The 144,179-nt window shown below is 41.8% G+C and overlaps 4 protein-coding genes across 5 annotated transcripts; 2 read left to right on the top strand and 2 right to left on the bottom strand.

Annotated features, from left to right (window-relative positions):
- Positions 1-844: 844 nt before the first annotated feature.
- On the bottom strand, positions 845-7,915 carry MDH1B (malate dehydrogenase 1B; the record flags this gene model as incomplete). The annotated part of the gene is made up of 9 exons (XM_082285242.1): positions 845-901; positions 1,593-1,732; positions 2,821-2,984; positions 3,957-4,098; positions 5,063-5,565; positions 6,225-6,367; positions 6,516-6,650; positions 7,597-7,751; positions 7,909-7,915. The coding sequence occupies 9 exons, from the start codon at positions 7,913-7,915 to the stop codon at positions 845-847; spliced, it is 1,446 nt and encodes a 481-aa protein (XP_082141368.1).
- Positions 7,916-8,319: 404 nt separating this feature from the next.
- On the top strand, positions 8,320-19,127 carry FASTKD2 (FAST kinase domains 2). Of its 2 annotated transcripts, none has more exons than XM_082285361.1 (12): positions 8,320-8,369; positions 8,996-9,763; positions 10,168-10,271; positions 11,712-11,820; positions 13,173-13,296; positions 14,432-14,571; positions 14,859-15,031; positions 15,416-15,579; positions 16,175-16,393; positions 17,300-17,384; positions 18,414-18,528; positions 18,988-19,127. In XM_082285361.1, exons 2-12 carry the CDS (start codon positions 9,104-9,106, stop codon positions 19,105-19,107), a joined length of 2,013 nt encoding a protein of 670 aa, XP_082141487.1. In that variant the 5' UTR covers positions 8,320-8,369; positions 8,996-9,103; the 3' UTR covers positions 19,108-19,127. The 2 variants fall into 2 exon arrangements, with proteins under 2 accessions (XP_082141487.1, XP_082141488.1); XM_082285362.1 differs by lacking the exon at positions 8,320-8,369 and adding an exon at positions 8,389-8,772.
- Positions 19,128-31,137: 12,010 nt separating this feature from the next.
- CPO (carboxypeptidase O) lies at positions 31,138-44,831 on the top strand (the record flags this gene model as incomplete). The annotated part of the gene is made up of 11 exons (XM_082285241.1): positions 31,138-31,217; positions 34,413-34,488; positions 34,901-35,025; positions 37,494-37,608; positions 38,660-38,761; positions 39,598-39,702; positions 40,215-40,325; positions 41,439-41,529; positions 42,110-42,312; positions 43,278-43,362; positions 44,563-44,831. 11 exons carry the CDS (start codon positions 31,138-31,140, stop codon positions 44,829-44,831), a joined length of 1,362 nt encoding a protein of 453 aa, XP_082141367.1.
- A 39,482-nt stretch (positions 44,832-84,313) lies between these two features.
- On the bottom strand, positions 84,314-142,404 carry KLF7 (KLF transcription factor 7). The gene is made up of 4 exons (XM_082284644.1): positions 142,105-142,404; positions 111,758-112,370; positions 91,164-91,287; positions 84,314-84,436 (listed from the first exon to the last, which is right to left on the bottom strand). Exons 1-4 carry the CDS (start codon positions 142,204-142,206, stop codon positions 84,385-84,387), a joined length of 891 nt encoding a protein of 296 aa, XP_082140770.1. The 5' UTR covers positions 142,207-142,404; the 3' UTR covers positions 84,314-84,384.
- Positions 142,405-144,179: the final 1,775 nt, after the last annotated feature.

Raw genomic sequence — 144,179 nt, 5'->3', positions numbered from 1 at the left:
GGAATTTCCAGCATTTTCTCCTCCAGACAACTCTAGAATGTCTCTAAAGTGACTCAGTAGGCAAGGTTTCCATTTCTGTCAAAAAAAGCAAAAACATGAGTTATTTTTGCTAGCCTCCTAGAATACTTCCACATGCAAGGAGAGAAGCAGGGCACTTTGGGAATACTTGAACACCTGATACTAATGTCACAAGAGAACGCCACAACCAAGCACAACACTGCTAGTAGTGGTAAGGCCTCTGCTTAGCATTTAACGCTGACACAAGAGGAATGGAACAGCTCTATAGAACAGCAGTGCCATACAAGTAGAGAGCAGACAGGGAAGGACACTTACCACACTTATCTAATTGGGAATCCCCCATCTGGGTTAAACAAGGTCATGATTAGCCAAATAATTAAACTTTGCATTCAGCAGGAATATCTTATTGTGTCTGTAGCCCTTTCCCAAGAAACAAGCATGGATAACCAAAAGGCTCTGTACTCAGAAGAGACTCTAGGCATCAGCTCCAAACTTTCCCCATTCTTCAGCCTGCCCTTAATGGAGAAGAACAGTTCATAGTATAGAAAGGGCTGATATAAAAGTAGTGGAAACAATCTGAAGGAAGGGGGAAAGAAAACAAACCAGGGAAAAGGTCTGTAGGAATGAAAACTAGGAAAAAATGGCTTGAACATTAGAAAAGTGCAGGAATTTCACAACTCGAAAATGGAGAAAAAGTGAAAAAACAAAACTAAAACATGCTTTAGTGTTCATCTGTTATTTTTCTGATGAAGGAGGACAGAGAACTTGAAAAGCAAATTAAATAGGAAAAGCAGCACAGAAACACTTGGGAGAAGATGTGGAGTTTTTATTCTGCTTCATATGGATGCATTTCGCTTATTTCCTTTAGTGCAACGAGCTTTTCCTAAATGGAAAAAAAAGCGCTTTTAATATCATCCATTCTTTTAATCTGCTATAATTTCTAGCACAAACTTAAAATATGTTAAAACAAAATAATTCTTATACATTACTAGTATGACTGAAGATCACAAAATCTGATTAAAGCTAGAATGTAGAGTTTGGGACCAGTCTTTTTTAATATTTCAGTAGTATAAATAGTTTCTTTTTGCCTCACTAAGTGACAAGAAGGTTATGATTAAATTAGTGCTCAATGATTTTGTATTTTCTGAAAATCCCTAATTCTAGTAAGGTCTGGCCTTCATTCATGCAGAGTCACAGCCATAAAAATGCCAAAACATACATCTTCTGGCATAGAAATACTCTGAATACCACATAAGCAAAATCAGCACAAAATGTGGAAATATTAAATTAAAGGTAATATTTCTGTTTTGCAAAAGCCTGCAGAACTTTGGAGTGCAAATTCTATACTTTTATAAGTAAACTTATTTTATCATCTCCTTTTTGGCAGAAGAAATGTCTGTTCATCTCAATACACAAATACTACCTTACACTTATAAATACCCGGTCTCTACCATGCATAAGTGCATGTGTGCAGTTTGTACATCTAACACTTAAACGTCTCAGTGTTCAAAGTTGCATCACAACATGCCCATAGGTGGCAGAATGGGCATACACGAGACTCAAGAAATCCTCACCTGAACCAGCTCGTGGGATAAGCGTCCCAGAACTTTTTGGGTCGTTTCATTAATTTCTACTTCTGTCATGACTTCCCAGTTACCATTCTGGAACCTCACTGGCATAGAGAAGACAATTCCTTCAGGAATGCAAAACTGACCTGAACAAGAGGGGGACAAAATGACAAAACATGTTATTTCTGATTACATCCTCACCAGTGTTGACATTAAGTCCTACAGACCTGCAGAAGTCTGCAACTACCAGATCTCATTATAAATGGAGACTGCCTTTTTCAATCTACAACTCAAAAATGAAAGTCCCTTTTACTGTAACTTTGTCCTTTAGTTAAATGTACATGAATCATAGCATCAGACAGGTTTGGGCTGCAAGAGACCTTTAAAGGTCTCTAGTACAACCCTCCTGCCATGGGCAGGGACATATTCAAATGTGTCTGAGACCCATCGAACTTGACCTTGAATGCTTCTAGGGTTGGGGCATCTTCCACCTTTCTGGGCAGCCTGTTCCAGTGTTTTACCATACTCATTGTAAAAATCTAATCTAATTTGACCCTCCTTCACTTTAAATCCATTACCCCTTGACCTATTGCAACAGGCCCTGCTAAAACGTTTGTCCCCATCTTTCTTATAAGAACTTTTAAGCACTGGAAGGTGCCATAAGGTCTCCCCAGAGCCTTCTCTTCTCCAGGCTGAACAACCTCAACTGTCTCGGCCTATTTTCATAAGAGAGGTGTTCATCCCCATGATGATTTTGTCTGGCCCTCCTCTGGACCATCTCCAACAGGTGTCTTTCCTGTGTAGTAACACAACTGCTGGATCAGTTGTACATCTTAAAAAAGGGGGAAAATTATTTATTTCATAAGGGTTAAATGGCTGCTGTGAAATATTCCTTTTATTGGTTCACATAACTACACAAGAAGTATAGCCTAGGCTCTAAGAGATATAAAGAGTTCTTGCACAAAACACACACATCAGAAAAGCATTTTAACTAAAAAACTAAGAGATCATCTGCAAAAAGACAATATTAACCTAAGAGATGCCTGTAAAAAGTGAGTATCATCTGTTAGATTTTGAAGCTCTTATCATGAAACAAACTCTTAGCCTCACGACTCGTTTAACAAGTTTTTATTAAATTAAAAATATTGATTAAAAAATAACATTATAGATAGGGGAAAGCTATTATATGCAGGGTAAAGCTACAAGAGAATATGTGAAGCAAAAACAGATTTACCTTCACTAAGTATTCCCACAGAAATGATCTCCTCAGAAGGAGAGCCATGGTACCAATATCGCAGTACAGTGGCTACTGCATGAGCAGGTAACATTCCTGTACAACGAGACACCCGGGAACTCAGTGTACTCTGTGCAGATAGGAATTCTGAATGGATCCATTCCCTACCAACAAAAAAATGGGAAAAAATGGATGAAAAACTAAGATGACTGCAGGAAGAGTAGTTTCCTAGGGAAAAAAAGAACTAAACATGAGGAAAGAAAATAGTCAACACTTACTCAAACTTCGCTGCTGAAGGCATGGCATTTACAGACAGAGAAAAAAAATGGTCTAACAAAAAGTAGCTTAAAAAGTAACAACAAGTACTACTTTTCTATGAAAGTTAGGTCATTTACTCAAGTAAAAACCTCAATTATCATTGTAATTTGTATTCTGTGTAACTTAGTATTTTATATGTAATTTATATATTACTGTCTTATGTAAGAACCCAGCCATGAACCATGTGAGGCTCAGTACAAGCATAGAACAAAAGAAATGTCTGCTCTCCAGTAAATGCAGTCTAGACCAGAGTGGGAGCTCCAGATAGCCAGGCCTGGGTGTATGTCACACCTGCAGCCCTCTCACTGCACCCACCCTTTCTCTGCTACTCTTCTTTACACAGGAAGCTATCTAGCTGCCAGGTATCCTTTTCACATATGTTAACAAATCATCCGTTTTGGGAAACTGACAACATTAATATGCTCAGGCCTATTCCATGTAATTCAGGTACAAGTATCTGTTTAATACTATTTCAAAGTTTCTTCATGCAAACTAGACATCTAAGTCACTACCTGGACTTTCATTACTTCTTATAAACTGCTCATGATAGAAGAGAAACCCACTTAAAATGTAGGAAAAATATAGTTATAAACAAAGTGGGGCAGGAGAGTCAGAACTATGTACAGCACTAGGAACTACTCAACTTCTTTTGCAGATGGAGTAGCTCAACTTGTGTTTTCCTTTATGTATAGTGCCAATTGGTAAAGACAAATCTTGAAAACAAAAACCTTTCTTGGTGCTTTATTACATGGTTCAGATAAACATGGATTAAAAGCAGTTATTTAATTTTACTTTAAAGAAACAAATCTGTACTGTACCTATCGTAAATCATATTCAACAAAGGACGTTGAAAATTAGCAGGGCCCCAAATAGCACTGTCATATCCATAAAGTTTTGCATGTGAAAAATCAATGTAGTTAGAGCCAGTAATATTGCCCCAAACAATCACATCTTTAACTCCTGTAACAAAGGAAAATACATAGATTAGTGAAGAGACAAATACTTTCAGAAAAATAGGCTTCTGAAATCCCTTTCAAGATGAATTACTCAAATCAGTGCCCTGCCTTGCTACCAGAAATTATTTGATCTGAAAAATGCAACCAAGTTCTCCATAACATATGAAACCTCATCACAAGCTGAAAAAGGAACTTTAATTTATATCATGTTACTGTAAATAATAGACAAAATCTAGTAAATACTCAACTCTTAAAAACAGTAACAAATCATATTGCAAACATACAGCAATGTTCCTTTTAAAATCCTGTAAAAACAAATACATAAACAATAAAAACATTCATTAAAAAAATAAAAACTACCTGCTTTGGTGCAAAAGGATTTTTTCAAATAACCTGCTGATAGGCTATTCAGCCTATTAACTTGCTTTTCTATTTTATTAGACTCCAAAATATCTAGACTTGTCATCAATGACCAGTTCTACCTATGCAACACTTACAGAATACTGATGCTGAGCAGGCTGTCAGAGCACACCTTTGCTATGCAGTGCAGAACTGTGCAAATATAACCAAGCTATAAAAATTGACCTGAGAATGAAAACTAATTAACCTCAAAAAAATACTACAACACAGTTCTACTTTACTCTCATTATCTGCACAGCATTATGTTGTCATGTTTATTCATAGCTCCAAAATAACAATGCATTACAAAGTGCAAATGCAATCTTGAAGTCCTAGCTCCCAATCTGCAACACAACTGTCCTCTTTAGCATATTTCCAGCATGAAATACACACCAGAGTGGCAGGGCTGCATCCCGGAGCAAGCAAAAGACACCCTGGCATTCTGTACAGCCATGAAATTCAGTGGGTGCACCACTGTGCATTTCTGCATGCACATCAGTTGTGTTCTGGAATGAAATAAGTACTCCCAAAGGTGCACTGAACTCCCCAAATGCCACATAAATATTCACCTGCTGTGTTCATATTCAGCTTCCTGGCCAGCATGGCTTTAGCTGCACTTTCCCAGGATGTCGCAATGGCAATGATATTTTCAGGCCTAATGGATGGGCCATACATCCTTAACATCATTGCCTTAAGGTTTGCAAAGGTTTTTCCTGATGAAATTACTTTGACCTCACTCTTGGCATTCTTCTCAATCAGGGGAGCATACACTTGGCAGATCTCACTCACTTCTCTGATGTAGTTCTCAAGGGATTGGACTTCAAGGTTCAAGAGGACATCATCAAGAACAATGATAATATCAGCATCAATAAAAGCCTGATCTATTTTTGTGTGCTCCGAAATACTGCGGAGGAGTGGGAATGCCATGTCTTCAGCTTCCATTACAATACTGTGAAGAATTTCCTTAAACTGGTCAGTGTCAAGCAAATGGATACTGATTTCTGTGGTCATCCCAAACACTTCTCCACTTGCCAACAGAGGGATCAGATGATAACAGATTGGAACTGATGCACTGATAAGAGAATATGTAGAAAAGTTACATTAACAAGGAACACTGCTGCTTTGAAAGTATTACATAAACACAAAGGTGTTTATTTTGTACTTGATTACATTTAAAGATAGCATTAGCTTGGATCCTTTACTGTTCTTTTTGTCATTTTAACAGGTTAAGAATTAAAACAGTTGGGTCCTCCTTTCATTTGAAGGCTTTTCCATCCTGTGCATTTCACTCAATGGTGTCACTTAAAAATTGATGTCTTTATAGAACCACAAATTTTTAAGGTGCTCTATTAAGATTACTAGAAATACAGGAAATTCTAAAGGTAAAGATGCAAGAGATTTTACCTACTTTAATATTTCCAATAACATTTAATGCAAGATGGTTGCACTACAAAATTTCTAGCTTATTTTGTAAATACTTGTTTTTTCCCTAAACTGATCTGAGGTCTAAATGATGCCTGTTCACACCCCTCCTTTGAACTGGTGTAAAATGTAACAAAAGCATAAATTATTTCTAATTTGCTCATAGTGAGGGATGCAGAACTCAAGTCAAATAATCAAATTACAGGGATTTGTGCTTAACTTCAGATGGTTACACCCGTCATACGTGATAGGAAAAAGTGCCTTCTTCTGAACTGAGTAAAAGTTCACAGATACTCTCTCCACTCTCACCTGGTGATCCAGATCTGCATAGGTTTGATAAGACTTTTAATCTCTTCATCCTCTTTTACAATTTCAAGATGCGCCTGCAGGTTCTCCTCAGCAATGTCTAACATTTCCTCACTCAGCATCATTGAAGTGATGCCATAATACTGCTAAGAACAAAAAGATGATCTCTAATCAAATGGCAGCCCAAACCCATCAAGGTAACATTAACAATAGCTTTATTTTACATTTGAAGGAGGGAAAAAGAACAACAATGTTGTAAAACATGGGCTTATAGTATTAAAGGCAGCTTATTACCTGAGCATATTCCAGAAAATCATTAAGTCCTCCCAGAAGCTGACCCTTCCCTCCACGGTCCAACAGTTCTCTCCAAATGATAGGAGACTGACTGTGTTCCCATCCATTTGTTTCACGAATGTCATGGAGCCACTGCTGATGTAAACATCCCCACCAGATGTTTTAATACTTCACATTTGATAACATTTAAACAGTACAGTTACAAGCATCCTTACTATTTTCTCTCAATATATGATGACAGGGTGCCTCAGAATGTATGTACCAGTGGGTAAAAAATGGGGGAATAACACAAAGCAAGGTACGGTGATACACTGGGATGGCTCACCTGAAGGTCTTGATTTCACTTAGTTGTCTTAGTGATACAGAAGACAAGCAATGTTGTGAAGCAGCAAGTAATCTGAGGATTCTTACTTAGCCACATTAGGTAAGTAACCTGAAGAGGTCAATTGCTTTTCACTTAACTGTTCCAGTTACTTGGTGGAAGTGTCAAGCAAAATATATGAGGTAATAAATATCATAGTACTGTCTATCTCATGGAATAAGACTGCAGTTTTTTCAGAGCCTTATAGGCAGCATGTCTACAGTGTAAGTACTCAGAAAGGCCCATCCACATTGTAAACAAATATGTAATATTTAACTTCATACTTCCACTGTAATTCAAAGCCCTTGAATGCGATGAAGGCTCTTGACAAGTAAGAACTCTGAAGATATATGTAATCACAGTGAGCAAAAGATTTACAGGCTGAACAGCCATTTATACTTAAAAAAAAACCCCAAAAACCAGAAAACCAACCAACCAACCAACCAAAACCACACTGAACTTTTTATTGACATAATACACGTTTAGGCTGGTCCATACTTTGTGCCCATCTTCTGTGGTAAAACTCAGAGAAGTCAGTTGCACAAAACATTGCAACCTTCCCTCTGGCTGGCTCTCACAGCCAAAGCTGCTTCTGCAGCACCTCTAGCCACATACCAAACCTCTAATAGAAGAGAAGAAGAAATATACTACGGATAAGCACATTTCTTGGTTTGTAGAGCACTGGGGCACCTACCAGCAACTTGACTTACAATCCCTTACCTCCCACTTGTCAGGGTGCTGAGTAATCTTGTGAACCGTGAAGTTGGGCAAGTTAGTCTGGAGATAGTCAGCCAGGAGTTCAGCTTTGGCATAGTAAGGGCAGTTTGCCTTACCTGTGAACATAGCAACAGCAACACAAATGGATGGTTTTGACACTCAGTGGTAAGGGCTTAAAAAACCAAACGTTGTTTAATGCGAGCCAGCTAAGGAAGGGTACTTCTGCAGGTGAAACAGGCTCTCGAGCCAGCGTCCAAGGGGCCGAGAAGGCCACCCCTGGGGGGACAGCAACAGAGAGGCTGAAGTGTCACCGACGGTTCATGGGGAGAACGCTGACGCGGGACTGGCTGAGGCCCCGCGCCGTGCGGACACGGCTCCCGGAGAGCTGCAAAGACGGGGACGGGGGGTGAGCCCGCAGAGAGGGGCGACCGCTGCAAGCACGGCGAGCCCGGGGCCCGGCACAAGCTGCCGCCGCTGCCGGGGCTCTCCTGCCCGGGTCCCAGGTCCCGGTACAAGGTGCCGCCGCCGCCGGGGCTGTCCCGCCGGGGTCCCGGCACAAGGCGCTGCCGCCGGGGCTGCCCGTCCCGGGTCCGCCCTCACCCGCCACCACGAACTTGGCCATGCGCACGCCGCCCTCGAACGGCCGCTTTGGTGTTGCTCCGCAACGCGCCGCGCGCCGAGGTAGTTTGTCCCTCGGCACGCGCCGTCCGTCTCGCGAGGCTCGCCGAGAGCTCGCGGGGCAGCGGGCGCCGCGTCCCGCCGGTGCCGCGTGCGAGGTAACAGCAGCGCCGGGAATCCCGGCCCGGCCCTTCCCCGCCCCTTCCCGCCCGGCGCTATCCCCGCCGTTCCTTCTGCGTGATCCGAGCCGCTGCGAAGCCTCCGAAAGACCTCTGTCCTTTTGTACTGTCCCGCCCTGTTGAGCAGCGCTCCCAGGGCCAGCGGGAAGTGATCCCGGAACCCAGCGGCTTCTCCCCGGCGCCGGGAGAGTGAGCGCCCGCGGGTGTACCGTGAAGGCGGCTTTCCCGTGGGATGGCAGGCGGGCTGGGACAGGCTGGCGGGCGGGATGCTGTTACCCGCTGGTGAAGGTCTGCAGGGACCCTCCAGAGCCCTGTCGGGAGACGCTTGTGCCTGGGGAAACGTCATTTAGGAAAACACTCTGCTTCCCAGCAGAGCTCTCAGGTAGAGCAGCAAAGAAGAGGCAAGAGTTGATGCCCGGGCTGTCCTTGTGCTGAGATGTTTGACTGAAATGTAGGAGACCAAATAAAAGCCTCTCTGCAAACCATTTTCCGGGGATCTTTGATCAAGTCTTCTCCCTTCCTGTAAAAGTGCATAGATTTGGCAATTGAAACTGGGGGAATTGAAAGTCTGGTAACTAATCCATAATTTTCAATTGTTTTTACAGATGAGTGATCTTGTGCAGTTTCTCCAGAACTGTTTCCACTGGTAGAATGTCACCGGATCCCTTACTTTGAGTTGGTGTTTCAAATCTGTTCATGAGGCATTAGCAGAAATGAATAATAAGATAAGTTATTTGTTAAATACTGTTAGATGCGTGCATAGGTACAGTTCTGTGCTCACTCCCAAATCTTCATCCGCAACAAGAAAACACATTTTATGGATTGGCAGATACAGGGATCCCTTGGGAAATGTGAACTTCAGGAAATTACTGTTAAATATTTTGCCTTCTCTGCATGGATCATCTCTTCGATTTCTATCTCAAAAGACAGATGTTTTTAGCACAGGTGCAGAGGCTTTGGTAAGTGAGAAGGCTTCCCAGAGCTCCTTGGAAGTTGAAAAGTTGGATGGTTCTGAGAGCTTCAAACCGAAGCATGTAGAGGATCACAGTGACCTGTTCTTCACCAGGCTCCGGAAGTGCACCTGTCCTTGCGATGCGCTGGACTTGGCTGCAGAGGCGGCTGTTTCCATTAAGCACTACACAAACTGTTTAACCATGGCCTGGAGGCTCTTCAAAAACCTGTCAGAAGAGCAGCAGCGCTACGAGAAGCAGCTGATCTTTGAGCACCCGGCTTTTGTGAAGCTGTGCCAGCAGCTGCTGCGCGATGCGCGCAGGATGACGCGTGGAGACCTGGTGTTCAGCTTGCACGCCGTGGTGCACCTCGGCGTGCCTCAGAACACGCTCCTGGTCCAGACTTTGGTGAGAGTGTGCCAAGTATGTATGAAAATCCTTTTCCTAAATTTGGGCTGAAACCTCATGGGTAATTCTGGGAGGCTGTGCAGCATCAGAGAGAGTTGGATTATATCCCTGGTTTAGTCTGATGTTCCATGGAAACAGTTCCCGTAGTTCATTTGTGTGGACTTCTAATTTCCTTAACTTTAGAAACCACTGCTTGATTTCGAATTTAAAAGAGAGAAGTCTCAAAAATCATTACCCTTTCAAATCAACTAAATTTGACTGATGTGAGACCCTGTGGAGTCCGTGCAGGATTAAAGCTTGTAAATTGACTTTTGAGGGGAAAAAAAAAAATGGCAGGTGCAGAGTAAGAGTGGTCAGTTTTTCTTTTCTGAAACTTTTACTGGTTTGAAGTAATCTGACATTGTCAAAACTTTTAACAGGAGAAGCTCAATCAGCTTGATAACCGATGCATCTCAGTTTTGGCAACTACTTTGGCAGGGATGGATAAAGACAAGAATGTGAGCGCTCTTCAAGCTGGATTACAGTGAGAAAAATATGTCTTTCATGTGTTCTTCGTATTTAAATGTTGTTTGAATGCATGCCTGTTAGAAATCATCAAGGGTATGTCTGCACATAAAATACATCCTGTGGTGTTAGGATTTAAATGATCACAGGAGATAAGAGCTGTGCTAGACAGTGAATTATGGCACTGTCTTTGCAGTTTCAAGGAGGAGGGCTTCCGATGGTAAAGGGTGCTAGACTGGTCCACAGGGGATTGTGTTCTGACTGCAGCTCCACTAGTGTTTTTTTGTGATGTTGATCAAGTCCTTTCACATATCTATCCCTCTTTTATCTGTATGCAGACAGGAGGTGATGAGACTATCTTACTTAGGGACCTATCTTATTTTTCATGATGAAAAACATTGTTTAACAGCCTGGGAATATTTTCTTTTAGTTTAGTAAGTAAAAATTCAGATGAAGACTAGTTGTATCCAGCAAGTGCCTCTGGGTAGTGATTTATCAGAATAACTTCTTTGGCTGTAGTGAATTTTTTCTGGGCCAGTGTGGTTTGTGTGTGTGACCAATCTGCTCACTCCCATGAGATTGCTTTTACTGAAGCAGTCACAAAACTTGCCATGGATTTAGTACTTTTGACCCTGTATCACATTCTGCTTTGAGAAAGTGGAAGTGATACCCAAAAGCCAGGTTCCCCTGGAGGCACAGGTACACAGTTCTTAAAAGCTGGTGGAAAGCAGGCATCCCATCTACAGTTCTCTGTCTTGATGTCTGGAACTCTGGCCCATTTGCAGGGATGAATTTCAGACCAGTGCACTGCCTTTGAAAGTGACACTTCATTTTTTTTGTCGGCATATTTACCTGTATAGGTATATTTAAGGGTGGTTCAGACATAACAATTACAGTACCACGCACTGAGCCAGAAAAGGAGGTGCTAAGAGTGCACTTTCATCTTGTGCATATGATCTCTGTGTTACCTCCTTCTGTTCTTGCAGCCCACAGCACTGCTTGTTTGGTTTCATTCCTAACTTGCATCTATTTGTTGTCTGTGTCCATTCTTGAGTTTCCTGTCTGTTTCAGAACTTGCCTGCCCATCAGTGATTTAAAGATAAAAACATGCAATTTTCTTTTTCTGCAGAAGGGTGATAATTCCTTGAGGCTTAACAGCACTCATATTTGCACTGTCACATGTGCAGTCTGGTCAGGTGTCCCTGCTGTAAGTGTATCAGCAGCAACATTCATCTATCAGGATTAACATTAAGAAAGCATTTATGATTATTTCCATGTGTAAAATATCTGTGCTGCAGCTACGTCACGTCGAGTTATGCCAACATTTCAAAAAAAAGGAGGTGGGAGAGGAGCAGGGGATTACAGCTTTAACTTGGGGGGTATGTCAGTGAAGAAGAATGGGGCTACTTACCTGTTTCTGCTGGAATGAGAAGAGCTCTTGTGTGTGTTTTTCCATCAGGTTACTAGTGGAGCAGCGCATTTCAAGTATCAGAGACATCTTTATTCTGCAAAACCTGATGAAATGCCTGGGAAAAGATGCTCCAGTTTTTCTGAAAAAGAAATTAGAGGTAAAGTTAGTTAGAGGCTCATTTTTACTCCCACAAAAGCCTATGCTCTTGCATCATTTATAAATTGTGTATGGTTCTTTGCAGACACTGAAAGAGAAAATGTAATAGCAAGGTAACTGTATTTGCTATATGCATCATAGTCCAGCTATATCTGTAGGAAGAACTTATACTTGGAGGCTGGTAACAGAAGGAATTGAGGCAGTAAAACAGCAGTGCCCTCACCTCTGTGCTGGCCACGTGGTGTTTCGTAGAAGAGCTGACAGGCTGTTTCCTCATTCCCTTGCCCAGCCTGTGACTGAAGAGAAGGTGACAGAAAACTGGTCTGTGATGGGGCTGTGTCCAGTAACTGTAAGGGGGCAGGAGGACTGGTGGGAGTGAGACGCCAGAACTCCCCAAGCTCATGGTCTTGTTTTTCTGTGTATGTGAAAGGTCTCCTGGGAAGTACAATGGCTGGGAGCAGGCTGCAGGTTTTATGGCAGGGTGTCCTGGGTTTGTGCCCTGATTTAAAAACTCTTTTTGAAATCTTCTTTCAAAGAGGACCTGCTAGCGTTTTCATCACATAACTAAGGGCTCTGATGTCAGAGTTTGTAATAGCATTCATGAAACATCATAAACTGAGAGGAAAGTAACATTTGCACTTGTTAACTAAAGGGAGCCCTTAATTTTCTGACCCCACAGGGTGCTATTTTTTTACAGTGTAACTTCTTATCATAGATGCATTTTGTATTTAACCTCTGATACATATACAATAAAAATACTGTATTTTAATAACCAATATACTTTATAGTTTCATTTTTAGTGTCATTTATATCAATCTAATTACTGCTTTGATAAATGAAATCTCTCGTGGCATCAGAGCTGACCTTCCCTGCCTCAGTGCACATTTGTAGCTGGGTGTTTGTATTAAATACAGGCCACTCACATACTATTGGATCACTTTGGAGGCTTAAAGCTTTCATGCACATGCAAAACCATAATTAGACTACTATGAACTTTTAAGTTAACCCTGTCTGTTTTATTTCTGCTACTTTCTTAAGAGTTGGTAGAAGATATGTATTCACAGTATTTGGAAATGACCTTTACTGAGACTTTTTTCTTTTAAAATAACCAAATGAAGGCAAATTGCTGGCAACTTGTGTATTGACATGTTTCTAGAGCATTTGACCTGCTATAATTGTGTATTAAGAAATCAAGTGTAGATATTTTATGCTTTTACTGTTTTTTGCTTCTTTTTCTTTCATATAAATCTGAACTAAGGACTTTGGGAAAGTTTTGGTGAAAATGTCTTCACCAGAAAGCAATTATAATATACCTGAAGAATGAAGGATTTAATAAACTCTGGTTCACTTTAGATGGCAGTTTTGAGAGAAATAGATGGTTTGACTTTTCCGAATGCTCTGCGTATGTTTTTGGCTCTTGCTGCAATGAATTACTGTTCCCTTCCAATCCTGAATGCCTGCAGTAAAAAGATCCAGGGTAAGAAAAAAATATGTTAATTAAATTTCCTTTCTGTATACCAAATTCCTCCTAATTATTGTCTCATCTCCCTTTTCTGATTTCCTTTAAATCTCAGGAAACATCTTTGTTTTACAGGATATTATAGTTATGTGGAGCCATTTGACAAGCAGCAGGACAGAAAATTACTGATCAATAATAAAAGCAAATAGCTCTTGTCATCTCTGCCCTTCTTAACATTTACCTGATTTGCATATTTTTCTTTACATTTTTCTGTACACAGGATTTAAGAAAAAGAACTTAATTCTAGCAAGGAGAAGAGATTTCAAATAAAATTTTATAACAAATCTGAATTGGAAATTGACAACTTACAGGATGGATTGGCGACTTGGTGTGATTAGTTGGTAAACTAAAGGGAAAATAGTGTTTCCTTGATTACTGGATTTAATTATTGAGTACTGCTTAATAATTAACCTCATGCTGTAGCCCATAAAAACATTAAATGAAAGCTAATGCTTTCACCTCTCTCCATACCTTTCCAATACGTTGCTTAATTATATGTGGTTAGTATGTGTTGATTCATGCTTAAAATATGTAAGAATTTGTGTCTCAGAAAGCATTAAGGTAGCAAAATAGCATTCTTAATAGAAATGACCCAGAAGTGTTGAGGCTGCTTGAACAGCCTTTATGTGTCCTGGTGGTTCATACATGTTAGGACACAATGTTTAATCGCACATCCTGGCTTCTCCCATGGGACTTTGACCACACTCAGCACACAGGCCAGGTGGCATACGCAGAGGGAACAGTGACTTTCTTCAGCATTTTTTTTAGTGCATGCTGAAAATCAAAAATCCTGGAACAGAAGTCATGCTGGGAATACAATCTTCTTGCTTATTTTGTTAATTTGTCCCCTTTTGCTGATTAATGTATTGTAGCTTGATTCTGGCTCAGTTTGGTTTCTTCTGTCTCTCAAGTTTCTTCATGTGTTTTAGTTCAGTTGAGCTTTGCTTAGCTAGTCTCAGTCTTCCACAGTTTCTTATCATATTTTTCCCCTCCTCCATCCCTTAACCAAACTGTTCCCCCAACATCTCAGTGTCTCCAACCTACAGCTCCCATTGCTTTTTATCATTTGTCCTTCTTTGATCTTCTGTTACAGAAAATGTCCACGATGCTCCATTTCGGCAGTTAATTCTCATTCTGGAAGCTTGTCACACTCTCCAGTACCGTAATGTAAATCTGTTTTCAGCATTAGCAGGCTATGTTAATTCTACTGCCTACCTTTGGGACAAAAGACAGGTAAATTATTTGAGACCAGATAATGTATAGTGGTACTAATAGAGTATCTGATGCTTCTGTCTTACCTTTCTTCATGTTTGTGCTTGATCTTTGGAGAACAAATTTGTATGAATACTGATCTGATGAAGTTGATAGTTACATTTTTAAAATGCTGTTCTATTTATTGATAAGTAAAGAAACAAAAGTTTGGAAAAATTTGCTTTCATTAAAAAATGTGTTCTATGAAGTCAACAGGTAGGATCAACTTCACTGGTTTTCTTGACTTATAAAGCTATATTTTCTTTTAGATTTTCCTTTTTCTCTCAGCCTGCGAGACACTTGGCTTTCAGCCTACGGAGTTGCTGGAGATTTTTACTGAGAAGGTGACAGAAGACCCTGAATTCCTTAACTTGAAAAACCTTTTGATTGTTCTTCGAGTGTATTCACGGCTCAACTATGTTCCCAGAGTCCAGAAGCATCTGTAGGTTTTCATTTAGAGTGCCTGATAAAATGTTATAGTCATTATAGAGTAATGTAGGGCAACTAGTATTTGGTTCCATTTGTGAAAGAGCTCATAATCCTGTTTAATTAATCTGTAAGGTAAATTGCTGTGTCTTTCCACATTTTTTCTGAATATGATTTTTTTTTTCTTTAACTGAAAATGAAGACCTTGGTTCTAGACTGACCAGGCTACTAAATCTGTTGATAGGTAGCTGTATCCTCAAAGTAAGAATCTAGTGTTAGATAACACAAAATACAATGATACAAGATAATAAAGATTTCCAAGTTGTATTTTTGTTTGAAATATGTATTTTATATAGCCTTATTTGTGTTTTGAGATACTTTTCTTGTGCTTTTGGAAAAGGTTTTTTGAGACTCTTCATAGCTGCTTGAATAAGTGCCTGCCTCAGATTTCCAGCACAGAACTGCTGAAGGCAGTGTATTCACTTGGCATCTTAGGATATCTTCCCCACCATGCACTTGATGTGCTGCTGCAAAAGGACAGCAAGGATGAACTTACACTGTCAGGTCAGACCTTACTTTGTCATGTTCTTGTTTTAAACAGGATGTCTGCCTGTGTATGTAATAGGTTGTAACTGTGTTAAAAGATTCAAAATTAAAGAACACAAGCATGATTAATATTAAATTTGAAATACTCAAGACAAAGTTAATGTAGTGATGGTGATCTGAGTGACCTGGGCCTGCACTAGGGAATCAGGCTTATTGTCTTGGGCTCCATGGTGGCAACAGTTTAACAGTAGGTGTGCAATTAAATGCGAGAGGTGAAGATGGGATTTGTGCAAATGGTAGAAATGTGTAAGGGACAGGAGTTCTATAGTCAATAGATGTTCAGGCATTTTTAAAAACATAGGAAGTCTTAACCTTTGCAAACTAACTTTAGTACCTGGAATCATGAGTAAAAGTGGGATTTGGAATGCTCTGAGTTATAATAAGGTCCTTGGAATGGTTTGTAGAAGAATTTGGTTTCCACGTTACAATTTTGTACAGCTAGTAGAGTAGTCAAGTCGAGTTTGCTGTACTAGAACAGACTACAAATGATAATAAAATGAAAAATTCTGTGTGATAATACATTGTATGTAATATTTTTTGTAACCTTTTTCAGATGATCTTAAAGAACAAAATGCAGTGATGCTTCGCTGTGTGAAAACATGTATGGAACTTGACAGCCCTTCTTTCACAAAGCCTGCATTTGTGCTGACTGAGAATTCATCCTCATTAGTATCTCTTAATCTCAGAAAGGCTCAGGAGGTACTGACAGAACTTCTGGGAGGCGAGAACATGTTCCGGCAAAATGTTCGGCTGCCATACAAATATCATATTGGTATGAAGCTTTGTAACTGTCATATTATTTTTAATATGGATTTATAGTCCACAAAGTAATAAGATGGTAATAAATTTGCATAGGGTGCAAGTGATTAGAAGTTTAACACTTTGAAGATAGTCTTTTAACAAATGATGTCATTGATTGGTGAATCTACTTTTTATGATGCTTCTGTTAAAGTTTTTAATTCCATTTGCTATAACTTTTACATTTTCTCTTGTTTGCAAAATGCTTTGGAGTTTTTTTTAGGCATCAGCAAGTAGATGTTAATTGTACCTAAGTCCAATGTGGCCAACTTCGAGAGAGTTGACATTTTAATACAAATCATGTTAGAAACAAAGTCAAACAGCAGCTGCCTTTTGTCCTCTTTTGTTCTCTTTTGTTCTCTTTTGTTCTCTTGTTTCTACTTTCATTTATGAAATGGGATGTGACCTTCTTTTGGTTTCTCTTATGTTTTGATAGTGCCTTTTTTTTTTTTTTTTTTTTCCAGCCACCTCACCTAGCTTAGCAGTTTTTCTGTATTAGTAATAATTTTTTTCCTAAGTATTTCTAATGAGGAATTGGATTGCAGGAAAATCTGAGTAGGTGTGACAGACTGTGATCAAGAGTCCTTTCTTTAAATGATGATTTCACTCCATAAACTTAAATCTGCAGTTTCCAGAAACAAATTTATTTCTTCTTGAGATGGGCAAGCTATAACTTTCTATTTGTTGCAGGGAGGGAAAAGCTATCAGTAATAATTCAATTATTAAGAGAACAGCAATTAGAAACAGACCAGTGGTGGTGTCTATTAACTTTTTCAAATGAGCTGTTCATTTGAAAACAATTTGAACAATTAATGGGTTCAAATGAGAACATTAATTTTAACCTCTTGCAGAGTTAAATGTTTTGTTGTTTTGTTTTCAGATTTTGAAATCAGAATGGATTCAGACAGAAAGAAAGTGCTCCCCATAGTTGCAACTGATGATCATCATGACTCACGTGTTCAGAGGTGTCTTTTTTTGACTGCATTTTTTTTCTAGCAGGCTAGTTTTCTTTGTATGTGTCCCATTCAGTTACTTCTTTGGTTCACTGATTTGCAGAAGCAAAGTAAATAACTCAGTTGTTATCTGTGCTTACTGGAATATGCAGAAGTTGCCGTGCCAGCACAGAGCAACAATCCATCCAGCTTGATACCTTCTTCCAACAGAGGCTAACACTTAACATTTCAGAGAAAGAGGCAGGAAACATCACAGTGATCTGATACTCTCTTAATGAATGCAGATAGCAATTTTTTTTAAAGTATTTGTCTAATTAGACATTCAGTTGTTCTCTCAAGTCTCAAAAATTTGCATCTCAGTGGTATGTTATGGCAGTTAATTCAGCTACTGAAATATAATTTGAATAAAAAGGATCATCATATCTACATTTTAGGTGATTAATTTAATCTTGTGTAGAAGAATGACCTCTCAGTAACTGAAGCAGGACATACATCATTTAAGTAATACTTAAGCAGAATTGGGTAACACTTAACATTTGTCTGCTGGATCACTGCACAGCAATGTATTTTGTACAGTTTGCTTTTCAATAAAAGGAGAGCTGGTGAATTGTGTAACAGAAACTCAGTGTTCCAAGGCATTCAGCTTTCCTCACCCTTCCAAGCAGGTTTTTATGGCAGGAAGTGATTCTGAATATCATTAGCAAAGGATCAAAGTAAATGCAGAATCTGTCAAATTAATGGAGAATGTTGAATGATCTATTTCCTTCTCATTGTGGGAGAAGTGGAGATTTAAGTACTTAATTCTGGTGTAGGTATTTGGGTAGATGCTGGTGCCTGTGTGAAGCTCATGGAAGAGAAGAGTCAAAATTACTTAAATCTGAAGAAGGAAGAGGATAATGACATTTGTGCAGTCCTGCTATTTGTGCCTACCAGAAAGACATGTATATTCTGCACAGTTAACAGACATAATTGAGTCATTGTGTTATAAATTATTATTCTGCATTTATACAGTGAAGTCTTCCCTACTCTTCTTGGTTGCAGGTTGGCTTTTCTGTTTGCTCCTATGTCTGCCTTCTGTCTGGGCACAACACACCCCCAGGGAAAGCTGGCAATGAAGAAGCGGCACCTAAATAAACTGGGCTATCATGTGATTCTGGTAAGAAGAGTCCTGTTACTGTCTCTGTTTTGAAACTGTTATCAGCACAGTGATGAGTATGTTTGGTAGATGAGGCCTTGTTCTACAAAGCATGAAGGTTCACCAGGAATGGTAGGCTTTCTCCAGAGTGATAATTGTGTATCATTTCTAGTTAGAGGGTAGTGGTGGCGTCATTAAGGGCGAAAGGAGAGAGGAACTCTAGAAGACAAGCTACTACTTACTATTATCAGTAAATAAATAGTTGAGGGGGAAAAAATCAAGCCATGAATTGCTTTGTATCTAAGAAACCTATGTGTCTTTGGCTTATTTCTCTGATTTTTATAGAATAAATGATTCAAGCGAACTTGTTTTCAGAATACAACAACTTCTGTGGCCTTCTCATCACTGAGCACTTGGTTTGTAGGACAGGGTAGTTTGGACAATAGAAATAATGTACTTTTTCCTTTTCCTTTCTTACAGATCCAGAGCAAGAAGTTTCAGGAAATGACAAAAGAAGATGCCGTTGAGTTTTTGAAAGGAAAAATTTATTCAGAAGATGCTGTATCTTTTCCTGAAGCAACTGTGCAGGATAATAATTAAAATAAACTAAGAGTTTTGGGTCTTCTGATTTCTCTTTTTCCTGTGTAATTACTGTAAGGATTTTAACAGAAGAGATAAATAGTTTTATTCACAACTGCCTGCTCCACCATATTACAGAGTAAGAAAAGTTAGTGAAACAAACACTGCCTGCTGATAGTGAGGGTTTTCTTTTGTGAAGTGGGAGCAGATTTTCTTTAGTGAAAGGAAATAATTAATCCAAAAAGCACCCTGACATCTATTGCTGTTACAGTGTCTTAATTTAATCTGTACTTTGCTTCTCCTCCCGCATACCCCTCATCAGATTTCTCTCTTCTCTTGAGCTGGGCCAGGGAAAAGATGTAACTATGTCAAGTGCTATTGGAACCTGGCCTATAAGTAGGCACTAGAAGGATTCTCTCTCAATATCCTGTGTAGTTCCTTATGCAGAACTATATATGGTAAATCAGTAAATAACTAAGCCTAAGTGGTATATTAAAAGATCTGGTTATGTAGAAAGTTTCTGAAAAAATCAATCTCGCTCAGTTTTCAGAAGTTTTGGCCAGTAATGGTTCTGTTTGCTGTGTGCTTTTTTTTTTAACCCTTTGCTTCACTGCTACTGTAATAGATTTTGGTACTTCTCAGTACAAGAACACAGATCTGCCATGCCTTTATAAAATGCCTCCCGTTCTCTGTTTCTGATATTAGCTCTACTGCTGTTCAAAGAGGTGTTGCAATACTCAGATTTGTTCGTTACACACTGTGATGCATCCCCACTGACCTGTTACGTAGTGGTGGAATTCATTATGTTGTCAGTTCTAGAACTGCAAAGCAGCTTTGGACCTTTGATAGAAAGGAGCAGAGTGAACTGATACATCTTTTCTGTTCTTGGTAACATGTAACTGATAAAATGCATTTTGTTCTGCTGGAGTTGCTGAAGTTTCGGACAACAGCTTGCTTGTTTCTGCGGTGTAATCAGATCTTCACTCAAAATTTTACTGTAGCACAGTCACAGGCCCATGGGCATGAAGGGAAACAGGGAAATAGCAATACTTTCTACAGTGACTATGTGCTACCTAACCGTGGTGCCCTTGCTTCACTTGCTAAGCTACAAGCACAGTGTTCTTTGTCTTTCTGAAGTAGCATGGACACATGGTTAAGGTACTACAATGATGATAAAGAAAAGGTATTACAGTAATGAGATAAGGTGGAAAGAAACAATATGCTTGGAAAAATTCACTGCCCAACTTTTTGTGGGACATGTAGATAGAATATGGTGTATATTTATAAAGGAAGCAGTGCAACCAAAGCAGCATTGTCACTCTTTCTGGCACAAAAAGCAGAGAGCTTTTCAGCATTTCAGTCTCTGAAATGCAGCACATGCAGAAAAACAGATTTGATGCAATTGTAAAACTTAACAGTCAGAGCAGACATCACCTGCTTGACTTGATGAGAAGTTTGTGCTCCATTTTTGGACCTTCTGCTTTAAGGAAGCATTGTCTGTGAAGCAGAGTAGTCAGTGCCATTCTGTTGTTCTGAGCTGGACTAGTGGTCTCAGCCTGCACTGGAGGATGTCTGAAATACTCTGTGCTGGAGGGCCAGGTAGCACACAGAGCTGTGTTTGAGAAAGCACTTGGTGCTGCTCAAGCTGCAACCCTGCAAACCAGTCCTGCAGTGTCAGCCGTGGCTCTTGCCTGGGCTGGGGAGCTGCTTCCTCCAGCTGCTCCGAGCTTTTCAGTTAGGTCCTCAGTCGTAGGTACATAACTTCAGGGGCAGAACTCAGGCAGAGGTGCCAGCAGCCTGGACAGAATGAGCCACCAGTGGGCACAAAATGACATAGCATGTTATTAAATTAGCTGATCACTATATATTCTTTCTTGTAAGTAGGTAGAAATTTAAACAAGCAATGTGGTAGTGTAGTAGTCTGCCATAAGGATCACCTTGCTTACTAAAATTTCTTGCTCTATGCTCTCTCGATAATTTATGTCATTCCTATGTCATCTACACTGATTCAGAGTTCCAAGCAGTATGTAGGTGCTGCCAGAGATTCAGAGCTGTGGGTTTCTTGGATCTTTACATATGCTAAAAAGCTACTCTGCTGAAAATAAACTTAGGTTTTTCAGGTGTCCAATTCACATAGTAAGGAAGATCTAATCCCCTGTTCTGTGCATTACAATCTATATTTGGAATACCATTCTCCTCTCCTGAATCATTATTAAAATTAGTGGGAGACTCACAATGAAGATCAACAATAATTATTTTGTGTCTGTAATTATGGGGTTTGTCACTGCATGGAGTGCTTGGTGCGAAAGGTGCAAAATCCTCTTTTTTAAGCCAAACAGGTACAAAATGGATGATTTTAGCTGACCTGCCAATAAGGCTAACTGGAGGTGTAAGCTTCCTCTTTTTCTACCATTTTCACAATCTGCCTGCAGATTTGGGAACATGTATTTCTAACCTTTATTCACACTTGGAACACTTTGTCAGTGCAGTGGCTGGAAATTGTTTCTCAATGAGGAGTGAGGAACAAATAAGCTGTATATGGCTTTATTTCATACAGTCCATGGGTGTATCTTATTAATGGATGGAACCCAGACATTTGCTGTGATGTTTGACTGACTAAACGTATTTCAAGGGGGTATTGAATCTGTAGCAAGCCAAGGTTCTCAACTCCATGTGACATGAAAATAGATAATTCATTAAGTAAACTAAATTGCTGAAGCAGGGGAGGATTTTCAATGAATTGAAGGCTTGTTAAAGAAAGTATAGGGCTTAGAGTAATTATATACCAATTACTTAAAGACAGTGAACTCAGCTGCACAAAGCAACCATATATTTGATCAGACTCTCATAGGAAGACAGTTTATTTTATTCCTGGGCCACAAAGAAGTCAGAAAATTAGAAGCATACCTTTCCTTCACTCTGAGCTATGAAATACTGGACCTAAGTATTTGTCCTCATCATCTCAAAGAAACAGATACTGCCTTTTATGATTCCTGGTTTTTACATGCTGCTTGCCATTAGACATTATTTCATTCATAAATCTTGTCTTATTACAAAACAGTAGAATGCCATGATAAAGCTGGATTATGTGGTAATTTTTTCCTTGAGAATAAGGCATATACTGTTCATCCTGTGAAATCTCCACATCATCTGAAGGCTATACATACAAAAGGGTGACAAGGTTAGATCACTGTCATATATCACACAATCAAAAAGAAAACATTGAGAGAAGGATTTACAAATATAAATTATATAGCAAATTTCACAAGGATCCATGTTAAGCATTGCAGGATGTGTGAACAGATCTAAAATGAAAGCAAGAAACAGGCAGAAGATGTGGGCTGCCGGGGTCAGGAGGGTTCTTGCATGAACAGAAAATAAACTGATATCATCTGAGCAAAAATGAAACCAATTTTGTGAATTAATGCAATATGAGAACAGTGAGTATTTGGAAAAACAAAATTTCTCCATAAACAGCTGGATTTGCAGACCCTAATGATCTGCAGTTTTCTCCTGCTTGGATTTCTCATGTCTAAAACTACTTTTGAACCCTAACTCCAGCCTTCTCAGGGTATGAAATTTTCTGGCCACTCATTTCACAAGAAACATACAGGAACTCTCTTTAAAATTTCCACCTTGGTCTCAAAACGATAAAGTTATTCATAAATTAGTGGGAAAGAGGGACTAAAAGTTAATTGTAAGAGTGTGATTTTTGTTAAGAAATCAGAATCTAAATAAACTGGATATTGATTTAAAGCCTGTTTCTCAGGTAACTGTTTCTGCATGGACAAGAGGTTGAATAATGCTCTGTATGCAGAGACGTAGAGATGTGGCTCTGGTTAATTGGTAAAGTCAAGAAAATACTAGGACTTCCCTCTAATTGGCTTTTTTCCCCCTCTTTGGTCATTGCAGTAAGTATTATTGTATATTACCATGTGTTAATGTTGAGATATTCTCTTTGCACACAAATACCAATGCACCTAAGTTTGCACGAATGAGGTTCCAGTTTCAATATCTCTTTACTGACACTAGAATATCGGAATGAAAATAGAACTGCAGGTGTTTTGCAAAGATCAAAAAAGGTGGAACATTCACTCCTAGGTGGAATGTGCTGAAATCAGTTATTTCAGAACAAAACCAGAGCCATAGTTATCTGTTGGTTGTGAAGGGACTATGGTACTTAAGCATAGGTTTTACTGAACATATAAATCTTGTGGTATTGAGATTTTTTTTCTAGTAACCACAGTGGTTTTAGTAGTTCTGTACTGTTCGTCTCTTTTAACTGATGCAAGTATAATGGAATTCTGAACTGTGTTTAAAATCAGTCCTTCTAGTTGTAGCAGGTTTCTCCCATTTTTCAGTATTTCTGGGCAACAACAGTATAAATTGAAAGTATATGAATGTGGTGGCAACTGTAAATAGCCACCCAGAAACAAGAAGAAGGAGAATTTGTATTTGTCTGCAGCAAAAGTCCTTGTGCCCACAGATAACCAGTGAGCTTTTTGTTTCATCCTGTTTCCTCTCTCCAGAAATGCTCCTATGAGTACTCCAGTAACATTGTTGCCATGGCACCTATTCAAACCTAGATAAGCTCTTGCTTTATGAAACAAGATGAAATTGTTTTATAAACAGGAGAATTTATTTTCACTTTTCACTGCTACAGATAAGGGACTCTATCCATGCCTACAGACAGGGGCAATTTTAACTGAACACTCCTGATTCTTGAGTAGATGCCATAGTTTATTCTTACCGGTTCAATCCACAAGGGGCACTTCCTAAATCTTCTGTATTTCCCTGTTTGATTTTCATGGTACAGATTTTGCTGCACACGTCACCTGTGCTTGATCATGCTTTAGAAAGGTGGGGAAGTGTGTGGAGACTGTGGGGAAAGGGGGAGTGTCTCCTCAGCTGGTTTGGGTTAAAGTCAGGGCACTACAGCAGATATACACCAGCTGACGCAGTGGCTTTACAACTTCAAAGCAAAAAACTTCAAGTGTTAAACGAACAGAGTTTTCTCGTTCTGGAGGAGGGAGCAGCTGGTGAATTGGCCTCTGACTGTACTGAGGCCGGTGTAAATAGCAACAATTGTCACTGAAGTCTTGATTTGTGCTGACACAGATGAGATGTGATTCAGGAAACATAAAATGGCCTGTTGTGGAGGAGTCCACATCTGAAATGTCATTCACATAATAAAAGACTATTTAATCTTTTAAAATATATATATTGAAGAACAATAGTGGGTGGTCATTTGCCCTTTGTGATTGCTCAGCAGTTAGATATCAGCTTTATCAGAACAACAGGCAGCTCATTGGACACACAGAACTCTCCAGAAGAGACAAAAGAAACTCACATCTTTTGCACACTGCATTGGATGGGGCAAAAAGAGGGCAAAGATGATGCATTTGTATTTCTTGGTTTAGAATATGCTTCATTTTGCCAATGAATGCTTTGTCCCAGGGACATGCTATCTTCTAAATGAGTCTTCAGTCTGAGTCACTTCTGTATAAATGTAAGGAACATGATGGATGTCTGAAAAGTAAAGCAGACCAAAAAAATCCTGTGTGCATGTGTGTTTGGAGATTTGCTTCAGGTCAGTCTGTGCTCAAGGAGCAGTACAAAATGGTGAATGCCTCACTGATGCCAGCAAGAAGACTTTCTTCTAAGAAGGCAGTAATCCCCCCAAAAGGTAGTACTGAGGAGGATGAAGGTGGGTTCAATTTCTGCTGATGCAGAATAAAAAAAAGAACTTTCCAAAATTTCCGCTGTAGGTTTGACATTCATTTACTGCACCTAATAACTCAGTATTTGAAGGGGAAAAAAGAGAACAATGAAGGTATCAAAACCGCTCTCTCTGAACAGAGATAAAATGATCTGACACTAAGGTAGTAGTCAGAGACATGGGGAATCTGACTTCAGCACCCTGCTTGGCACTGCTCATCTGTCTGCTCACAGGAAAGTCACTGAGAAGGTCCTCGGGGCACACCAGATTCCTGGTTCTGCACCCATCTTGTTGGTGTATGACTCCGAGGAATGCCTTGCTTGGCAGCAGAGGCACAGTTCTGAGGCCAGGTGTCTGTGTTCCTTGTCTGTGTTATGGGGATGCCCCCAGGCTGAGTTGCTTGGATTTATAAGCTCTCCCGGGCAGAGTTGGCTGATGTTTCAGATCCGCTCCTCATACAAAGAGTAGAAACAGTTCAGACACGAGAGTGGAGAAAGTCTTGGCTGCCTTTGCTGAAGAACCCCAAAGCTCGTGACCAATGCAAGCCATGTCAATAGCCTTACTGCAAACCTACCCAGCCATGCCACACAACAAGCACTTCAAAGCTACACTACCCAGTCCCTTACTCAGATACCATTAGCAGCAATTATTTTTAACAAAATCACACACCAAAATACAAGATGCTTCTACTGCATGTCACATCCATTCATACACATCACACTTCAAACCTGGCTTACAAATTCTTTAAGGCTCATTTGCAAAAATACACTGGAAATTCTACTGACTGTAAGTTACACAGAATGGACTTGTTTGGCTCAGGCAAGACCCACTTTGAGATCTGTCAGGTACTATTGACCTCATTAATGATCTCTGAGATTCTTCAGGGACATCATAAGCATTTTTAACAGTTTCACACAGTGGTTGAAGGGTCTGGAGCATTAGTCCCCTTGCATGGCCACACATACGTAACTACATGCACACAAACAATACATTTATGCTCAGCAGTGCTGACATTGCACAGAAAGCTCAGTGTGTGTGTCATTGTTGATAGAATGAAGGACAAAGGTTAATATGAACATGTTTTATAGCTGCAAAAGCTAATTACGTAATACACAGTGTATATTGTTTGTGTTTAAGAAATCGTATGCAAGCATATTCACATCTAATCTCAAAGTATTTTAGTGTTTGTAACAGAACTCATTAAAAATAATCTTGACTATTCTAGGATACAGTGCAGTAAGCTTGTTTTTTAACCATTAAGCAATAATAGAGACTTATGTGCTGTCCTTTACAGTTCTGCTAGTAGCAATAATATAATACTAATTTATTTATATACAAAGGAAATTATTTTATTTAAAAATACAAGCCAGATTTTTAATGTTACATGACATCTTCTTTAAAAAGGCCTAATTAAAATAAAAAGTGCATTACTTTGACAGCTAAAGCTTTACAAGAAGTTTTATTTCTTCACAAAATAAAGGATTCTTGCCCACTCAGAACATCAACACAGGATCAAACACTTCTGCAAATTCTTTCCCCCTAGAGCAATACCTTTGAAATCATGAGTTCTAATCATGTCATCAGAAGGTATTCTTACAAAGGAAAGTTTTCAGGGGTGAAGAAGGTGAGTTAAAAAAACCTACGTGTTTTTTCTGACAGTGGATTCAAGCACATTAAAATCTATGGGCAAATTGAATCTTTGATCAAACTACAAGAGCAATATTCTGCAGCCAGCCTTGTATGTTTTGGGGTTCAGCAATTTACCACTGCACTTGAAAAACACTGCTAATACTTTTAAAAGTTATATTGCACAATCCTTATGCAGAATAATTTTCCATAGGAATGGTGTTTACATAAGGATTGTAGGACTTTGTGCACAACTCCTTGTAAAGATGATCATCCTTAACCCTTAGAACAGAACCAAAAGAGTTTGTTACCTTTTAGTAAAATATGGTAAATACCATCTTAAATTCAGGCTGTGTGTTAAAGCTCAAGGTCCTTAAGCAGTGATATTTTGCTGTCTAAAGGGTGAAGTAAAAATAACAGTTCAGGCCCCCTGTTATTAAGGAAAGACAATTCAGTACTAACATTTTTCTTTCCTGGTTAAAGAAAATGGTGTCTGAGGAAGCTGCTCTGCCAGGCTAATTAGACCAATACAGGTTTTGTCAGCTTGGTTCCGTCCACTTCCATAAGGAGCTGATTGCTGAATGGGTACTTGAAGCTCCTCTCTGATAAGAAAGCTGTCTAAAAGCTGCATCACAGGACTTGTGGAGAAAAGGCAGGTGTTATTTCCCACACTGACACAACACACTGTTTTTTACAGTTGTGCTCAAATATGTGAGTATGCTTGTATATAAATGCTGTAAAATCTATTGAGACATCCTTGCAAGTATCTGTAAATGTGTATTTCTTGAAATTGCTAGATCGTGTGCCAATAGTCAAATTAGTTCCACTAAGATAAAGCTTATGTACCCTGTGTCGCTTGATGATCTGCAGGACATTTAAGATTGGCTTAATGGAACTAATTTTAAGGTTTGCTAGTAATGTCATTCTAATCTAGTGTATGTCGGCTGGAATTCTTCCTGGTTTGTGATTATTTTAAAGTCCCAAATGTAAGGTTAATGGGGTGTTTTCAGTGTAATATCAGAGAAAGAGAGAGAACAAGGAAATGTCAGCAAGATAACTCTAGAACAAAATTGTTGTAACTCAGCATAGTTTCCAGTATATTCCCATTTATGCTAGGATTGTTGCTGGAACTAATGAGGTTTGAGAACACTTAGCACTGTCAAATCACAGTGGAGTCCTGAAACTTTCAGTAAAACCTTTCTATAACAGAGCTGTGGAAGCTGAGGGCTTGGAATACTGAGAGGAACAATGATTCCCTCTGCAGATCACACAACATACTGCTGAATACACAAATGCTACAGAATTATGGCTATATATATATATATAGATATATTATATAAAATTTAATCTTGAAGAATGAATTGGAGTATTTTGAACATTGCTCACAAAAACCCAGAAATTTTTGAACTCATAGAAAATGACAATACCTATAGAATATGCTATCTCCTGTGTCAAGACAATGGGAAACAGAACTGTCAATTCATTGTGTGCTTCCCCCAAGTAAAACTACAGTGATAAACAGAGGATATTTTAGTAAAATGGCCAAATTATCTACCCCCCTCTTCAGTGGAGCACAAGACTAGGATTTAAGGCATGTTAGTCTGCTACTGTTTTGACTCTACTGAATGATGATTCTGTTTTGGACGCATACGGTAAATTTTCTGCAGCAAAGAGAGAAGGGAATTTACAGAGGATGATTTTCTCTGAATCAAAATGATGATTTAAAAAAATGTTGATTGTGTTGAATTCCATCTAGTTTAGTTAGGTTTTTAGTTCAGTGTGGGATTTAGCTGTGAATTGGGAAAGCTTGACATGATGAACTGATGTTTGTGGAGACACACAGGTGTGTACATTTTGTTGTCTTTTTAACAAGCTTTGTCCTTGAAAGTAACATGCAGCTCAGTAGGGAATCTGGGTGCAGGCAGCTACCAGGATCAAACTCACTGCTATACGATAGTTATTTAAAACATGTGGTGTGCTTCTGTATGCAGTCTTTAAACAAAACAGTTCTAGCTTGTGGCTGTTGCTACACAGACTGTATGCAGATAAGTCACAAATAGCTGAGCATATGTGTGGTGCAAGGTTAAAACAATAACAAGCAGGTCGAATCATTCAAACACTGGAAATCACTTTGACTCCAGGCCAAAAGCTTAGCTGGAGATGATATCAGTATGGGATAAAAAGAGGATAAACTAACAGGCTTAGCAGCCAGCTTGTTGGAGTCAGCATATAGTATCTATACTTCCAGCAGTAAAGCAGATGGTCATATATTTAAGGAAGCACCAGACAGGGAGTCAGGAGATCTGAATTCTATTCCTGGCTCTGCAGCAGTGTTCCTATGTCACCTTGGGGAGTCACTTTTTTCCTCTTTTTTCTTAATCTTTTAAGTAGTGGAAATAATATTTGCTTGTCTAACAGGGCAGTTGAGAGGCTAAACTGATGCCGAAAAAAAATGCTCTGAAGCTCTGAGAAGAATGTATGGAAGACATGCAAAGTAAACTTGTTTGGAAGAAAGGACACCACATGGTTTCATGTGGCATGTTTGTGCCACATATTTACGACCTTTCCTCTCCCCAGAAAGTGCCATGCCTTTTTGCGCACAATTTTCAAGGAGATAATAAATGGATTAAGCTGCCTTCCACATTTGCTAGAAAGATAAACAGCTTCCAGTAAGAACCTGACCAAAGAACAGACTTTATGAGAGAGAGAGACTGAGAGAGACATTATTTATGCCCAAGAGGTCAATAGGCTTGTTGAAGTTAACTGTTCATCCCAAGATATTTTTTCGCATTGGTGGCAGAATAATGTCTCTAATGGCTTTTATTCTGAATTCAGAAGTGCTGCTTGCAAGCTGAGCATGAGTAGAAAATGAAGTATTGTCTCTTATGAGCAAATCTACTGAAATCCAAAAAAAGTCCATTTCTTAAATCAGAGAAATGTCCATGATTATTTGCACAGGACTTTCATCTAAAGCCCATTAAAATCAACTAGACTTCAAAAGAATCCAAATCAAAGACCTAGCAAGCAACTGTCATTTCTTCTGAATTCTATGCCCATTAAGCAAAATGACTCTATCTATCTATCTATCTATCTGGCTATCTTCATAACTATTTGGCATCATAGGAGCGATGTTTTCACCACAGAATAAACAGCTTCTGCTTTCAACATGAAGGTGTAAGCTTTGGGCAGGAGTTGAATTTTAGCGCTGATTGTAATTTGCTCCTTTTCACTTGATGCCTCCATTTTATTTTGTTCCTAGATTCTGAGTCCCTGCAAGGGACTGAACCCCAGTTCAAAGCCAGGACTGTTAAAAAGGCACAGACAACACTGCAGAAGTCTTTAAAACATTAGTCTGCCTCATAGCCATGTTGGAGACAAAGGAAACAAAAGCAAAGGTTATCTGAGCAGATGTCCTGAGTGTTAATATGAACTTCCAACATGAATTTGTTGTGCTGAATCCTCACAAATGAACCTGCATCTAATCCTGTAAACCTGACTTCTTTCAGCTCTTCTGAAAGTCATTGTGGGTTGGATATGTACATGGAGAGAAATACTCAGCATTTTCAGGCCCAGGCTGTTGAGAAGTTTGCAATAAAACAGAAAGGGTCTGGTGTGATTTATAAAGAAGAGCATATTCTTCTCTTCCCTGCAGCCTGGTTTTGTGAGAACACACTTTTGAGTTAAGCTGTTCCTCTTTTATACTGGGACAGTTCTGCTGCCTGTTTCCTTGATAACAGCCTTGGTAAAAATGTAAGAGGACTTCATACTTCGATGAGAAGAATCTATAAATATCTCACAATTACAATATGGTATCATGTCCCCTACGTACGTACACAAACTGACTTACTGGAGTCTCTGCACCCCATATCATGCAGTTTTCTTCATTAAATCACCACAAAATAGTTTTAATCCAAGAGAGAGAATGAGGGAAACAATTTCTTTCCGAAGAACTGTGCTATATGTCTAATTGCAGTCTACAAATGTTACCTCTTGCTATGTGAATTAACCAAGAAATTAAATATTTCACATAGTAAGCAGCCCACTTTTTTTAATATATAACAAAAACACTCTTTATGATAGTGTAGAGTTGTTAGTCTGTGGCTAGAGACTGATCTGGAGCAACTGAGAGAGGTTTAGATGGGACCCTTATGTCCCAATATTTCCCTTTTACAAGAGTGTTGGTTGTTCTTTTATGTCCTCTTCTAAGTTAGTTAAGTGGTAGAATTGCAGTTAAGAGGTCACAGAAGTGTTCCATAAAGGCTGAAACACAAAACGAAAGAGAGTAGAGATGGAGCTTCCTTTACCACTGTTTTTCTGTTCTTCCCTATCTCTATGATTTTTGTAAGCTAACCTTCACGAGTTGTTGTAGATCTTGCACGTAAGAGTTTCTCTAAATACTACCGATTTTGTCACAAAACATTTCAAAATAGAAAGGTAACACAAAGAAAAATGTTCTTAGTTCTTACAAAAAGTGTTTTAGTAAGAATGTTGCTAATTGTGTTTGTGTTTTGCAGTGTCGAAGAGACCTTTAAGAATTAAGAAAAATGAGAACTATTTACAAGCGAAGTTAATGATTCGTCAAGGGCAGGTTGCCTTCCAGGATAAGTCTAGTTATGTATTATAATTGTACAAATTACATGTTTAGTCCAGATCTATCCTCCTCCTCTTTAGTCCTGCACTGTCAGTACTGGGTTCTTTGAACAAAGATGTGGCTTTCTCTTGGGATCATCTTTTCTCTGGGGACATTAATTCCTGGAAAATTCAGCTTGAAATTGCAGTATGACAGGTGAGTGTTAACAGGGTTTCATGAAGAATTGTGCATGCAGTGAAATTCACAGAAACCCTGTAAGAATAATAACAATTATGAGCTGAAAAACTGGACACAGAGTTACTAAGCTGTAAGCTGTAAGACTGGGAAAGAAATCATAAAGATGGGAAATGAAGAATGAGTGAATCCAATCAAAGCCAACAAAGATATAGCTACAGCAGTAGGAGCCACAGAATGGCCCTCAAATGCATCTCAGGATGCTCTGTTTCCATTAGCTGAAATTCATTTGGCTTAGCCTCTTTCATAATGAACTTTGAAACCAGATGCTGCAGGAGTAAAATGCCTTTTCTGAGTATAAAGCAAGGAGTATGACTGAGCAGAATGATATCTATTAATAAAAGATTAGGTTATGTGAAAGAAATAGTGAAGTCGGGTTGGAAAACTATAACAATTACAAAAAAAAAAAAGCTAAGGGAGTTATTCCAGACAATCTTCATGCCAAGGTGTTCAGACAATGAGATTGTCACTTTTTTTAAATTACTGATTAATGTTTTGAAAAGTATGAAATCTTCAGTATTGCTTTATTTACCATTCTCAGTTCCACTTCAGAAAAAGAGTGATATAAAATTACGCTGCTTGCCGATCTAAACTATTTTTGTTTGCCTGTCTAAACTTTTTTTTTGTTTCATTCATCCTCAACTTTAAAGGAATGATATGTAACTGCCATTGTGGCAGCTGGAATTTGCAAGGTGGGCATGAGCATAATATGGAGGCCACCTATTCACATATAAGTTTATACATGGAATTTTCTAAAGTAAACAGAGAAAGTACTCCAGTGCTGAATGCCTCTGGATGAATTATATCCCTAGAATATAGTCATAAAAAGGACAGAAAACCAAGCAATACCTACAGGAAGTAAGTTCTTTCGTAGTGTAGCCATACAGCAGCTCTCCTGGAAAATCTCCTAGCAGAGCATAGAGTCACTACTTAAAATGTGTTACTTCTTTGGATAATATTTAGTCTTTAGATTTGTATCAGAGATGCAGTTAGAGCCTGATTTCAGTGAATAGAATTCAACGGATCCCTGCTAATGTATTTTTCTTTTTTGTTTCTAATTGTTGTCCAGAATTGAACCTGTTGAGTACTTGCATGGAATTTAAAAACAGGTATTGAATGGTCAGTGTGACTTTGGGTGGGCAGCACCTACACAAAGACAGAATTACTAGTAAAGCCCATTTTCATTGTCATCTGCTCTGTTTAACAATGGAAACAAATATCCCATCTATGAGCATCAAGCTTGTGCTAAGAACAGTCCTTTAATTTATTAAGAAAGCTTAACTGTAGAATTTTAAAAACTGTAGTTCTCATAGGGTCACGTGGGTTGACTTTGCACTTCTCCACTGAGAAACTTAGTCAATAATCATAAACAAATGTATGCTTTCTAATCTTAGTTTACCATTAAAAATGGTTTGTCTCCACACTGGCTATTGTGAAAGGTTTATCAGTAAATAAGAGCTGGCCATCTGGCAGCAATCTGACTGTCTGGAATTTCTCTGATTTGGTGTAATTAAGACATAATGTCAATGAGCATAGAAAGATATTACAGGATATTGTTTCCCTTCCTGATAGACAAAGAACAAAGCAAGCCTAGGCATTTAGAGAGAATAAACTCTGAACTGCAGCTGAGATGTTTATTCTGCTAGCAAAGATGTTTATCCTGCCTCTACAAGGTTTATTACAAAGATATCATGACTGTTGTACCAATCTGTACAACATGACTGTTGTACCATTGCTGTGAGCAATGCAAATGTAATCATTTTGCCCCATAGATATGGGGCTATCAGCATCTCATAAAGCAGTAGTAAACTGTCTATTTTAACTATCAAGTTTTCAATCAGCAAAGGTAATATTTTCCAGAGAGATGTAAAAAAACCACAAATCCCCCTATTTCTCTGGGGATAAAGTGAATGAATAGTGAATTCTGTTTGTATGTATATTAAGCTGATAATTGTACATTCCGGCATGGAAGCACAAAAGATGGCAGTTGCAGTTCAGAGGATGAGAGCATATTATATTGATGACTATAATGACCACAACTTGCTTTTGCAACAAGAATTTCTATTACAAAAGCTTTAAAATGTAAAATGTTCATTTTTTGTACTTGTCCTATAAAGAATCCATTGAAGTCACTAAAAGAGACTGTGAAGCCATAGTTTTTGGTTGCTAGCAAACAGGAGAGTTTCTAGGGTTCCCCATTCCATCTCATCAGTTGTGGGTAACTGGTCTCTCACCTTTGGGTAATGCAATGTAGTCATCAACACCCACACCTCACTCTGAAACCCTCTCACTAGAAACATCACACTTGCTGTCAGTCCTGGAAAGCTGATCTGAATGAACACTGAAAAAAAATACAAAAATAACTACAAGGGCTTTTTTAATAGAATATACTGATTTGCTTTTTCTGCATTTCCATCCATTTTAATTTGTTCTTTGTAAATTTAAATATTTTCATCAGATTAAGCCTGTAGTAGACAAAGGTTTCATGGGATCTCATGAAAATATATACTAAGACACTGGATTCTGTGTGTCCTTTCTAAAAATATAAAATGATAGATTCTGTACTAGAAATCTTTATTTCACATGAATTGAGTAGGACTATGCAGTTCTAGAGACAACAATACTCACTCTTTTGGAATAAATTGGCTATTCTCATGACAAGCAGTTTGTGTACATCTCAAGTTCTTAGCAATGTTCATTTATAATGACGATCAAAAGTTTCTGCATGCTGAAATAGACCAGCCAAGCACAAAGGTAATCTGGAATAATTTAATAAATCCCAAATGTGAGAAAAAAAAAAAGTGACATCAAATAAACAGTTTATCATGTATTACCAATGCCCTCAGTTTGGCCCTGGTCCTGCAAAGCAGAAACACACATCAGGGTTCATGCAAGCAGTTGGCTTCTGCAAAGCTTGTATGGTGAGTAAGGCACTGGCAAGGCTGCAGAGTGGCTAATGTGCTAGCAACAGAGAAGTCACAACACTTAGTCCTATTTGCAGCTAAAATATTCCACAAATTCATAATTCAAAGGTGTTTTTATTACATGTTCTGTCTTCCTTCATGTAGAATGAAGAACAAAGTCCTTTTGACTTATGAAATCACAGATAATTTAACAGACTTTAAAACTGATCTTGTTTCTCTACTGAATTTCCAGGGATCAGGTTTTGCATATTGTGCCAGAAACATTTCAGCAAGTCCAGCATCTTCAGCTTCTTTGCAGTACTTTAATGGTAAGTAAAAATAACCACATGTGCCCAACGAGTAGAGCAGCGTCTTGGGCTTTAAAACAGATATTCATGTAGCTTAGGACAGGAATGAAGGTTAAACTAGAAAAAGCTTCATCTAACTTTTTTTTTTTTGGCTTAGTGTAGTGTGGAATTGCCTTTCTACTACCTGAAGGAATTTATGTGAAGAAGTTAGTTTCTTTGCACGGCTCTGTGAAAATGCTGCTCCTTATCAGTGGTGCCTGAGTCAATGAAAACACTAAGCCTGTGCTATGTGCTCTATGAAGAAATGACTGGAGGGTTATGGGGACAATTTGAAGGAAAACTTCTTTCATTTGTTGACATGCAACTACTCTAATGTATTTTTGTCATTCTGAAAAGAGAGCTTCATTAGTGCATTTCTTTCTTTTCTGCACAGCTGGATTTGTGGAAGCCCCTGCTGCCTGAAGACATCAGGGCTGGAGAAGACCTGCACATTAGGGTCCCAGCCCCTCTGGTGCAGGAGGTGAAGGACAGCTTAGATCAGCATATGATCTCTTACAGGTACAATCTCTAATACCTTGATGGGGAAGGATGGCTCTAATAATCTTCCTTGCTATCAGAAAAGGACTAAGCCCTGTCTGATAAACAGTCAGCAAGTACTGGCAACAGGACCCAACCTTTGTTCCAAATGCCTCCAACTTACTTTGACCAGCAAAAGCAGACATGCTGTATAAACCTTTAAAAGCACATTCCCCCTTGTCCTATTTATTTACCTTCCACCTATCCTGGACTGTGAATTTGGGGCTGGAACATGAGACAGCCCAATCTGTCTTGTTGCCTGCTGTGGCCTTCTCAGTGGTCACTGAGAGGATGGCACTTGGATGTATGACTCAGATTTTTTAGTCTAAGTTTTTTTGGTCTCAAGAGGCCAAGCCTGGTATAATCACTACTTATAGGAGCATGATTTTCTCTTGGAGAGCATGGATATTTGAATGCAAGGTCTTCTGGAGAGCCCAAAGGTTTAATTGGCGTCACTGCAGGGAAGCAGCCTCTAGGTCTCCTTTTCCCTTCCCCGTCTCTTGTAGCTCCTCCAGTTTGGAGAACAGACCTTTCAAAGTGAGTGTTCAGCCACTTTCTTTGAAGCTTCATTTTTCTATCCCGATTCCTTTCACCAGGCTGGTGAGAATTTCTTGGCACCATCCAGCCAAACAGAGACACCCCAGCTTGGGACAAAGACCCCAGTGGCAGCTGTCCACTGTGCACACAACTGGAAGCCACAACCCGCCAATGTCCCACAATGCATTATCACACCTACCCATGTCTTTCCCAACTTACAACCAGAAGATCTAATCCAGATACAAAGAGTGTTTATAAAGGCAAGTGGGATTAAATACAGTCCTGTTCACATTTGTACTCACTTTTTCAGGTAACCAGTAGCTAATCTAATTTAACTGTATTTAATATAAACAACCCTGTAGTCATTCAGAGCTGATGACAAATGGCCTATGGACATACACTGACATTTACCAATCAAAGATGAGTTTAAGGATGATTGATGTCACTTCAAAGCTGTTTTGAGTTAAAGCTGATCTTGACATCCTGCATCTTGCCTGACAAGTTCCTTTAGTAAGTGTGATACCTTGACAACCAGAGATGAAGAGATATGAGGTTGGAGCCAGTACAAATTTTCTAGCATGAGGTTTAGATATTCAGTACTTAGACAACGTTCCAGAAGATAATTTAACCTCTTATTTATGTCAAGACTCTTCATTTTCTAATGGTTTCAACAGATTCTAGTGGAAATGTAAATACTAAGCTGAAATTAGCAGCTTAACTTTTTTTCCTTTGGCCAAAACTGTATCTACCTTACCTCGGGTTCTAAAGAAAGAGATGAGTAATTATTAGTCAAGATGAAAATTTTGGGTTTGTATTGCAAAGAGGCTGAGTACAACAATAATAGCATCAAAGCTCCTATAACAGATTCAAAGCAGGAACCACCCTTTAGAAGGCAGTTGACATGCAGGGAAGGTAACATGACAGTTAGGTATATAATGATAGAGACATAAATGACAAATTATAAGGACATCAATATTCCAACTGTGTCAGCCTCTGTGGTTTCAATTCTCCAGAGCACTGATAAGGTATTTTTTGTGTGTGGTTTCAGTTCATGGGAATTTTCACTACCTGAATTTTAGTTTGAAGTTTAGATGTGAAAAAACATCAAAGCTCAGAGTGAAAGTCAGCTGCAACTACTCTTAAAAGTTTCTTATGTGCAGTTTCCAGAAATGCCGGTCAGTGCCACTGTCAGCAGAAAAGCCTGTTAGCACTTTCAGCATCTGAGATCAACAGTGTTTGAGCTATCTTTGCAATTGTCTTATCACAAGCATTTACAATGTGCGAAGATTTGCAGCAGTTACAAGGGGCTGATTGCAGTGAGAAAGAACAGCTCCTGATCCAAAATCCACTGAAGCCAAGGAAAAGGTTTTATTGACTCCCTGGATCATGGAATCATGCCTGTGTTATACTAATTTCTGAGCTATTTTTGTAGCTAAAAAGCAAAAAAACTACTTGAAGGAAATAAGGGGTTTGCTCTGGTTTTTGCAAATTGCAATGAATATTTCTGTGAAATCTTTGCAAATTGAAAATGTCTCAATAAAAATACAATGAAACCCTAATCTTAACTTTCTCTCTTTCCCTTCCTTTTCCCAAAAGGTGGTATTTTCAGATTTTTTATCAATAATAGAAATGCTGAGGAAAAGAAAATCTTGAACTTATTTTGTTGGTACAAAATTCACAACTTAAAAATGTGATAAAAATGACTATTGTTAAAACCTTGTGAAAATCTCAGTACTTTGAACTTTGTTTTACATGAAAGTAACCATAATGCTGATGGTGATGATTTTGCCAGGCAATTCACAACAGAAGAGGTTAAATCCTTTCATTTGCTGATGTAAGCAATGTACCCACTGTAGTAGTTCTGCAGGAACTGTTCAGGATTGTTTTCTATCTTCCCTTTCTCCTTCCTTCAGAGTCCTAATACCTGATGTGCAGAAACTTGTGGATCAGAGCATGCCAAGGGAGAGGAGCAGCCACAGGGAGGTCTCAGGAGGTTATGTCTACACTGAATATCATCCAATGGAAGAGGTAAAGAAGAACCTACATCTGCTTCTGCTCTTTGTTGTTTTCTGTTCTGTAAATGCCACAGCAGGCAACTCTGTGTTTGCAGAAAGCTCAGCTGAAGTCAGAGGACCACTTTCTGGCTTTCTTCTTTGAATAATCTGTCCTTTCTCTTTGACTAGAATCTTGTCCTGGTTGAATTGAATATGGATTTGCCACAGATTTTGATTAAATCCTCAATTCTTCACTGACTAAAACCTAAATGCTTTGTGTGAAGCAGCTGCACTGTTTTGCAGATAATATTCTGTGGTTCAGTTGATTGGTTTGCTACTTTTCTACCCTGTCATTCTTTATCTCTAGTATTTATTAGTTTAAGTCCCAGTCTGTTTGGTGCTGAGCCAAATGTGAAGGGCAATGACTATTGTGGCGTCTGGAATCCCAGTGAGGAAGAAGAAGTGAACACCAGGAGATCTCTAGAAAGAAGTAATTTAAGGGCAGGTTTTTGACACTTGAGGAGAAAACAGTGTCATTGGGGTGGGCAGTGATGGCTTCTTGGTGTCATGTTTCACACACCTGTTGGCAAACCTGGACAAAAGCAGCACATGGTGGTAATTCTTTCTCCTAGCTGCATAATAAAACTGAGAGAACACAGTCAACCCTCACGTATGTTTTGTTAGAGCTACCCATTGAGGATGACTGCTACTGACTCAGACGTGGAAAATCAGTGCTGATAGGGAAGAGACTGTAATACTGCTTTGAAGATTTGATGCTGTGGCTTCATGTCTGATGAACTCAACAGGAAGATGCCCAGTAGGATGGGCACGTTGAATGAGATCCCGAATGGAGTGTCCATGTTGCACTGCAGTGATGTCCTCTTTTAACACCCAGCGAGATATGACCATGCCTTTGCACAGAGGCGTGTGAAACACCTTCCATGTCTGTGACATCACAGGCTGAAATAAACGCTGAGGAAAATATTGGTTGTCTAAACAAAAGAAAATGCTTTTATCTGGAAATGGAAGTGGGAAAGAGGAGGAAACTCCCACTTTGAACCAAGAATTCTTTGCAACTATTTCAGATTTATCAATGGATGACTCAGATCCAGAAGAACAACAGTGAGCTGGTGACTCAGCATTTCTTAGGGAAGACATTTGAGAATCGAACAATGTATTATCTACAGGTAAGGGAGGAACTTTCCCTTAATAATAAAACATATCTTAACAAAAAAGAAAAATACTCAGGAGAAGACAGGATTCAGATGTTTCCTAAGATAGCGTTCATCCCAATTCACTGGAATAACAGGAGATGGTTTTACTCCTCTACATTATAGTAAGATTTGCCAGCTTTCACATACACTATCATCATGAGCTTGCTATTGCTATTATGTAGTGAAAACAACAAATTTAACTGAAGTTTTGTTTAGAAATACAAATCAAGCTGAAACTAGCTTGGCAACAGCTGTGTGTGAGGAAAAAGACTTTTGGTTTGTTATTTTTATTACTTTTTACAGCAAATAGCCTTTCTGCTAGCAGTATTCCATGACTTTTTTTATTGGACACACTAGTGAAAAACACAGTCTTAATATTTGGGTTAGTTATTGCCTAATCTTCTGCTCCTATCACTGAGTAGTATTAGATTCCCTGCCTTTTTGTGATTCCCCTTCAAAAAAAAAAAAAAATTCTTCAACTAAGAGCAACCACTCCTGTGAATGACAAATACAAATGAAAAAGGAGAAAAAGAAAAAGAAACTGTTCTATTAACTGTTCTATTGGCGCTCCTGCTCAATAGACATTTTAAAGCTCATGCCTTGTGATACTACAGAGATGGGGTTATTAGGAAAAAGCTTGCCATAAAGATGTCTGTAATAATAATAATAATAATAATAATAATAATAATAATAATAACCTCACATGACCCAACGGCATATCAAGGCACATCCTTTACTTTCTTGTATTACATTAAGCTATTTTATTGTAATGTAACAGTTTTTAAATTACCGTTTTTATATTCTCTCAGATCAGTCAACCATCAAATAAACCCAAAAAGATAATTTGGATGGACTGTGGGATTCATGCCAGAGAATGGATCTCTCCAGCCTTCTGTCAGTGGTTTGTGAAAGAAGTGAGTTCTTACCCTTCCATTTAGATAATAAGAAAACCCTATCACTTTGGACACTTTAGTTCTCTTCTCTATTGTGGTACCAAGAATTATGCTTTTCTGTTAAAATGCGATTTGCAAAATTAGTATACAATACAGATATCTGTGGAGACCAAAGTCCAAATCACAGTCTGAGATATGGGTCAGTATTACTTAGTGCGCCAGTTCCTCCATCTGAACTGTTTCCAAAGCCTTTAAAAACTTGGTATCAACCTCTCCTTCTCCCACAGTGGCTGTTGGATCAAGCCTCTCTATTTCAAAAAGTCACGGTGCTCCTCAAATAAAGAAACCCTAAGCTATGATATAGCAATGTTCCATGTGTACAGAAAGTACCTGGCACACTTGTGATCAAGCAGATGTTGGATACCATGGTGATATCCAGGAGTGAGTGATCACCTGATGATAGTTCTAAACTTTCTCTTTGCAGTGATTACCACTAAATTCTCTGCTCAGTGCTCTGTATTTTTTCTTCTCAGATTCTTCAAAATTACAAATCTGACCCAAAGATAAGCAGATTTCTGCAGAATTTGGACCTCTATGTCTTGCCAGTCCTCAATATTGATGGCTACATCTATTCCTGGGAAGAAGTAAGTAGTGTAAATCCAGGAACTAGACTGAAAGTTAGCATGCCCAGCATGTTTTGTTACTTTTAGATAGAGTCATAGCAATTAAACAGAAAACAGTGACAATACTCACATAAATCCTCTCATGGCAGAGAGATTTTGTTTCTTCTGGAGAATCAGTGGTCATCTGAGATTGCAGAGCTAAATATTCCTAGCAAATGTCATGAGCCTTGGGAAGCAAAACCACAAGATCAATTGCTTTTGTGTTTCTGAGGATGGGCTTACTTCTTCAATAACAGCTCAAGGCTTGCTTGATGGAGTTAAGCATGTCTGGAACAGTCATTCATTCTTCACAAAAGATCTCACGTACAGATGGGTCTTAGCATCTCTGCATGAGAATTGGTCAAATATTGGACTATTTGGTTTTGAAATAGGTGTGCCCTCCCAAATAATTTTCCTTTTCTGATACGGAGGATAGTGCAAAATGTTGGTCTTGGGCCACTCTCACCATGCTTCCAGGCTCCTGTGCCCAGTTGAAGCATCTTTTAATGCAGGATGTAGGATGGCCCAAGAGGCTCAGCCTACCACCATCAGACTGTCTCCCAGCTTGCTCCCTGGCAGGTTTAAGGCATACCACACACTGCACTGGGGTGCACAGGGAATTCAGCTGGGAAGCTCACACAGGCAGGGTGGTGAGGTCTGCACAGAACCAAGTATAGTCATGAGTATAGCAGGGAACCAAGGAGCAATAGGAAGATTAGCTGACAAAAAAGAATTAATCTTCTTGAATCTGAAACATACTATCATCTCTTACCCCTCACAATGCCAAGTCTTGCTTAGGAGTGCCACACTGCACAGAAGCAGTTGAGTACTACAGAAGAAGCATACTTAAAAAAAAAAGGTCAGGAGGCTTGTTTCAGGGTGCATGCATGTTTGTGGCAGATGACAGCCTGGCAGTAGTAGATGAATTGTTCTGTCACTGAGCTTTGTGACCCATGCATGTGGAGTTGTACTCTTACAATAACAGGGTTAGTCAGAATGCAGAGGTGGAAAATAAAGGAGTATTTGCACCATATTATCACTGAGCCGTGTGGATCATTGAGTTTTTATTATGTAACAGAACTTACTTTTCTTTAGGATCGTTTGTGGAGGAAAAACCGTTTTCCATATGAGAACGGCACCTGCTATGGCACAGATCTGAACCGAAACTTCAACTCATCCTGGGGCAGTAAGTTTGAAGTATTTCAGATCATGAACACAAATGTAAAGCAAGAATAATAACTAGTTTCTGAAATAAATGTAGTCCTATAAGAAAGGAATATTCATCTTGTTGTCATCAAGGCATATGTAAAAATAAAATCCTGGTTTGTCAAAATATTAACTCATTGACTTTCAACCAGCACTTATTTTTGTGAGCAGAAAATGGCTCTTATGTAACTATACCTCTAACTCACTGCAGGACCAAGCATCAGCTCTAGGCAGGAATGCTAGGAGCTAGCCACTTAACAGCCAGTATTTACACTTGCCATGAGTTTCAAGGAGCCTCCAAAGCTTCCCTGGTGTGTGGTACACTATGGTGGTGTCAGAATGTTTTCGTTGCAGCCACCCTGTAAATGTGCAATAAATATTTCAGTCTTGTCGCAAACTTTAGTTGCTACCAACTGAGTGTAATGCTAAAGTCCCACTCAGCTGTCTAGTCCCCTGCCCACATAAACACATGCCTTAACACTACAAGGTAAATTTCCCAGTTCCCTCTGAACTGGTCTTCTATATTTCTCCTTTGATTCAGTGTTTGTATTCCACCCCAGGTGTTGGTGTATCTTTTAACTGCAGCAGTGATGTCTTCTGTGGATCTGGACCAGAATCAGAGCCTGAGACAAGAGCTGTGGCTCAGTTTATCAAAAGCAAGAAGAGTGACATTTTGTGCTATTTAACAATTCACTCCTATGGGCAGCTCATCCTCACTCCATATGGTTCCACAACTACACCTCCAAGTAACAATGAAGAACTGGTAGGGCAAAACTTTCATCTTCTACATTTGTAGAGAGCAAGTACAGGCAGTAGCCTGTGGTGCAACTTTACTTGCTCTCTTGCGTTTCCTTCAGAGGAACCGGGCTTGTTCAGGGACTTGGCTCCCAGAGTTACTGCTTCTCTATTCAGCATCAGTAAGGTTTATTTGCCTCAGAAATCCTAATTCTTCAACTTAAATCAGGAAAATTGAACTGCTACAGATAGGGTTAATGCAAAGCCAGGTGAGTGGAGAAGAGCACCAACTTCTGCTCCATACAAGAATGAATTTGCACTTTAGGATGCCAGGACATTATACACATATGGTCAACATGATTGTATCCAGAAAGGATATTACAAACATACTCTCAGAAGAATGGGAGCAAAGTAAGCACCAATTTCCTGGTTACTTCTTCCCTCAGTGTCTGAGTGTTCTGATTTAAGTTCACTAGTGTGCGTATTTATGAAGATTCCAGTAGCTGAAACACTAGTCAAGAGCATGAGGGATTTGGGTTTGGACTTCATATGAGAAGGAGAAGTCATTCAGGAGAAGTCTTCATTGGAGAAGTCATTTATTTCGTCTATGGCTCAGTTTCTAAGGATAGTGGGATACAGAGTCTATGGCAATAAAACAAGTAAGAGGTCAAACACTGCTGTAGTCAGTACCAGTGTGTTATACAGGACAGATTCTTAATTCTCAAAAATATAGGCTCTAGCTTTACAGTAAAGCAAATAGCATCTCTACCTAATAGAGTAATTTTAAAAAATTTAACATAATGTGCATTAAAAAAAATCAAGAACAATTTGTCCAAATGTTTCTAATGGGTTCCTCTAAAGACCTGAAGTAATATCAAGACTTAAAGTTGATCATATGTAAGTGTAAAGCTGAAAGAGACAAAAATTTGGGTCCACTCAATTGCCAAAGGTACTGCCACTGATGACAATGCTGTTCCTATTTTGAATCTCCAGATGCAAGTTGCAAAGGAAGCAGCTGCTGCATTGACAGGAAAGTATGGGACCAGCTACAGAGTAGGATCAACCGCTTTAATTTTATGTAAGTTTTTTTATGTTTCCCTTTGATTGCTCTGTGTTTCAAAGAATTCTTGTGTCACATGCATCAGCAAGTACTGTTTTGCTGAGTTTCTACTTTGAGTAATATTTAAAGGGCTACTTTGCTGCAACATGTAAGTAGCAGTCATTTGAATACAAGACAACTGTGTAAGTTATAAAGCTGACTGCAGGAATGATCAGAAGCTAGTTCCTGCATGGATTCCTCACAGATCCATCACAGGGGACAGAAGGAGATTGGTGATAGATCATCCTGGCCCTGCTGAAGTCAGCAGCAAAACTCCTATTTGTCTTCACTGGAATCAAGCAAAAATTAAAATCCCAATCAGGTCTACAGTTACTCCATCAGACATCACATGGCAGCTGCTTGCAATTCTGTGCGAAATATATCAGTTTCAGCCCTGTTCCTAATAGACTGGATGGCCACATCACGAACACATCAAAGCTAATATGAGGTGACAGCCTTTACAAAGAGGATTGAGGGCCCTGGAGACTGCCTAGTAAACCCAATATTTTCCCAGTAAGCAATAAGTCACGCTAGTCAGTGAGAACAGTAAGTAGTTGGCTCCAGAAGCCATGTGGTTTGCATATTCCAGTGGCTGTCTCTGCCAGTCCCTGAGTGCCAGTCTCTGAGTCACAGACTGCATGAGCAATGCAGTGTAACTGTAAGGCAACTTGCCTGTGCCTAGGACTGCATTTTTGCCAGGGTTTGTACTTACAATGAAGAGCGAAGAAAAACAATCCATGAGGAAGGTGAACAGAGATACAGGGAAAAGCCAGAATTTTTTAAGATTTGACCAAAATTATGCTAAAAAAAAAAAAAAAATCTAGTCAGTATCAAAGTAGGAAATGCAGTACAAGAACACAAGAACAGACAAATGTCCAATCCATCTTGTATCCCACACTAGTCACAGTAAAATGCTAAAGCCACAGAATCCCTGAAACTCATCTCCTGCTGCTGTACAATACCATCTTATGAAGAACTGTGTCAGTCAGGAAAGTCCCTGGAAGACTTTTAGTATAGTTAAGAATTACAGCACCTAGAAACTGTTCTCTGTGTCACAGTGATGTATGGTTACTGCTTAGTTCAGGGATTCTGGTATGAACCTGCATTAACTATAGCAAGAAGTATTTTCAAAGAACCATGCTTAATACAAATATCTCCTCTCTATTTTTAAATTCACAGACAGTAACTCAGGTTCCTCACGGGACTGGGTCCACACGATTGGCATTCCCCTCTCCTACACATTTGAGCTGCGAGACACGGGTACTCATGGATTTATTCTCCCTGCTAACCAAATCCAGCCCACATGTGAGGAGACTATGTTGGCTGTGACAACTATCATAGATTATGTTGATAAGAAGTACTTCCCAGATGGAGCTGTGGTGCTGACCTCCAGCAGCCTGGGCCTGAGCCTTTGCCTCAGTATTGTACTTACATGGACTGTTTCTTAAAAACGGCTTAGAGAACCCATCAAGAGACTCACATGAAAAATATAATGTCCCCTCAAAAATAAAAAGTTACATCAGCAAACGAACTAAATGTCAAGTATTTCAATAAAGACTCATCCCATAAAATAAAAGGACTTGTGGTTTGATAGCTATGCTTTCGGGAAGAAGGAAAAGATGAAGAGCTGTGGCAATTTCCCAAGCTTCACTTGCTGACTCTGCTTATTCCTTAAGTGACCTTAAAACATTCATTCATGGCAAGTACCCATGGGGACAGAGCACTATTACTCCCTGGTTCTCTAGAGCATGTTTTCAGGGGCTCACCTGGGCCTATGTAGCCCTTCTGTCAGCCACAGTCCTGATCTGCCACAATTTTCCTTGCTGCCTGAACCCGCTGACTTCTGTGTGTTGCTGGCCTTAGCAGGACGCCTGTGAGACTTAAAAGTCCTCAAATCCCACTACACAAAATTGGATGGGGTCCTTGACATCCACTTTCCTTCCCTAAACTTTCACATTGGGATTTGCTAGAAAATACAGGGCCTCAAAAGCTGGTGAAAGGTCATGATCAGGAAACCATCTACAGCCTGAAATAAGCTGAAAAGTTGAACTGGTGCAAACATACGGGGTCAGAGAAGAGGTGTAGCCCTGTCACCCAGATGCAGACAGATTACTGAAGATAGGATGTGCCCAAAACCTCCAAAAATTAGAAGGGGAAAGGGAAAAGAAAGATAAGGACGTGGTTCTATTCCTACAGAGCAGACCAGAGAATTATTTTTTTGCATTTTCAGCTTCTAAAACTGGTGGTGACAATTATCCTCCATAATTTAGACTCCTAAGGGATTTCATTAAAGATTGTACATAAAGAACGTCTATTTACAAAGATGTTCCTTTCTTGCCAACCACCTTAATCCTTTGGGGCTGACTCTACAGAAGGACTGGGGCCCATTTGTCTGCTCTCCATCATTTGGGAGAGCTTGCAACCTTCAGGGATCTGCCTGGGATCCTCATGCAAAGCTGGAAGCTCAGTGGAAAGGAAATGTTTCAGCCCATTGAGCAACAACTCTCCACTTGAGCCACTCAAAAGGGAATGCCAAGGTAAGAGCTTCTGTGTTATTACAGCCAACACCAGAGGGTGCAGGGCATTCACCGAAATAGGGAAGGCCTATTTTAAACTGTACTCTGCTTTTGAATCCAGAAGTCCCACATCCCAGAAATATGTCCACCAAGCTTGGCTACTACAGATAAGAGATGGGGGGGGGTTTATCCTGATAGAAAATGAAGAATCCAGGGAATAGAAAAAAAAAGTATGGAATGTCTGATTTTCTTAGCAAACATCAAGATCGTGCTTGAAAATTCAAAGTGTGCTAACCAGAGATTTTTCAACAAAGTATTTCCAGCTTTGGGGAAGAGAATGCTGTTGAATTCTCTTCCAATGTTGCCAAGAGAAGGATGTATATCACTTCCCCATGATACTGTTAAAAGAAAAGGTAAGATACAACCTTGCAGCCATTTTTCCAAAGCACATCCTATTGTTATTTTGTCTGTATTATTAGTTGACAAATCTTAGCTTCTGTGTTCATTGTCCACAGATTATTACCAATTGGTGTAACTAAATCTGCCTAACTCCTGCAGGTTCCCCAGAGCATTGTCTTTCCAGACCAACCACTCATTTACAGTAAGACCCATCTGTTGCTGGGCGCTGGAGCAGGTGTCACTAATTAGCACCTCTCCCCACAGAAGCTGCATTCCCTAAACTTCTGTTTAGTTTAGGATGTGCCTTGTAAGTCTTTATATTTGTATTTGTATATTCTGTCTTTGGAACTGTAAGAAACAAGACAAGTCCATCTGGCCCATGACTGTGAGCTATCTTTAAGCAAGCGAGGTTTGACCATAAGTGCTCTGTAGCCGTTTGCTGGCAAATTGCAGTGAAGCTCCCCGGTGCCACCAGCAGCAGATGGCAGTGTCTTCTGGGAAACGATGCCCACGCACTGACCTTGCCAAAGCCAACCCAAGCCTGGGCTGCCACAAAACGTTTTCCAAACCTAACCCATGACTACACCAGTAGCAAAATGCCACTCAGGGCTTCTTTACTGTATTCAGAAACATTGCACAGCTTCTATGCCTACAGCCAGAGAGGAAGTGAGCAGGTTTTGCTGATTGTGGGTATTTTTTGATAGAAAGGTTTATTACTACAAGATACAACCAGATGTGTCCTAAAGTTAATTAGCGGGCTTCTGTGGAATGGCTCAGTCCCTCACCAGGATTTCTTGTTGTAAGAACATCCATCAGGCATGGGAAGATACCCCTGTGCATGGCATTGAGGCAAGAGAATATGGGTGGATTTTGCCTCCAGCATTGCCAGCATTCAAGAATCATAGAAGTGGAGAGGAAGTCTTTGCCAGAGAAAAAAAAAATATATTTGGCAATAATCATTACCTAGAAGAATGTCTGCTGCTGTCAGCACACTGATTATGCCTGGGTGTACAGCTCCTTGGATCTGTTAGCAATGGCTCACCTCCCTTGCACAGGGAAACCATTAATGAACATTGTGTGGAAGCAGCATCTTGCCTCCATTGTCACTGCAGAACAGACATCCTGCAAGGAGTGCTTACAGCCCCTCTTAGGAATTATCATTGCACAAGCAAGGCACAATCGCTAAAAGACCAAAGCTGCAGCAAACTGATGTTTACAAATTTTACCTGGGCTCTATATTTCACATACCCTCCCAGTTTGCTGACTTCTCTGTGTATCTTTTGAACTTGTAAAAAAGTGACATGTATGGCTGACAAAAATCACTGCAGAGATGGTATATTCTACCAACCGTGTTTTGCAAAAGAAAATTTTAAAGAAAAATGTAGTGTGGGTGTCTCTGCTGAAACTCCCCTTACTTCACAAATCCTGGCTTTCTCTCTCCTGCATTCGTTTGTTGCTTTTTCTGGCCCTTGACAGTTTTGCTTTATGATGAAGTATGGAAAGAGCTGCATTCTGGTCTCTTGCACATTAGTGGAAGCACATCATTATCCTACTGAGACGATAGTGTGACTTTCTGTTATCTCATAAACACATGTGAAACAAAAAGTTGTCATGAAAAACTAGAAGATTCTTCTATTAATTTCTCCCCAATGGTTTTACCAAGATCCATGCTCCTTCCCTTTTTTCTCACAGTTAAACACCTGTATTGTGCTTGTTTTATTATATAATCAGTACTGTGAAGGTTTAATTACTTTTGGTCATTCAGGTTACTGAAAAAAACAAGGGCATCCCAGTTCTGAGTAATAGTGTTCTATATTATCCTTGTTAACATTTTGTCTATAGTACAAAAACGAAGATTGACAAAAAGACTATCAGTGATCTCATTCCATTTCACACATGGAGCTCCTCTCTCTGTTAATTTTTCCTACATGCTATGTTAATTTGATACAGTTCTCAGGCTCCTAACAAGTTAGCAACACTGCCCTCATTAAGGAAAGTGAACATATCACAAGGGAACTATAATATTAAATGAATGTGTGTAGCCTCATTTCTTGCAGCATCACATGATGGAAGAGCAAAAACCTACAGTTTTGAGGGGACTGTAGAAAACACCTCTGGCACATCACCTTCTGGGGAAGCATTTGCAATTCAAGTTGTAACTTCCTGATAAGCTGCTTATGCTCCAAATACCATTCTTTTGTGCAGAATCTATTTTGAGCAAAAAACTCTCAGACTTGAGTATCTTTCCCTGTGTATGAAAATTTGGAAGAGTCTTAAACCAAAAAAACCTGCTCAGAAACACAAAAGAATGTTCTCAGTGTGCTCCACACAGTTTTCCAAATGATGTCTGGGGCCCTACTTCAGACAGAAAGGTCAGGCTCTGACTGAAAATCAGAGTATCCTGACCTGGTTTGGGGCTCCCTTTAGCCAACAAGGTGTAAGTACACATGGTCCTGATAAGCTTTATCTCATTCCCCATGTGTTCTTTTGGCTTCATCTAGAGCTGGGTTTCCTTGAGTAGCTGGCATGTCCAGTTGTATCATATACTGGACATCCAGAACACAGAACACAGAATAGCAGAACCTGTTGCTTTATTGAGACAAGCTGTTCTAACAATTTCCTTCCTCCTAAATGGCTGGCCAAGGCTGCTTTGTTTTCATTACCACTAAGCTGAGAGGGGACAAATAATAAGACAAAATTACCAGGGGTTATGATTGGGCATCAGGATTAGTAAACTTGGGTACTCTTAATGAAGATCTTGCCTAGAATGCATTTTATATTTCTTGCATCTGTCTTCCAACAAATCTGTATGATGCTTGTTGGTATAAAATATAAATGAATAATTTGATAACAACCTGTCATCACTTGCTCCTGTCTGCCAAATCTCGCATGGTCTGTTTATGTGCATGGTAGGCATTCATAAAACCCGCTTCTTTTCTGCAAGCTGGCAAACAATATGAATGCACTATTCACAAGTGGCAAGCAGAAAGCGTAAATGCAATGTCATTATCACACCTTTTAATTCACCTCAAGTACTCCGACCAAAGGCACATCCCATCACAGCTGCACTCTGTTGTTGAGAATGCCTCGAAGGCAATGTAATTTAGGGACAGTTGGTTAAGATTGCATAGTATCAACTGCAATGGAAAATCCCTAGAGGAGGGATGGCATTTGCAAAAATGTTGGAGATTTATTGTGCTGACAAAGATGTAAGTACACTCACTTTAGCAGTGGGAAAGAGGAAATGGATAGGTCACAAATGGACTAATCATGCCATTTTCTTCACTTTAGCTTCTTCAGCATGAGTGTCTAGAAAAGACAGCCCTTGTTTTTAAAATGCGAACTCTTCCTGTTCTCAAACACCCATACAGCTTTACCTGGGAGAGTTCTGAGGAGGAAAAGGATTACTGATGAATGTTACTTAGCTCTGATTAGTGAGGCACAGGGCGGAAGAAGGGTAAAATTAATGAGGGAGATACTAAGCACAAGCAATAAACAGACAGCAAGGAACACACAAGTAGGCAATACACTCTGTGATAATTAGGTGTGTAAAAGTCTATTTGCTAGAGACATATAACAGAAGTTCCCATCCTGAGACTGCAGTGCAGGCCTTTATGTCATTTACTGCTTGTGCCAGGGCAGGTCATTCAATGGACTGCAGCAAGTATTCCCCATCCACTGCCATTGTTTAACACACAAAAAATGTAAGTTTGTGTTTTATGTCTGTGTTCCTATTTTCTAAACACAAAAGAGAAATGTATGAATCTATGAAAAAGGCTACTTAACTGCAAATTTTATCTTCTCACTTCAGTCAGCGTTTCTGCAAAGTCTTTAGATTTGCCTCTTGGGAATTTTTTTCCCAAACTACCCAGTTAAAAAAAATGAAAGAGAATTTTTTACATAGGTTTTGTGAGGGCTTATGCTTTAGCTTCCACTTGAAAAATGAGTCTTCATTTGGATTAACAGTGTCCCTTGTGATTGACCACTTGTGTTACCGGAATTGCTTGTGAATCCGTTGGTGTTTGCTTCACCAGTTACCTGTGACATTGGTCTGAACAAATCACAGCATGATTGGGAAAACACTTAAAGGGATCATTATCTAGATGTAGAAATGTGGAAAAGCCAGCTTGGGGTCAAACTGTTGACTAGGAAATATTATAAAAGGGTCATACACAGGGATAACAAACCATCCCACACCGGAAGAATATAATTCTATTGGGGAAATGATTGCACAAGACTGCACAAAATGCATTACTTGGCATTGTTCCCATCTCAGAGACAGGTATTAAGCTACTTGTGCATGGACAAATCTATCCTGATGTATTTCGTCTGCTATCCAGAAAATCCCATTCATTTCAGAAACTTGTTAGTGCCTTAAATTCCCAAAAGATTATCCAAGTATATTCTTAGCATCCAAACAACTGGGAATCAATACCAGTCTTGGGAAGGAGCAAGATGAAGAATAAAGTTTAATAGCAGTTATTCATGGAAAGCAATTGAAACCATTTTTTCATATAATGTGGAGTGCCAAATTTAAAGGATTCTTGAATGCTAAGGCCATCTCCATCATGATGATCCTGTGTCTTTTTAAGTAGGACTAGAGTATTACTCATTTTTTGTGACCCTGAGTTATCAAGGACAAGCTGGGCAAACAGCCAAGGTAATACAAGCTCCATAACAATAATCTATATTTAAAGTTCACATGATGGCTGCTACATGATGGGTACACCAGTTGGAGGAAGGCGAGACCTTCCAGCTCTGGTAACAGCTTGACTTAGCATTTTTTTTAGTGCATGAGAAACATTATAAAGTAAAGCATATATCTTGCAAGTGGGAGAAAAGTCATGCGATGCAATCAGCAAAGAAATGGGAAGAAGTAGCAGAATGATGAGGTGGAGAAGTAGTGAATCCAAAAGCAGTTGGACTCATTTTTTAGGAAAAAGTCAGTAAAACCCTTATGGCTTCATAGGTCTGTCATTGTGTGTGCCAGCAGAACAGATCAAGAGATTGATAGGAGTCCTGTTCTATTTAAAGGACATGGAAATGTGCGGAATCAAAGAAGTTAGAAATGGAAAATGCAAGTCTATCTATCTCCTAGGATTGCTCTCGGGGGTGCATTTCTGGGCATGGTTGTCTACTTGAGTCAATAAAGTCTCAAGCTTTCTTCTTCTGTGTTCTCCTTCAAACTGTGAAGTTGTATGTTTAACCTTGAATTTTCAACCTTTTCCAATGTGTATGACTCTGTTCAGCAGATGTATTTTTCATATATATACTTGTTTCATTCAGCAGATTTTACTTGTCTTAGTTATTTCTGTGGATCTCATGGACTTCTGAGGATCCAAGACAGCCACTGGCTTCACCTATTGATTAGCTTGTGATGCAGTGTCCCAGGGATTAAAAAAGAGTAAGTTCCAGAAACCATCACTTCCTTTAGACTGTATGGATAAGATGGGTCATGAAGGTTTTCTTCAGTAGAAATATATGGGATTTTTCCAGGCTACTAGGAATCTGATATTTATCTACTGTATGCTTTCTTTGTAATATCAGCAGAAGATTGAGTTCTTCAGCTATCTGCCAAGGAAAATCAGGAACTCCATTTGAGTTCTCTAACTAAGCTAGCTGTTGAGACAATGCTTGTTCTAACCCTACACCTACTGGTGTAGGATCACTCAAATTGGGCAGTCTGGTCAGTCCCAGTGACGTTATTCTTCAGTCCAGGTGAAGGTCTTCTTAGAGGATCTATGTTGATGCAAAAATGACCAGAAAAGAACAAATTATTTATTTTCTGAATCAGCTAACATGGCACTTTCCCATGCTGTAAACTTTCAGGGATAGACACCATTTATTTTACGTCCCTGTACATCAAATGCAACAACACCTACTGCACAACTATTTCTGGTTCTATTTGAACAGCAAATTCAATTTTTATGCAAAAAAAGTTTTGCAATTTTTATGTGACTTCAGTACCTCCAGTGAGGCCAACACAGTGAAGCCCACATGGCTACTCAAAGTCTTACTCTTAGCAGAAAATGAGACTACTCAAAAAAGCACATGTGAACTGAAGGGAAAGAGAACCCACTTACACAAGGTACCTGGCAAGATGGACCACAGAGCACAGAATGGGTCCTACTCACAGCCCTGTATTCAAACTGAGACACAGAGCTTTAAAATGAAAAAAAAGGTTTCAAAGGAAAAGAAATTGTTTCAAGCACAGGTCTACTCTGAAAATGCATAGCATCCTAGAGCTAATCAATATTTTTTGCCTATCATAGTTCTTTCACATACTATTTTTAGTAATGTAGTGCAAATTTCTCATTCTGCTTTTCTAAAGAAAAAACATGAAAAGCACTTGATAGAATGTTTAACAGGTATTCTAGTGAAACACATCCTAGTTAAACGTCACTTTTTTTTTTTTGAGACACCTTAGATTTCTATATGAAGTGCAGCAGGTTTTACTTAGAGGACTAAACCCAAATGTTGACATGGTGTCATAGTATTCTTTGAAATTACTGACGCCACCTCTGTCTCAGCTTAAAACACACAAATACTTGAGAGAAACCCACCAGGAACATTAATATGAGGCCGTTTCAGGAGTAGGCTGCAGTGAGCTGGTGAGGAGTTTTGACCTCACCGAAAGCCGGAGTGTCTCAGAGGACTCTCCGCTAAAGAACAATACCGTTTTTTAAACCATAGAGTGGAAACAGAAGCTTCTTAAGGAGAAATCATCCTCTTTGTCGAGTAGTCATTTTTTCTAGATGAAAAGGAAGCAAATTTGTAAAACCACAATATACTTCCAAGATGTAAATATTGTAAATAAGTATTGTTTAATATGTTCAAGGAGAAAAGATAGCTGACTAATTTAAAAGGCAGTGTTAAACTTGCTGTACCAACTATTCAAAATTTAAGCTTGAAATTAGTCCAGCACACCAGCAGTGTCTAAGAAATTTCTAAGGTTTCTGTCACCATGGTAGCTAAGTGGCAATGGGCTTAATCCTGCACTCATTGAGTCCATAGTCAGATTTCTCCTGGCCCTAGCAATGCTGGATCTGACCCTGTAAATCATAACATGCTTGAGTCCACAGCTTGATTTCTAAAACCTTTTTTACCCATTTTCCCACGGCAAATTGGATAGGGAATTCTGTGGAAACCATTCACTTGAAAGATGTCCAGGGGAGATTTGTTTCATTCAGCAACAAATCCCTGACTGATTAAAAGAACTATGTTGACAGCCCTACAGGAAGCCATGCCATCTACTCCTTGGGCAGCAGGCACTTTTGGCTACATGCGCCAATTTAGAAGACAGGCAACAGTAAGGGAGGGGAATCAGGAGTCAGACAAGGTCCCTGGAAACTTCCAAGCTGTTTTAAAAAGAAGGGAATTGTTGCCTTGGTTAATGCAATTCCCAGTCTCTCACAGCCAACTAGACAAATCAACCATTATACTAAAACATTTATATTGTCCTTAGTGGATGATGATAAAATGTAATGATTAGACAATATGCAGCAGTACACATAATAACTCCTCAACAAAATCACCAAGTCTATGGGATAAAGATGCCTCTAAAAGCCCAGGGCCATAGACATAAACACTTGGGCTCTAATCACCTTCTGTTTTTATCCTCTTTTCCTCAAGAAATAAGGCCTGAGAGATCATACTGTCTATATCTCAGCCTCTCCTTAATAACTTGTGAACCAGCTGGCTGCCTTCAGCCAAACTGGCAGTGTGAAAGAGGTTACAAAAGCAAGAAGTTCCTGCAAGCTCCACAAGAAAAGGTGGCTGCATGGAGTACAAACCCCATGTTTGTGCTTTTAAGAGGGAAAGGGGTGCACACTGAGGTAAGTAATTAGGACTTGTTTGAAAACAGCTGGGGGGCCTTTCCAAGGGAAGAGCAGAGGAAATTGTGGGTGCCTTTTGGCATACTTATGATGGAAATTGAGGAGAAGTGGGTTACAGACTGTGTGTGGGCGGGGACACAATTTCTGAGAAAACTAGACTTCATTAATTCTTCTGCTTGGTTGTATTATTATGTTTTCTGTAAAAATGATGAGGGTTATTAGACATAGCTGGTAATTGCATTACCAACATGAAAAAGCCTTAACAAAACCACAAGGGGATGATGAGAAAAGAAGCTCCAATACTGAGAAACCATGTAAAATGTCATACAGAAGAAGAGCCAAGATCAACACGTAACTTACACCGCAAGTTGACTAAAGTAATGCATGTGCTGAAAGCCCTCAAAAATAGGAAAGAGCCTGCAGGGCATTTAGAGTAAGGGTGGCACCTTCATAAACTGGTGTATGTTTTTGGACATACCTGAGTTCAGCCAAAGGTTGTTCTGAGAGTTCTTTAATACTTTGGGAAGTTGGACAGACTGAAAGACCTTATGCATTGCACTGTGGCTTCCTGTGGAAGCGTTAACTCAGAGCTGACCATTGCATGCTCTAGAAACACACTTTAACAAGTTTCAGTTTTGTAAGAACATGCTTAGAGCATCAGGATAAATGCTTAGAGATAAAGCAAGCATCAGCCCTAAGAAACCACATCCTTCAGACAAATCTGAGGCCTGTGAGAAATGAGGAAGCTGTAAGCTATGCACGAGCTGCCCTTATGGAAGTGACTGAAGAGACAGATTCTGCTCCCTTTTGTGGCTTGAAAAGAAAGAGCAAGCCTGTAGAAATGGTGGGCTTTTTTCCAATTGAAAAGCAATCTGGGAATAAAAGCTGGTTTCTACAAATTTAGCTCCTGCTGAAAAGACTGTCTCACTCTTCAATTGTTACACTACTGCTTTTCAAAAAGCAAACAGAATGCAAGGCAAGGAGGGAGTTTTGTTCTACATTAAGGCAGATCTGTTAAGCACATACCCCACATCTTCATCAGATGACAGGATGACAATTTGAACAAGTTTTTCTGTTGAATAAGTGTCACAAGGCTCAAGGGGACTGCTAATTCCCTTTCCTACAATGACTCAGGCAGGGATTTCCCTTAGTTTTGTTATTAGCCTGGTTGCTATTTTTCCTCCTACCCATTTTGTTGCTTAGGAGACTGCTAGTCATGAAAAAAACTCCACAAAGAAAACAAAATTTTAAAAAAACTCATCAAGGCCCAGTCCTGCCACTGCTATCCCAAGTCATAGAATGCTGAACGCTCTTGCCTCCTGGGATCTGCTCCCGCACAAGGAACATGCTTTATTAGCATAAATAGTTGCCAAGAAAGTAATTTTTCAGGCACAGACACAGTTTGCTCTCCAAAAGCCAGGTAGTATAGATTTATTTTTTGTCTCTGGAGAAGTAACAGAAGTTTCTCCAGCAGAATCATGTAACTGGGCAATGACTTCTGAGGCAGAGGGTTGGTTGTAAGACAGAGTCATAAAACAGAGCAGCAATTTCCCTGTCAATACATTAGGACTGCACAGTCCTATAATAATTATACTTACTTCCTCATGTAAATATAAGAACAAATTATCCTTTTTCCAGGGAGGTTGCTTGTACACATTCTAGTTCAGTATGATTATGGAGCCCCACAATAACTTTTCTGCCATGTTTTCATCAGGAGATCTCAACCTGCTTTCTAAGACTGGTCATCATAATTTCCTCTCTTCCCCTTACACTTTTATCCTCCCTTCCCACCTTTCATTTTATAGAAGGTGAAACTGTAGCCAAGACATCTGGTCAACAATAAGAGATGCTGAAAATTCCTGGATTCTGATCTGGTCTTCTAATGACTAGAGTGATGACTATCACTCTAAAGAGAAACCAGTGTAAAATGCTGTACAACACTTCACACATGGTAGAAAATGAATCCTGCTTTACAAGCCCTGTCTTTTGTTATTTTCTGGCTTTTCAAAAGGACCAAGTACATAATATCTTAATAATGGGTTGAAGCTCTTTAGATTTCAAATCTCTTGAAAATTCTGGTTCTTATTTTAGGATCCCAGCTACAGGTTGAAGAAATTAACATCAGGCTCCTGTTCTTGACATGCTGAAAGTGTGGGTTTCTGGCACATGCATTTAAAAAGGGATGTGTTACAAATTGGCTTCCTAGGGCCTGAGGACTTTGGAAAAAGACTTATTAAAAGTTATGCAGCATTAGGAAGCAGAACATGTTCAAAAACTTCTGCTGTACAAGATGACTCATAAGGTAATACCACCGATTTTGCTAGTAACACCAGAGGAAAATTATGTCCTAGATCAAAAACACTCAGATGTTGCAAACTTGTTCCTGGGGAAGACATGACACGTTTTACCAGGATTATTTCCTTAGTTGAATGAAGTGACTGCAAAAGCAGATAATATCAGCCTATCCAATGCAAGTGGCAGGCAATGAGGGGATAAGTTCTTATGTCTTGATCTTGCTCGTATTTGTAGATGCTGGCACATCTCCCTTGGACTTCAGGAAAGTAGGACTGACACCATTATAGCTGTTCTTAATTTCCTGCTTTCTTTTCCAATGCATTCTTCCTATCTGTAGCTCCCTGTGACCGGTCTTTTAAGATTCCCACTCCAGGAAGCTTGTTCATATCTTCCTATCTGTTTGCATAAGCCAAGTGGAGCAGAATACGTAGCTCTTCTCTTTTATATAACATTTGCTTATGATCCAGTGGTATCTTTGGAAGAGCTGGCACTTTCAATGATCTATCTGAAGCATGGACAAAATTATAAGATCATTAATGCCCTTTCAAAATTACTGTCCTCCCACTGGCAGGGGCAAGGACATAAATAGGTTGTATGTGAACCAAAATATATGGTCAAGAAAGAACAAAGAGACAAAAGCACTTTCCCAAAAGAAGAAAGCAGATGAGGTTACATTCAAAATATGTGTTCTATCATGGAGTGACAACCTATGGCTGAAGACACAGGGTCATGACCAGCCCACCCTTCCTTTATTGTTAAGTTGTGAGAATTTATGTATTAATTTCTATTTCTGTAGCTCTTAAGACCAATACCAAGAGGTCAGGGCCATGCTGTAAAAGGTATAGTGACATTTAAAACAAAGACAGTTCCTCTTCCCCACAGATAGCACACACCTTGCAACCTAGACAGTATACAGCACAAGGAGAGTGACACGTTTCAAATGGGAGACAAATGGGGGGGCAAAGCAAGAGCCAAGCCAGGGACACTAGAGCAGGCTTGTTGTTCAGTCACAGGCAGAGGCAAACATCCTGATTGATGTCTGCTGCAAGATAACTGGGTCATGCTGGCTGAGGGTGTGAAGCAGATTTCATTTTCATTGTTATCCTGCTTTGCTACAGACAGTAGGAATAGCACAATGTGAGTTCAGGAGCCCACAGATGACTGCCTGGAACCAACAGTACAATCCCCCTTACCTCCATTACAGGAAGGGCATTTTCATCAAGTATGGTAGCTTTAATTCCCCCGTCATTTTAACATAAGCAAGAACAGCTGAGTTAGATTTGAAAGTCAGGTCTTCTGGCTCCAGCTCCCAGACTTTGAGCTCTCATCTGCCTGTTACCTCCCTCAGCTGGGAACTGCTCTGCTCAGCTGGGAACACTTCACATTCATTTTCTTCACTGATTTCTTTCATAAACCTGTTGTGCCTCAGCTCTTTAGATAATAAGTTCTTTAGTATCCTCATTGTAGTCTGTTTGTACAGCACCAAGCTGCAGCAGGTCCCTTCTTGGAGCGTCCATAATTTACTAAAATCCAAACAGAGTTATAGAAAGGGCAGAGGAAAGAGCAACAACTCCAAGAGGTTATGGGGAGCATAAAAAGGAAAATATTTTTCAGTGTTCCATTACCATCTGCCATTAGGAAAGGGGCAACAGCTGTGGCAGCAGCTACTAGGAATGTCCTTAGTGAGGGTGGGGGAGATGGTAGTTGTGGTTGGTGGTAAACAAAAGTCACCCGTTTATCTCACACCACCATTCCTTTTTCAATAATTTTAGCATCTCTTTTGACAGCTTCTAGCCCTTTTTTTTAATCAAATAGAAGCAGTTGGAAGTGGAGCCACTTCTGAGCGCCCAATACTTTGTTTTGGGAAGCTAGGGAAATACAGTGTTTCTTCCATCTTGTCTGAAAGGGATAAAAAACATCTCAGACCTTACATAGGCTACTGCTTCCTTGCGGATTGTTATTGCAGGGTTAAGCCCTGTTTCAAAAATGGAGGAAAACCTGTATGAAAAGTGCCTGGGGGCTTTTGAACTGGTTTGTAAAAATTAGCCTAAAGAAAAAAAAAGAAGAGAAAAAGAAAAAAAGAAATGTGAAAAACAAACTCAATGCCAAATAGTTTCTAGAGTATCCATCTATTGCAACTAGTGTGATATTAATAGAACACACACCAGCAGGGAGTGGGAAAATAAACATATTTTCACTCATATAAAGGCACTGCCTAAATGACTCACATATGCAAAAATAAATAAATGGCTCCCCATGATAATCTGAAACTATATTTTATCCACATAAACAACTCAGCTTCTTAACTGTAACCTAACATGTTAAATTCACTCAGTTTTATTTGAGGGCATGGACACATTGAGTGATCAATCTCTATTACATTGAGCTGCTTTTTTTTTATCCCTTCCTTACAGTGCCATTTTTCTTCCCACTAGACATTTTAGTTCATTTCCCTGAGCCTTCTTCAGTTTATTAGCTGCATTTCAGACTTACAGAAAAAAAAAAGCTATCAAACTTCCAGAGGGGAATGAGTGAGTAAGTGAATGTCGTGCGTGAGAGGGGGAAATACAGCAAATAAAAACGGAGTAAAAGGGCAGTTTTTAGAATTGCACGTGCTGCTCGTAGAGGATAACAGTTACATATTCCAGTTTCATAATGGAGATGTTCGGGTCAACAAGGTGCTGGCTTCAGATGCTGTAAAATCAAGAGGCAGAGGGGTTTTTGTCTTGTAGAACTGGCAAACAGGTATTCCCCTAGAGAAACGGAAAGAGGACATAGCAATTAACTCTACCGTTCCTGCAATCGGAGTGCTAATCACATCCTTAGCACCTGCATGGTCACTATGGTACTGACAACATCTTTTGCTCAAATCCTTTCTGACTCATTCTCCTGGTAACTTTGGTGATGGTCAGAGCAGAGGTGACGTACACTTGCTGACACTGTGCTGAATGGTTCCATCAATCTCCATTCTGCAGTATTGGACGCTATTGCAAATGAGAATGAGCTCCAAGGATAGAAAGGAAGCCAGTAAGTGTCTGAAGAATCTGTGCTGCATTCTCTTCAGAAACATCGTGCAAATGACAAACACAATGCTTCACTACAGCCTCTCTGCTCTAATAGTCTTAAATGTGAGGCTAATGAACTTTAGCTTTCAACACCATTGAACCTCATTATACTGTAAATACCCTTTGTCTAACATCTTTTTGTGACTCAGATACCAAAAACAATAATGAAGCTATTAGAAAAGAAGGAAAGGAAAAGGCTACAATCTTAAAAAAAGAAAAGCCAATCAGATTCATCTTTACACAGCAAGTATTTGTCCTGTGAGAAGCAGTGAAAAATTATAAAGGTCGTAATGGAAAAATGCTGGATATCGAGACATTTATGTATGTTAACAGAATCAGAAATAGCATACAGAAAACAGACTAACAGTCTGTCCTTGATGGAGTTGCTTAGAATTATCTCCTGTAAGAGGTTTGAAATCCCCGGCACTGCAGAAACAAACAACTGGAACCAGCTTTCATTCATCGAGCATGGGGGGTTCGATGCACTAATCTGTAACTGCTTTGAGTGCTCCAGTGACACAAAAGAGCTGGAAGCCCAGCCCTCACTGTTTGAAGAGTACTGCTGACTGCCTTGCCTCCCCAACAGTATGAAGTGGTGAAGAAGAATTTACTCGAGACTCCAGCCCTTTATTTGCAAATCTCAACATTTTTGTACACAGGAAGACCAATCTTAGTATCAGTCAAGCAGAGAGAAGGAAACAAGTGTTTTCAGGGAAAAAACAGATGTAATGTAATCAAAGTATATGGAGTCTATATCAGGACACCATGCAGTTAAAAGGAATAGGAGGAAACATTCTGTGGCAGCATATTTTCAATACTTCCCCAGATGCAGGACTATGTCTTTTGATAAAGCTGGTACTGATTATTTTTGGAGGCAGAACTGGCGGATGTTTTGTGGACCTAGGGTGACAAACATCCATTTTTACATGTGGGAGATAACATTAAAATGGAAGGTATGGACACTGGGAGGTAGTCAACTGGAGTAGGAGTTTCAAGTAGTACTGACTGAGAATGAGATAAATATATAACTTAAGAAGGATTCACAGAGTGGACATCTTTGATGTCAGCATTTATTATATACTCCTAATTGGAGGACCTCAGTTCTCCATTTTCCTAATAGATACCTGCAACAAAGATGTCCTGAATGATGTATATACCACCCACTGATTGCTGGACGAACATTATTGGAGTGTAAATATTTGCTTTTTTCTAGAGCTATTGTTGTTTGAGAGGGTATAAGGCATTTTGGATAATGCTCTGCTAGAGATGTATTAACTAACTCACAGACGAAAATCACCTTGTATTCCTACTCTGTGCTATTTTCACTGCATTTTACTTGGCAGTGAAAACAACTGCTAGTCACGTGATAAATCCAGAACTTGAGCAATAATTAGCAATAGTGGAGCTGGAGATAAACCCATAATTGCAAGTTTGGTCAGCCTACCCAAAGCCTTCACCACAAACTTTATGAAAAACACTGCTCACTATTTGCATGAAGTTGCAGTACTTAGAGTATGGTAATTTGACAGGGTGACTGAGCTGTAGAGCTGTGCAGTAATACTTCAGATCATCCCATCGGTCCTTCAATATATAGGTTACTGTATTTCATATAACAGTCCCCCAAGGTAGATGGAAGTTCACTACAATTTTTGGTAATGGAATGTGTAGGGAGTCTCCTGCTACGCTTGGAAGGAAGACAGAAGAAAAGTGGATTGCAAAATCCAAATACTGTGGTCTTGGCTCCCTGACATGGGTCAAGAATATGCTGTTTGGAAGTCGAACACATATCTCAGATCTAGAAATCCACAGCACAGAACCAGAAATTTTGAAAGGACAGCTTTGTTACCCATGGTTGTTTTGCTCACTTCAATGTTTTTCCTCTGCCCTGCTCTATAATCAGGATACAGTTTGACCTTGTATATTTTAAAAAATGTGCCTTTCAGGAGGTGTTTAATTTAATGATTATTCTTATGAAAGTCAGTTGGGAAGGTGTTTAAATCCATGATACGTCTTTTTATGTGTGCAGAAATTTAGTTGCATGAACAGGAACTTCAAGCATCTGAAGTAGACAAAAATCTGTGGTAAGGATCTGACAAGAAACTTTTGTGTGTTCCATGCTAGAGCTTACACTTACATGAAACATTACCAAGATCCTGCTGAACAGGAATTTGTCTTGTCATTAAACTGTTTGGTAACTGCTGGTCAGTGTAAGTCATGTTTTTCTTTGTGTGTAGTCTGAAGAGAGCAAGAGCCTCTCACAGCTCCAGTTGCACAGGATCGTTCAAATATAAAAGCTTGTTCAACTCTCTGTACATTCTTGGGTCATTTCCCAAAGGATCAGACATTTCAATAACACCACAAAGTTCCTTGCTTCCTCTTTTTTCACTTCTGATGAAACTTCCTCTATCAAAGACCAGAGCTAATGATCCAGATTTAATCAACAGAGGTATTTACATTTTAAAATAATGAGACCCACTCAGCTAGTAACTTGTTAATTAGTTCCCAAGCATTCTCCTTTTATCCACTTGTGCTGCAGTGGTACAGCTGACAATCCTTCCAATATTAAGGGAAGTTATTTGAGAAGTGTTATCTCAGAGTCCTATCTTGCTCCAGGATCAATTTACATCAATGTGTTGATTTACAGAACTACTCCTGATTTACCCAGAGGTAAATGCCTTTATGTATCACACTGTCTCACCCTTCCTAACAAGTTTTTGCCTCGTATTTTTGGATGCTGAATGTCTGCAAGGCAATTAGGTACCCTAATTTAAGCTTCTCTGCCCTGTTATCTTTTAACAATGCTATTCTTTCACTCTGGAGCTCCTAATACTTGAGGTCAGATTCACGTTTACAGAAAAGTTATTTATACCACTTTATAATTCACTGCCATTTTTTTCCCTTAATTCTACATCAAGGCTCTTCTACCCAACTATACAAAGGTACCAGAATGTAAATAAGAATCTGTCCATAAATATTTTTTCTAGCACCCCGACATTTGCAAGTGTGGATGGATGTTAAGAATGAGGATCTGTTCCCAATTTCTGTCCCACTACTAGTATAGTCTGCTGGGTTTCACATTCTTCTCCAGCAGCTCCCTTAGCAACTGGAAAACTCTATCAATTAGTCCTCAGTGCAGGATATGCTTCATCTAACCTGCTGGTAATCAGTTGCTCCAGAGCCTAGATCGATTTTGCCCTGTGATTATCAATTCTCCCACCAGACAGAACAGACAAGATCTTAAAAACAAGAAGACATTTAAAGAAATAAGATCAGGATGTTTTACTTAGCACACAATTTCCTCCTATAACCCAACTTTGCAAGGCATGTAAGTGTGTGCTTAACTTCAAGCACAATTAATCACCTCTTTAGGAACAGGAAGTATTTCTGGAACTGGAGATTATTTCTTCTCTTCTGCAGTTCCACAGTTGGGAGGTTGTGCACCTTCTTTTCTCCTTTTTTTTTTTTTTTTTTTTTACATTTCCTTTTTTCTTTTTTCCCTATCATGTATAATGCAACTGTGCAAAGTTCTTTTCTTTCCTAAACGTGGTGGGTGGGCAAAGAGACAATTATTTAAATTATATGGTGAGGGAATAAGTTACAAAAATAGCAGCATATTCCCAACTTTTTAACAGGAATTTGTATTTCTGAACCATTTAAAATTCTCTGGAGGCCTGAGGACTACGTACACATAAGACAGAACCTGGCTTTTTAATTAATTGTTTATCTTCTACAAATTAATTACATAACTTTCAGAAAACTACAAATTACCACCAAGAAGCTGCACAAATTGCAAGTAAAACAAAAGAAAAGAAGAAACAAAACTGCCATGCAAAACTTTATCCTTCCCAAGTCTCTGGGCATCTTTTGAATACTCATCTAATTTAAAATGTTTGTGACCATGGCAAAAAATGCTCCCACATGTTGCAAACATGGAGAATATTGCCAATACTTTAAAAATATTTGAATAGAAAAGTCTCATCTTTTAATCAGACATTTAGAGCCTGCATGTGTTGCCTGTAAAGCCAATGCAATGATTCTGATTTTCACAAAAACATGATCCAGCCCTAGCATTGGCAGAAGTTGTGATTTTTAGATCTGAGTTCCAGGGAACAAAATTCTAGAAATGTAATTCATGAACTGGAGGATTCACTTTGGGTGTATTTCACTTGCAATACTTGAAAGGAATCTAGTCACTTCCTTAAAGATAATCTCATGTTTTTACAAGGATTACTCATGAAGATTCATTTTATCACAAGGTTTCCAGCTTGTTTGTCCACAGGAGGAATAAATCTTGAAGACTCAAGATTTGATAGCCAAATTTGTGACAAGCAGTGAATTAAGTACCTATATATGCAAAAAACACTCATCTGATGAAAACTCCCTGATTAAATAGATGGTTCACTACATTAAAGAGAAGAAGTAAGAATTGGGGAAGGGTGGTTAATTAATTAACTGTTTTTTCAAGCTACTACTATTCTTTTCTTCCTGATTCCTTTTCCTGTACTTTAAAAAAACTTCACCCTCCTGGAATAGTCTATCACTAGCACAAGCATTCCCAGCAGATTAGCCCAGACTGGATCCATTTGATCCAAAGTGATCCATTTTCACTGTTAAGACAAACCTTTCATTGACACCAGTGAGTTTGACCCTGAAATACACTTTTCTTGTTGATTGGTCAGAGCCCAGCTTTGCTGCCCACTTCATGTGATGCACACCGTGCACCTATTTATTTAGGATCCAGGAAGACAAGTGAGAGTTACAGAAAGTCGGTTCCGAACTACTATAGTTTAATTTGGATATTTGTGGGATTCAGTGGAGAGCCAGCAAGACTAACCTGGTTATGGAATAAGAATGTTAGCCATTGTCCATCAGGTTCTGGCCACATAAATTTTCAAATACAAATAATCTTTGTTGTGACTATGAATAAACAGGGTGGGGTTTTGGTTTGCTTTTTTTTTAACTTTTACATGACGTTTGGACATCTGTTCCTACAAAGAACTGTGTCAATATTTGGCCTTAAACTTTGTGGAATAGCTTCCTAAACCTCCCAAATTTAATTCCTTAATTTCAGCATGTGCAAGGTATAAGATTAGGCAGCTCAAGAATGCCTTGAGGCATTCTGGTCTATCATCTGCAGATTTGTATGGGAGTCTTCTGCAGATACCCACAGCAGCAAGAAAACAGCTGGATTACTGTCATAATAGTTTTGTGTGAGGAAGATATAAAGAGGAATAGCAGAAAGAAGATTATCTTAGAAAAATATTTCAGTGTAAAGTTAGGATATGCCATGGGAAGGTAGAAATGCAGTCATTAGATAACCTAGAGTTTAAAACCTACTGTATGTTATTTGTGACCACTATAAATTACTCAGAAAAAGCTTCCTCGCTCAGCCCAAGTCTCTGAATATCACAGTTCTATAACTTGTTCTCCAGCTTCTCCATTTGATTTTGTACTTTTTATTAGAAAATTCTTCCTTTATGAATTCAAATATTTGCAAGCTACTCTTTGGCATGCTGCTTACACAGAGGAGGTTACTCAGTAATGCTGTGGTCCCTTTTATTTGCTCCTAATTTCAGTTGCTTCCTGTCAGCCATTAATAGATAAATATTTTACTATCTGGTTTTCTTCATCTAATAAAATCTTATCTATATAGAAGAGTCTGGCAGCTGCAGAGTCCTCTTCCTATCCTTTACTCCATGACCTAACGTGTCCTCGCTCTAGAGATTGTAGTGTTACAATATTCTGTTGTATTTTAACAGTCCCTCACTCTTCAGGAATACCTATTATGTCAAGTTCTCCTTCCATGGTCATACACTCTGCTTTCACCTGTTATTATTTTTAAGCTTGTGGTATGCAGACATATTTTTGGCCATCAACCTATTTTTAAACAACTCCTCTGCTTAGCTCCCTACTGCACAATATACCACTGTAATTTCAGTGTAGTTGTCGTCATCCATCATCCCTGTTCCCAACTTTTAGAACTGGATACAGAGTTAAGATGCTGATGGTGGGAAAAGAAGATATGTGGAAATGAAGGCACTCTTTTACCTGAAGACATGACGACCCATGTCCTACCCAGTGCAGACAATTTGCTGCCTGATCCTGCATGGTGTGGTGAGGTCAGAGCTCTGTGGCCACAAATCCCTTCCCATAATTAGATAAGGGCTCAATTTTCCCTTGGAAATGCTCCCTCTTTATCATCAAGACATTTAAAAGCTCAAAAACTCACCTTTTTTTTTTTTTTTAAAGCAATGGGACAGCTGATTTTTCTTAGCAATTTTTTCCCTGTCAGGAAAATGATAATGAAAAACAATTTCTACTTTGAATTTTTTTCAGCTATTCCGTTACTGAAACTTCCATTGGCTCACTGGAAACTGTGAGAAAGGGTTTGATTCTTTTCTGAGGAAAGAACACGGAAAAACCTTACTAGGCTTCTTGTAGCAAAAGAACAATTTTTCTTTTATCCAGGATTTTGCTTCAATTTTATATAACATTCCTTTGAAAATACATGTCCCAGTTTCCTTTTAAACTTCTTTATTCTGTTCTGCTACTGAAAAGGCTGCAGATGGAAGGGGAGAACTAGGAACTCCCCATGTCAATCAGCTCTATTCATTCAATGGCTGCATTTATTAGCTTCATTAAAAACATATTGAGCAGCCCTGGTTCCTCAGTTCTGCACGCCTACACAACCCTGACTGCCTTGCCATCCCCCTGTCAGTAAGGGCTCTATCCTGAGGCCTCTCTCAGCTTGACATTCCACATGAAACATGAATCCAAGAGGATATCACATGCTTTTAGGTCTTGCTGGAAAGACTTCACATAACTTGATGGGTGTGGAGGGGGCTGGGGACAGTTAGATGAGGAAAAAATAAGTACTTGAGATGAACTGATAAATCATTTTTTAAAAAAGAAATGGAAAGAAAAAGCCTGTGTAAAGCTTGGAAAATGTCTCCATTGCTACTGCCATCACTGGCATGAATTTACGTGTAACATCTGACCAGCACATTGCTCATAAACCATGGTTTAGTAGGAAATAGAGCACTCTGGGCTGCCATCAGAAAAGGGAGCAGTTCTTGGAGAAGGCTGTTAATTTGCTACATTTGTAATGCTAAGGCATGGACTGGTCTCCTTCAGAAAATGTTATGTTCCCTATATACCTGCTCCTGTTATTAAAATCAGAACTATGGGAAAAGCAGAACCATGGCAGGAGCCTACTAATTATGGGGCAAAAAGAATGTGTGCCAACAGAAGTATTAAAACTATATTGTCTGTCTTTTAGCACTTTTGTTGGTGTATTATTTTGGGAAAAAAAAATTTGTTTTATTGTATGGAAAACACAAAAAGTTTTATATGAATCAAAAGATCTCCAAACTCAGGACTGAGAATTAAGGTTGTAGTTTAAGCACTACTTAAGTTGAAAACCTACCTAGTAGCTTTAGTGGTGTTTAGCTCAGACACCAGGCTAGAGATTATTTTTCATAAAAAGAAATTTCTCTCTGTATTCAGCCCTGAAGAGTGATCCATAAGGATCTATCTGCTCAGACACATTGGAACTTAACATCTTCCTCTCTTTGGAAATGATCTCTCTTTCCATAAACATCAGATTGAATAACTGCTACCTAACTACCCTAATTTCATTTTTCTTTTCTTAAATACATATGGACCACAAACTTTAACACCTGCACCCTACAATTCTTCAGCAAAGGAAGAGACTGGAATATGCACTGATGCCCTTAAGCACTCTCAAGGATATATCACATACAATCTCTTCCATACATATCCTCTTTTTTTTCTTAAGTGGGTCATAGTGTATTAGCCCACAGTGTGTTACATGACCATGGTACTTTTTTTGTCTTTCATGGCAATAGAGAGTCAAGGATACAGCAAAAAAGATCTGCTTTTTACCAAACAAAAAAATTCTTAATATTACTTGCCCTATCCTCAAAATGTTTGATCCTCACAGTCACCTTTGACAGAGAATTCTTAGCACTGCTTCCTTTCCAGATGATTGAGCAGAGGTGCACTGGCATTACAAAATACCTATCAGTATCACATCAGCATGGCCTCAGCCAGGACTGAATCTATGCACCCTGATACTTAGGTGTCTTTGTGTGACAAGAAATAAGCCCTACTGAGACAGAGAGCTCATCCAGTTCACAGGCACTTGCTTGGTCCTTTCCAGATTACACACAGCCCCTGAGTGATGCATCACACAAGTCCAATAAAGAACACAATAGAGAGGACCAGGCAGGGAGGGGGGAGAACCATGGCAAACCATGCTTTCACCTAGAGTGTTGGTAGTTCACCTACCTGGTACTGCCACTGAAGCCACTTTGACACTTTGGCAGTCAACTAAGGAGAAGCTGGTGTTTAACAGGATATAACTTGATTGAAGGCAATAAAAACCAGGAATGACATGGTGTTGTAAACAGATTAGCAGACAGGTGTGACAAAGGAAATCAATCTGTAGCCGCTGTGTCTTTGGAATCTGATAATTTCTTTAATATAGGTACCCCTGTCTGGTAGAAGAATGCTATCATCCCTGATTTAGGAGGTTATTGGGAGGCTAAAGACTCCCAATACCAATAAAGATATTTAGGTATTGAATTCTACTGTGAATTTGGACCAAAGTGACAGGTTTACAGCAGCACAGGAGCATCTGGCTTGACACACAAGGTTTCTTAAGACCACACTAGTATTACACTCAGAGGAGTGTTGCTCCTCTCCTCTCTGACATTGCCCAAGTATAGGGGTGGGGTAACAGAATTTTCTTAAGGACTGTGTTACAGTACCACCAGAAAGGTAAGGAGGGAACATGAGAACTTTCATATTCCTTAGTACCTGTGTGCATACACACATATAAATACATATGCACCTGTGTGGTTCACACAGAAAGCAGTGATGCTGATGGTGACTACCTGTTCACTCTGACAGCTGCGAGCACACCAAATACATGTCAGTCTGGTTCCTAATAAGTGTGTATCCCCTTGCACAGCTGGAGATGCTTGGCACAGCTAAGAGTGGTTAGAATCAATAAGCCTTAAATTTAAGTGGTGCAGAAACTGGTTTACTCCTCCACTTCAAATAGTTCTCCTGGGTCAGCTGCGGGGCATACGGCATGTGAAGGAAGAATCATAAACATCCTTGACCTATCAAGGGTTTTCACCAGCCATAATTTTTCACCAAACAAAGCAAAACAAAAAACTTTATAAGCATAAAGTGATTTTGACATCAGACTCTCATTGTTTTCAGTCCCATCATGCTGTAAGACAATTGGCAGCATAATCAGATGAATAAACATTATGGCACAGTTTGAGGGTCACATACTTCTACTGGAACCATAGATTTTTCTGAAACTACAATTCTTTACGAATTCTTTTTAGAAAAATCAACACAAGGAAATAATAAATTACTCTGTGCTTTACTGAAAAATTAGTTGCTGTACTTATAACAAAGGGTATTGTAACTAATGGCTAGAGTCACATGGGATTGATTTTGCTCAAGAAGAGAGGCTGTTCCCAACTTGGTGTTAAAGTCAACTCAACACCCCTGCAGACTAGGCTGTAAATTCCTAGAAACTGGATTTAGCACAGAATTCAGTAATAACAAATGATAGCTCAAACCATCCTCTTGAGCTTGGCTACTGTCAGTAGAAACCCTTTCCCCACTGCTTATTGTTAATGTTTGAACTTCTGTTAAGTGTACCATTTCTGTTCTCCCCATGGAAAGAGGAAACCAGTATTAGGCTTTCACAGCAGAATCATCAGGCAAAATGTCTACACAGATATTAACACCTTGTTGTGTGTCTGCTAGAGCCATGGAGCAACTGAATTCCATGGGCATTCTGTACTTATGCAATTTATATTTACCTAAAATGTCTTCAGGGGTGTAGGTACAATCTGGCTCTTCCACATCCTTGTACAGTTCCCAACCATACAGCTCCTCATAACATCTTGCTCTATTCAAAACCAAACTTGATTTGAGGTTTTCTTTGATTGTTTTGTCTTCATTGTCCTCTTCCTTCCTTGCTCTTCTGTAAAAAAAAAAAAAAAAAAATCAACAAGGCATTTAAATCTGAGTGTACATTTCTCCATTAAATTGACACAAACATACAAGCAATTTTCTGAGAGTTGTTGACTACTTTTCATCTGTTTAAGCAGCCTCCAAGCAAGTCCTTCCCAATGTGGAAATAGGGCACTTCTGAAAAGTGAAGGATAATTGGCCAAAAGCTTTTTGACACAGTGACTCACTGACAGTGATTTCTGATTAATTAGGGGAACATTCTCCTCTTGATCTGTAGTATAATGTAACTCCCACTAACGTCAAAGAGAAAGCTACCCTCGTTAAGTCTGTCAGGCAGCAACTACCCAGGGGCTGGTCTTTTGTTCAGGGGCTGAGCAATTCTGCTCAGCCTCTGGATGCTTTTTCACCTGCCCACCGCAGTGGGTCAGCTTCCATTTGGAGCATGTGCCTAGCTCTTGCTACCAGTTAACACCTAGTGCAGGTGGTGGAAGGGGAAGAAGGAAGCCTGCTCAGCCTGGTGGTTGTCCCGGCTGCTGTTGGCACAGCTGACATCTGGAAGCACCATGCTGGACATCTGAGGTGCCAAGCTGAAGTGGCCCAGCTGTCGGGGCTGCGTTCAGAAAGCAGGGCAGCTACTTCTCACACTGCAGACCAGATAATTTTGGTCAATATCTGGTCACAGTGACACAGTTCCTGTGATCTTGTGGCGCTCCCCTCACAGACAGCTGTGGTCAATGGGACAGCCCAAGAGCAGCTGCTGGAGGGAATGGTGCTGTGTGGCAGAGTTGGCAGCGCTCATGTGGACACGGAAACGCACCCAGAGCCTCCTAGGGTTGCCTGCTCAGCACAACTTACATCTCACACCACTGAAATCTCTTATCACTATGTCTTCCCCACACAATCTCCCAAAGAAGTGCCCATGTCTGTACCGTTGAGCACCCATTGGCCCTGGGCCCCACCCAGGCAGGGCTGTGGGGGGTGACTGGCAGGGCCGTACCAACAATTTAACAGTAGGGACAACCAGACCATGGCTCTGTGTTGAGTTTACTAATGAAAATGTGACCTGTGGATGCCTAGGTGGCTGCGTTTATTCCATACCATGGCTCAGGTGAGCAGGCACCCAGCACCAGGAATGGTGATAGTAAAGCAGACAAGGGGGTAATAGCAACGCCCACCATGAAGAACATGGAAGCATTTTACAATTCTTTGGTTACATTTTAGAATTCTTTGGTGAATATAAAACCCTTCCTGGCTCTACAGAAAGACTGGACAGCTTTGCAATGGGGCACTCCAAAACAGTGAGGTAGGGGGTGGGGAAAGAGGGGTGACAGAATCACTGTACAGGGACAGGGCATCATGGTTTCCATGTACCGGGAAAGCATCCACCAGCGGGAGGACATGTCATCCTGTGCTTCCCTTCAGCCTTAATGCTCCTGCTGCTGATGGCACCACTTCCAGTTGCTGAGGCCCTGAGCGGGGCTGGCTCCCACAGTCGATGCCAAAAGGTGCTTGACAGGACAGGCTGGCTGTGCCATGACACCTAAGGGGAGAAAGGCGCCATTCTGAGGGCCCTGGGCTCTCCTGCGCTGTGAGGCGCCCAAGGGGCCCTCCTGTGGGCCCTGCTGTGGGCCCTGCTGTGGGCTGTGCTGTGGGCTCTGCTGTGGGCCCTGCTGTGGGCCCTGCTGTGGGCCCTTCTGTGGGCTCTGCTGTGGGCCCTTCTGTGGGCTCTGCTGTGGGCCCTTCTGTGGGCTCTGCTGTGGGCCCTGCTGTGGGCTGTGCTGTGGGCTCTGCTGTGGGCCCTGCTGTGGGCCCTGCTGTGGGCCCTTCTGTGGGCCCTTCTGTGGGCTCTGCTGTGGGCCCTGCTGTGGGCTCTGCTGTGGGCCCTGCTGTGGGCCCTGCTGTGGGCCCTGCTGTGGGCCCTGCTGTGGGCCCTGCTGTGGGCTGTGCTGTGGGCCCTGCTGTGGGCCCTGCTGTGGACTCTGCTGTGGGCTCTGCTGTGGGCCCTGCTGTGGGCTCTGCTGTGGGCCCTGCTGTGGGCTCTGCTGTGGGCCCTGCTGTGGACTCTGCTGTGGGCCCTGCTGTGGGCTCTGCTGTGGGCCCTGCTGTGGACTCTGCTGTGGGCCCTGCTGTGGGCTCTGCTGTGGGCCCTGCTGTGGGCTCTGCTGTGGGCCCTGCTGTGGGCTCTGCTGTGGGCCCTGCTGTGGGCTCTGCTGTGGGCCCTGCTGTGGGCTGTGCTGTGGGCCCTGCTGTGGGCCCTGCTGTGGGCCCTGCTGTGGGCTCTGCTGTGGGCCCTGCTGTGGGCTCTGCTGTGGGCTCTGCTGTGGGCCCTGCTGTGGGCCCTGCTGTGGGCTCTGCTGTGGGCTCTGCTGTGGGCTCTGCTGTGGGCCCTGCTGTGGGCCCTGCTGTGGGTTCTGCTGTGGACTCTGCTGTGGGCTGTGCTGTGGGCTCTGCTGTGGACTCTGCTGTGGGCTGTGCTGTGGGCCCCGCTGTGGGCCCTGCTGTGGGGCCTCCTCTCCACAGGGCTAGGAAAGGAAACTGTCATCTGGCAGCATAAAACCATGGAAAAGGAGAGAAATGAGGAGCGAGCTGAGATGATTTGGGGAAACGCTTGCAAGATAAGCAAGATAGAAAATAAAAGCAGAATGGAAACAGTTAAGGTTTATTAATAACCGTTAGCTGGGATTGTAGGGTGTTTGAGGTGATGCCTTGGTGCTCCTCGTGTGACTTTACACGGAGAGAAGTATCTGTAGCTGAGTCCTTCCACTCTGTGCCACAGCTCATGAGCTGTATTTAGGTTACATGCTGGCAGCTCTCACGGTTTCCCAGAGCATCAGGTGTTGTTCTTTGATCATGAGAGCTGTGCCCTCCTTCCTGTTCCAAATTATCTTCTAACAGCTCTTTCTGCACCATAAGCCAGCCATACTATTTCAGGGTCACAGGAAAGAGGTGGAAAGAAACATCTATTTTTGGGACCAAAATATTCACCTGAGAAGGCCGAGGCTCTCATCGCTGAATTTTAGGTACTTGTATTTATTTTGCAAGGGTAAGAAGCTTTTTTTGAAGGGCAGCAAAGTTCCCGTTTCTCAAGGACCCTTCCTGAATATTCCAAAATGCTTTTAAAATGGTATCATTATTCAACTAATCTTCTCTTTACTTGTGGAATTAGTACTGGTCCTAGGTTTCATGACACCAGCTAGACTGAATCCTGAGGGGAGAAGTGCCTCCTGATTACCTCAGTAAATTAGAAATACTAGGTAAGATCTTCAAACCAGAAGGCAAACATTTGCCTGGAGTGGGACTCTGCTTTCCAGTTCCCACACTCTATGTTACTTGGGGATCTCAAATTGAATTCCTGGTCTACCTGTTTGAGATACTTTTGTTCAGTCTGTATCCCCAAAAAGCCCAGCAGAAATTCAGAGATAAAGGTAAATTTGACTGAGTTTGGAAGAGTATTCAAAGTCCTGAAGAATTTTAACCTCAAGACTTATTAGCTACATCATCTTTGTCTTGTTCAGTTTTATTGCCTTTCCATCAGTGAACATTAAACTGACAGAACAGAAGCAGACAATGAATCTGAAACCATGCACAGGGGTGCATGAGGAAGGCTCTGTGAAAACAGGATATGGCTGTTATGATTTCAGACAAGAGATTTCCAGAAAAGTGAAGTCAATGGACAAGCCATGGACACAGAAGGCTCCTGGAAGTAATTGTTCCAATAACCTTCATTAGGTCTCAGTACCACAGAGGCACTCAAGCTCTCAGTCAGCAGACATGGCTTGTGACTGGGCCTTTGGAAGGATTTCCAGCCAGGTGGTCAAAAACTGTTAATGAAATCTGTTTATTTCATATCAAAACTGACAGCTTAAAAAACCAATTAAACCCAGAAGCATTACAAATATTTGTAAAAAGCAGTAAAATAACATTATTCTGGTGGCAAACCTTTGCTTTCACTCACTTTTAATGCTGCTTTCCTCATTTACTCTCAGAAAAAGCTGAGTAAAGCCAAAAATAAAATAATAAAATAATAAAATAAAGTAAAATAAGAGGTGAGAAAAACCTGAGAGAGCTGGTGTTGTTCAGCAGGGAAAAGAGAAGGCTTTGGGGGAAACCTCACTGCAGCTTTTCAGTACTTTAGGGAGGGTCATAAAAAGCATGGTGGGACTTTTCATATGGGCAGACAGTGACAGAACAAGAGGTAATGGTTTTAAAGTAAAATTGGGCAGGCTTAGATTAGGTATTAGGAAGAAATTCTTTACTAAGAGGGTGGTGAAGCACTGGAACAGGTTGCCCAGGGACATTTGGATGCCCCATCCCTGGCAGTGTTCAAGACCAGGCTGGATGGGGCCCTGAGCATCCTGATCTAGTGGGTGACATCCCTTCCCATGGCAGGGTGATTGGAACCAAATGATCTTTAAGGTCCCTTTCAACCCAACCTGTTCTATGACTCTGTGTCTGAAAAGTCATGCAAAGTTGGCACATGATGAGTTTGCATCAGATGAGCTCAACAGAAGGCTCATATACAGTTTAACCCTAGAGTAAATGAATTTTTCTTTCCTCAGAAAACTCTGTACCCAACAGCAGGAGTTGCTCAAGGTGTGACTGTGTGCTACTGAACAATTTCAAAGAGGAGGAGTTCATTCACTTTGTGTCTTTTCCCTGGCCTCCAGCCCAGGGAAGTGTCTGACAGCTATTCCTGCAGACTAATAACCTACTTGCTTCTAGGAGGAAATCTTTGATAGCAAGGCATTGCATTTTCTGAAAGTTCCTGGAAAACAACCTGGTTATGTGCTTACCTGTAATTGATAATCATCCCTCCAGTTGGGTTTCAGGCTGTGCTGCCCTTCAAAAGGTTCTTCCAGAAGTCTTTGGAAGTCCCTCTCCCAGGTGGAGGACAAATGACTAATTTACACTAGAAGTTTCTTTGTCTAGTACAAACATATAATATACAACTGTCAGAAAGATCAAGGCAGGTGAGATGCTAAAAGCTTCCAGAGGTTTTCAAGGAAGAGAGAAACTGAAGGAACCCAGACATTTTCTTTACAAGAAAAAAAAAGCTATAATGTCAAAATTCTATTTGCAGAAATAATTCTGTCAAACATAACTCCATTCATACCTACATCATACAATTACTTCAATCCACAACAAAGAGACCATTTTTTTCAGCTATGACAAGTCACTCTCTCAGTTGCTCATACTCTGTGACCCCAGGATACCACTGTCACACTGAAGCAGACAGAGCATGGTCCAGTTTTGACCATTTCAAACACAAGCCCAAAATTTGGACCTGTGCTGAGCCGTTTTTCAGTGCTCAAGAGCTGTTTGTTAACATACACCCAAACACTACAAATTATGTCCATCATTAAGCATCTGGTACAACCTGAGCGACCAAAGCAGCCATGGGCATCAATTCGTCATTGTCTTTCAACTTGACCATATGGTTTTCCAGAAATGCTTAACAACACCCCAGTTCCTTTTGCCTTCAACTCATCCCCTGGAGTGAGTTACCTCTGGATATGTCTCTCTTCATTAGCTACAGAGGGAGTATAAATGGGCAGGCCAGAGTGATCATCTGACTTCTAAATGCACATGTCAGGAGGGGAATCCTACCCTCTGTCTGTCTGACATAAACAATCCTAGCAGATTTCCCAACAGGGCAAGTGAGACATGTTGTCCCAGAAATGAAACCCAGCCAGCTGGCATCAGAGGAGCCCTACAGAATGTCCTGCTGCAATGCCCACTGAGGTTGCTGCAGTGTGTGAGCCCAAAGCAGCAGAAACCTAAAGGGATATTGGCCTGACTTGAAAAAGTCATTTCATTTTATGTCATGACACTGCAAAGTAATTGTGCTCCAAATAACTGTTTTTAGTGCTTAAATATGTTTTTAGTACGTGAGCATCCAGGTGGATTCAATTGTGCTTGCAGTTTTGCAGACATTAACGAGGGAGACTAAATGACTGAGGCGGGGAAAGAGAACAATGCTGCAGTCCTGTGAGACAGCCTGACACACGGACTAGAGCACAGCACAAGCTCTCAGGAGCCTCAAAGTCTAGTCCTGTTTTGACCACTGACTGACAAATGTTGCAAAGCTAAGCATGGAAAATAAAACACAACTGTTCTCTGTGTCTTTTACAAAAATAATACTGGCTGAAATCTTCAACAAGTGTAAACTATCAAATAACAGAAATCACTGGCTCCAAAAGAAGCAGGATTACAAGCCAGTCAGTCAGCTTTTAAGAATAAGAACTTCCTTCTTGAGCATCTTTTCCAAAAGCAACATGTGACACAGCATGAACATAAGCAACACCTGAACTGTTATGAAATACATTAAAAATAAATTATTTAAATCCAGAAATATTATTCTACTAGGCTAAAGCACACTTAGAAGTTGTATTTTTATGTCAATAACCGTTTACAGAACCATGGCCTTAACTGATACTCCAAAAGCCATTTCACTCTTCACAGAAGTTTTCATAAAGAAATAATATACAAGGCACACTAACCACTGTCGGGCCAAACACATTCTACTGTTTATTACACATATTACATTCTTAAATAAAAATGCGTCACATAACATTTTTGCATAGATATCTTACAATATACCAATTTAAAAAAGAATTATGAAACAGACCAGTAACAAAAATAAATTTTTTCTTCATTAATAATTTTGTAACATTAACATACCACCATCATATAATACAAATAATATTTTTAAATCTTAAGACTTTTTGTACAGCAAAAAAACTGACAAAGTAATATATTTATATATATATATATATATAAAAAGCTTAAAAAAAATAAAATGTCAAAAAAAGGCAGAACTGAGGGCTACAAGATTGGGTACTTCTGTGATATATTAGAAATACCAGAGTAGGCCTGAGAGAACGTGACCGAGGGCATCTCCAAAATGCACTTGTCAGACACATCTGGTAAAAGAAAAACTATAGTGCAAAATGAAAGTCCTTCAAGCAATGTTGTTTGTTTTTCTTTTTTTTTTTCTTTTTTTTTCTTTTTTTTTTTAATAGGGATCATTCATACATTTTGTTGTTGTTGTTGTTGCTAAAGAAAAATTCCCCAAACAAAAATCTAATGTGTGGTAGAGAGCAAGAAAAGTTTCAAAGAACAAGGGGGAAAACAGGTCACTTTGGAAAGCAAAAAAAAAATCTCAGCCTGCATTATTATTTTTTTCAACTAGATGAGGAGACGTGCCAAACTAAGGCCTTGTATCTAAGAGAAAAGCTGTCATGGTTTATATGCAGTGATTTCACAACCAGGTACTTGAATTGGTGCAAGAACCTTCGTGTAGAGGTATCTTAATTAGTTGAAACGTTTCTCACACTTCAGCTTAACTGCATAGGATGCCAAAGCAAACTTGATCCAGGCAATCACATAACAGGTGCAGCTACAAAGTGATTTAACTAGACTGATTTTAACCTAGGGCAGCTTCCCTGGTAGAGACATGGCCTTGGTAACAAAGTAGTGTTTAAACCAGTGTTTTGATCTACTTCCAGAATCTGATAGGTCTGGGGATTTAAATACAGAGTAATGGGTAAAACGTATGTTGCAAAACATAAAGATCAGCCCTTCGGCCATCAGGCCTTCCAGGGACTGCATGTTAGCTTTTCATTTCTCCGAGAGCCCAACAACAGAGGCTAAAATTGCCATGTTTCTGTCCATTCTAGTTCCCTTTTAGTGTGTACATGCGAAGCCCTCATCCCCCTCCCTTCCCACCTCCCCTCCCAATCCCCAAATTTGCAGCCTACTCATTCACAGTACACAGTAACATGTATTTCCCAGCACTGTTGAAAACTTTCCTACAGAAGCTGACATGATTCCTAAAAATGCAGTGGCAACAGCAAGTGCCCTCCCTAAATGAAAGCAATAGGCACGATTGGCTACTACAAACTGTAAGTCAGTAGCTCAGTTTGCTCTTCTGTGTAGGTATATACAGTATCCTGTTGTACATCCACACCCACACAGAGACAGGGTGGAGAACCTGTTTTCTGGCAGTATATAGAAGTTAGGACCAAAGCACTTAAAAAAAAATCATCAAAGCTTTCATTTTGAAAATCGCAGAGTTCCAACTTCAATTATTACAACAAAAATGCCATCAACAAGCATTGAGGAAAACTATAAAACCCTGTTTCTAAAATGACGCCTGCATTTGAAAGTTTTCAGGTAGGGAAACTCATTCATGAGGTGATAAAGGCAGTCTACTCCCCATCTCCACATTTTTATGTATATAATTTATATATACAACTATATCATTATATATATAACTTATATAGCACAAGTATTCTCGAGACTTCTTCCTCTAAGGGAGGAGGAAATTCTCACCTTTACGACACAGATCTTAGTACCTGGTAGGCCAGATCCTACAGTCCTTACCATGCTAAATCTTGCCACTGAAGCCTGTGCAGAGCTGTGGAGGAGAAAGACTGCAGTAGTCATCCCTAAACTATTAATAAAAAGAGACACAAGTGTGACAAAAGGAAGAAGAATATCCAAGTTTGATCTGGAAAAGATCATTCATGAAGGTGTCGTTTAAATGCTAATGAAAGACAGGCAAGACTTGTCAATGAGTAGTTGTAATATCTTGGGAGAAAAATATTTCCATTTTTTCAAGACAGAGTTAAATAGTTATTGTCAAACATTGGTTTTTTTCTTGGTATGTAGATATCTTTGCAAGTGCAAGTCTATCTGAAATCAGCCAAAAGTACTTCAGGAGTTCTGGGTTAGAGCATTTCCCAGGATATGAAAGCTCAAAAACAGTCTTACTGGATGGAATGACAGAATGTGCCAAGTCCTGAATGAAATCAAGAGTAAAAGCTCTTGATCCACTGACTGCTGGCCTAGTAACATTACATTATTTACAAAATTTTCCTCTTTTTTATTTTTTTAAATTTAAAGATTTTGACATACATTAAGAGGAAGGGAAACACTTAAGGAAGTTGGATTTCATCAGCTTTGTCAAAAGTACCAATTACCACCTCTTTTGTACACAGGCAAATAAAGTGTGTTAAATAGGAGGAGCAACCTTTATATCAGATACAAACCCCAAATTGTCTAGGGTCAGATAAAAATGAGGGAGAAAGCCCGAATCTGTAGATATCAGAAAGGTCACAGCTAAGATATACTCAATCACTGCAACTATCATATTGATCAATTCCATTTTACCTATACGCCCTAGTGATTAGTTAATTTTTTATGCCTGAAGTCAAAACAATTCCAAAAGCAAGGACCTGAGGGATCCTCTTGCATTCAGGTTCTTCTTCCCTACCTGTGTTTGGTCAGTGCTTCCTGTGCATTATATGAAAATGTGCTACCCCCCAAAAAAACAGCAATTCCAAAAAGTCTGATGAAAATAGGAATGAATGAAAAAAAAGGTTCACCTTTGTAGAAATATGTTGGCTTGGATTTCAGGTCCTGGAAACCATTTCTGATACATCACATGGGTCTTCCAGGCTAGCAAACTTGTTTCTGTAATATCTGTCTGGTCCCTGCAGCTGTGACATATCTCAAGGCATGATATTGCTTCAAACTGGTTTGCTAAGGGTTTGGGTTTTTTGAAGATTTCTTCCTCTCTAGGTTCCCTCATTAAGAAACCTTATAAAGTTTAACAAGGATGAAACTGTCAGAATTTGAGAAAAAACCTACACACCTGCCCTACAGTCTGTTCCATCAGCACAAGACTATGAAGAAATAGAATCAGTACACATTTAATCAGGGAGGGCTGTGATATCAATCATAGAAACACAGAAAAATTAATATTGGAAGGTACTTCTGGAGGTCACCTAATCCAGCCTTCAACTCTTTGTTTAAAAAAAGATTAGTGAGATCAGACTGTTTAGGGCCTTGTCCAAGACATTGAAAGAATCTAGAATTTCACTTCGGTTGCCAGTTTAGCCAGGTAATGTAACTGTCTAGACTAGCTACTGAAAAAGAACAACTCAGAGATAATGAAAAATATTCTGGATTCTGCCATCCACTTTTAGACCAATCTTTATAAAATACATGTGATATTTTAGGTTGCTCTTTATCTCCTAAGGGGAAAACCAAACAGAACAAAGATGCACTGAAGTGTTGTTTTAGTGTTAGAAGTGACTAAAATAGAGCATCATGTGTCTTCATATTTGATACAGTACAAATGAAACAATAAATTTGTTAGTTCAAAGTGAACCATCAATGATCGTGTTGGGAAAAACAGAATTTTGCTTGCCAGGCCTCAAGCTGGCAGTATAGAAATATATTTCTATATGCACATTTTTATGCACAGATTCAGCAAACTCAATTAGAAAACTATTTATTCTGGTGCCTCCTAAATTATTTTTTATTAGTCAGTTTTCAAAATAGAATCTTGTCTTTGAGTATAAGTTGTGTCAATTAGATAATGGAAAAGTCACGAATAAATAAATTATATCACCACTGTAACATACAAAGCACATCTTGACCTGGAATATTCTGTCTTGGTCTCCCCATTACAAGAAAATGATTGGAGCAAGTCTAGCAGAGAGTCACCATGAAGGCTGTGGAACACACGATGGGTGAAGAGAGGCTGAAAGACATGATTCAGCCTGAGGAAGAGAAGGGTAAGTGTAGATCTTATTGCTATCTCCAAATACCTAACCAAGACTATAGAGAAGAAGCCAGACTCTTCTTGGAGGTGCACAGTGGAAGAGGCACTGAAAACAGGTCTGAACATGGAAAATTCCTACTTGACACACAGATTTTTGATTTTTTTTTTTTTACACTATAAAAGTGGTTAAATATTGGAACAGCTTGCACAGAGAGGTTGCAGAATTTCCATTCTTAAGGACATTTAAAACTCAGCTGGATATGGCCATGAGTAACCAGCTCTAGTTGGAGGTTGGCTAAGATGGTTTCTGGAGGCCCCTTTCCACATGCATGGTTCTATGATTGACTGCTTCCTCTGTGGACACTATTCTGTGAGACTTTTAGCTCAATTTGTGTTTTCATCCTATAGTTCCACAGCCTTGGAAACCACAATCTGACTTTCTTATAATGGCTTCTCTTTTGCAAATAGGCATAAATCTAGCATTGAAGGAAACAAGGTAAAACTTCTCCTTTCTACAGCTGGATTACTCAGTCCTCAACTGTCACCAAATCATCTATTTATGGGTTTGCTTTCAAGAAGCCTTACACAGAGCCTTTCCTCTCTAGTCTGATTCTACTCATAATTTACAGAGGACAACTGTACAACTTTAGCAAGGAGACACAGGCCCAAAAAGGAACTAACTATACCAGACTACACGAGTTTGAAGTGCACAGCTTAAAATATCTGCAAAGACACAAAACTTGTCATTGTACAAAAAAACCCAATCCTGGAATGTATCACTAATTATGCCTTTCCAAAATGGAGACTCCTTCTATAAAATACCAAAGTTATGGTTCAAAATTTTAGTAATGACTAAGACACTTGCATATGAGCACCCAAAAACTGAAGTCAAGAGATTGACTGAGTACACCATATATACAGCTGAAAAATATCTCCCTTTTCAAACATAAGAGGTGGTTCCAAAGCTCAAATTTTAGCTTCAGAGTTCAAGACCTGCTACAAAGCCTGAGAAATTTGAAATTTGCCTTTTACCCCCCTTTTTTCTATGTTTTTTACACTATTTGGATCCGGGATTTACATGTAGGCCTGCCTTTAGAACAAGGTAAAGAGATACTTCAGCATTTTTTTTCCCCGGGGCCCTTGTTCTGGCCATATTATATTTAAATAAGACGCCAACAAGACCATAAATGACAACGGGAGCTAGAAAACAGTCTTGCTTGACTTTTTCCAATTTAAATAGAGTCTGGTGCTTAAACTGTCACTTAATTATTAAAGTTTGTATACTACTGATAGCGTATCCAAAGGCAGGTGTGGTCAGATGACACAGGAGGATATTTATGCAGGTTCACAGCCAATGAATATCGTAGTGGAGAATTGGAGAGTGTAGATTTTAGGACACTACAGTAAGGAAATTCTAGGATTCTCTTATACTTTTTTTAGTCTAATGCACTCACTGGATGCTCTACAGTTTCACACAGCTGAGGTTTTCAGTTCCCATTAGACATCTTCCTGAGGGGCAGCACCAATCTCTGCACTCTGGTGACCAGTGACAGGATCCAAGGGAATGGGATGGAGCTGTGTCAGGGGAGGTTCAGGCTGGACATTAGGAAAAAGCTCTTCACCCAGAAGGTGGTTGGGCACTCGAAAAGGCTCCCCAGGGAAGTGGTCACAGCCCCAAGCCTGCTAGAGCTCAAGGAGCATTTGGACAATACTCTCAGGCACATGGTGGGATTCTTGGGATGTCCTGTGCAGGGCCGGAAGTTGGACTTGATGATCCTTACAACTCAGGATACTCTGTGATTCTGTGATCTGGCAGGATGCTCTATAAATTCCAACACAAATCAGATTCTAGGGCCCTCAGTCCCAGTGGAACAGCTGGGTGGAATGGCCATAAAACGTATGCAAATACAGAAGTAGAGAAATACGAGATTGTCAGCAAGCAGTGCTCTGCAATTTTTAAACGTATGCATATATATATATAAGCATATATATATACATATATAGAGTATAGTTAGTTTTAAATCTTTGGAATAAATTCAATTTTTCTTCTCTCTCTCTTTCTTTCTGACTTTCGTTCACTCTCTCTCATGCTCTTATCACGAATATTACATCATTGTCCCTAAGAGATGGTTAGATTTTGGTCCATATTTCATGCCATATGGGCCAGACATCGTATTTCCCCCCTGTCCCCAAAGTGTTCAGTTGACAGTCACAGTGTTTTGTGAAAACTGTGAGGAAAACCAGCATCTTTTGAATAAATTCAATCTCTCACTAGAACCAAAGGTTGCAAAATGCTGAGAATTCAAGTGCCAAGGATCCCAGTGACAGCTCTAAAAACATCTATGGAGTTTCTTGTTTGCTCTTTTTCCCCCTAAGAGTACAATTTTACCTCCCAAAACATAAATTAAGGGAAATATTTAACAGTCAATGAGTCAAAACAGTCGAAGAAGGGTAGTTGGTTAATACATTATAAAAGAGCAGCAACCATTTGTGGACCACGCGCTATTTTGTTTCATTTCTAGACACATCTTGTAGGGATGGTCCCAGAATATACAAAATATACAACCTAATGACCACCTGCCTGCTTGCATAGGCCATTTTTATGGTCCTAAATGCAGTCTTTGGAGTCAGGGCCAGTGCCAAATAGGTTCAAATACAAGTTATGACAATACATTTTTTAGGTTTTTTTTCCTTTTGTAATGAAGACTTTAATCCACTTTGAGCCAAAGAAATCAAATTATCAATAGGATGGAAGGGTGAGCATGAGACCTCCACTTCTCCTTGATGATTCACACTGTAGGCCAAAACGGACCTCTAGGTTAGTAACACTTTAGACCAATCATTTGGAAATGCCTCACTGCTGTATATAAAATCCCTTCCTTCACCGCTCACATGGTTACATTTTTTCATATAGGTGTGGGCCACAACATCAACTTGATGAATGGAAAAGCAGGACTTTGATAATTTCTTTAATGGGCTAATGCTGAATGAAGCCATTGTACGTGGAAGAGGTTCTTGATTTCCTACTCAGAGACTGGAGTAGGATTTTTGGCTTGGGGGTGTTTTTTGTGTGTAAGATGCTCAACAAACATGTTTAAATTAAAATGTCTGCAGGTGCTCTTTACACAAACAAAAGGCTAATGTTTTAAATTGGTTAATAGAAGAACTGCAAGAAAAAGCAACATAATTCACCACTAAGTCACCGTGGGTTGTGGCTAACATGCTCACATGATGTGGAAGGAATCCTGTAGTCATGCCTGTGTGGCCAGTCCCAGACTGATATCCAGGTGAAGACAAGGAGTTCTGAAGATCACTTGTTTGTGGAGAAAAGAGAAAAAAGGTTTAAGCTTCCAACCAAGCTTTTGAAGTTTTTTGTTCAAAAAATAAACAAGGAGTCCTAGCTATGGCAATAAGGTGAGGCTTACAGAGACATTAGGTGCTGTATCTCAGGGGTTTATCCCTTGGCTACTTAGCCATCGTGGCAGCAGCTTCCAGAGTCCCTAGTGCATATGTTGTGCAATAGCCAAAAAAAAAATTAAAATAAAAACAACCAACAAAAATATAATCCTCCGTGAAGTCTACATAAACTCAGGCCAAAAAGAGGATGTTTGTGTCACAAGTGTCACTCCACAGTCTACTGCCATTAAGGCCACTGGTATTGACTTAAAAGGATCTCAATAGCTCAGTTCTAGGAAGAAAAACCAAAACCAAGACAAGTCAAAGTGTCTGCGAGAAGTCTGATGCACTGAACATTAGGAATTCTCAGAGAAAGAACAAAAAAACCAAGAGGTTAATTTTGGCTACCAAACTGGGATTTGGTTTTCTAGGTCATTGTTTTCCCCCCATCTATTTAAAAAGAAAGTTAGTGCTACAAATATGCAACTTCAAGACAACATATTCTTCTACTGAGTTGCACTGAGAAGCAAGTTAGATAAGCCCCTCCTACTGCTGTCCACCTGCAGGGAAGCCTCCTCTGTTTTCTTTGATTTCCATTGGCAAAAACAGGAAACAAATCCGAGGGATGAAGTACTGTAAGTAATTGTTCTTTTTCACTGACTTCACCTCTATACCATTTCCTCGCCTGCATCTTCTCGCATCCAGCTGGGGCAAGGCATAAAAGAACCGATGTATTCGAGTGTAACTGGGTGCACGACAGTGTGAGCATGTGGTCCCTGTACAGAGGATTACACGGGATCAAGTTCTCTTCTCCTGTAAGGTAGCACGTTGTAACTTGAGTTCCACTTTCATCTCACAACACTTAGCCCAGATGACATCCATGCCAAGCTGACTGATATTTAGATGTGTCTCTTCATGTGGAGGGCGAGGTGATCCGACCTGGAAAAACACCTGCAACATAAAGCAAGCAGGAAGTGAAATACGTACAGGATTTTGGAAAACAGGGTTTCTGCTCCTTCCTTGTTACGTGCAGGAGAAAACATATATCCCAGTTTAGAAACATTCCTTGGGTTATCCATGGATCACCACCAAACCCTGTGTGACTGACCTCTGTGCCCACAGATAGGCAACTATCCTGGCTCTTTGTAAGCTAAAGAGACTACTTTTATCCTTTCCTTGTTCCTCTCCCTCCCGCTTATTTCACTGAGTCAGACATCAGGGAGGAGTGTTTATCTATGCACCTGTACTATAAAACCAAATATTTAGTATGTGTGTGTTTGCATTTAAAAAAATCAGTTTTATTCAAGTACTCAGCAACATAATTTTTAAAAATACCAGGTTTTTCAAGTGCCCACTATTTGCAACAAGCACTGAAGAACGATGCTAGTTTTGAAAGCTGAATTCTCATTTCTAACTCCAAACTGGAAGGAAAACTGGCTCAGAGTTTGGAGGCTGACAATCCATCAGACTTCATCTCTCCCTTCCTCTCAGCTGGGAATGTGGGTGGTAATATGTGGATTCTGATGAATATTATCTCCCTGAAGGACGCTGACAGAAGATATTATGCCTATTTTGTAAGAGTGACAATTGAGAGACAGAGAAGGCAAGGAGGCTGTAAATCACACAGGTGTGGTAAAACCAGGGGGAAAGAAAACAGCCAGGACTTGGGCTTTCAACTCCTGTTCTTTATCCACAAGGCCTTTTTTTCCAACTCATAAGAGAACATGTTTTGTCATTCTGAACATGTAGCTGGACCTGATGAGATAGAGTGGCAGCCCTAGAGAACTAGTTGAGTTTTAGGGCTGGTCTAAACATGTAGTTAATGGAGAATATGGTAGACCATGAATTCGAAATGAAGCATCTATCCTTTATTAACTCACTCACTAAAGGTTTGTGACTGCCTTCTTCAGAAATTACTTAATCCACTCAGGAAGTGGGTTAAGATACTCTGAAAAAAACACACATACTCGAGGAAAAGAGCAACCCCACAGAGAGTTAATCAGAAATTTGTTTTCCAGAAGAGCTGCCTTGTAGTAGACAAGCTGCTGGGCACTCACAGCAGCAGGAACAGTAGCCCAAATTCAGGAACTGCATAGCACCAAGATATTGTCAGAGTGATCAGGGGAATAAGTTCTCAGGAGGACAAGTGCTTTTCTTACCTGTCATTCAATATATGCTTTATTCTACCAAGAATGCCAGTAAGCAAAAATACTTTTTTGATGCCATACCCATTAGATATGGGATTGAAAGTACCAATCCAGTACACACCCACCATCACAGTGTCATTTAAGATACGCATGGCACTGGAGAACAAACCACAGGAGAAGGAGGCAGTGGTTCTGGCTGCCTACCCCACAGCCCTACAATGGAACTTGTCTGTCACAGTGGCAGGACTCAGACACACTCAGAAATTAAATTTCTACTAGCAAACCTCAGCTGAGCATTTAAAAACAGGAGGTTTTCAAGTTCCCTGCAAATTCTGGCTTGCCTTCTTTCCACCTTAAGCCACAAGACCTTGGCTTATTTATTTTAAAAACATTTACTACAAATATCACACCAACCCCCACATACCTGTGGCTTTTGAGTAAACTGGTTCTGTAGGCTCCAAGAGCACTAGGAAAAGCTACTCACAGAACTGATTGGCCTGGCATGTCTTTTCAGTGCTCCACAGAATAAGAGTATAAAACAGCCACCAATAACAATCTGAAGAATATCCAAATGGCTTATTGTGAGAATCAAGATAGCTCATATATGTGCACCGAGTTTATTTTTCAAAAAGCAGTAGTTCAGTGTTTTGTAGTTTTCAGAAAGAAGAAGCAGAAGAACAACCAACCCGCCAAAAAAGCCCATACAGACAGATAAAAAAAGAACAATCAATTTAAAGGCAAACACCCAAAGGATAAACACCCTAAGCAGTGACAGGCTGAGAAAGGGAAGAACTATAAAAATGAAGCTATTTTAAATAGCTAGGGGACCTTTTCTGTCCTGCTGAAGCATGCCACTGCACATGTAATTGATCTGCATCTACACACAGAGATGAGTGATCAAGAGGTACATTTTTAAGACAAAGAAATGTTAAAACAAAGCAACTTTCACAAGAAAAGTCATATACTCATCTTCTATGAATGAGCATATGGCTCTGCTCAAGTCAGCTCTTCTCTACTTGCAGGGCTTAGAAGGGAGGTAATACCTTCAGAATGACAAAATGAAAGACTGCAAAATAGGATGGAGGCAGCATTCCTCCAAGGTCCTACATGAGGCACAGCAAGACAGACATGAATATGACAATGGACACTGGGCTTTCAACACAGCAGGCTCTGCACAGCCAGAATTTTCTAGCCCTAGGGTGACAAAATACACCCTTGGACCAACGTCTCTCTCATCAGTCTAAACTGAGAAAGCAGCATGCTCTGGCTACAAGGGCTGCCAAAACAAAACAACAGCTTGAGTGGCTGCCAAAAAGACATGCACCAGCTGGCACTTCAGTCTAGGACTAGTCATAAGACCACCACCCAAGCACAGCTTTTCCTCTCCAATTGTCTCTTTTAGAGAGGCAACCCAGGAAAGTGTATGCTGAGTCACACCATAGTGAGATCTGTTAAAATTACAGATTCAATACATTGTTTCACATCAATAAACACCATATTAGCAGCTATAATATTTTATAGGTAATAAAATGGTGCCATATTTGCTAGTTTATAGCTAATAAAATGGTACAAGTAATGTAATTCTTCACATTCTCCTATTGACTAATTTGCTTAGTTCTATCTCTTGGTAAGGCTGGTGGATGTGGATATTTATTTTCAACAGTAAAACAGTCTGTACAAAATTTTTGCAGCTAAATCACACTGCCAAAAAACCTACTGATTACTGGACACTTTTTTTTTTTTTTTTTTTTTTTTTTGGGGGGGTGTGTGTGGGGGGGGGGGGTGTGTGTGTGTGTTTCTGGGACTAGAGGCAGCAACGGAAGAGGCTCCACAGGATAAGTTGTCAAAGGAAACTACTCTCTTAAAAAATTAAGAAACAGGAGCTTGCTGGTCTCTAGTCCTGCCCATGACATGAGACTTTGCTCTGCACCTCTGGCTCTACACCTCTTTCAGTTCCAGACCAGCTCTGCGCATCATACATGGGCCCACCATAGCCTTCTCCATCATCCCTTCCCCAGTCTAGCTCTTCCTAGAAAGAACAGTTTATGCTAGAATAAGACACTCTAATTATAAAAGTATCACACAGGGATGTGTGATACACAAATTCCCTGCTCCCAAACATGATTCCTTCCTTTCTCTTTTTGCTATATCTCCTTAGCAACACAATACTGCTTGGCACTGAAGCCTCTGAAGGAAAAAATGGGAAGGTAAGTACAACGAGAGAGAATATATTGCACAGCCATCTTTCTTACCAGCTGTGGATTTCTTACCAGCTGTGGGATATGCTCATTCCAGCTAAGTGCACTCTTAGCTTGCTATCAACAAGGAAACCATGTGCACATGTGCACACACGCAGAGAGGAATATGCACCCCAACAGTCTGGCACTAAGCTGCTGTCTCCTAAACACGTATTCACATAGAATAAGCAAGTGCCATTACCCTGTCAAACTCTTCCCCTTGAAGTGCTGAGGGCTTTCACTGTGTGAGGAACACCCCCAGCCTGTGTTTCTGAAGAGCAAAATTCCTGGGGAATGCTAACAACCAGCATAACCCTGACATCTGGAAGGCACTAAGGACTTTCCTTTAGTGCTTTCCACACCACTTTAGCTGATTCTCCTTTCTCTCCTGCTGCCACAAAGCCACACACCATTTGCAGTACACATGATGTTACTCAAACCAGTGGTAGCTTGCCAGCTATGACTAACAATGTGATCTGTGGGCTGCACGGTGTTGGGATAGGGCTGGGACAGCAGGAGAAGAGAATCTCACCTTCTTATCTCTTTTGTTATAAAATTGACTTAAACACAGAGGGCATTAATAGTCCTTTGATATTGGTCAGAAGGTGAGAGACACAAGCACATCTAAAAACAGCCTTGGAAGGGAACTGCAGCCAGACTGTGTGAACAACATCCCCTCTGCTATCTGAATCACCCATTCCAAGCTCTGTTTGCCAAGATACAGCCTTCAGCTCTGAACAACAGGCATAGGATTTGTGCTACATCAGTGTTGTTAAAACAGCTCCAATCAGCTCCTTAAAATCTAACAAGCCAGCATGTCTGAGAGAGTGGCCACAGCTCCTGTCAATAATGGTGAGTGCAATAAAGGGTAGCAGTTCAAACACAGAGAAACTGTTCTCCAGCTGGAACCCTGGCTCAGGAAGGCACATCTTTAAAAGTCTGCCTAAATAGCTAAAGGCAGTTTTAGGCTCATACTTCAGCACTTGCTTGAAGTGACCGCTGCAACAGGTGGTAGCAGAGAGGCCTGAGAGTGAGAAAAGAATGAAAAAGAGTAGTATGGCAGAGTGGGGCAGAAGAACAGGCACTGTCACTCTAAAAGCTTGCAACAATTAACTGGGGAAATAAGGACAAATCTGCCTCCCATCACCACACACAGACAGTGTGGGCATAGAGTTTAACACTGCACAATTCCCAGCACTCTGAACTTTATTAATAATGTTTTTCCTTCATCTACAGATTCAGCAGAAGAGCAGAAAATGCATTCGATGATTACAGGAATCTGTCTCTTGACTGCAATGACTGAGTTTGCTGCCAAAAAGAAAAGCTAGGTAGAAAGGGACAATATGTAGAGGGAGAATAATGAACACTTAACAAAAGGCTGAAAGAGACCGAGGAGTTGAAAATAGTGGCTGTATTTCTTTAGATCTCTGCTAATAACATTGTTTGTCCTGACACAGAAACCCTGGGGCTGTGTGTCTATGTGTGTGTGTGTTCACTTGGAGGAAAGAAAAGAGAAAGGCAATGCCTTACATTTAAAACAGAGAACATAATTGTTCTCATTCACAGAAGTGCTTAAACAAAAGCAGAACTGCAGAGGTCCCTACTTGGCTTATCCTGTCCCTCATTCTGAGCAAACAAAAGATAATCCAGGGATAAAACAAAAGATAATCCAAGAGGAAGCCCTCCATGGGGGAAGGGGAACGGGAAGAGGGGAGACAAGGGCAGAAGAGCACTTAAGGAGATGAAGCTCTTGGAAAGGCAGGATGTGAAAATGATCAAATTTCCTTCCCATAAAAGGATGGGGTCCCTTGTTTATGTTCCTCACATCCTCTCTCCACGCATATTCTCTGTTGGTCTGGTGTACCCAGAGGCTTCCTAGAGCCTTTATTGTATTACAAAACGTTTCCTTATCGCAGTTGAGAACCTTAGTGCTGCATTAAAAAGATGGGTAATTTTCTTAAGCCTCTTTTAAAAAAATATATAAATAGGATTAGCTGGATAACATGTTCAGATGCAAGCACATTATTTGATTACTCAATAGTGGATCCAGGTTTCACCCAGGGCACTGCCAATCTTCAGCGGGGGGGTGAGTGAGGGAGAAGTGCTCATTGTTCGATCCTGTCAGTGCTGTCAAGAGTCATTACAGGGGTAATTGCTTTTGCTCCACCCTGATTTCTTATCAGCGGGGATTGGGGATGTGGAGAAGGGTGTTCTTTTGGTTTTGTTTCTAAATTCAAAGAACCAGCTTTCAAAAACACTCAGCACCAAGCAAGGATGAGCAGATTTTTCAGAGCAGCTCAGTATTTACTGAAGCAGCTAAAGCAGCGAGGGCTGTAAAAACGAATCGCGGCGAGCGGCCGTAAGGGCGGCTCTCCCGGGGAGCTGCTGCGTGCTCCGCTCTCATCTCACTTCTGAGTGCCCAGAGCGCTGCTGCGTGACAGGCTCCTCGGGAACCTCGGCTCTACGCACCTGGCAGGCTTAAATCTGGGCCCTCATGGAATGAAGGTGCAGAGTATTTCCCACTTCAAACAGATGTCAAGGGTGAGATTTAAAACTGTAGGAAAAGATTCACTAATTAGCAGGAATGTGCAGAGATCACTGATCTTACACAAAACAACCCCATGAACTTGAACGGTAAGATGTGACTAAATCACTCTTGGGCCTTTGGAAATGATGCCCCTTTGTTGTCTTTTCTTTAGGAGCCCTGCACTCAGTAATAAGAGAAGACAGTGATCATACAGAAATTAAATGCTTTTTCCCTAGACGTTTCCCATAGATTTGGGCCACTTGTGGCAGAACAGCCACACACACTCCCCATCCCTCCTGCCACACACCCATGTTTTTGTGAGGCCCGCCCTGCCAGAATGCGGGTAGCCAGCAGTGGTGCTTGGGGTAGTCCTCGAAGCAGAGCAAACAGAGGGAGCTCTGCTCTGCCTCTGTGAGCACGGCAGGCTTACAAGATCAGGAGATGGAAAGCTGGGGAGATGCCTTGTGGAGAGGGCCATCATTGAAATGGTCTAAGGCCCTCTGGATGTCTTCTCTGCTTTAAGAGTATTAACAAGAGTTGCCCTGTGAACTGAATCCTGTGCCCACAACAGACACCAGCAGGGTTCAGTCAGACCTACACCTGGTCCCACATTTTTCTCTGTGCTGTAGGATGGAAACAGTTTAAACTGCTTAGGAAGTATTCCCCATCTGCCAGGAGCCAGGTCTCTTGTCTCTGGGAGCTGGCGGCTCCATGCCAGTCACAAAAGTCCACATGTTTCTTGAAGACCTTGTTAGAAGCTGCATTACCTGTCACAATGGTTGCATTTAAAGGGCTTTGCACCCGTGTGCTTTCTGTAATGCCTCGTGAGCTCGTCGCTCCGTGCAAAACGCCACTCGCACCCTTCCCACGAGCACTTGTAAGGCTTCTCACCTGCAGAGGGGAGGAGAGAACAGTCAGCGTGGCAGCAGCATTACTGAGCACTCACCTTGAAAGCCCTGTGTCCTCCCACCCTGCCTCTAACCCATTCGAGTAGGTTAGCCCATCGCACAATTCATGGTCAGTGTGGGATGGAAATAACTTAGGGCTTATGATGGATTGTACTGAGGATAGTTCCAGTCCAGATTTTACCACTGCTAAAATTCTCACACAACCTTACCTCCTGTTTCTAACAAAACCAGCTAATTGGCTTTTGAAGAAGCCCTAAGAATGTCCTCAAATGCCTAAGCAGCTGTGTGGCCGAAGCTTGATTTTCAAACAGCTTTTCAGCTCACTCTAACCTTGCCAGATGTATTACTGTGGTATCTGACTGTACTAACACCTGAACACTGTGCAGGTGTGCACCACTCCTGAGTGACTACTACTGGATCACATGCTTTACCCCAATTCTGTTTACCCTTTGTATGGCCAGACTCACATCTGTTCCCCTCAGGCATTCATGCCTGCTGCCCCCAAGGACTGCACATTTTTTACTTCCTTCTGACAACAAAATCTACTCCTAGAACCAAGAAATTATGCGTCAGGTTGTGGAGTGTGAGAGGATACATTTTTACTTCTTTGAACCAGCTGGTCCTTCAGGCTTCTTGCACTACACCTTTATCAGCTGTTACTGTGCCCCAAAATACTAACAATACCACTGAAGGCAGTGAAATGGCACAGTAGTAGGACAGGAGAGATTCTAGTCTGCTGGTAGGAGCTGGACTTAATGATCCTTGTGGGTCCCTTCCAACTCAGGATATTCTATGATTCTATGTTCAGATCTATCTTCTAATGTACATCGGTCTCTGCAGATCAAAATCTGCCATGGTGTAACATCTGTGGAGTCATTAACACCTTCTGATGAAGAATTCCAAGGTCTCATGACTCCCTTTTTCTTATTCAGTGTACATGCATTGGTGTGCATTCAAATTGATCATCTCCCCCAACAACAAATGCTCCAGTGCATCTCCTCCTATATAAAGTCCATGTCACTCTTCCCCATGCAGTCAGTTGAGATAAAATGCAAACAAGAAATCACTTTCACTACCAAGCTTCTAAGAGGATTATTACTTATTTATTTGTTCTTAAAATTGCTAAGAAGGTAATCTTAAAAAGCCCACCATGGGCCACACCAAGGTTGCAATTGGTATGACCCCTCTAGGCCAGTCACATGAAACAATCACTTGACCACAGCAGACAGTGCAGAGACACGGATTGCTATATTTAGTGTGTCTATTCAGCAAGTAGAAGAGCGAGATCTGATTATGGGAGACCTGTGTATGTCATGATAATGAACTGGAGAGGCAAAAAGAGCAAGAAAAGTAAAAAGGGAAAGAGAATTGCAGCAAAATACATGAAAAAATGCCATTCTCTGGTTTCTGGTGAGTTTCTGCAGACTTCTTGTTGCACAGGCAGCTCTGCTGCACAGTGGTCATCTGCCCCAGACAGAACAGCAGAATGGGCTGAGACCTTAAGTGCAGTTGAGCCATTTTACTGGCCTCTGAGAAGTTTCTTTGGCTCGGTAGTTCAATTAAAGGATTCACTGGGATGAAGTTGTGAAGAGGGGGCAGTAGCTGGCAAGACTACACCAAAATATCCATTTATCCCACAGTTCCCGAATGAAGAAAGGCCAGCCTGGATGTCCCTGTTGTGAGTCACAGTGCCCCATGGGAAAATGCCCAACAGGACAATGGACTGAGCCAACAATAACACTAACCCACTTAGAATGTTGCCTGCTTGGTCATCTCGGCAGACTTGCCTTGTGTTCTTTTATTCTTTGAATAGGATTTCTTCAGGAAAATAAAAAGTTAGAATCTTCTTGTTAGTGAGCAAGGTGCTGGTGTCTTGTTTCTGGGCTGGTTACTCAACTGCACCTCAAACACTGTCACCAGTGCTGGCCCCAAGCACTGGAGCTGCAGTTGCAGCAGTCTCCCCCCAAGCCCTTTGCACCCTACTTGGCAAACAGCACCTGCTCTCCTCAGAAAAGGATGTCCCAGGCCTGGTTCTGTGCCTATGAAGGCACACCAGTTTTGTCTCAACAGTTCATGCATTATTTTAAAAAGTTGTCAGTAAACAAGCCTCGATGATAATGCAGTTCCTTGGTTCTCTGACGCTCTCTAGTGCCTACCTTAGAGTGGAGACAGCAAGGCAGAGAAACTGCCTTGCAGCACATTTGCTACACACACTACAAAGCAAATGCAGAAGATGACTGCTCAGCCAAATCTGGCAGGTACAGCCAGACTGAAGGATACAGTCATCTACAGAGCAGAAGGGCGAAGGAAAAGCATCCCAGGCTTTCTGTGAAACTATATAGGCTACTACAATTGAAGTGGAGTTTGGCTTGTTAAAATTTGTCGAATTTGAAAATGTATGGTGCTATATATAGGTTACGAGAGACAGAAAAGCCAAGCACGATTACTGGTAAACCCAAGGAATGCCATGTATCTCTGTTACTTGCTGCAGGGCTCCTCTCCCAAGTGTTCCAGCTCTGGCCTTGCACAGCCCTGAGCTGAGTTTTGTTTTCAGATGCTTCTCCTTTGTAACCCAAGCCCTGTTCTGCAAAATGTCAGACAGAACCTCTGAGTGCTCCAGACTGCATGCTGGCATACTGTGCTCCCAGTGCACAAGGTAAATGCAAAGGAGCACGGTGACCTTTAAAGCCATGTCAGACAGCTCCTTGACCCAGAGACCTCAAAGAGGTTAGATTTCCTGCCCTGCTGCAGCAACTCAAAAACACAAGAGGGAAGGAGGAGAGAGATCTGCCTGTCTCTGCATGTGAAGACTAAGAACAAACTGCTCCTTTAATGGCTGCTTTCACCTTACATGAAGATGAAACAGAAGTGTATTTTGCCAAGGTGCACATATGTAGAAAGCACGGGAAGGAAGAGGGGGGAGGGTCCTCCTACCTCACTACTGGCAATAGCAGGGAGAAGAAATGGGAAGGATCCTTTCCATGTGTTAGGCTGCTCTTCTCTTGTTCAGAGGATTAGTGAGACTAAAAAGATAGATGATGAAATCTTCCTCTGCTGAAGCCAATGGCAAAACTCCTACTCACTTCTACAGGGCCAAGATCTCCCCCTTTTTAAGAAATTAATTATGAGCATCAAAATCCAATTAAAAATAGGAACATCACAGAGCTGTGCCACACTGACTTTTTCTCAAATTAAAACCCACACTTAAAACTTGTGCCTGCAAGCCCCTCCCAGGAAGGAGGCTCTACTCCTTAAGTCACCTTTATTCAACACAAGGATTTGTGCAGTCCTTAAACAAATCCATAAATCCACATTTATACAAATACACTCAAATGGAAGAGCCAGTTGTCATCCAAAAAGAAGCCAATACCTAGGAACATGTTAAATACTCAGTTCTTTCAGTTCAGAACTTACTCACACCATGGGGCTGGTTCAGATTCCACACATCTAGAAATGTACCTGGGAAGGATGGGCAGCCAGCAGTGCAGATATATTCAAGCAGTGAATTATGCAATTTTCCTAGATGAGCACTTTTGTTAAAAAAAATGTATCATTTGCTTATGGAAAATCTATACCCAACACAGAATACCGGCTTTCAGCTGTTCCTACTTTTTCCCCTGGGAGTCAGAGACACTACCTAGTGATTCCAAGCTTACTGACTTGTAGTTTCCGTGGGCAGCATGTGCATCAGAGAGCAGTGCAGCACAGTGAAGGAGAGCTGCAGTGAGACAGTGGGTGCACAGGACCCAACATCCACACTGTGTGCATTTGAAGGGTGTTATTTCTGGCTGGCCACAGCCTGGTCCTGTGGCCTGAGCTGGGCTGTAGGTGAAGCATGCCAGCTGTGCACTTGCACAGCACCTCTCCTGGGACAGGCCATCCAAAACCATGGCTGCACTCCTGCCAGGCTGAACCAAAGCACAGTGAATGTGGGCAACCAAAGCCTCACCTCAAAAGAGGTCACTTGATCACCAGGAAACACTCACATCAGACACATCCTGAGTTGCCTGGTGAGGATCCTGAAGAAGCAGCCTGTACACACCTGCTTGAGCAGAGAGCCGTGTGCTGAAATCTACTGGTCTAGAAGGGTTGTATCACCTAAACACTGCTACAGAAATGCTATTAGCCCTTCAGATACACTTTAGGGTTTCAGTCCATCGTAACTGCACACTTCTGTGAAGCTGCCTCTCTTCATTGTGGCTGTGTGCTGTGGTCCATACCTCATTTTAACCTTTTCATGTTCCTGGAGCACATTTTATACCTGAGACTGGGATGTTGGGGGAGTAGGTTCTCTGTTCCACTTCTGTTTATGGCACCTCACACAACTGAGCTCTTCTTCTAAAAGTACCCCCGAAGCACATTTCAGTACAGTCTGGCCCTCCATCCTCTATTTCATCCAGCCTGGTCCAATCTGGTAACTGGAGGACAAAGACCTTTGAAAAATTTACGTGAAACGCGCAATAGTGAAGCTAAAATGATGAGTCATAAAAAAAAATCCATCAGACTTTGGCAGCCCTGAAATCGGGTCACTATTCCTTTTGTGACTAAGATGAATGCAAGACTAAATATTAGGCATCTAGTTACAAAAAATAAACAAATGATTGGTACAGCTTTCTTTTGAAAGCCAGAAATTTATCATTTGAAAGTATGAAAAAGCCAAGCACACAATGCTATTTACATTCCTATGGCAAACACACACTAGGTTTCCAGAAAAACATGATGGATAGAGCTGGGCTGGTTCTGTAATGACCACCACACTGATCCTTGGAACTTCTCCCTCCACTTTCCAGCCTCAGGCAGTCTTTGTGAGTTTCATTCATGCAGCTTTAGACATTGAAAGAAATAACCCGACATTGCCACCTATGGTTCTTTTTCAAGTTAATGGGGAGGCAAAGGCATGGGTGGACTGTGACACATCAGATCCAGGCAGACTGGAATTGGAGGTGAATTTCTCTACTTTGATGGTGCAGGGGGCCAGGCAAGCAGCTCAGCTGCAGGCACCTGTATCTTTGCTCTCCAGCCACAAACCAGAGAGCATCAGGTTTTCTCTCCAACACATTTAAATTGTAAACCCTGTACAAACCTTCACAACAAATATTTCCTCACAAAACACAGCAATGGGGATGTTGTCTCTTCTCAAGATCCAGAGACCCTGTCCTTGCCACCTACATCCCACAGACACCCTCTAGGTCCCAGACATATTTCTCTTGTCCAAGCAGTAAGGCAGTGTTTGCTAAGACATCTCACAGAGGCTGTTTCAGCAGAGAGTGATTATTAGAAACATTAGGCTACAGGACACAGAGGTACCTAACCAAGATCAGCTGAGGACATGATCACAAAACTACATCATTGTAATATTGGGCATACTGTACTTCTTATAGCTGCATTATTTATTGCCAGTCCCAAGGGTTAAAAAGTCATGAGTCCACTCTTCCACAGAAATAATGAGATTTTAAAGAAGAAAACAATAATATTCAGACATAATTTGCCTTCTGCTTTGTAGATAACCTAGGGCCATGATTTTAAACTTCTCTTTGCAGCCCTGCAGGCTAGGAACATTTATTTTGAAAAACAGAGGAAGAAATTTGCTCTCTATTCCCTGAATTCCACTAGCAGGGACTTTAAGAAGAAAACCCTCCAGATTTTGGGATGTGCACAATATGATCACAGAATTCCAACACTACAGGGTGAAACACTGGCTTCATCCAAGTCATTGGAGAAATGTTCATTAGGCTCAAGTTTCACCCTGTATCTTTACAGAACTGAAAGCAAACCAAGATTATTATGACTATCCTTCCATATCTATTCCCTTACCCCTCCCCGGCACTCTCCTGCAGGGCACTTAGTAAAACAATCAAGTAGTTTATGCCCCCAGTCCTGGAGTGAACTTCAGAGGAGAACCACAGTCAAAATCCTTACTGATACTTCTCTGTGCTAAAACATGGGAGTGTCATGGGATTCCTTTAGTCCCTTCACACTCCTTTTTGATTTAGCCAAAAATGTTTTAAGAAACTGAGCGGAAACCACAAATTCTGCCTGTATGCATATTTTGAAGGCCATTCAAAGAAGATATTCGTTGCACTGTGTTTGAAGAGCTCCTTGATATTACATAGCTACACAAAGTTGTGTGCAAAAGTGTGTTTAAGAAAACAACAGAAAAAAATCAGCATGTGTTCTATTCCACTATGAGTTTTTTATATATAGTTTCAGAATCCAAAAAAAAGTTTCCTGAAACACAAATATTTCCTTCCTTTTTAAAATCTGTAATTTAAAAACCATTTAAAATGAAACTGGTTCTAAAAGTCTCAATGTCTAAAAATATGTATTGAAAGACAGCTTTAGCTACACTTGTTTCAAGACTGATGTTCCCAGAGAACTAGACAAAGTAAAATTACAACTGAAAAAAGGAATTAAATGCAAGATTTCTTGCTTGTATTTTTCCTATAAGAAAACTCTGGGTGTCTGAGCTTTGTGAAGAAATGTGTGAAGAATCAGGTAGTGCCACTGGCTTTTTAAGAGTGTTTTAATAACTTTTCCTGCTACCCTTCCTGAGAAATCCTTTAGGGACCTACTGTTCCCTGGGCTGGTGAGTGGGACCATGCCATTGCAGGAGCAGCAGTGTCACGACTGCAGGATGAACCCAGGCATCCTTCAGAGGCCAGTGCCCATGGGAATGCTGCTGCTGCAGACACGAGTCACTCAGAGGTACCAGCAGCTGGTGTGGTTTTGGGGGAGAAGCAACCCCCCAGAGCACCTCACAGAGAATGTCCAGGCAGGCATTCCTAGTTGCTCTGCAGTTTATGATGAAAGTCTGCCTCAGCACAATGAGGAGCCTAATGTGGAACATCACAGTACCAATATTTTATATTTATGTAGCACTCTTCATCTCCAAGGGTCCCTGAGAGCTTTACAAGCTACATACATGGCATACCAATGAAGCCAAGCCATAATTCTTTTAATTAGATGAACATCAGCACACAGCACATGGCACAACAGAAACTGTTACTGGTCACTCCTCCCTTCCTATGTAAAGGGCTACATGAGATTTAATAGAAACATGTCTCAGAAGGACATTTGGGCTTAAGGACCCCTGAAAATGAAATCTAACCAGGTAAGTCTCCTTAACATCAGTGCCTGTCCTGCCTCGTTACTTTGTCACATATGAGACACAGAAAAGGAGTTGCCCAAACCTGCTCCTTGTTAAATATCCCTACTTTCACACCAGGTTCAGCACATTACCATCACATGGCTCAGGCAGCTGCTCTGCTGGTGAGGTTACAGAAAAGCTAGTGAGCAGCTGCAGTCCAGAGCACAACAACATCACCCTCTTTTTAAGATTAATAAGTTCATTTCTTTAGCAAAAAGGAAGAGCAGGCTATTTAATACACACATCCTCTGGAGATCAATGCTAATATCTAAGCGTATGTGCGTGCGACCCATCAACCAGTAAAACTAATTACAAAAATCAATTTCAGATACTTTTCTGAGCCTTTCATTCCTCAATATACTCCTAATTGATTTTTGTTGGAGAACAGAAAGCCTAATTAATATTTTTATTATTAAAAAGGAATGCAAAGGAGGGGGCAACGGTCAGTGCTCAATTGGCCCACTGATGCTTTCTACCCAAAAAAAGAGAAAAAAAAATTAAATTGGCATTTTATTCACAGTTTTGCCACCTGCTGGAAAAATGGAAAAGCCTTTGAAAGAGTGACAAAGCACAAGAGAAAAGCTGGCAGAAGACAGTATGGGGCAGAAGAGGAATGTGACAGGATTGTGAAATACACAATGTGAGAAGGTTGTACCTATTTTTAGAAGGGCAGGGATGATCAAGTGTAAAAGCAGTACATTTCCATGAATGATGTACAGCTCCTTTCATCCAAAAAGGTCAGCAGTGCCCTTATAGAGTGGTGACTCTGATCATATCTATATTAGAGATGGGGGGAAAGAGGTTAAGAAGCAGACCCAATGTCCAATCAGTCTTTCTACAAACTTCAAAGCTCCGGATTAGTTCCTAAGAGCCTTGCCAAGGCTTGTCTACCAAGCCAGCAGCAGTCTTCAGTGTGTAGCCATTCAGGACACAAAAAGAAACCAGTTTTTGCAGCATTATGTCTTACACACATACAAGCACCTAACACACATCCACAAAGCCCACTTGCCTAGCTGAAAAGCAAAGAAAAGCAAAGCATGTAGCAACATCCAAAGAAATGGAAATGCTCCATTTTCTGCTCAAGAGGCTGCATTTAACAAGTGCACATTGCCATCCATGCTGAGCCCTGAAGGAGGGGAGGAATGCCTGGCTTTATCTCTCTGGGTCTGTGCAAGACTCCCACTGAGAGTGATAAAGCCTTTGCAATGTGCTCCCCGTTCAAACCCCTCTCCACAGGTCCTCTCTGAAGGAAGCTCCTGGATGGTGGGGAGCAGGGCTGGGGGACAGATGCTGGCGCCAGCCTGAGCACACAGCCCCAGCTTCTGCCCCATTAATTGCCGGCACATCCTCCCCCAGGCCGGGCCCTGGGGACAGCAGCAGAGTGGTAGGGACAGGCAAGCACCCGGCAGCAACACCAGTAGCAAAACTACCCAATTAAGCCTCCAGAATAAGTGAGTGTGGAGGGGGGAGGAAAATGAAAAAAAAAAAAGGAAAACAAAAGGAAAACAAAAGGAAGAGAGGAGAGGAGAGGAGAGGAGAGGAGAGGAGAGGAGAGGAGAGGAGAGGAGAGGAGAGGAGAGGAGAGGAGAGGAGAGGAGAGGAGAGGAGAGGAGAGGAGAGGAGAGGAGAGGAGAGGAGAGGAGAGGAGAGGAGAGGAGAGGAGAGGAGAGGAGAGGAGAGGAGAGGAGAGGAGAGGAGAGGAGAGGAGAGGAGAGGAGAGGAGAGGAGAGGAGAGGAGAGGAGAGGAGAGGAGAGGAGAGGAGAGGAGAGGGAAAAGAAAAAAGAGAAAAGAAAAGAAAAGAAAAGAAAAGAAAAGAAAAGAAAAGAAAAGAAAAGAAAAGAAAAGAAAAGAAAAGAAAAGAAAAGAAAAGAAAAGAAAAGAAAAGAAAAGAAAAGAAAAGAAAAGAAAAGAAAAGAAAAGAAAAGAAAAGAAAAGAAAAGAAAAGAAAAGAAAAGAAAAGAAAAGAAAAGAAAAGAAAAGAAAAAAGAAAAGAAGAAGGGATGGAGTTGCTTGGCAACGGGCGAGCAGAAGCAGCTGTGCAGCAGGTCGGGCTGGTACCCAGGCGGCGGGGCCGGCCCATTAGCACCCCGCATCTCATGCATTTCGTGCCGGGGTCTCCTAGTAACAGCCTGTGCACGCCGGGCTGTTGCGCTTCCCCTCCTCTCCTCCTGTTTCTCCCGATCACGCGAGGCATCGCTGTTTGCCCTAATTACACATTCTCTGCTGCTTCAAGCTGCCATTACTTTGGTCCCCAGAGGAGCAGCAAGAAATTTTTAAAAATGTCCTCTAATAAGGGCTTCTAGTTTCAGATTCTGTGGAGCTCTGCAAGCTCAAAGATACAAAGCAAGGTAGCAGTGGCAGAAGGAACAGATGAAAAAGGAAAAAAATTCAGCAGCTCACTGGGTCAGATTTTTCCAGCACCCTGAAACATGTTCTCATCCCTTTGTTTTTTGTAAGGTATCTTAGAGGGTGGACAATGAGACAGCCTTTAAGGGACATGGTGCATATTTACATAATCCAGAGCAGTGTATCAAAGATGTGTTCCTTGGAAACCTACATTTTAGGTCAAGAGTTTCTGAGAAATTCCAGACTATATATAAAGGCAAATAGGCCAGAAAAATACGAGACACATGTATCACAGACCATGTTCAGAAATGACAAAATTAAGAGGAACAGACTTCCCTTTTCCAGATGCTAACATTTTAAATGGTTTTGCTCCATATTTTTGCTAATGAATGTGGGGTTTGCTTATTCAAACTATTGCACTGCTGATGTTTTTCAGCATTTACCTTCTTCTCCCCTTAGCCACTAGAAAATCAGAGAAAAGATGACCAAAAAAATTATGCAGACTGGCAGAGACAGCACAGGAATAAAACACAAGGGGAAAAGAACATACATTCCTTTTGTTTCCCATTTTTGTCAACAACAAAAATGGAAAAAGATCCAGGATCTCAATCATTCAGACATTGAATTTGATTTGGGGGTAGATTCAAAAAGGAAATCATGCACTTGGGCTTAAAGAATACACTGGCTCCCAGTAAAGGCTGCCCTGGTGCCAAGACAGAGCTACCTCCATGGTGGCAGGCACATGATCCTTGAAGATCCCATCTTTCCTGGTGCTTTCTCTGTCCTTGGGCTGAGCTGGCAGGCTGCACCCAGCAGCACGCGAGCTCCTTGCTGCTCCACACTGAGCAGGGCTCAGTAAAAAGGTCTTGGCAGTGCTGCTGGGCAACCCTTGGTGAACCAAGCAGACTAATCTCAAGAGCACAAGGCAGTGAGTAAAGATAATTAATTTTACCAGCTAGGAAGTTTCCCCATCTGGATTTCAGAAAAGGCACAAATGATTACCTGTCCTTAGCTCTAAGGGGGGTACACACAACCAGTTGGAAACCACCCAGGTCATTCATGCTGCCAGGTGAGTGCATTATGACATTCCATTGCTGGGTAACACTGTGCCTTCAGGGAGAAAAATTCAAAACATAAAGAGGTTTTCTGTATGAAACATATTTACTAACACACATTCAAAGCCAAGCAAGGCCCAAGAAAAAAGTCACCTTTGGGATTCTACAGGTCTCACAAAGAATTAATGATAAAATACCACTCATATGGAAGTCAGTTTACAATGGATCATAGCTTAATCCATTCAAGTTAATTTTTACCCAGATATTCACAGATAGAAGTCTTCTATTATTTTCAACTACACAGGCCAAGTGTTTAACTAAAATTGTTACACTGTGCACAGTTCTCTTCTCCCTGCCTCTCTCCAACACATATGCTCCAATTTCTAAAATAACAAACAACAACCACACTGGAAAAAAACCCAAATGTGGAAAATTTCACTCCGAAGAAGGAAAGGCTTTGCAAACTTTACAGGTGACTAACAAGATGTACAAATGGAAGTTTATACCAACTAATCTATTAAGACCTCTCTGTGTGTGGTGAGAGTCCACATGTACAGGACGAAGGAATAAATCCCTGCTAAGCCTCTGAATGTGTGCTGCCATACAGTAGAGTACACCTTTCTTTCAGAACTCAGCTGGGCATCAGCTTTTATCTTGAAACTCATGTTTGTCATCATTAGTTTGGCTAGCATGCCTGCAAATGTTTTTTCAGCACTCAGTTTTGCAGCCACAATTTTCAGTCCTGAGTTTTGAAAGCCAGACATCTTCAGGAACAAATCCACCTAACACAACAAATGTGTGCTTATCTGCAGATGGGGACTTCTGGGATTGCACACTGGCCTGCAGTGTTTTAAAGACCTTGATTCTTATTAAGCCTTCTCATTATGTCTAAAGTTGACCAGTGGAAAGGTTTTGGTTCTGCAGTCATTGTCCTGAAACAGGTGCCTTCACCCAGTGTGCAAGAAGTTGATCCACACACACAGCTGAGGTTCTATGCAGAAAGGGGTGCTGTGTGGCAAATCCACGAAGGTGAGTGTAGATGTTACCTATTGCTTTAGTGAGAATCTCAATCACTGCATGTGTATTGAAGGGAGTAAGCCCCTTTGAAATTTTATATGGTAGACTGTATCCAATTGTCATTGTGGTGATAAAAGGTGATTAAACACATGTGAAAGGTCATGGTATGTTGAGAATGATCTGTTATTCCTCTTACAGGTCAGTTTGTCCAAGCCCTTGCTCAAGAGGAGTTAAGATTTCTTGTCAAAATGCATGAATTTTGGCTTTCTTCTTAACATGGGTTGTCACTTTGCCCTCAAGAGGACTTTGTGTGGAAACACATCATGCCTGCCCAGCTGGGGCACAGCACTGAATGCAGCTTGGATGGAGTCTGGGCACAGCTCACAGTGCAAATCCTGTGGGACACAGTGCCACTGCACTGCTGGGCTCAGTGCCTGCCAGCAGGCATAGCAGTGGGAGCAGCAGGCTTCACAATCCACCTACCCAAGTCCATCCCAGCTCCATTTTGGCTTTCCTTGCCTGCCAGCCAGGCAGAAAACACCTTGTGACTTCACAGAGCCCTGTGCAACAGCAGCCTGTGATGTTACATTGCCAGCACACGTGCAAGCACATAGAGACTGGGCAGCTACTTAGCCTGAACGCCAACCAACATGGCAGGCCGAGGCAGCTCACGTGTCAAGATGTCATCCTTGCAAAAGACCAGAATGAGGCTCATCCTGGTGGTCTTCCTGACCATGGTGCTCCACAGGCTGTCTCTGTCCTTCACTGCCGTCATGTATATGGCTGAAGAATGGACCAGCAGCCTCGACCCTTGCAATCCCAATGACTGGGTCAGGTTCAGGATGGACATCATTCCCAAGGGTCCAAACAAACCGCCTGTTGTCACCAAGAGCACAACTGCTGAAAGGACCAGCGCCACCAGCCTTTGCAATTCCCAGAACTGGGTGAGGGAGAGGATGGACATTGCTCCTGAGTGACTGAAGCAATTGCCCATTATCCCAGAGAGTGCAGCCTCTAACCTGCCCTACCCTTTGTCCCAGTTTTCGAACTAACTTGCCCCTTGACATGACCTCGTTGCTCTGTATGGCCTGGCAACCTGTGGGGCTGCTCAGCATGGCTTCTATTGCCTTCTACATATGGAGAAATGCGAAGAAACCTCAGGGACAGGGAAGGTGATGAATGTCCTCATCTTCAGTAGGGACAGACTGCTGGGAAAAGAGCCCCTTCAGGTGGTCCAAACTGTTCTGCAGGGTGGAGGCCAAAACCAGCCTGCCACGCAGGGCCATGAGGCTTTTCTACCACGTCCACATGAAAGAGCTCTTCTGAACTAAGGAACCAAAGACAATTGACAAAACAACCAAGACAATACCAGATTACAAGGAAAAACAATGCCAACTCATCAAACCAGGGAAAGGGTAATTTTGGCAGAGAAAGATCATGACATTGGCTCACAGCGCACTGATTCAAGAACTCAGAAGAAGACTGAGCAAAAGGAGTAAAAAATTTAACAAAAAGAAGATTGAACAATAATTAATGAATTTATAATATGAACTATGGCTTGTAGCCAAAGAATGCCTCCGTTTATGTCAAATGATCTGTGGGAGTGGCTAGACCAATTGGCAGTGCAGATGTAAACCCATGTGGGCTGCTGAATTGTGGCAAAACATTGCCAAAGGTAGAGAAGCTGGTTGTAAAAGTACACCATGTAGATGCCCACATATCCAAGAGTTGGGCTACTGAAGAACATTGCAACAATGAACAGGTGGACTGGGCTGCCAAGATGAAAGTGTCTCAGATGGATCTGGACTAGCAACACAAAGGTGAATTATTTTTGGCTCAGTGGGTCCATGACACCTCAAGTCATCAGGGAGGAGATGCAACATACAGATGGGCTCGTGATCAAGGGGTGCACTTAACCACAGACAGTATCTTCCAGGTCATCCATGATGTGAAACGTGCTGCAATCAAGCAGACCAAGCGTAAAGCCCTTGTGATACAGGGGACAATAGTTGAAATAAAAGTATGGGAAAGCCTGGCAGATCAATTACATCGCACTCCCACAAACCTGCCAAGCCAGGCACTACGTGCTGACAATGGTGGAGACAACCACTGGGTGACTGGAGACGTACCCCATGCCTCGTGCCACTGCCCAGAACACCATCCTGGTGACATGGAACCTGAGTCAGACAATGAGACTCATTTCAAAAACAGCCTCACAGAGACCTGGGCCAGAGAGCATGGGACTGAATGGGTGTCTCATATTCCCTATCCCTACCAGGCCGGTCTCTCTACCTACAGCTGGTTTGTGCTATAAGGCGGGCACAATCTGTGCCATGATGCCCATGGTTTTATTTGGGACACCACCACCCTTGGCAAAAGCATGGACACCTCTGCTCTGTATTTAGGTCAATTTCCATGAAGCCTTGTAGTTCATCTGCTCCTGCTTTCAAGTTGCTGCTGCTGGTATGTAGGTATGTGGGACTGTGTCCACATGGGGTGTGAAAGACAGGCTCTGGATTAGGAGAGGTTCATCCAGGCTGCTGGCTACCTGCCCACATATGACCCAGACTCAAACACCCACATTATGCTTAGGAAAAGCCTCTAACCCAGCACCTGCTTTTAAGATGAGAGGTAGCACACTTGGCTTTTCCTGCCCAGACCACTTCAGGTCTCCCAGTTATACCCACCTCAGCCTAAAACAGCATTTCTGAGCACACATCTCCAATTCACCCTGGTGTGACCTCAAATACTTTGGAAATAACAGTGCATTTGGACAAATGGACAAGAAAATCATAGCTTGTTGTTGTTAACTTGCCAATTCTATCCAGTGTGGGACAGCAGCAACACAAAGGAAATTGGCAGAAGACAAATTGGTGGGTTTTTCTTTGAGTCTGTTTCTGTGATCTCTATCATTTGCCCACTGGCTGGGTGCTTCACAGGGGTTCAGGAGTGGATGGATGGGTATAAAGAAAACACTAAATTACAAACTCAAGAAGGCTCCTCTGTGCTTTACCAAGGCAGACTGCCATAACACTTGGAGGCACCTGCACTTGCCCTCCTGCAGCTGCTGAACAGACAGCAAACATCAATTTCATGGTCTACGTTGTGCCAGAAATCTTCTTACATGGCAAACAAATAAACAAATAACACCTATTTACATTTTCAAACTCAAATAATAAGATTGTTCTGTGCTATTGATTTGGCAAATGATGGAGCAGAAACACAGGACTGAGAATTCAGGTATTGACAACTAAGTATGGATGAACACCATGGGTGTTTTAAATGGCAAGGGCTGCTTTTGGCAGGGGCCATCCTCCTGCTGCCTGGGTGGTTCTCAAAGATAATTTCCTAAGTCTAAGCTCTTGCTATAATAATGAAGTGAGGCTCAGACCCTCCACAATGAAATCACAAGACTCCCCTCCAAACTTGCCAAATGGCTAAAAGGCTTCAAGATCAGAAAGTTTTAAGGAGCTCAGGATCAAGCTGGGCTTATTTTAATCAGCTTTGATAAAGACTTGTTATGTTTTTACACAAAAAACTTTTTTGAAGTCTAACATCACAACAAAACCACATCTTTCCAAATTGGCTGAGCAACTGTACTCCCCAGAAAATCCAGCCCTGAATGAAGGTCTTTCACATACCCTTCCTCCCTCAATTCCCTGGCTCTCATTTCCAGCAGTGTATTCACCTGTTGCTTCAGCTGCTGCCATTGGAGTTTCAGGATCCTCCATGTCCCTCAATGTCCCCTTGGCAGGTTTCAGCCCTGCACATAGAGCTGCAGACTTGCCACAAAGCTGTGGGTCTCTGTACAACAAAACATCTTGGGCTTTGGCTTTCATTTCTCCTATGCCACCAATACTGTTCTCCCAAATGCTTTTCCCTAAGTCATTCAAAGTCTTGCATCCTACAGAATTGGTGCTGTGCTTGGCTACTTGCTTTTTCCTTCTCTTCATTGGCTTTCTGTTCACAGGTGCTACCACACTAACACAATACAGCAATGCAGCTTCCCATTCATGTGCTATCATTGACACAGAGTCTTTATTTTCTCTATTATTGCTTTACTTTGTATTAATCTTCTTTCTCTATCATCCAGCCTACTCTCCTCAACTTTATCCCCTCCAATAATTTCCAGATTCCCAGTATTTCCTCTTTTATCTCCAACACTTGGGGAAAGTTCTTCTCTATTGTTTTACATGCCATCTCAAAAACCTTCTGTTGGTTAATGCTCTTTCTAATCTCTCATATGCCTCATCTTTTTCTTACAAATGTAGTAATTTGTTTTCCTGCAGGGTGGATTTGTTTGTTTTAGTTACTCTCACCCAGCATTTTGGATCAAAGAACTATATAATTTAAAATAAGATGTCCTGACAATGTGAAACAAACCCCACTTGAAGAAGTGCTATCTTAAGATCACATGTAGACTGGTAACATCTATTTACATGGGTATTTTCCACTTGTTTAGCCCTTAGAAACCTAAATATAGATGTGAGGTGCCCAGCTGTTGTTTCTCAGACTTGAGCTTTGGTTGTCTCAAATCCTGGTTTTGGATGGATAAAGAAAAAAAGAAAAAAGCAAATCTTCTGATACTCATGAAATGCAAATCCTAGCAGAACCCCATAAGGGTAATTTTTTTATCACTTTCCCAATCTTAAGGATTTCCTGGTCAGTTTTTATGTGATGCATCATCCTCGGTCAGAAAGTATCCACGCCATCTTACATCTTCCCCTGCACATTACTGCAAGGAAGGCAGATAGAAATGGTTTTGTCAAGAGATAGAAATCTCCAGCAGTCTTTGATCTGGGAGCCACAGTCACATCCCATGACTAATCTTTCCATAGGTCACAGGCCAGCTCACCCTTAGACTTATTTGCATTCAGACACTCTCCAGCAATATCCTGTTTTCTAATTTAGGAAGTACTGATGATTATACATGGGGTTTGGCTCATTCGAATTCCTTCCCTCTCCACTCTCCATTTCATTGACAATTCATCTCCATGCATGTGCGAAGACAGGAAAAAAATTTTCCTTTCTCAAAAGAGAGAAAATGCCATTGTTTGCACTGATGTCTGCTCCATGAATAACTGTGAGAGAATGTGCTAGGGTTGAATTACCATGACAGTCCTGGTTGCTCCTTCTTTAGATGTTTTTACCTCATCTCACACTGGCAGTGTGGTTTTCTCCAAACCTAAAGCTCACCTTTTCCTCCTGTTTACAGGCCCAGCTGCTATTTCTTCCCTGAGGGGCTTCTTTGCTACACTCTGACTGTCAGTCCCACCACTGCTCTTAGCTCCTTTACACGCCCTTAACTTTAGATACCCCAGCTTGCTTTGAGTTTAGTCAAATATTTTCATTTCCCTTTCCATACAAACAATGTTTTTCCCTTTTCCTTCCAGATTAAATTCTCTCCCACACAGATGATTGTTTTTCCCTCTCCAAAGGTCATCCAGAAGGTGGTTTCATAACCAGTTCGACCATTGATGGGCCTTATAGTGCCGTCCTGATTCTCTTGCAGATGAGATGTGGGAGAGTAATATGGAAGATGCACCAAGTGTAATGTGGGGTCTGATGGTCTCTCGACTTCCCAGCAAAGTAAAATCCCAAGAGATGATTGTTCCCAACCCAGCAGGCTGCTATCAGCCTGCATTGCCTGCAGCCCAGCCTGGCTCATCACGCAGCAGTGAGGAACAGCAGCCAGCTCTGTCTGGTCAGCCTTACATATGAACGAAAGGAATGCAGCCTCCTTCCGCTGCCTTCCACCCCCCACCCGCTCCCCAGCCCATGGTTTCTTGTTTTCATGCACTGCAGTAAATCCCTTTGATCCAGCAAGTGGACTTTGCACGTGCAAGCTGAGTGACCAGCCCACATCTGCCTCCCTGCCTGTGAACCCCACACTGGGAGCTCTTTGTCTGTCGGGGCACTCACACCCTTTTACAGAGCCCACACTGCCAGACTGCTCTTGCATGACACACTAACAAACCACCAGCCGAAAGAAAATATCTCGCAATCATTTCAGACCCTCTGGCTCAGCCACAGACTAAGCCAAGTGGCTACTAGCCATTGGCACTGCTGGGTGCATTTGCAACCCACAGCACACTCAGTTCAGACATGAAAAAAAACAAAGCACCCATGGAGAAAAGGGCTCCTTGTCCCATGCCCTGAAGGCTGCACGGGAAAGGAGACAGCCCTGACATTTATAATTCAGTCCCAAATTTCCAAAGCTATTCCTCTCTGACCCACTCTTACCAGAGGCCAGAGCTCCCTGTGGGGAACCCCACTGAAGAGGTCAGTGTGAACACATTTAATGTCTTGATTGTACCAGCTCTCATTTAAGGCATCCAATGGTCAGTGTGTTTTAAGGGAACAGAGCACATAAGCAGTATGAAGGGGTCTGAATGACTTTGTACTCCAGACTCAAATAAGATGTTTAGATAAGCCTATCACACTCCTTCCCTCGATTTACTCAGATTGCTCCCAGGATGTAAATGTTCACAGGTATTTAGACAACCTGCTTTCCACAGACAAAAATGAGAGACAGGTTCCCTGCTCCCAGGTTCTGCATCAAAGATGTGTTTTAACAACAGGGCTGCATTTAGTCCTCATCAAGGGAAACCATGCTTTCTACAAAGCTGTGCACAGCTAGGACATGGGCAGGGGTGGGGTGGTTTTACAGCTGCTAAGACTGGCGAGATCATCATTCCAGGTTTGTATTCCCTCTTGTTTTTTGCCTTCCTGCTTTCCTAACAACCTATGCTATCTGCTCAGGACATGGTGAATGGAAACAGAAATACTCCCATAATTAGGGGCTGTTTAAACCACTGATGGTTTAACTGGCAAGATCAGAGGAGTAGCTGATCCCACCAGGTAAGGCACTGGGAATGGGAGGTCTGGGCTCTGCACGCAAGCAGCCTCATCACCTGATAAAGGTCCTCCCCATCTGCCAGCAAAGACAGACGTGCCTTTCTCACCATGTCAGACACTGCTGTGGATGGGCAGGCTCAAGCACATCATGGCACTACGTATGATCCAAGGCTATTCAACAGAAAGATCACAGCGCCAGTGAGAAACGTTTCTCATTACGGGTTAATTGTAAAACGTAAGATTTCACATGGTGATGTTAGAGGGGAAAGGTTTTGACCTCAGAAAATTCAACCAGACCTAAGGCTGGGTTCAAAAGCATGCAAACTTTTAAAAGATTTTGACACCAAAGGGTAAGGTGTTGAGAGATTAGTAGTTTTTGTGAGTGCTCCTCATGACTCCTTGTCCATATCCCCATCTGTGTGACAAAACCAGGAAAACTTCACAAGTTCACCCTTTCCAGGCTATTGTGTCATATCCCTGACTGACTTCAGGAAAAGCTGTGTAAGACCCATCACTTCCAGCTTGAGGACAAACATGAGGGTCACATCTTAACAGACAAGACCACTGGGTTAACAGCTTTCACACTCTTCATTTGTGCTTTCATGGAAGCTCCATTGCCTCCTGGAAGGCCTTGGCTGGGATGTCCCACTGGCCAGCCCCAGAAGGCACAAGCCCTCACAGCAGCATTGGTGCTACAAGGAACCAACATTCTGACCATGTCGATGCTGAGTTTAAAATGATTGTACTACTTCCGCAGGCTTTCAAATCACTGAATCACAGGTGAGGTCACTCCTGGCAAGGTGGCTATCCCCAGTAAAAGCACTAGAAAGCCCATATAAAAAGATCAATGCCTTTTATGTCTTACTTGATTTATACTTCAGACCATGTAACTTTTACAGGGCTGCCTAGTATGTGATGGATGCAGCTCTCTTAACAACCCACATATTTGTCTGATTTACTGCATCAGTCCAATGTGTTACTTTCTACCTTGCAAGAACAACCTTGCTTCTAGGAATCTGACTGCATGATAAGATCGTGAACTAAATGCGCAGTTATCATAAGAGACCACACATTTTACAGTAAAATTGAGAAAACTGATTATAGCAATCCCTCTGGAAACAAGAATAATCACATGATAAGATGGTGCTAATGGGAATTTATCATCTCTCATCACGTGTGAAGCTTAGAACAAAGCAGCAACGTGTGTGAACTGCATAGCTATTAATGCCAATGAATACCAGCTGAAAAGCTACTGGGGGCTATGAAGAAATGAGAGGAGGGAACCTGAAAAATGAAACTAAGCCAATTCAGTATGCTTCAACCAGCTTACACACACACATATATATAACATTTGTAAATGTTACCCAAAATAACAGCCTCACATCTATCCATACATCCTATTCCCTCTCCACCTACACTTCTTCATTCAAACTCCATGTCAATCTTTTATTTGTTCTCACCGTATTTTAGCACTGGAGAAGTCCAAGATCATGAGTATCTGAAGGGTACGTGCCTCTGCATGCCTACATGTCTGCATCTACACATGCTGCCTCATGCACAGATTATTCCTAAACAGCATATCTAAGATCTAAAACACATTTCTCTTTCTCCCATACAAAAGGCACCAAAAGCCTACCCACGCTATGTTCTATTTGAAGAAAATAACACTTGACTAAACTTAACATTTTTAAAGTTGTCTTGGGGAAGTGAGTGCCAAAAACTCAAAGTGACATGCACGTAGTTTTAACATGAATGATACATCTACATCCCTTAGGTATCCTAAAATTACTCTGCATCAAGCCCCGTAAGACATATGAACCCCAACAGGTTAATGGTAGGTGGTGAACTCCTCTGTTCTATTGAATAATGGGTACACTTGCTGGCCTACCATATTTTCCACTGCCCTGTTTCATAGACAGAAGCTGGGACTTTCAGAAAAGATTTTTTTCTTTTCTAAATGAGAATAAAAGGAGATGGTTACGGGTAGGTGGCAGGAGGACAAGATGAGAGAAGCATCCTACATAAGTACCTGTATGAGTCCTCTGGTGAGCCTTTAAGTGGGAGCTCTTTGTATAAACTTTCCGGCACCCATTAAATTGACAGCGATGAACCCTCTTCTTGTTTTCTGGGGATGCTTCTGTCCCTGTACCTCCTTGCTCACTGTCACTCTGCCCGCTTTTTATTGTCCCCGCAGTCGCTGTTGCTACACCCACTTTCACAGAGCTGAGTGAAGTTTTCTTGGCTACTAATTTCAACGTCACTGTGCCATCCACCGCTGAGAGAGTCTGTGGGGTTTTTACAAGGTGGCGGCTGAGCTCCGGAGAGGAAGGGGGGGTTAATGAGGTTACTGCATTGAGCTGGGCCTGGTTGACGGCTGTGTAGCCTTCTGTGGAAGAGCTGGTGGACTGCGAGCTGAGGCACGTCTCAGACAGCAGCTTGTCACGGGAGAGGATAATGTCCATGTTGGCGCTTTTGTCACATGTACTCGTCTCCACTGGTAAAAGGATGGGGTCCAGCCGTCGTATATTGTCCTCTGCATCTGGGGCTGAGGAGGCATGAAGGAAGCAGTCCAAATCCTCACCAAAGGTCTCAGAGATCTTCCGCGGTTCAGTCTGAAGGTATCGCTCCAACTCCAGGCATGTCTGCAGAAGGGAAAGGGAGAGGGGAGGGAGAAAAACGGCTGTTAGAGAGAGATTACAGCATAGCTCCCACTGAGGGCAGGAGAACATGGTCCAAAGGCATGCCAAGACAGCACTCATGAACACCAACATCTTCTCCTGAGATGGTCACACACTGGGAGACATGAAGATTTGGCACTTGTTTGAAGCTGCTCAGAGATAGTCTGGAATACCTACATATGGTAACAGGTATTATACTAGAAGTGAAGATATAACAATCAGAAAGCATCTATTACATTTTCATTAAAGTCTGTACATTGTTCCATGGGTACCAGGGCATTCCCAACTTTAAGTATAATCTGTCCTACAGCCACTTCCATATGAAACTACCCTAATAGACTCATCATCTGGCCATGTACAAACAAAAAGTCACCTCTCCAAATAACTGCTTCCTCTTCCTTCACAAACATTAACTTTCTCTCCAAATTTAACTCAGTGTAGCTGGCTGGGGCCCAATCTGTTCCTAAAAACAGCACAATTCTGAAGCATGGCATTTTAAGATAGGAGGCAGAAAAGCTTCCAGTGAGACCACAGCTTGTCTAAAAGGCCTGAGAGAAGGAAAGGTGACAGTAAAGAAGGGATCTACTGTCATTTTTAGAGGGAGTTTTGGCACATCTGGTCAAATGGAGCTTCCTGTGTACAGGACACCAGACTTGCACACAAATACACACACCCCGCTTATTAAAAAGTTGGTGAAGTTGCAGTCAAAGGGGGTACCACATAAAATTGTGCTCCTGCACCTCCACAGCAGTGATCATCAGCACAAGAATGGGATGAGCCTCCTGAATGTGCCTTATTATGAAGTGCCCTGAGCTTGCCCCAATAAAGCCTCCAGGCACCAAAGCACTTCCCAGTGTTCTCCACAGCCAACATTATAAACTTTTATTGTTTATAGAGAACCATTTGCTGTAGTTTCAGGAGCTTTTAATGGAGTTTATTAGCACTGTTTTTCATTTCTTGCAGCTTGAAAGGATAGCTGGCTTAATACCACCACTGTGATTTCACAGGACTTGGAGAAAGAGACATTCTAACTAATACATTTTAGAAACCTCTAAAAACTACTCCTCAGAGAACACTTCCAGCAATATTAAGAAAGGGGTTTTAGTCAAAAATTTTCAGTCTATGGGAGCTGGTGACCCAACTACATCTCAATCGGGAGAGTCCAGCATCTGATCAAGAAATGAAAGCTTCATATGACTAGAGGAGAGACAGAGACTTCTGCCTTCTGAGTACAAAGGTCCCATCAACAGGAATGTAAGGAGGCCCCACTCACGGCTCTCTGGGAACCACCAGGTAATTTGAGATTATTACTTTCAAAGCTCCCAGGAAGCAACACTGTTGGTTGCAGATACAATGTGGTGGGATGACTTTCCAGTTCACAACAAAATCTGCCACACAATTACCCGTTATTTCTTTTTTTTAAATAATAGCTGATTATAGATCTGAGCTGTAGAGATGGGACAAAAAGAACAGAATAGAATATAAGCAGGTGAGACATGCTGTACTTCAGCAAGTACGTTTTATCAGAGGTATGAGACCGTCTGCACACAGGCCTGGGGGTGGGACACTTATCAATTGTACTTGCCTTAAGCAACCTCTCCGATTTCTTTATAAGGTGCATTTCTGGGACTGTGAGAAACAGCTTTAACTGAGAATCTGGTCTCTCCCCAGATAAATCCTAATGGGTTTTGAGAGAAGCTTTTCAACATGCCACATAGTCTTTCAGTAATAACCCCCACCACCAGGAGAGGTAATGCTTTTGAGTTCTCCACATCATGTAATTTGGGCTTTCTGGTCCACTTAGCCTTCATCCAGTGGGGCAGAAACAGGTTTAGGGGCCCAATAAATAAAAGGCTTCCAAAGGAAAGAGCAAGCATAATCACAAATTAGGGGTGGAAAGAGGGAGGGCAGCAGCGGGGAGGAGAGACAAGGACTCAAGGCCATTAAATCTGATGACAGTGACATGAAATTTCAATTGCTGTGGGATCAGAAAGCTGCATGCCAGCTCTGGGCTGCCCGTGGAGGGGATGTGAGCAGGAGGTGCTGCTCCTTTAAGGCATCACTACCCCATGACAACAATAGTGGGCCTGACAGTTCTTCCAGCTTCACCATTAATTTTCCATAAAGAGCAGTTTCTCGATGAGCCCTTTTCAGGCAAAGCCTGATGCTTCACAAACCTGTAATTATTCCTGGCTCCCCCCCTCCCACAGCCACTGCACCTGTGCCATTTCAAGACACCAGCTGGTCATGTCTTGCCTTCTGCCTCTGAAATCCAAAACCAGTGGATCAAGCCCATCTCCCCATAGAAGGGGGGAGAAAAACAACTCAAAGAAACAATATAATGCAGTCCCTCCCTCCCACCCCCCTCAGCCTCTCCACCAAGTCAATAGCAGGGAAGAGCCTAGCAACGCTGAGCCAGAAAAGCCCTGCACCTAATCTGCATGGCAGACAAAGCCTGGCGAGGGGTTATGGCCACAGCCCTTTCCTTACCTCCTGCCAGGGCCCTACCTGCTGCTGCCTTTTTTTTTGGTGGCAGAAACAAAGCATCTTTCCCCATACGCCCTTCCCAGTTTACGCCAAGTACCTTATGCAACCTTCTCTCCTTGTGGTCCAAATCTCCTAGGGAGTGGTGAGCAAGGGTTTAGAAACCAGCCTGCTTTCTTCACTCCTTGCCCTGGCATGACAATTTTTAGGCCAACTAAGCCCACTGCCTTGTCTTGAGCTCTGACCTGGAGAAACTAGTCAGGCTGAGACCACCAAGGTCCCCACTCCAGCCTGGTGGACCACCAGGAGGGGCAGGAAAGTTCTTTGGTCTCCATTCCCACAGAGCTATTTGCCAGTGAGCACACCAAAAACTACTTTTTTTTTTAATGGGAGGAGCAGGATATTGACCACTATCCACAGAGATAAAAACCCAGACTGCTGACTTCAGATGATGATCTGAATTCAGATTCTATAGCTCTCCTACTTCCACTACCAGCCTGGTAGGAAAACAGTTCAAGAGTATCTCAGACAGGAGTGAGCTGCACTTGTCATGCTCTTACCAAAGTTCTGCTGGATGTCCAGCTTCCCCTTCACCACTCGTGCAAGAGAGGGAGCTTTGTGTAACAGATGGAGTATGTCACATGTGACATGAAGTCCAACTACGCTTTAGTTGCTACGTTGCAGGCAACATGGTGGGTATTAAACTTTCTTACCCAGTGCCTGTACGATACAGCAATAAAGACTTCAAAAATTGCAAAGGGAAGAAGATGGCTCCCTTCAGGAACAAAGAAGAAGATCCATAAGACTGCCATTGGCTGTCAAGCCAGTTTCACTGGCTAGGGATAAAAAAAGTGTAACCCACTAATTCAACCCATCTGCCCTGATTAATGAGGGTCATTCTCCTTGCACCTTGCTCCTCAATTTAACCAGTTAAAAGAAATGATGATTCATGGCTGACAAATAATAGGATGTGACTTTGCAAGACCCCACATACTTGAAGTAAGCCAGACAGAAGAAGACAGCAGTCTGGCATGTGGACAATCCTGTCAAGCCCTTGCTCTGATTTTTCAATTTTGGATACAATTGCAAAAAACTCACTTCCCCAGCAGAGGAGCATTTCCATCACCTGCAAGAAATGCTGTGTGTTCCCTCCCAGTAACTCAAAATATCTCTTTGCTTCCCATATTATACTACCATCCAAGTCCCCTGGGGCACGTGGAGTGGTAGAATACATGTAAACTGCATACCATTACACTTCCATGTGCAGTACCAGATCCTTCAGACAGTACAACACAGCTACTGTAGAGCTGTCCTATGCCTGGTAAGGACCTACTTCTTGTTAGTCGTTTCAAAGTTTGCAGTAGCACTGGTGCAGGAAAATTCAGTGTTCCATATGTTTGTCAATTGAGAAAGGTATGCGCTCTAATCTAGTTGTATTCTTACCTCTAAAGCTCATCTACTGAAAGTAAAGATTATTTACGAAACACATTGAGTATGGTCATCACTATGAAATACAACACAAGAGAAATCCAGCATGTGCCTCTGACAGTAGAGATCTGATACATGTGTACCATTTTCAGCAGAGCTTAGTACTCACCTAACTCTACAGCTGGCAGAAATCAAGATAGTTTTGCTACTAACTGCAACAACAAGACAAACCCCCGACTCTGCAATCCCTCCCAGATTTGCCAATACCTGATTTGGTTCAGAGTCTGTATTTTATGGTGTCTATCAGCTATCCAGGTTAAAGTTCAACCCAGAACATTCAAAACCCAGACATGAAGGAGCTGGAGTCACCACTCATGGTGCTGATGTTTGACTTCATCTCTCTCCCAGAGAGCAACCAGAAGGAAGGTTCCAGCTGGGACCACCACCATCATCAGTGTGCCAAGCCTCAAGGCAGTGTAGGCACCCAGTGTCTCCCCTTTAGAGAATAACGGGGGAAGACATGCCCAAAGGCCAGGAGCTTTTGCAGGGACACAAGTTAGGCATCTGGGTTCACGTCCAGACAGCTCTGGAAAACCTAATTCCATCTGATGAACCAAACTATACTCCTAGTTCTCAGGGTATAAATCTAAACTTGCTCCAATGAATTGCAAAGAACTAGTCTTGGTTGACAGCGATGTTGTGTTTTAGAATTTCACCCACACATACAGACTGACTTTTGAAACATAACAGGTCACTTGAGAAGCACCTGTGCATGCTGTGAAATCTCTAAAGCATTCAAACTTCTGGGCGTTTTGCACAGTTAAAGACAGGACAATATGGCAACAACAAAGTTCTGCCAAGGGTAAAAAAAAAGCCCAAACACTTATAATAATTTGAGGACAGAACATCAGGGAAGACACCTTATAAATATGTTCACTGAGTTCCTCTGTTTTATTGATGCTGAAGTATTTTTTAATATCTTGGTTCTGAATTTTTCTAGCAGATCATCAGAAGTTCTTATCTGGAAGTGCTAGTTGCTTCTAAGTGCCATTTTACTGCAGATATAATTGGACATCAAGCACTGAACTTGGAAGTTATCCAAAACCTAATTAGGAAGTTGGATACTTAGATCAGGCTGTGACAGAAAATGAAAATGTTGAATGTGGCTGACAAGCAGGTCTGATCTACCAGGTCTGTTTACAATACTTGAAAGGATTCTCTTTGTAATTTACACAAGCAAAGCAGAATTATACAAGCAATAGTGAAGGCCAAATTTCAACTTCCATCATGACCCCATTGCTTTCTACTGGCATGCAAAAAAGGGGCCTCATCTCCAAATAACTGTGAAAATCTCAAGACTGCATTGCAGGAGAAACTGTCTTCAACCTGAAGACAACCCAAAACATAACACTAAGGTCAGTGCCATCGCCATTCACTCACACTCAGAGCAAACAGTGGCACCAGGTGCAGTGCCCAGTATCAGTGTGTCATTGTGCAGCAAAAAGGCAAAAACTCTGGGCAACACGGACACTTGCATTGCTGATACCACAGGCAGAAATTGAACTGGATGTTGTCGGGCAGCCCTGAAGTTAAGAGGAATAAGAGATTCAAAACTTACCTGCCTTCCCTGAAATGCCATGCCGTTTTTTATCCTTAACCCTAAAACAAGATTTGAACGATGGATCTTCTTCCCACTGCCAAAAGCCTTCATTACTTCCTGAACAACAACAACAAAGCCCAATACTCTTGCCCATCTATTCCAAGATTGTCATCTGTTCCCACCCAGCTGCCAAAACCTCCAGCTTTTCCTCTTGGCAACTTTTACAGGGCAGTTGCTAGTCGTGAAAAAGCTGCAGCACATCAGAAGCTTAACATTTGGGACAGAATAAAATAAACAGAGTTTTAGTATTAAAATAAGTAGTTTTGCAAAATACACTTGGGAAAAATGGAAAACCACAGCCTGAAATAAATGTATATAAGAAAAAGTTTCAGGCGATACCAAATAATTTCTATTGCAAAGGTTTTAAGACAAAGCTAGTCATGTGCCAGCACATCTTTCCTATGTATTACAGTTCATTGAAAAAAAAGAGAGCTAAAACCACTTTTCAGGTACAACAATAAGATACTTACTGACAGCTAACCTGTGGTAAATATTTGTATGCATGATATATACGAAGGAAATCAAGTTAACTGGGTGCTCAACAAACAGGCTTTTGCCAAGTGCAAAAAGCAGCCACGGGCATAGTCAGCAAAGAAAGATCATATGATATGCAAAGACTTGTCTTCCTGTGGTAACTTCACCATATGCCTGAGGCATCAGGCCAGTCCTCCCTAACACCCTCCGAATGGGTCACACCAGCCACTGGAGCCTGAAATGGACAAGTCTATTTATTCTTGACTCCCCTACACAGGACTAAAGTCTCTGTTTGCTAATTTCTTCAATACAATAATGGCCTGTGCCCATTTTCCCTCTTGGTCTCAGCCCAAAGAATGAATTGTTAAGGAAGTGTATTTAGCCAAACCAGCCCATTCACCGTTATCCATGCACAACAGCACTCTCAATAAACTCTCCTACCATGACCCAGATGGCTTTCTCCCTGGATCTTCTCCTCTTATACTTCTCCAGAGTATAAGAAATACTGAAATCAGACGCCTCAACAGCATTCAGCAAAGATAATTTAAAGTAAAAAATGTGGATATAAAGGACAGAATCACTACCTTCACATAAACATGATTCATTTTCCTGTTGCTCTGGGGCATGATGTAACCAGGGTTATCAAAGATTTTAATCAGACTCCAAAGCTTAAAAGATCAAAATCAACTTTACCATAAATTAGCAATTTTCACCAGCAGAAATGGGCGGTAACAAATGTCTTAAATAGAAAATAAGTCTGAACCCATAACTCTAACCAAGGAGTCAAAATCAGGCTTTGTTCCCTAACTTCAAAATAATGAAATATATATTTATCTAACAAATATTCTTTCAAATGGACAAGTCAAATTTGTTCACCAAAAATCTGTGGTATTTGGGCCTTAAGCATAGAGAATTTCAGTGCACTGGTTGTGAGATACTGAACAAAGGACTGCAGCTAAGCGTGGCTGAATTTGATAGGCATCTAGATAGAAAAAAAAAAAGGATGAAAGAAATCTGCAAACACTGAACCAGGGCTTTGGAGGGCTTTTGTTTTGGTTTTTTTTGACTGTTTAGTAAAGATAGAAAAAATATCTGTGACCAGTCACAACATTAAAAAATAGCATCAATGTCAGCAAAGGATTAAGGATAGCCAAATAAGAATTCAAAAGTGCAAGCAGTCCATTGTGCTAGTATCAAAATATGATAAAAGCCATGTGTGCTTGTACACCACCACGTACCCTGCATGCTGCCATGACAGCAAGTAGCCATACAATGACCATCTGAAAAATTATATATAGAGTGTTTCAAAATGTTTCTGAAGAGAGCATTTATTTATATAACAACCTTGGATGGCTTTGAGTGAGCTGGCTAGTGGCCCTCACTGCAAACTTTTCTCCAAACTTCATCAAGCGTGTATTTAGCCTGTTGTCATCCAGTTTGGAAGCAGCTTTAGTTTAGTGTTATTATCAGCAAAAAAAGCACAATTAGCTCCTTGAATTGCCTGTCCTAGCTCCTGAAAATCTGACTGAAATCAAAGGATCAGGTTCAAAGCATGCCCCAGAGTGTGGTAAACTTCCCACAGGAAGTGAATACGCAAAAGCAAATGCTGACGACTGTGGAATGTACAAAGCAGAGCAATATTTTAGGTCTCGATCCTCAATCAAGATTCATCCTTAGAAAGTACTGCAGTGGGGTTACACAGCAGAATTGGATTCCTTGTAATTACTCTGGTTAGGTTCATGAATGAAAAAATGTACTCTTTAGAGATATTTTATTAACATCCAGAGATATCTTAACATTTCCTACTCAACAGCTGACACAAACGTATACAGCAGTTGCGTTCGTGCACTCTCAGGCAACAGCACATTCATAAGCGCAGTCTGTCACAATTAGCTTATTAAACCAAACCTGGAGAAGAGATGTGATCAATACACTCAATACACAGAATATTTTGTTGTAAGAGTCCTGGGTTGTGAGTCCTCTCGTCTGCTCTGACCTAAGAATATATTAAACAAGAGGATGCATAACACTGAATTCCTAATCCAAAAACGTGCAATTCCTCATATTGACTTTGCGTGATCAACATTTTTGTGCTGGGACTACTGTGTCTACTCTGTACATGACGCCCATTCATTATCACATCTCAGGGCTCGAAAAACCTTTTGTATGTTCCCTTTTGTATTATTTTTGGCTGTGGGGAGGAAGAGGTGGGGACCTGTCTGGGAAACAGGAAGCAGGAGGAAGAAGGGGAATGCGTTGTAGAATAAGGGCAGAACAAAAAAGAATAGAGGAGCATTTATACCATTTCTAAACGATAATAAACATATAGGACCAAAGCCTGCCTCCAGCCATGTGGGGAGCAGTGGGCTGTTTGGCTTAAGTTTAGACTTTATTGGGAGCACAGCAACTGTCCAAGCACATTTACAAAAAGCCATTTGCTGCTTTTTTCTTTGATTTCTTTTTAATCATTTGGGCAACTTGTTATCTTACAAGAGCAAGAAGATGCATGTGCTACTGTGATAAATATGCCAATCTGCGCAAGAAAAAGAGAAGACAACAGACTTGAGTTTCACTGTTGCGCCAAGGCAAAAAAACTCAGACTAGAAACAAAGCAATGGGAAGCACAACCGGATTCTCACTTGGGGTAAATCAGCACAGAGCAGCCCTGATTTCATGGTTCCTGTTTACATCAGCTGAAGACCTTGCCAACACTCAAAATCCATGAAATGCTGCTCATGATTAGCAACACTTAACTCTGTGGCGTACATTAAACAGAATTTGACATGTTTTTTGATGGCTGGAGATGGTTCTTTTCTATTACAAATCTTGTCTACTTTATTAGGGACAGTATGACCTAAATGGAAAAATAGGAAGAATGTAAAAACAACTCTCAGACATCCTGATACTTGGATTTGTTTCTTTTCTCTTTTTTTTTTTTTAATTTTGGGTCATCTATATGGGATATTCACAAACTGGTTTCTGCCACTTCTAGGCCAGAGTTATCATGATCTGTGGACAGAAACAACAGCCTTCGTGCTTGACTGTCCCACTGCAGGTAAATGTGTATCTCACTTTAAAACCAGGTGCCTTCCAAAGGATGCTATGTTACAGTCAAAGGTGTTTTTTCACTGCTTTTCATTTCTGCACTGTTCTGCCAAGGCTCTTGTTCCAAAACTCTTAGCCACCAGCGATTTTGATCAGCCTCAAAATCTCACAGGCAGTGCACTCAGGCTGCTACACACCCTGATAAAAGCAACATGGTCCTCTTTAACAGCAATTTGTGAGAGCACATTGGTAAAGAGCCTGCCAGTATTGGCCCAAACGCTCAGCAGCAACCCAGGCAGCCGCTCCAGGCATCTGAGATCTGTATCCCCAAAATGCATTACATCAAAAAAAAGAGAGGGCATCTGGCACAGCCTTTGGTGGATATCATTAGCAACTCAAGGTGCATTGTCAGAACTGGACGAGGCACTGCTCACTCCTTGTGGAAGGATCACAGATCAGCCTCACATCAGCTCCCAGAGGGCCGTACGGTACTGGCTGCACGTGGCACGGGAAGCCAGGAGATCCCGCTAAGAGCCCTGCCATTTGTTGATTTGAGAAAGCTCAGCAGGTCAGACCCCAGCTGCCCAGAGTCAGCACACCTCTGTGAGCCAACTGACACAACCACAGCTCACACACACTGGCTCACTTTCTTCAGTCTGTTGACTGTGGACACCCACCCAGTTGTTATGATTTTAATATGCTGCAATATGAAAGTGCTATTTCAGGACAAAGTTATTAATAGCAAAGCAGCCAGAAAATAGCCTAGAAAGAATGCAATGTTTTGGCATTCCTGGAAGATAGGATGACTTCCCAGCATCCAAGAAACCACCAGGATTAATTCAAGGGTTTCTGTACACAAGCCTGTCTTTTGTCACTATATGATAAGCCATCATGACATACCTTCACAGGAATGCCCTGTATGGGTACCCGCACACTGCAGCAGTCCACAGAGACTACAATGCAGAAAGGCCCAAAGGGTGGTACTTCGTTACTCTAAGTAGGCTGGTGAAAAGCAGAGGCTAGGTGCTGTGACAAAGCATCAGCAGAAACAGGTTAGGAGAAGCTCTACTCTTCCTGAAGGACAAGGATGGGACAGAACCTGTTTAACCCTTCTCAGAAACCTGACTCCAGGACCTCAGAGAGGCTCTAATTTTCAACCTCTCTTCCCGTATCAGCACTCTCTCCTTCCCTTGTTTATTCAAACTGCATTTCCTCAGCAACACTCTTTACTTGGGCAGGAGCCTCACAGTCAAGGCAAGTCATTGTTCCTTCTCAGATTTTCTTTCAAACCTTCTGTTTCTCCTAGCAAAATATCCTTGGAAATGTATTGGAGGATACTGTGGAAAACACCAGGCCCTGACTCGTTTGTGTTGGCACCTCTCCCCCTAAAATTAATTGGGAGGGTTCCCAAATTAATTCCAGGCACATCACTGAGCACAACACTCAGCACCACCGTGCAGAGGTGATACCACAGGAACCCATCTCTCCACTGGCAAGGCTCTTGGCATTCCTTCTGCCTGCACCCACACTGTTGAGAGGCTCTCCATGAGGCTTTCAGCTTTCCAGCCCCATCCTTAAGTATCCTCCTTGAGCAAACCAAATGAAACTCAACATTGCATGTTTCCCTGGGAGGAAAAGACCCAAATGATGATGCCAGGAACTGGAAGATGTCATGTTCACAGCACCACAGCATTACCCACTAAACCACCATAGAGAGCTCGAGCTCCCTACTGAAAATGCACTGCAGGGAACTGTGGTCCCTCACCATGCTCCAAAAAGGAAATAAACAAAACCCACTTACCAACAAGGAAAAGAGGAAACATACTGTAGTCATTATAAACCCAGCAGTGGACACCTTATCTGGCATATTTCCACCTCAGACATTTTAAAAATGTAGCTAGTTTACCTTAAGTGTCCTATTTTCCCCAGTTTCCCTTTTCCACTCTACTTAAGTCCATACGGCATCTCCCAAGATAAGCCTGCCTTTGTGGGTTGGCTTTATACCACTCCTTCCCTCTATTGTCTTTCTGAGATGTGATGGAAGTCTCCAACGTCACAGCTTGGAAGACTACAGCCAGGTTCTCTTGGCATGGTTTGCAGGAAGGGGATGGGAGGGAACTGAGGAAGGACGGCCTCTCCAGCTGCAGGAGGGGGGTCCTCTCATGCTACAGCCAATCCTTCCTGGCAGTCTGTTTATCATTAACACTGTTTAACTAAAGCTGGTTTTTAGTAGCCCTCAAAGGTGGAATCTGCAGCCAGCTCTTGTCATCCCAAACACTTCAGACTTCTGTCACCATGCTTTGGTACAATCCCTGCAACAGCAAACACAGACATTATGTTCCTCCAAGTACAAATTACAATTGTCAGAAACTGCAATTTTATTTTGGTTATAAACATACAAAGGTAGCCTTTATGGTGGGAGAGGAGCTGCATGTGAGACCACAGGCTGAGTCTTTGCTTCACAGGGAGCATTCCTGGGAGCACTCTTCTGCTTCACCTCCAGCCAGCTCTGCTTCCCAAGCAGTTGCACTTCCCACGCAGTTACACTTCCCAAGCAGTTGCATGATATCAGAGCTCAAGGGAAGGCCCAAATGCCTCGTGGTGGCCGGTGCTGCTGCAGGAATCTGCTTCAGATCCTGCAGCCCAGGAACTGAGACTCGGAGAGAGACAGAAACACACTCAAACTGTGTTTCTTTAGCTACAGCCAGAACTACTGGCAGCCTATGCATTCAGGATAATTTTCCAGGCATGACTTACGACTTGGTTGTCACTCTGATCCCTTCAGGATACACGGCAGCACTTCTGAACACGTGGGCTCTGCTCAGAGCACCTTGGAGGTGCTCTGACTGTCACCAGAGCAAGCTTCAAGGGATTTCCTCCATTTCAAGTGTCTCTGACCCTTCCCTGCTCTGCAGATGCCCCATCACTACCCAGCACCAGGCTCCCGACACCTGTCAAAGAAGCATGATAGCAAATTGTTCCTTCAAGCTCCTGAGTACCCCTAGGCATTTCAGTCCTCCTGTCAAGCTTCCTAATGTGTCCCTTCCCTGCCACGAGCAATGATGCATTCCTGGAAACAAAAACTGCATTAAAAGTCTTCTTTACATGTGAGCTAAGAGCTTTCTTTGCCTCATACCATTTTTACTCATAAATATAATATCAAGGTGATCGTGTTCTTCTCAGACTACTCAGAGTGCTCTGTAAGTAAAACCTGAAATTGGCAATTTATCAGATGGAAAAATAAAAGCCACATTCGGTTTCTCCCTACACTGAAAAATGACCACGTGCAGTCTCTGAAGCAGTCTAATCTTTTTAACAAGGTCATGAATATCAGCTGAAGGCACGGGAGGAGAAATAAAACCCTCCTGCACATGTTTTTCCTTCTGTGCTGCTTTCTTACTGATGTTTTGCTCACTTTCTAAGCAAAGAGGAAGCCTCTCCTGTTCCCATCATCCTGTGTTTACCCACATTCCAGCAAACAGTGCCTGCTCCTCCAGGTGCTCTCCAAGGGCAAACAACTGGATCTTGCCACAATGCAATTTTGAACTTGAGCCACATCCAGCCATGAGTGGGAGGGAGGTGAGAGCCCTGTGAGAAGCAGTGATAGAGGCAGTGGATGGTGGGACACCATGAAATCTTTTGAAAATGTTGCTCCTGCACGCTTAGACAAAAGCACAGCACACCCTTTGCCTAGTGAAAGGCCTGGAAAATGCACTTTAGGAGGCACAGCCTTAGGAGTTAGAATAAATCCTCCCAGATGTCCCTGGTGACAAAGCAGCCCAATTTGATCAATACAGCAGCATTATTAACACTGCGCTGCCTTACATGAGGATAGTCATATGTTCTTGCCTCTGCTGAGCGTGGGGGAAGGGGTGCAAACTCCTACAGCAATTCACAGGGGAAACGTCTCTCAAAATCATTAAGGCTGCACAAAGAATCTCTTTCCCATTTTCATGGAAGCTGCTTTTTTGGGAGCTGCTTTTTTTGCGTTTCTGCTTCACTAGTATTGATCAAGCTTGGGTGGAATCCTAGAAATAGTATGTGCTTTATGGTTTTCTCAAAAAGAAATTTTGTTTTTAACAACTTAGGATCTCTATCTTCAGGCTTTTGTTTCTGCAGCCATGAATACCCTTCATTGTGGGGGCTGGGTATAGACACATAAATGTAGGTGGTTAACAACAGAAAGAAGGACTTAATGCTTAGCAAATGTTTAAAAATTATTATGAGAATTAGCAATTAAGTGCATTTGGATTCAAGCAGAAATATTAGCAGTAAAAAGGCACATCTCTCTCTAAATAGATACACACATATATCTTGCTGCTGCTCCTGAGCCCCAGCCATGGCCTTTCTGAGTTTGACTCTTGACAAACACATTTGCAGACAGTCCTGGTAATTCAGGAATGGTAAGAGAATGGAACACAAAGAAAAACAGTCCTAGCTAATCACCTGCCTAACTACAGCCAACAAATCTGAGAATTTTGTAAAAACTGGGTCCTGTGTATGCCTGGTGACAGGTTTGCAGAAGCTAGAGCAGTACCACCGCTATACGCCAGGTGACTCAGACTGGGAGAAAACGTATCAGAGAAGCTAAAGGCTAAGTGGTAGTAATGGCATGGGAGGAAGAACTGACTAATAATAAACAAAAGGCTGGCACATGGCCTTTAAAACCATGAAAAAGACCTTCTTACCCACAAAGAGAGGTGTCACCCACTGCTGGAAAAAAATTACTACCACAGCAATGGTGCATCAGCACCATCCACGTTTCTCCAGCACTCATCTGGGACAACACATTGTCAAAACCAGAAAACAATGGACTCGCTTCCTCTTCACTGGGAAGAAATCCTGCTGTTCTTTCCCGCTGCCACCTCTCCACCTAAAAACACTGAGACCATCATATCCAAACCCTCAACCAAGAAGGTTAAAAATGCTGAGTTTGAGCACACCAGGCCACCTCCACACTGTGTCTGGTAAGCGTTTCTCACCAGAGAAGTGTGGTGCTGCTTCAGAGCTGCTGGCACAAAGTTCTCCCAGAAAGGGGTGCTGCAGAAGTGTCTAGACAGACTAAAATTAAAAAGAACAAATTATATGACACTGCCTACTGTCTGCACAGCAGGGCCAGATTCTCAGAGGGAGGAGTAAATAGGTGGTGCCATAATCGTAGCTAGTGGAGTCATCTTAATTTACACTGAGCAAAGATCTGGCCCAGAAAAATATTCCTGTAAACTTTGCAGCCAAAAATTCCTCTGCTAGACCGCATTCCACCAGTTAAACTGCCAGGGAAGACAATTGCAGAAATAATTTAATTAAAATGGAGATCAGGGAGCTGGTATCCTTTTCAAGCTCTGCTCTTGACTTCCTCTCTCCAACAACTGAGAGCTTGGGTGTCCCAGTTTCCCAGCCTGTAAAATCGGCATGCTACAGCTTCTCTGCTTTCTGAGGACAATGGCTGTGAAGCATCCTATCTGTTCAAAGCCCAACCCTCAAATCAGATATCTGAATGCTCGAAACCTCTGGGTCTTGGATGAAAAGGCGTGTGTTTTTCTCTGCTGAAACAGCTCTGTTGTTGCTCCTGGAAAATTTGATCTTCAAAAAGGCAACCTGCAAGTTTTGCTTCGAAGACGGTAGGTGTCAGGTTCTCCGACTTATTGGGGTACTGCTAAGGATTTTTGCTGCTACAGACTGCTCAAACTTGCCAACACAGTTCTGGTAGTGACGTAAGAGTTAGGCAGAGAGTACTGCTTTCCTACAATTTTGTCATTCATATTTTATTTCTGAACTTCAACTTTTGTTCGGATTAGCATCTAGAAGGACAGTGAATTTTCTGCATATTCAACTCTTTCAGGAAATCATTAGATGAAAAAATACACCCAGGATGTAGACCAGTGCAAACACATTATCAAGTCATAAGGATGGTGCCACGTGATGTATCATTGTAGCAGATTCTTTGTTTTCACTCCTTAATTTCTGTTGAAACACTTGGCTTTTTACATGCTGGTCTGCAGAATCATTAGCAATGGCACATGGTTTAGGACCTGTTTTTTTACAGTCCTCATATTCCACACAAAAATCCCTCACAGATACCCACAGCTTGAAAGCTTTTTGAATAAAGGGGAGGTAGATTACAGTTCCTGCAAGAAGTTTTCACAGAGGCAGAACCAAGCAAGAACCCACAGAGCCCTGCTGCCTGCAGCCAGCTGTGTGCCTCACCGCTATTTGATGAGGCCCAACTGTTTTGTTCTAACCCCAGCAGACCCTGCATGGAGCCAGCAGCTTCCCTCCGCACAGGAAGGAAAGGGAATCACCCATCTTCTGAAATGCTAGGGAGATACTTCTTTGTCATGCAAGCAGCACAAGCTGACTCAAAGGAGCAGAGATGGTTAAAAGCAGCAGAGTGGACAAACACAGCAGGAAGGCCCAGAGTCCAGGGTGTCCCGACAAGCAAATGGAGAGCACCTTGCAGCCTAGAGCAGCTAGGTTCATGTGTCCCCCTTCCATCCCTCCCCTGGCTCAGGCAGGCTCCCCTGCTTTATGTGAGGGTCATTGGCAAATCCTCCTTTAAGGTGCATGGCCAGGGTGCAGGGAGCCACAATGCTCAAGGCCACCACAGTCACTCACCACAGTGGATGGTGGCAGAGCAGGGGGACTCTCCAGAGGGACAACAGTGGGACCCCACTACTGACCACACAGCATTTTGGGCAGGCTGCTCCCTGCCCACATTGTGAAGAGAAGGGTAGAGGTGTGCTGGGTGGGCACCCAAATTCAAGGGGCCTTTACCCTTTAACTATGGTCCAGGTTAAACACCATTTCACATCCATCAACCACAAAGCCAGTGGTCTTTAACTAACTAATCAGCATACAAATACTTTTTCCATAACGAAGGTCAGCAATGCACAGCAGCCCTAACAGCTTTTCCCAATATTAATACCACCCCATGGTTATATTTGTGCTTTTAGGCTCTTTGAAATGTTGAGATCTTTCATGACTCACTGTCAAAAGCCAGCACTTAGAACCAGCTACCATCAAGTCATCAACACCAATTTGACTTCAGCCCGTTTAAAGTCTGTTTCATTAAACAAGCAAACACAAATTTGGCATCATTTTTTTTGTTTCCCTTTACTCTGATGGATCACAGCCCTTGTTATAAAAACATGCTTAATAAAAACAAATTGGAAAACTAAGGAAACTCATAAAATGTTCTGATTGTGAAGAAAAGCAGGGAAAAGGGCTTAAAGAAGAAATGCTACATTTTTCTGTGATGCCGGCAGAAAGAGGCAGTTTATAAAGAAAACCACATAGTGGCTGGAAATGAATCCTTGAGACTGAATTTGGAAAAACACAAATTAATGCATTTATGGAAGAAACAGCAACACAACATGCCCACCTAACACAAAGCAGAGATCCAGTAAGGCTGACAAGAGTCCTAGAACAGGTAAGACACAGGGAAGACCAATATAGCTTTGAGGACATATTCTAAGCATCTGATACACAGGCAAACTGGAAGGAACAGAGAGATGGAAAGTATGACAAAACTCAAAGGGACATGCACCTTTATTACTATTTATCATGTCTGTTCTGCAGTCAGAGTTGTAATCTCCCGTCAATGAGCAGGAGTTTTATTTCATATTCAGATAAAAAAAATCTTTGAAATAGTTAATACGGATGAAGACAGGGAAAGCATCACAGCTTTGTGCAGCTATAAACAGGGTGAATCCAAACAAAGCAACAGACTTGCTCACGGAGAAGAGAGAGAATATAGGAGAGGGAAGACTTGAGCAGCAAAAGAGAACAGTCTTGTTAGACATTCCTCCCCTAAATTAGGTTTTAGCACAGGCTTCCAAGGAACACAAGGCTTCACATCAGGTGGATTTCAAAGGACACTGGAAGCACCACTGAGGCACACATTAAGAAATGGCACCTGGGCAGAAGAATTTCATGATCTAACAGTGCCAATATCCAGAATTTGCTTGTTTGTTTCTGGGCCAAATCTGCTTATATGTAGTTTATTGCTGCTGAATGAAGACAAGAGACCAAAATTGCTTTTCATCATGTGCACCCTGCTCTTGAATCTCATTTGCCTTCAAAATTAACCAGTAAAACCCACCTGCTGAACACAAGGTCTTCTCTGACCCTTCTCTAACCTTGGAGGCCAAGCTGCAGCGAGAATGTGTGCCCTTCCCCCACCATGACACAACATGACACAACATGACACAGACTCGCTTTGGATTCCAGCCAGAGCAGGAGGAAGCCCCCACTTTCATGAACCTGGTCTCTCCTCTGAGACATAATTGCAACCTGACACACAGTACACATGTGATGGATTCTCAAAATGAAACGTGCCTGGTCACCTGTATGTGCACACACAGGAAGCCTTCATGATTCACGTTTACACTACAGCTTTTCAACATCATTAAAACAGAGCAAAAAGGCCTCAAAGAGGACTTGTGTACAGAAGTGGATTTTAATGTCAAAAAAGGCCATTCTGATAATTTAGTCTCACCTCTGGATGACGCAGTTCACTGAAGTGCACACAGAGCTCCCTTGAACACTCATTTATAACCACTTTCTAGCTGGTTTCCACTGTTAGATATCAAAGTCTGAGGGTTAATCAGAATGAGAACCTTCCTTCTATCCATGCATTGAGACTTTTAAGAGACCTCTCTCATCTGTCATCATTTCACAGATGGGTATGACTGTCCTGGGGGAAGCAGTGCCTACACCAGACATTATCCTACCCTGCAGTGTTGGGAAGGCCACATTTAGCTCTTAGAAACATCTTCTAGTTCCCTCCCACACCCACATTTTCTTCATTTATAAAACCAGTGAAAACAAATCATGCTTCATCCTCAGTTTTATAGAGGGCAGCTCAGGACCTCTCATTCCTTCATGGAAAGAAAATTTCTTTCTGTACAGTTTCCATTATTTATTAGCTGAAGGTCAGGGGAGAAATGGTATTTATAGGATGCCTAAGGCCATGCTCACTATAAAACAGAATAAGTCAATATAGGTAGAGCACAACTTAGTGGCCTATTGTGCAACATTTTAAAAAATGTACTCTCTCATTACAGCACTTGAGAATATCTCCTCCACACCACCAGTGAAAATAAATTTATGAGAGTTATAGAGCAGCAATATTGTTTTAATCAAATCATTAACATGGGTGTGCTGTTTTCTGCCCACATCCTGATATTTACTCCACATCCTGACAAGATCTGGGATTTGTACAGACTCTTCTCCTGAAAGGTGTCAAGTGACTTCGTGGACACTGGGCCAGTGTAAATTCACTGTAACTTTGGCAGATCTGCACTCACTGACGGATCTGGAACCCCCGGTGTGATGTGGATACTATTCTTTCCATTTACAAAGAGAAAAACCATTCAGAACTGAATGCCAAAGAACTCCTTGACCTTTGCTACTTAAAGAAATGGAAATGAGACAGAAATTCCCATCTTACACCATAATGGAACATCACCTGACCAGAGATGCAGCTAGTTCAAACAAAACACTGACTGTATGGTACATGGCATAGCTCTTGCTGCATGAAATAATTCACATGAGACAGTCCCACTGAGGAGAAGCCTTCAACGTAGAGCATCCACTCAAGTGTGCAGCTAGGGCACTGAGGACTTGGAGTCACATACACTAGAGGTATTTGGGACCAAGAAACCACCCACACTTTGCTTCCCTTGCTCTCCCTCAAATGTGTTCTTTTAAGAAATGCACTTCTCATGTCGGAAAAAGAAATCCCAGTGCAGCCTTTGTAGAGCTCTGTGCACCCACTGGCATTCTTCTGAGCATTCAGAAACAATGCTGGGAAGTCACCCAGTCAGTCACTTGTCTACCAAGTCTTTCACACCAGAAAGTAACTCTACACTGGCATTCTTCTGTTTTCCCTCAAACTACTGGGGTCTATTCATGTTTTAAACAAACCCCCAGAACTCAGAAAGCCCAAGACAACTTAGACACACCCAGTAAAGAGTATTTAAACCGGGCACCCTGAAACTTATTTGCCAGCATCCAAGACAGACAAATAAAGGAGTCACTCCCAGAAAACAGAAAACTATCTTGAGTGAACAGAAAATCAAGGCTGCCTGAAGAGGAAGCATGAGCTTTGCGGCCAACTCAAAAGTACAGTGTGGTGCCAAGGCCCCCATATTACCTTTTAAGCCCCCAAATCACCCCAAATCCTGAGGGGGTTCTATTCAAGCACACAGCTTCATCCAGGAGGCACTGGAAACAGGTATTTCAGCCTGTGTCTGGAAGGTTTCAACATGTAATCAATGTAACAAGCACCAAAGCTCCCGCTGACCTTAACTGACTCATCCCCTCTAAAAAAACCCCTCAGATTAAACCAGGTTCTTCCGTTTTCAAACATTGCCTACAAGAATCTTTCTTTGCACTTTACACTGGAGAGGTAAGAGAAGTACCAGTAAGAGAAGTCTACACAGTGTCCCTGCAGTAGAAAGTAGGAAACTACTATAGGTGACACCCACTTACCCTGAAATTCTCAACCCTGCAAGAAAATCACCTTACAAGCTCTTTCACTGGGTCAGGTCACTTAAAGCAGTCTGCCTTGTCCTCCAAGATACTGGAGACCTCCAAAACTCTAAGTGTTTTCTTCCTCTGGTCTGACCAGACAGAAACATGCCTTACTCTCCCTATTTGACTTAAACCCTCACTGCTCTTTTACAGGTTTCTTAGAACCCCAACTCTCAGAGACTTCTGCTTACATCAGAACCACCTTTCTCAGCACCAAAGCCAAGCTCCTGGTTTCCTCGATTGTGCAGGAAAGCCTACCAACATAATTTAACACTATCCTGAAAGATCAAAACCCAAAAACAAATAGAAGAAACACATACCTTGGCAAGAATCTGATGTATAGCAACCATCAGATGCTCACAACCACTCTGAGGTGCTGGCATAGCTTATGAGCAACTGCAGGACGACACCACCAGAATGAACTGGGACAGCAGCATCAGGTGGAGCCAGAAAAGAGATATTTTACCCAAACTGGATGTATTCTCAAATCAGTCCAGTATTCTTTGCTTCTCCCTTATTACCTTAAAATGCAGACAAATTTAAAAACAAAAACAAGAGGCACTGAAGTTCATCCCCATCTGATCTAGACACTAATGAGGGAAGTTTTTTCCACTGGCACCGATTTTCCATTGTGCAGTGAACGCAGCCTCTCCACTGTCCGTCCACGCGTCAGAAACAAAGCCACTTCTGGCCTGATGCTTTCCATATGAAACACTAGATCCCATCTTTCTTCTCCCCTCTGCCTTCCTCCTTTCCATACTTAATTACTCACACAGCAGCTGTAGTAGGTTGCAGATGAGCGGAATGTTTTCTTCAGAGCAGCACAAATTTTCCATGCTGACAGGGAAGGCCAAAAGAAAGAAAAGAAAAAACCCCAAACAAGAATTATCTAGTACTTTTCACCAGCTTGAAGCAGGCAGCAAGCTCTGCAGGGCTGGCACCCTTTAAACCACTGCACAGTCACAGCAAAAGAACAAAGCCCCTGAGCCACTCAGCCCACCCTGTACCCAGGGATATGGGGCACCCATATCCAGAACCCAGCAGTAAGCCAGAGGTGCCACGGCAGGGCGAGTGCACCAACTCCAAACCGGCACAGCACCTCAATGGCAGCAGCTGAGCAAAGGAGAGAGGAGAGACCAGCAGCTGCAAGGAGACAAGGAAAATGTGTGACTGCACTGCTTTTGTGCATCTTGTGTATCTACGTGCCTTGCCAGGCCCTTCCCTGAGGAAGGGAGAGCAGGCACCCAGGTGAGAGATCAGAAGTATCGAGACACTGCTCAGAGCATCACGTAGTGTTGTGGATGCAGTTCTCCAAAGATGCAACAGTCACAGGATGCACAAAGTCTGGATACCTTTGACTAACTAAATTGCTAATAGCTGGGAGAAATTAATCAACTTTTATGGGCACAATACCTGAATTGAAAAGCTAAAATTGACAACAAAGTGGAAGATGTCAGCCAAACTAAGTCTTTCATGCTGAAAAGTGCCAGGCACTCAGGAAATTCTTGGAAGTACAACTGGTTGAAAGATTTCTACCAAACGTTCTCAGAAAAAAAAAAGTACACTTTTGCCCAATCTTTTGTTGGAAACATGTTATCCACTGAAATTTCACACATCCAAGATGTAATCTGTAAGGGCAGACTTAAATCAAGCAACCCAGTAACTCAAATCTGAGTCTCACACCTAAGTGCCGTGATGTGCATTTCTGGTGTAAAAAGCAAGCAGACAGGAGCACCTCTCACCCCCCTTCTACTCTGCCACCCAGTGAACAATTTTCACCTTCGACTCTGATCACTAGAACCTTTGTTTTCCATCCAGCCCTGGTGCAAAACAAAGGCAGGCGATTAAAGGCAGTCCCGTACTTCACCCCCACCAGCACAAAGCAATTCAAAGCAATTCAGCACAATGCTGATTCCCCTCCTGGGCTGGAGCGAAGGCAAGTCAGCAGAAATTGCAAATGTTCAAAATCCAAGAACTTTCCTTACGTATGGAACTGAACTCGGGGTCAGGATTAAAACCAAATGCTTAACACCATAGTAGCCTATCAGCAGTGAAAGCATTTTTTAAATCTCACTTACTTGTCCTGACACATGCCTTTTTCCTCACCACACAATATAAACAGTTAACACTCATTTTCACTGTGATTTCCAGTCACTTCAGTCGTACAGGAAGAACACTGCAGTGACAGAGCTGCAGAGGCAGAAGGCGGGCCAGATGATCCTGACCAAAAAACACAAACCCTGTTTCCAGGGCTTTTTGAATTATCTAGATGGAGATACTTCCATTGATTGCAGTTTCTGTCAGAACACGCTGGCTTACAAAGGTCCTTTATGGTCAAACATCAACCCTATGTCAGCATCCCTTTAAAACTGACCTTCTGAGGCTCCAGGTTTAAGGGCAGGATTTGTAAATCAAGACACTAATTGGAATGTCTCAGAAGAGCCTCTCACAAGCCAGTGTCCTCCTCCTCTGCATCCTTTCCCATCAATCACACTGTCTCCCAAGCTTGCCTGTGTCACTGCCTACTACTCTATCCTTTGTAGAGTAGGAGCTGCTGACTCCATGTATGATTTAAACTCCAGCTTTGCACTCAGGTCCACAATGCTGGGAAGTAACAAGAGGATTAGGACATGTGACACATTGCTTGTAAGGATCATGTTCAAAACCAGTATGACACTTAAGTAAGTATGGTTGGTGGGCCTCCAGCAAGCATAAATGACATAAACATCTCTGCATGAAGAGTCCAACTCGGACTCTTTGATGTGTGTTGTACAGTACACTACACACCTCTTAACAGTTCTCCAAAAAGTAACACATGTAATGATACACAGCTGCACTGAGTGGAAACGCTTTGGATTGGAAAGGAACCTTCATATACAAAAATAGGGAGTGGATGGGTACCTGCTTCAAAAGGATTAACAGCATCATAGCAGCTTAATAAATCAGAGTTGATATATTAAACCTTTAAAAGAAAAAAATTAAATGCCTTCTGCCCAGCCTTCATACGCTCAACTCCAACACGTACTAAAACTTGAGAAAGGTCAAATCAGTGCCATGCACAGGCTGTCACAAAGACAACCCAGACCTCTGGGAAGGGGCATTTAAGCTTGCCTTTCAGAATCTTCTTTTGATTTTTTCATAGAGGCAACACCACACCCCACCGAGAGCTTCCCTGCACAGGAGCTGTCCTGGCGGCTGGTGTGGCAGGATATGGGCCTGCAGCTCCAGAGGGACTGGCTGCCCATGTCCCCATGGCCTCGCACAGCCCTCCCCTGCCCCAGCCACTGTGCCCGAGCACCACAAACCCGGAACAGGAATCTCCACAGCAGCAAATCAGAACACAAAAGCTGCCAACTCATCCTGTAACTGAAGAGCCGAGAAGCAAAGGTTTGGTGTCCTGATTAAATCCAAGACGTCAAACTATCTTTGAGCATAAAAGCTGAAGCAATTTCTTCTAAGGAGGGAAATGCGACATGAACACACAGGCTGCTTACTCTCACAGGCAAACTAACAGCCTGAGCAGCCAAGCAGTCTTCCTCACTAGCTGCTGCCAGAGCAGGAATGGTAAATACAGCCTGGTGACCAAAGCAATACATGAGCTTTTTCTGATGTACACACCTATAAATGCCATAGTACTTTCATTTGCTTAATGCTGGTGGAATCGAATAAGAGTTACAAATCCTGGGTTGTTTGGGGTTTTTTAATAATAAAAGACAACAAAACAAATCTCCAGTGGCTCAAATGCAAGGAAAGTATAAAGAATATCAAATTAAAAAATAAAAGGCCTGTGACTTTAAAGACAATCTCAGTGTCTTGGGAACCAGGCACGATTTTTTAACTCAACAGTGGCAGTGTTGGGAGGAGGCTCTTTTCCTGGCAGGTTTGTTTTGTTTGCTTGCTACAGAATCAGCTGAACTCTGCAGTTCAAGTGAATCCAGACTATTTTCGACCAAGGCAGAAGCACCCAGAGTACAAGAAGAACATGTGGGAAAAAGAAATTCAGTAATTCGGGTGAGTAATTCCTGCAACATCAGTTTAAAAGATACCACAAAAATGGCACTCCCAGCTTCTGAGCACTGCCAGGAGTTTGGAAGTGGTGGGGGCATTGTAGATGTAGGGAATGGATATGAGGCACTTGAGAGTCCAAGGAAGCAGAAAGAGGAACTCAGCACTACCCTTGAAAACACCTTTATTAACTCTCCAAAAATTCAGGTTTAGCATCAAAAAAGAAAACTGACACCAATTACAATACCTGCGTATAACTTTTAGTGAGGTTTTGAGCATGACGATCATAAACCCACAGTTTTTCTTCCCCTCTGCAGAATGTGACAAACTTGATAGGAGATGAGGTGTACTACTACCCCATTGCTTAATGTACTAAACACCAATATTGCTCAGTCAACGAGCAAAATCCCTTTGTTTCATAAGGACAACTCCAATCAAGGTCGTTCATATGCAGCTACAATCAAAGAGAAACAGCTTCCTTCTTGCTGCTCTATGTTTCTTAATGCAGAATGGAGAAACAACACACTGGATGTTTCTCAGTGGAGAATTATTTGACAAAACCTCAAAAAATCCCCCAACAATATCCAGAAGATACCATTTGCCTCAACTCTGGAGAGCCTAAGTATGAAACTACTATCTGGAACTGAAAACCTTCTGCCATTTCCACATGGAAGTATCACACTGCAGACTAGCTACATATCATGATTTTCATGTAGCCTATTCTAATCTATGCATTGCCTATTCAATAGGACATAGAGAAATGTACGGGCTTGGGGGAGGGTAGATTTAAGCATCCCAAACAAGAGAAAATATTTTCTAGTTGAGTACCCACATTATGATTGTGCATTGCTTAAAGGTATTTACCCCATTTCAAAATCACTTGACACAAGTCATTCACATAATCTGCTATTCTAAGACCTGTAACATGGATTGCGGGACTGTATGCTTTCAGAATACCAAGAAATAATCACTTTTAACAACAGATTCTAGAATTAAGAAATGTAACAATAGAGACAGCAGTTTCAGGTTTGTCTTTCCTCTCTTTGTCCATGTCTTTCTGTAAGGTGACAGGAGCATGCTTTCAGCACATGGAGCCAGCAGAGGGGCTGCAGGTATAAATGGAGCGGCGTTCAGAGTCTGAAATACACTGCATTACACATGTGGCTGTTCTTGGAAGTCAACCATTTCTGAAAGTTATTCTCAAGAGGCATGATATACTATAAGCACTTAAGAAATGTGTTACACTGTGACTGGAACCAAGATGAAATAGCAATATTAAAAGAGATGGTTTAGTTTATGTAGTGGCCAACTATGCCATTAAACTAGAACAATGGAGATGATGGGGAGGCAGGAATGTTCTTCAGTGTGATTTATTCCTTTCCAGTAGGAGTGGAAATTTTTCCTATAGGCCTGAAAATGACCCCGTCTGCCAAGCAAAAGTCAGCATTAAGATGTAAGAATTCTGCTAGATTAGTCACCTTGGGATACTCTCTCACACAGCACAGGGATCTCAAAGCCCTTTTCCAGAATGAGTCAAAACTCAGCCTTCCGAGCTCCACAAAAACCATTAGGCCTTAGCATTGCTGTTGTCAGTCACTTCAGAAAGAGGGAAACTGAGGCTTGAAGAATTGATTAAAAACAGGCAAAGAAGGCTATATGAAAGGGTCAGCAGCAAAACAAAGGCTTCCTCGATCCTATGCTTTACAGGAAATGTGCATCTTTCTTGAAAGGATCATTGTTTGCTGCAGCTGAGAGCAGCTGGGTCAGCCAAGGCAAAAGGAAATGTTATCAGGCAATGGTTATCAGCAAACAATATAATGCCATTTCCACTTCTGCCAGCCAATTAGACCTGTGCTGCCTGCTGACACATGTGGGAAAGGCTATCTCCTTCAGAATAAACCAGGGTTTGGCACCTAAGCCCTGCTGTTTTCATACAGCTGCATCAGCTGCACATGATGACTCTGTGCATCCACCTGCTCTTTGTGCTCCCATATTCTGACATTATGGGAACAGCCATGCTAGAGGGTGCCTTACAGCCCCCACAGAATATGACAGCAGCCCCAAAATGTCTCCTGATCAGACCCCTGTTTCACAATAGGATGGTGAGTTGAGAGTCCACCAAGGGGCCTACAGAGAAGGACAATAGGTATGTTTAAAATGTCACCCCTACAAAAAGGCGTATCTGATTACAAAAGATGCCTTCTGCACCCTTATCTTTCAGTGACCCCCTAAATGACATTGTGAAGGCCCAGCAGGCAGAACAGAGTCAAGCTCCATGTCCACCCCTTCCAAATTCTCAGCCCCACTCTCCCCCTCTTTGCAGCCTGGCACACAAAGTGGGACCATGTGCAGCTGCACAGGCTATGCTCCTCAGAGTCACCTCCCTCAAAAACAGCCTCCTACCCACTTCCTTCCTCTGCAGAGTAATGAGGCGCTCTTCAGCCTCGTGCTGTCTCTCCCAGCAGTCCGGCTCCAATCTCGGGGATGCCACATGAGACAGCCATCCCAGAGCAATGGCGTACGTGGCCAGAGGTCCTCCTGCAGCAGCGCAGCAGCCACGCAGGTGCTGAAATCTCCCCCCGCCCTGGTCCTGAACTGCAGAGTCAGCTCACAGGGACAGAGAGAACTAGGACGGTTCAATCAGAGCCAGGATGAAGCACCAGGCAGAAACACACAGATGCTGAGGTACCAGCCAGCTGACTTAGAGCAAACGACTCATTTACCAGTGCACAAAGCCCACCTTTTCCTTTAATCCCTACTCAGTGCCACAGAAGCTCAACACTGCTGGAAAAGCTAAACAAAGTTCTCTCTCCTGATGAAATTGTGCTATTGATTACTCATTAGATTCTGACGTCCCCACCCCAAGAAAAAATCCTCCTGACCTCTGAAGTGTTTTGCCTGAAGGAGTGCACCCAAAGTTCAGAGACGAGCTCAGCTTTTGTTGCCTAAAAACCAAGCTCTCCCTTCCCAACATGCGTTTTAAAAAACCATCAAAAACATGACAGGTTCATTTCCAGCTTCCACTTCAGGTATCTCCACTTCCACAATGCAAACTATGTCCAGGGTGGAACAAGGGGTTTTTTGTCTGTATTTCTGCCTTCTAAAAAAGAAACCTACACAAAAGGAGACAGTCTGTTCCTACACAAAATCTGTTTGTTTTGTACATATTGCTGGGTTGCACTCATTCAACTCCAGCACTGATTGTCAAAAGCAGAGATACTGAACTTGTTCACATTCCTCTTACAGTGGGAAGGAAAGATGGGCGATCAGCTGACTGTGTGCAAGCATTTAGCAACCTGCCTGTGCTGTCAGTGCCCTCCGTGAGTAATGGGTGTTTCACAATCCAAAATACGAGCAACTGGCCCAGCTGTATATTCCTCAGTCAGCAGCTACCAGACTGTTGTCCAGGCTCACGAGAAAAGGAAGACAGGACTCTGTCAACACTTTCACCCCAAGGCATGCTCTGATTTTCAGTGGGGCAGGTGCATCTTTCACGGTACCCCAGTAAGCATCGTTTCTCAGAGCAGGACCTGGCACTGACTAACCTCTGCACATCATGCACTAGTAGCTGCTAATCACAAAACTGGGGCTCACAACATGAAAAGGAAGCTTGCTCTTAACCCACACAACTATTTTCCCCCTCAACCCCTGCCTTTTTAAGAGACTGAAGTAATCTCCTGGGGTGCTGCTTTGCTGCTGGGAGAAGCACTGCCCTGGAGCCTCTGTGAAGCTCATGTATGGCACCACTGGACCAGAGGCAAGACTTGTTCAAGTGTTTTTGCTCAAAATTAAAGCTGCTGTTTCCCACTTATAACACATCCCACAGGGATCAGTCACTGCCCTGTCAGCTCTCTCCCCTGGTGTCTCAACTATATAGCCTTTAGTTTTAGAGGATACTTTAGAAACACACACATTCTTTGTCTCAAAGTTCCTACAGTTTGCCTCAAATAAATAAATCCCCAAGACCTGATTACACTGCAAGCGATTTAGAAGAATTAAATTGGGGTCTCTGTGTCAGTGGGTCTGCCAAGCTTGTGTAACAGCATGGTCTCTGCACAGCCAGCTTCAGCTGCTCCCACCACTGACACATCAGTTTTGCTGCCTGTTGTTTGCAAGGAGAGTCGAGGCAGCAACAGGGGAACAAACCATAAATACAGGATGCATTATGAAACATTGGGCACTGGTTGCAGGATTTGAGAGGAAATAAGGGAAAACGTAGCAAATTATTTTCAGCTTCTCTTTTTAAGCATACGTGGAGAATCAATGGGGTTAAACCAGGAGCATGACTTTAAATTCTGCAATGGTAACACTGGGATTGGGTAGGTACATGATACTGTATAAAACAGACTGCTGCTCTTCCACACATAAAAGAAGGCAGAAGGAGACAGAGCGTCACTCACAGCACTGCCTAAAGCATGCTGGCTATGTCAACACACTATGTCGCTTTGGACCGTTTGGACTGTTACTAATATGCAACCAAATATGCAACCAATCCAACAATGACGCTATGAAATATTTTTTAAATTAAATTATATTAACCTCTTCAGTTTAATTAGCATGTTAAAAATATAAAAGGAAAGCAGATGTGACCATCATGGATGTGTGCACTGAATATTAATAACAAAAAGCATCCCCTCCCCCTTGGAGGATAAAGCAAAGTTGGATCGGTCATTTTGCAAAATAAACCCTGAATGTGTTCACCCTGTAGCTGACAATAAACCTCTGGTTTGTGTGCACACACATACAAAGCTGAAGCCAAAACGATTTTACTACGGTAAACCTTTAAAGATCCAGCCCCGGTCCAGCTGGCTGACAATGCTACAGCCCGAGTACTCCCCAGAAGCTCTGCCATCTACATCTCTACCCATACACACTTCTAAGGAAAAATTAAATGAACATCCCACACTGTCACTTACTGGAGACCTAACACAGGCTACCCTCACACTAGCCAAGACTCAGGTGAAGGCTGGCAAGATGAAATCCAGGGGCTCGTTATTCTCACTCTGGTAGTGCCACGGGTCCGTGCGCTGCAATAGCACCACATGTCATCCCAGCCACACTCCACTATTTCTACCCACCAGCAGATGTTTTGGTTTTTTTTTTTCTTTTAAAGAGACACCGGTTTCCAGAATTTCGCGTGGTGTATCCCCTCTGCCAGAAAATCACATCAAGAAACAGGACTATCTCACAACGTTTGGCCGTAAATAGGAATGCTGTCTTTCCTTTTCCCTCAATATGCCAGCTGATAACTATTTATAGTTAACAACTGGATTCATAGAGTATTTTATACAGCTCTTCTCTGTAACCTACTCTTCCCCTTGGTCTTACTTGTATTCACGCTACCAGTCATCATTTTAATACATTTGTAATACTTGATTTCCATCTTTATCCTTATTCTGTCTGCATATTAACCCTATAGTGCCTCAAAACACACTGGTTACTGGAACCAGCCTAAGGCGTCATTGTTTCAAGACAGCAAGAAGTATGTGTTTCTACCCATCTTCCAAGAAAAAGGGAAAAAAAAAAAGAAAAAAAAGTCACATTCCTAGTTACTGAACTTAGCCTTAAAGCTTTTCCTACTGTTGCCACACACCTGCCCACCCTCCACCTCCGACTTAAGCTACGATTTTTATTGACGTATACTAATTACCTGAAAATAAGAATGATCTATTCCATTTCCACCAGCTGCCAGCACTGGCTAGAAGTGATCAGGCTTGTTTAAAAGAACAAAACAAACAGACAAAAAAATCTAAGCTCAAAAATAAAATAGCAGTCATCATAAAAACAAAACCCTAAAGAATGCCGCCGGATCTCAGGTACTGTCGGGTATGCTCAGAAAGGACTGAAGGCAGACAGATCTGAATGGACTGCTCAGTTTGTCATGGTAAAAAATACAGAGATTTAAAGGTCTACCCACGCGGAAAAAAAAAAAAAAAAAAAAAAAGAACCACCAAAAAAACCCAACCCTGAAATAAAGAACAAAAATAAAATAAAGTCAGAAATGCAGCCTCAATGCATCGACTGTCTGCGCTTAAGAGATTTACAGGAGTAATTTAAATGATTCACCTGCTGCCAGTTTTCCTCCAAGGATGGCAAAGCTGAGAAGTAGCCGGTGTCGTGGACAAGCTGGAGTTCCTGGAATATACTATAACTAGCCAAGACATCCATGCTGCTGCTGAGCAAGACCCTTTCTTTCTGCTTTTGTGTGTGTTTGTTTGCTCGGGTGGGGGGTTGTTTTTGATCATAAAAAAAAAAGGAGGAGGAAAATCAACCAATGATAGATCCAGCGTCCCTTTGGCTTTGTTTTGTTTCAGTCACACTTTAAAAAAAAAAGAGAGAGAGAGAGAAAGAGGATCAGCGCGGAGGGACGGCGAGATTCGGGGGCCGGGCCGAGGAGGACGAGCGGCGCCGGCGCGCACCGAGCACCCCGCGGCCGCCGCACCGGGGCACGTCCCCGCCGCGCTCCGCGCAGCCCCGCACCGCGGCCATGCGCGCTCGCGACCGCCCTCCCCACCGCCCCCTCCCCTCTTTATTTTCGGGACACCACATCCCACATCCCGCCCCCCCTCACGCCGCTTCCCTCCCCGCTTCCCTCTCACCCTCCCTCAGCAATCCCAGCCCGGCCCGGCCCCCCCCGCGCGCGCAGCCGCGCGGCCCCACTCAGGCAGCGCGTGGCCATGTAGGGTAAACGGCGGGGCGGGAGGGGCGGGCCCGCCGCGCGCCTGAAGACACTGCGGCCCAATGGCGGCGCCGCTCGGGGCGCGGGGGCGCGGCCGGGGCGCGGGCGCCGGCGGCGATTGGCCGGCAGCGCTGCTCCCGCCCCTTCCCCGGGGCTCGCGAGGCGGCGCGCGGCGAGCTATTTTTAGGGCGCTATATAAGAGGGCGGCGAGGCGCGAGGTGGCGGCAGAGCGCGGGGCGGCGCGGGGCGGCCGCGCTCGGGCTGAGGGCGGGCTGAGTACCGGGCTGAGGCCGCCTCGCAGGCGGTGCCTGCCGGACCCCCCTGCGCTTCCCTCCCTACGTGCAGTCCTGTGCCTCTCCCCAGCCTCTAGCGCTCAAGTCCGCGAGGCTGAGGATGGCCAGACCAGTCACAGGTGGCCGGGGAAAGGTGTGCGGCTGATGAGGGTGTTGGAAGGAGTAGGAGTGGGAATACACCGTGAGCAGGAGCACCAGCATCAGGAGCACGTGCCTGTGTGGGCAGACCACAGTAGCCCAGCTTCTGAGTGCTGGTCCAGTCAGGCTGTCCCCAGAAACGCACGTGTGGTTACTAAGGCATTTATCATGGCATTTAATCAGGCTTAGATGTGAGCTGAGCCCTCTCTGAGTGCTAGTTTGGGTTGGCTAATGAGCTGTTTGACCTTAAATGGTTAGTGTGGTGTAGAGCTTCCCCAAAATCACTCTGGCACTGGGCAGGGTTGCATTTCTGCTTTTGGAAAGATTGCAGAACTGAGTGTGCTCATTTGAAGATGATGGGTGTGGGGAGGGGCTTCCAGTAATAGAAGAAATATGTTCTCTTTGTTGCTCTCACATTCAGAGGGCCCTGTGGTCCCATCGGTTGCATTTCCAGGGCTGTATCTGGCTGCCAGGCTGCTGGATGAATGTCCCTCTGGTGCCCTTTAATGGTGGGTTGTCGGCACTGTAAGTTGGACTGGATATCAGGGCAAGCAGATGCTGCCAGGGATTGCTAAACTATCTCCTTGTAGAGCAGTTGCATCACACTTTCCTTGCCGTGACTAAGATGTCTCTCCTTGCTATTTTCTTCCTTTTGCGCCTGGATGAGCGTGCCAGGGCCAGGCCTTGGCTGGTGTGAATTGGTGCAACGCCACTAGCACAGACACATGTCTTCCCAGGTGTCCCAGTCAGACTGATGTGAAAGCATGGGGCAGCAGAATGTGTCAGTGCCAATTAGTTTGTGCTATGTTTTTTTCCTGGCGAGGAAGACAAAGTGCCTTTTCCAAAACTGGGTCTGTGTTAACAATTTTGAAAACCATATTTGAAGAAGGCTTGTCAGAATAAACCTCTAAAGAAAGCCTAGATAATGGCTGCATTAATCCCAAATTCTTGTAGGTGCTATGAAGAGGAATGAAGAAGAGTAAGCACATCTCTAGTCTGAGGAGTCAAAATGTAGAGGGAAAAGGGGAAAT

Source organism: Coloeus monedula (genome assembly GCF_965178545.1).
Source record: "Coloeus monedula genome assembly, chromosome: 7".
In the NCBI taxonomy this organism is placed as follows: Eukaryota; Metazoa; Chordata; class Aves; order Passeriformes; family Corvidae; genus Coloeus; species Coloeus monedula.
This window is presented reverse-complemented; position numbering and strand designations above follow the sequence as displayed.

Coding starts and splice junctions, on each gene's coding strand:
- KLF7 (XM_082284644.1), bottom strand. CDS start 142,206: ATGGATGTCTTGGCTAGTTATAGTATATTCCAGGAACTCCAGCTTGTC. Junction 112,371..142,104: donor TGGAGGAAAACTGGCAGCAG/GTGAATCATTTA, acceptor TCCCTTCTGCAG/ACATGCCTGGAGTTGGAGCG. Junction 84,437..91,163: donor AAATGCAACCATTGTGACAG/GTAATGCAGCTT, acceptor TTTATGTTGCAG/GTGTTTTTCCAGGTCGGATC.
- FASTKD2 (XM_082285361.1), top strand. CDS start 9,104: ATGAATAATAAGATAAGTTATTTGTTAAATACTGTTAGATGCGTGCAT. Junction 10,272..11,711: donor GCTCTTCAAGCTGGATTACA/GTGAGAAAAATA, acceptor TTTTTCCATCAG/GTTACTAGTGGAGCAGCGCA. Junction 17,385..18,413: donor CATGACTCACGTGTTCAGAG/GTGTCTTTTTTT, acceptor TCTTGGTTGCAG/GTTGGCTTTTCTGTTTGCTC.